This window comes from Neopsephotus bourkii, unplaced genomic scaffold, assembly GCF_033783945.1.
Source record: "Neopsephotus bourkii isolate Nb327-2 ecotype Australia unplaced genomic scaffold, CSIRO-AGI_Nbou_v1 NB_739, whole genome shotgun sequence".
Lineage (NCBI taxonomy): Eukaryota > Metazoa > Chordata > Aves > Psittaciformes > Psittacidae > Neopsephotus > Neopsephotus bourkii.
Window position 1 is genome coordinate 396,140 of NW_026901237.1, and position 118,456 is coordinate 514,595.

General features: G+C 43.4%; 4 protein-coding genes across 6 annotated transcripts; all 4 read left to right on the forward strand.

Moving 5' to 3' along the window:
- Nucleotides 1-507: 507 nt before the first annotated feature.
- On the forward strand, nucleotides 508-56,279 carry DDAH1 (dimethylarginine dimethylaminohydrolase 1). The gene is made up of 6 exons (XM_061354401.1): nucleotides 508-922; nucleotides 36,971-37,070; nucleotides 38,248-38,321; nucleotides 38,888-39,007; nucleotides 51,151-51,294; nucleotides 51,715-56,279. Exons 1-6 carry the CDS (start codon nucleotides 617-619, stop codon nucleotides 51,829-51,831), a joined length of 861 nt encoding a protein of 286 aa, XP_061210385.1. The 5' UTR covers nucleotides 508-616; the 3' UTR covers nucleotides 51,832-56,279.
- A 3,535-nt stretch (nucleotides 56,280-59,814) lies between these two features.
- Nucleotides 59,815-65,055, forward strand: BCL10 (BCL10 immune signaling adaptor). Of its 2 annotated transcripts, none has more exons than XM_061354403.1 (3): nucleotides 59,815-59,909; nucleotides 63,189-63,477; nucleotides 64,540-65,055. In XM_061354403.1, exons 1-3 carry the CDS (start codon nucleotides 59,829-59,831, stop codon nucleotides 64,905-64,907), a joined length of 738 nt encoding a protein of 245 aa, XP_061210387.1. In that variant the 5' UTR covers nucleotides 59,815-59,828; the 3' UTR covers nucleotides 64,908-65,055. The 2 variants fall into 2 exon arrangements, with proteins under 2 accessions (XP_061210387.1, XP_061210388.1); XM_061354404.1 differs by lacking the exon at nucleotides 59,815-59,909 and adding an exon at nucleotides 62,030-62,420.
- Nucleotides 65,056-67,996: 2,941 nt separating this feature from the next.
- Nucleotides 67,997-70,729, forward strand: CUNH1orf52 (chromosome unknown C1orf52 homolog). Its single transcript, XM_061354405.1, has 3 exons — nucleotides 67,997-68,333; nucleotides 68,420-68,627; nucleotides 70,162-70,729. Exons 1-3 carry the CDS (start codon nucleotides 68,073-68,075, stop codon nucleotides 70,245-70,247), a joined length of 555 nt encoding a protein of 184 aa, XP_061210389.1. The 5' UTR covers nucleotides 67,997-68,072; the 3' UTR covers nucleotides 70,248-70,729.
- Nucleotides 70,730-89,050: 18,321 nt separating this feature from the next.
- SYDE2 (synapse defective Rho GTPase homolog 2) lies at nucleotides 89,051-115,446 on the forward strand. 2 transcript variants are annotated; one of them, XM_061354407.1, is made up of 8 exons: nucleotides 89,051-89,330; nucleotides 92,940-93,662; nucleotides 103,522-104,615; nucleotides 107,249-107,375; nucleotides 110,755-110,936; nucleotides 111,650-111,881; nucleotides 113,772-113,830; nucleotides 114,416-114,547. In XM_061354407.1, exons 1-7 carry the CDS (start codon nucleotides 89,225-89,227, stop codon nucleotides 113,780-113,782), a joined length of 2,475 nt encoding a protein of 824 aa, XP_061210391.1. In that variant the 5' UTR covers nucleotides 89,051-89,224; the 3' UTR covers nucleotides 113,783-113,830; nucleotides 114,416-114,547. The 2 variants fall into 2 exon arrangements, with proteins under 2 accessions (XP_061210391.1, XP_061210390.1); XM_061354406.1 differs by lacking the exon at nucleotides 113,772-113,830 and having other exon boundaries at nucleotides 89,053-89,330; nucleotides 114,416-115,446.
- Nucleotides 115,447-118,456: the final 3,010 nt, after the last annotated feature.

The following is a 118,456-nucleotide window of genomic DNA, read 5'->3' on the forward strand; positions in this document are numbered from 1 at the left end:
CCGAATGGATAGACAGCCGAGCTGTCTGCTCTGCCACTGGGAAGCCACAGGCAGCCAAGGCATCAAGCCTAAGGCACAACCAAGCAGGAAGTATGGGCAACCTTACCACTGCTCGAACCGAGCTCCAATGAGCCTAGAAATGCTCATTCAAGGCAGGTGCTTGCACTGTGTCGGTGCAATTACGTGTTTATACACAGCTATGTGAAATCACTACGTGCAAACGCGCTGCCCCTCAAGCCGCGTTGTGCCCTGGGGCACGCACGGGCAGCCCCAACGCCCTGTCCTGGGACGAGCGCCTCAACCTTCAGGTCGAGGTTCCACCGCCGCTGCGGGGCTCGCCCGGGCTCCGGGGCTGAACCAGAGGTGCCACCGCTCCCGCCCGCCGCCCAGGTAAGCGGCTCCCTGCGGGAGGCGGCCAATGGCGCGGCCCGGCCGCCGCCGCCAGCCAATGGGAGCGCGATTGGCGGCGGCCCCATGGAAATGTGCCTGGTGGGGAGCCAATGGGGCGCGGCCGGGCCGCGGGCGGTGCTTTACCAGCTGCCAGGGCCGGCGGCGGTTGCGGCCGTCCGTCCCTTTCGCCATCCCGCCCTCCTTGCTCCGCGCCCCGCCGTGCAGCATGGCCGGGCTGGGCGGCGGCCCTGCCGCCTTCGGGCGCTGCACGCACGCCGTGGTGCGGGCGCTGCCCGAGTCGCTGTGCCGGCAGGCGCTGCGCAGGGCGGCGGGCCCCGAGGTGGACTTCGCCCGCGCGGAGCGGGAGCATCAGTTGTACGTGGGTGTGCTGCGGGGCAAGCTGGGGCTGCAGGTGCTGGAGCTGCCGGCCGATGAGAGCCTCCCCGACTGCGTCTTCGTGGAGGATGTGGCCGTGGTGTGCGAGGAGACGGCACTCATCACCCGCCCGGGCGCGCCCAGCCGCAGGAAGGAGGTACGGTGCGGTCCGGTATGGCCCGGTCCGGCGGGGGCTACGGGAGCGGTCCTCGCACGGCGCAGGTGGGGTCGGGGCGGCCGTGCTGTCAGGTGTGTCCCCGGGACCGCCCCAGAGCCCCGGCAGGAGCGGTGAAGGGGGGCAACAGCGGCAGCAGTCGGTGGCGGAGCGGCTGCTCTCCGCGGCGGGCCCCGGGCAGTGGCTCTTGCCGGCCTCCCACTGCCGTCCCAGCCGGCAGAGCCCGGAGGCGCTGGGGCTTGTGGGGGAGCGGTGCTGTGCTCCTAAGAGCAAGTGGACGGTGAGATGTGACTCATCCTTTCTGCGGGGCGGCTGGCTCGGTTCTGGGGGACGGATCGCAGGTGGACTGTACGAGTCTGTGTGTCCTGCCTGCAGCACTGCCCCATCCAAGCCTCGTTTGCATTACATGAGCCGGGTTCCAGGCAGCGCGTTAGTGGTACCTGAGCTAAATGTACCTTGCCTGTGTGCAAGAGCTGGTGTCTGTTTTGGTGGACTTGGCGTTAGCATCAGTGCCCTTGAATTTGTTGTGGCCTTCCTGGGCAGCCGCTGCAGGCCCCGTTGGGAGAGGTGTGGGTGTATGGGGGATACAGGCTTCCTTGTTGAAGAAGGGTGTGAAGGATGCACAGACGTAGGAGTCCTACTTTAGGTATTCTTGGTGCTTCCTTAACATGCTCAGCCCATTCATAAGCTAGCTCAGGGAGTGTATACGTTTAAGTGTCACCCAGTTATCTGCTCAGTGAGTTGTAAGTAGCAAATTAAACCTTACTCAGAAGCTGCAAAACTACTCCACTGGCAATCTGCCTTCCTTGTAAGCATGCTTTAACATAACCCTCTTCCAGTTCCCATTTTCTTTGTGGTTCCATAGCTCATCTTGTGATCCACAAGCACATACTGTGCCTATGGGACAGGGTTGGGCTACAAGCTGTAGTATAGCAGGAGTTGCTCTTGGCCATCAAGTGCAATGCACGAGCGTCTTTACTTGTTATTTTTTATATAGTGCTCCTCATGTAGCAGTTACGAAGCTCACCTGAATTTTGCCCAACAGTGCAGGAGTCTGCGATTGTGCGCACATCCTGTACATGTGCGGTTTTTTGTGTGTACCCATGTGTGTTTACCCTTGAAGCACATCTGAGTGCTCTTAAAGGTGATGGCATCAGAGGAAAGTATGTTTGCCACATGCTACCCTCAGAAGCAGCTGTTTCTCAGCCAGAGTCCAAGTGAGTTTTCACTGGTCCTTCCCATGACTCACTCGTATATAGCTCTGGGACTCCTGCTGCCATTTGCAGTTTGCCCTTTATGAGAGTAGATTTACTTCTTTCCATGGGTGACTTGTCCAAGCACAGTCATGAATCAAGAGGAGAGAAAAAGATCTGAAGCGTAATTTGAACCTCGTTAGTTTTCTTGGATAATGGAGCAAATCCCTCCCTTGAGTCTTCTGAAGTAGAAAAGGAAAAATAATTGAACAAGTGTCCTCTTAACGCCATAACAATGCACTGCAGTGTAGTGCTTGTCTGAACATGTAGTTCTTAATTATTTACAGTTGGTTCTTCTGGGAGCATCATTACAGCAGTGTCTTGCAGAGAGGGGGAGAAGGTGCGCATTTGTGTGGGATGATGCCTGTCTGCTCCTAGCCCTTCTCCCCCTCAAGGCATCCTGTGGCATAGCCTCCCCTCCCCAGCATGGTAACTGAGTCAGCTGTGTCTAGTTTGTGAGTCTGCTTTGTTTGAGTAGTGCCCAGGATGTCATTTTGAAGCCAGCAAGATAGTTAAGGCTTTAGAAAGCAGAAATACGTACATGACTACTTTGTCTAGAGCTCTGTATGCCGTGGTGAAGGGCTTGGTGCGCGTCTTAAGCTTCTTGGTGAACATCTGTGATGACTCTGCTGTCAGAAGGAGCTTCCCAAGAAGCAGCAGCATCTCTTGTAGCTTCATAAGAGGGTGTTTCCTATTGCAGCCAGAGCTTCCCTGCTCTTGCTGTCTCCAGCCCTGATTCTGGAGGTACCAGCTGCAAGTAGTCCAGCCGCAGGCAGTCCAGCCACTTAGGCCTGTGGCCACCTAAGCTGAGGGAGTCCAGCGCCTGCCCTGACCCTCCTGTTCATCCTGGTGGGTGTCTATCAGTAGCCTTTTCTGAGGCTTATGTTCAGTCTTTGAATTCCCTATTGGGATAATTCCTGTTGTCTAGTGGCAAGAGAAGTTGCTGTGGGGTCTGTTCTCGTATCTGCCCTGTTAGATGGCTTTACTGGAGACCTTTAGTGGAGGTGGAGGCATCTGTATAAAGCTGTGAACTGCCCCAGACAGGGGTGAGGGGGACAAGGGTGAGATGCTATACCCATGAGATCCAGGCTGAAGGATGGGTCTGAACCGTGGGACCTTGCGGACTTGAACAGAGACAATGCAAAGTCCTGCCCCACGGAAGGAATGTTCCCTGGGTGGGACTGGATGGGTGAGGGATAGAGCTGCAGAAAAAACCCTGGGTGAGGTCTGGTGGGCAGCACAGTGGCCATGAGCCAGCAGTGCGTCCCTGTGGTAAAGAAAGCCAATAGGACCCTGAGCTGTGTTAATGAGAGCAGGACCAGTAGACTGAGGGAGGTGATTACTCCCTTTACTTGGCACTCACAGGCTGCATCTTACCACAAGTGTGGAACCAGGCTCTTCACTTGTGTGGCAGGAGGGTAAGGGACAACAGACATGGATTGAAGTATGAGGTTTTAATGGAGTATAAGAAGAAGCCTTTTCAGTGGGAACAGCCAATCAGTGGAGCAAGGGTTTGGAGAAGCTGTGCATCCTTGGAGGTTTTCAAGACTCAGCTAGATAAAACCCTGAGCAGCCTGGTCTGTTCTTATAGCTGGCCTTGCCTTGAGTGGGAGGTTGGCCTAGAAATACCTTGAGGTCCCTTCCAATGTGAATTATTCTGTGAGCAACTTTTTAGGATATGTGGAGTCAGGCATATGTCAGTTAAACTGCCATGAAATCTTCACTGTCAAGAGAGCAGACAGTATTAAACCTGGATTGCTCCTGGTCTGATGGATCTGCTGCTAGAAAATCAGGATGAAACTCTGTGAAACCAGTTTCTTCATGCTGGCTCTGAAAAACTGCACTCCTGCCTCAACTGCCTTTGTCAGCCTGGTATGAAAGTAAACCAAGGCTGTTGCAGTGCGTTGTCACTTGCATGGTCAATTGGGTAACTGAAGGAAAGAGGGTGAATGCAGCCTACCTACAGCACCGGTTTCTCAAAGTGAAGTCTCGTTTTATGTAATGTGTAAGTGCAAAGCCATGAATATTTTAGCAGCACAGTTGGTGCATGCCTAGATTAACCCAGTTAACATAAAGCCCAGTTACTGAGCATGCACTCCTGACCTAAGCCTCCCTGTAAGGCAGGACTCAGTCAGGCTTGTCTTGCTGATCTCAACTGTGTAATGGATGTCTGTACAGAGCAGGGAGGAGCAGTGGAGGAAGCAGATGACGGAAGCAGGGATGTAGAGTACCATTTCTGCAGAGAATTAATAGAGGGAGGGATTGTGTCCAGGAAACCTGTCACAAGGCATGCAGTAGGTCAGGCTCTGAAGCCTGATCAGGCAGTGAAAGTTGAAGGGCACAGAGGGGCTGCCAAGACGCATCCCAAAGACAACAGCCTGGTTGAATGCACAGCTGGAGCCGTGCTCTTTCAGGTGTGTTACGCTGCCTTACAAACTGCCACATGCATGAACTGTCTCCATCTCCCCTGTTTCATGCTGCTGAAAACCCATAATGCAATATTGAAGAACTGATGCAGTGTGTTCTTTCACTGACTAGATTCCTTGTTAAGAAGGCTTGTTGTCAATTGCTATAACACTGTATGGAGCATGCAGATTTCTGCCGTAGTTTGCAATAGTATTGACTGAGGGTTTGGGTTTGTGTAGATACTGTTTTTTTACCCCTCCAGTACTATTGGATTTTTTTACTGATTGTCTGGAACAAACCAAAATAAAACCCGAAGTTTTGTCTGTTCTTCCTCCAAGTTATTGTAGGGAGGAAAAAAAGAGAGTTGGATTAAATTTGGTTATGGTCAGTCAGTACTGGGAAAAAGCCCAGTATTTTTTTAGTAAAATAGAACAATTAGTCATGCATTTAATGATTTGCTTGCAAGAGTGAGACTTAGTTCAAGGTATTATGTTTCTGTGTTATCAACTTCTGAACTTACTTTAAAATTCATAGTTTCTTGAGTGTTGGGTTTGGGACAGAAAGGTTAAAGGCTTTTGAAGTAAGCCAGAGGTAGATTGTTAATGTGGATAAGCTGGTGTTCTGTTGAGCTGTGTGCAGTCACCAGTATGCTTGATTCTCAAATTGAGTAACTCCAATGGAAATGTTGTGATGGCTGATAAGATTGCCAGTTCCAGCACCTTTTGTTCCAGCAGTATGTTCTCAATTGTTTATTCCTCTAGTATAAACTCTTCACGTCACCTTCTGAACACAACAGAGTTAGTTGCTGAGAAGAGCCCTCATCAGCACATTGCTCTTGTTGCCTAAGTTGTCTTTATGTGCTTGGGATAGCACAAAACAGCATTTCCACCACTTTTGTGCTTATGCAGATAGATGGAAACCCAAAAGCTCAGCAAAATGCATCCATAGTGATCTGGCCTCTTCTCTGCTGCTGCATAAGGAAGGGAGAATATGTGGTGCTGGAGAAGCTTCAGGAGCTGCTGCAGAAGAAATCAGTGCAGTTTCTTCCTCTGTTATCAAGAGGAAACTTCCACCCAAGAGTATTGTTGTTTCCCATTCCCCCAGGACACACTGGTGACAACTGGCAAAGATCTCTCATTTCCATGGAGGATTAACACTAGATGATCATTAGAGGGTGGGGGGTTACACTTTTTAATACCACTTTAAATAATTCATAGCTCTTAAAACTGTTACAACAAATTGTGTCAGTCTTGTACATTTGCACTGACCCCTCCGCATGTCCATATTGTGCTTTACCTTTTAACTTTGGTGTTCTGCCTAGAAAGCTTGTGATAAAGCACAGAGGTTACTACTGTATTGTTGCTTAGGGCTTAAATAGTGGCTGGGTAAACTTAAGCAAAAACTTTGTGAAGGCTGGCAAAAATTATCATTTGCACTAAGTACCTTTCCAACTTCTTGACTGATTATGTTTTCTTATGTTTCCTATTACACACTGTGCCATATACATGCTCCTTCAGCCTATCCTTTTCAGCATCTTCTCAGTCTAACCTCACAATTGGAGTGAAAGCATGCAAGATATTGTCAGTGTGTTGTTTGGCTGTATTGCAAACAAGTTGAGAAATACCAGCCAGACATCAGATAAGATGTATACCCGAGTTTTAATGTGGGTTTTGATTGTCTTTGTGCAGAACCAGGTGTAATGATCTTTCATGAAGTGTGTCACTTGGAAGCTTTCTGCGGGAGCAAATGGGATGCTCATCATGGGTAGCTAAGTAACTCTTGTCAGCATCTGCATCAGTGTTTTCTGTAATATATTTCATTGGCTTTCATTTTCAGTGTTTTTGTATTGGCGTATAAATTAACTAAAAAGCATGCAGTAGAGGAGCAAAGCTCTTCAAAAAGTACTTAAGTTTGCTCTTAAACAGTATTGAGAAGTCTAAGAAAAACACCCAAATCATTTGGACATTATCAGGTAGACATATCAGGAGCCTATGTAATGGTAGTATTGGTAGACATGAAGAAGAATGTTTTGGCCTCCTGAAGCAGTCTGATTTCTTTCTGTGGCTCTGCCTTCCACCTGTTTTGCAGTTCAAGTGCTGCCTCTTGCTTTGGGTAGGTGGTTCTTTGGTCTTGAGGTTCACTGCTAATATAGTCCTGACCCTACATTAATAGGACTGATGCTTTGGGTGAATTGGTTATGCCAAGAGCTGTATTTTTTCATTTGCTATTTTGCTTCTGTGATCACAGATTTAATGAAAATGTTAGGAAGTAGCTTCTAGTCAGATCGATGTAAGTGGACTGTATTCATTGTAATTGGTTTCTATCTATAGAACTGCAAAACAATCTTTAAGGACAGTCTAGGAGCAAACTTGGATTTCATGCTTTTCTAGCAGAGGCAATATTTAGACTTTGTTATTAAATTGTGGTGTGAAGTTTCTCAGGGATATCCAATTTGCCGACCAGAAGGTTTAAAAAAAGGCAGAAGCCAAATTAAATGCCTGTTTTTTAATCTCCTGTGGACACTGATTATTACTGTGTAAGCCTGATGTTGGCTTTTGTACCTTGTTAATCACTGTTCTGTTAGCTGTGATAAATAGCCCTTGGTGGGCTTATGGTTCAGTGCAAATGCTAAGTGGTTAAAGACTCCAAATAACCTTAAGCATTTCCTTAAAAAGTGCAAAGAGCCTTTTTGGCTGCTCTGGCACATATGGCTTGGAGTTACCCTGCTCCTTCCCCAGGAGATTTCTGCCCAGGCTTTCAAATTGAACCTAAATCTTTGGTAGCATTGTAGACACTAGTTTATCACAGTCACTGCTAAAATTTTGGATTTCAAATCCAAAGGTGGGTTTCTAACATCCCCAGTGTAGGTTTCCTGATGGTTTTTGCATTTGTGTTTTTTAAACCCTATGCTTTGCACAAGCCTGCAGCTCCCTACACTCTCTACAGAAGAGGGGGCTGGTATGTAGACTGCAGTGCCGTCTTGCTAATTGTGGGATCTGACAGCATCTCGAGAGGGTGGTGGAGCAGAGCATTGTGATGCAGAAGAGCTGTATGCTCTGTTTCTGCCTGTTGGCTTCTGAGACCCTCTGGTATGGAGAACGCAGCCCCCTGCAAGGTTTCCCATGCTGTACTGATGGCACAGGCAGCAGCTGCTCCCAGTGTTGTGCTAGGACACACACAGAAGCATATATCTTCATTTTCCCTCTTCTGCTTCCCACGTGCTTCCACTTGCAAACTCTCCTTCAGTCCTGTGTCTCTCCATCTGGGCTGCTCCCTTGCCCTCCATGTCTCCAGATTGGCCTCCCATAGCCCTTGTGTATTTGTCTCACAAGCCAGGGTCCTGACATGTCCTGCCTACCATGCTCCTATGCAGAGCCCAGGCTATAGTGCTGCTGGGCTGTATTGTACTTTCCATAGAAAGGACAGGAGCTGGGATTGCATCCCCAGTGGCAGGGCACACTTCTGCTCTTCATGTAGCTATATATATAAGCCAGTGGGGTAGATAGTCCTTAATCTTTGCAGGCCCTACTAGCAAGTGGCTTTATAAGGGTAGTACTTTCCACATTCTGATACCATGTTCATTGGGTTCACTTGTTGCCCTAATGCTGCATCTTGCCAAACATCCTCCAGTTTGAAGGTCCTAATTATTTTATGTAAAACCCCTAATACTTCATATAAAACCAGTGGGATTCCTTTGGTACTAATTTAAGAACATGAGTCTCTCCTCTAGCTGTAGTCGGGGTTTTTCCTTCAGGAAAAATTAAATGACTTGTTTTATGGCTGAGATGTACCCGAGATGGGTTTTGCAGTCATCTGAGGCCACTGATCACATACAAGTCAGTTGACCACACTGTAATGTACCAGTTCTACGTCATTTTGAGTGAAAAATAAACCCAAACAAGTACTTAAGAAATAGTGTGCTCAAGACTTGGAGTATTCATTTTCATTTCAGTAGAGACTCAGTATTTGGCACTATCTTTAAAAAATAATTGTGATAACTTGTTTCTGGAAGGTTTATGTATGTTAATAATATAGGAACTGGCTATCCATTTCTGCCTCTGGACGCCAACCAAAGTTCTCTGGCAAGATGAAATCATCTGTCTCATCTCAGTCCCAGCTGGCCACAGAAGCAAACTGAAAGAAGACTGCCACATAATTGGATGCTATTGGCAGTGTTGCAATTGATTTTGCATTTCTCTGTTCTTTTTCTAAGGCTTAATGTAAGAGCTGCGGGGAAGCTGAATCCCATACCTCATTGAAAGAGCAGTCCTACAGCATAAGAATAATGCTTGTGCATATGTCTCTGCACTGAAGTGTGGTTGATGTCCTTTGAATCAGAGAGTAGTGGCCATGGAAATAGTCATCTCCATGCAAACCCAAGCTAGAAAGACAAGTGGTTCAGAGAGAGATTTTTGGCCTGTTCTCCAGAAATAGCAAGCTATGTGTTTTAAAATTCCTTACACGGTCAGCAGTAAACTTCAGACCATGCTTCTCTGCAAAGTTGAGAGTAATTTACCAGCCCTGCAGAGTTAATTTTGCAGACAGCACAACTACTTTGCAGAGTTTCACCTACCCAGATAGCTGAGTGCGCCTGTCATCACTGTGCTTAAAACAGTAAAAGTAATGAATGTCAGTATTTAATGTTCTTCCAAGACCATACAGAGATGTGGTGTGGCTATTGCTAGTCATTAGGTATTCACTTAAGTTTAATGCAATACTTCATGGCTTCGTATCTGTTGTAAGCCTCCGATGGGAATACTAGTGCCTGTGCAGCAATCTCTTATGACCCCCAGACCCAATCTGGAAACGCAGTGTAAGCGGAAAAGGTGGAGGTGGATGAGAAGACCTTGCTGCAGTATAGGACTGCTGCAGTATGGAGTCGTGCTAATTAGGTAAATGCCTTCAGCTCAACATTATTTTGGGGAGTGGATAAATAGGAGAGCTCTACAATATTTCAAATGGTGCAGAGAAAATGATTTGGTAGCGATAGTGTGAAACTTGATGACGTCCAGAGAAATAACCAGGCAGCAAATTCAAACAGAAGGAAGTACTTTGTCACACAGTGCACAACTGAACTGTCAGATTCATTGCCAGGATGTTTCAGGGGCCAAAAGTACAGCTGGGCGTCAACTAATGAAAGAGAGATCCATCAGTAGGTGTTTAACAGTTTGATGCAGATGCACAATATCTGGCTTTGGAAATATGTACACTGCCTCTTACAATAAGCTGGGGAAAATACACTGGTGACAGCAGCACTCTATACTAGTCCACTTTGTTATTCTTAAGCTGCCAGTACTGACTGCTGTTGGAGTCAGGCTGCTTGGATATACAAATCTCTTAGATCCACTTAAGCTGTTCATGTGTTATAAATAAGCTGTAATACTGATAGCTGTTTAGTGTACTCACTATGAGTCACTTGCTGTGATCCTGAAGGTCACGAGTTGCCCAGAGAGCCTTGCAGAGATCTTGCTGGTGTTTCCATCCCACCTGGCAAGGGGGACCTGTGTTCAGACTTCATCAAGATGCCTGATAGCATAGGATGGGCCATCACTAGCATGAGATATAGGTGCTCTGAGGTCAGATATTGGTTTATTTTTTTTTTCTTCCCTGCCACAGTAAATCTGTCTTAGTTGGCAGAAAACAGAAGGATTCCACCATGGAGACAGTCAGAGATATTTCATGTCGATATTATAAAAGCATCCCCCCACCCTGCCCTTTAGCAAGTCAGATTGACCCTAAGAAACAGCGCACACTTTGTAAAGCAGAGATTTCTCACTGGGAAATGTTTTTTCTAGCTTTTCCCCATCAGCTGTGAAAACATATTGCCATCCAAGCTTTGCAGAATTATTCATAGAAAGGCCTAGCAATGAATACTTGGCATACAGTGGTTTGATATATTGAGAGCCAGGCTTAATGTTATGGAATGGAGTGTCCTAGAAGAGCCTTTGCAGAATGGTGCCAGGGGAAGGACAGACTCCCATGAGCGCTGCCGTCTATGTTGTGGGACAGTTGTTGGCAGCTGATAACGTGCCAGTTTGTGCTGTGGAGATGACGGACAGGCTTTTCCTAAATAGCCTGAGAGGGATTGATTGAGCCTGAATATACCAGCACTGGTGATAAGAAATAGTATCTCATTTTCAGAGTGCAAGGAGTCTTTTGGAAAATGCACCACTCCTTTCTCTTTTCTGTCCCTATGCCCCTGCTTAACAGCTAATTGCATCACTAAAAACTTGTGAAGTAGAACTGCTGGTTTTGTTTAAACTGCAAAAAGCAGAAATGGGAGTGATATGGGGGGCTTGAAATGGCAGGCTGCCAGGAGTGGCATCCATCTTATCTGAGGTAATGCTATGAACAGCCTGAAAGCTGTTTCTGACAGGAGAGCATCAAACCAGCCGTGCACCTCATAGGGCTGGCTGGAGAGCTTTTGGAGGAGCAGGACTAGAAATGGCTTGGCCAGGGTTGGATGGTAAGCACTCTTCGGTGGCCATGTTTCCAAAAGTGCTCCCAGCCATCAGCCCTCTGCATGAAAGCCTGGTGTGGACCCATGGCACCAACGATGCCCTGATCAAACGGGCTATGGGAGTCTGGATGTGTAGGTGTTACATCCTGCTGGGCAGGGAAGAAGGGCTCTTGTGCCACATCTGTTTGCATTGGTGCTGGTCACTTGGCTGCAGTAACATTCCCAGTGGGTTTGCCTGACCCAGTAGCTCCCCTGTTGCCTGGATTGCTGTGGCATCGTGTCCTTGCCATGCAGGATGACTGGGGATTAGAAAAGGTAAATGCCAAGAGAGGTAAAACTTAATACAAAGAAGGGTGACTGCAGTCTATGGCTCTGACAAAGGCAGCTGGGTTTGTGGTACTGGTGGGGAAATACTCCAGCAACTGTCCCCTCTGCTGGCTGCAAGCGTGTCCTGTCTCTGCCGGGACTTGCTGTTTCATGTCCTGGCTTTGATATTTCCCGAGCATGGCTTTATCTTTCTCATTTCTCCATCCTTAGGGTAACCTTGGCACAGATGTCAGCAGCCACCAGAAACCATCAAAAGCTTTTGTGCGGTTGAAATGTGCTCTGTCTGTGCTTCATCTTAAGGACTAAAGGCACTGCTTGTAATTCTGCACCAGGTTTCTCCAATTTTAACCTAGTTTCCACTCTGCTTAGTTCGCTTACCCTCTTTACAAGATTGCTGCACACAGCCAGAAGCCTAATGGGAGCTCCTAGAGGTCTAGCAGCCCTCCAAAACGCAGCATATTCCTAAAACCTTGTGAGAAACAGGTCTGTATTTCTCCAGGGTGGAATGTAAACAAGGGACTGCTAATAAAACAGTGTGTAAGGTCTGATTCAGACATATAAATCCAGGGATCAAGTCTAAAAATAGTGCCTTGTTTTGCATTCCTGAAAGCAGATTCACCGCATACCTACATCTGCCATGAAGCGCTATGCTGGTAACAAACTGGACTTCCTGGGAGCAATATGAAAAGTGCTGAAAACCCATTTTAGTTTTATTATCCTTACAGAATACATATTGACAGTCATGTTAAATATTTAAACACATGGAATGGGCTGCATCTCCCTGAGCTGATCTCATGATCATGTTTTTCAATAGTGGAAAGTCTGACATAATGTAACATTCATCAAGATGATATGATTTTAAAGTGTTTCTTACCCTTTAATATTGACTAGGAGATTTTAGACTGTCGTGTGGTACCTTTCAAAGTATGTGGCTAATAGCGCAATAGAACTTGCATGCATAGTATTAAATACAGCAATATATTATATTAATGTAATTAGCAATATTAAATATATCCCGCAATGAGTTTTAAGAACAAGCTAAATCCATGTGGAGCATGGATATTTAAAGAACACTTAATCTTTGTGCCTTGCTTTTTACATGCTCCTGCAGGGCTGGGAAAGCTCTCTCTTCATTGCTGATTCATAAAGCATCTGACAAGCCTCCCATATACATTGACTGCACTAGTAATGAGATTTTCTATAGGTTTGCCCCTTTATACCTAGTGGAAAATAGATGCATTCATTTAGCTTGTTGGGAAGGCACTCCAGAGGAGCAGAGGATGTGGAGGTGGCTTTATCAGTCCCAGCTTTCCTTGTCATGCATACCCTATCTGGTGCAAGGTATTAACCCCATCCCTGCACAGACACCAGCATAGGTGATAACTCCTGTAGATAAGATCAGCAGCAGAATCTTCTCAACGTGTTTTAACATGCCTGAATAACTGCTCACACTGTGGTATGTGTCCTCTGACCCCTGGCCAAAGCCCTGAATGAGAAGTGCAGGCTTTCCTTCTGAGCCCAGGTTTGGTGATTTAGGAGCCAAATGCAGCAACCGGCACTTGTACTGAGAAGTTTGGGCTTCTGTTTCTAAACTTATCCTTGAAAATTGAGCTGCCTGTATGCTGGGAGTGAGGCTTTTGTTTTTCACAAAAGGTGTTCTTGCCCCCACTTCCCCTGGTTTTGGTGCTGTAAGAAAGCTAAGCATGAGTCGTAAGGCCAGGAGTGTGCCATTGCATGCAGGAAGTATAGAAAAGGTGTGTTTGAAAGTATCTCAAGCTACAACTGCTGCTGTACCAGCTTAGGCTGTAGGAGCCTGCATTTCAGTGAACAACTAGAACAAGGTGTGAGAGTGACCCCTCTTGAAAGGAGCTAGGACTCTCCACAGTGTCTAGCATGGTCCTTCATGCCAGTGGCATGGGCATGCGTTCAGGTGAGACCTGGCATGAGAAGAGGGAATTTGTCTGAGTGCATCTGTATGTGGCCTAAATCCTGAATTTCCAGCAAGGCTTTTTCCCAAGCTGATCTGTCAGTGGAAATTGCATTGACCCAGCAGTGATGTCTAGAAAGATGCTCCCTATGATGGACAGGTGTGAGCTGTAGCATCCTACAAGTATCTGAAGTATTTACTGCAAGACATTAGTCATACTGAGAAATCGTCCGGATCAGCTGTAGTGTAGGCTTGCATGGTAGCTCAATCAATGAGACTAGAAAATATGGAAATACTTCATCCATCATGAATTGCACTCTTAGGAATATACCTGGAAGAACTTAGGTCTTGCCTGAGGTTCCTATGCAGAGTTTTCACCAGCTAGATTGCCTTGATAGAAATGCTTGCTCGAAGTACCTTGGGACTCATGGAAAACCTAATTCAGTGTACTTGGAGGGTCAGTTGTTTGTTGTTTTTGTAACACTTGCTTCTCCGGAGTAAACTGCTCCAGTGCCTTACTGTGATGGTGCCTTACCAAGTGGTTTTCTGGGAAGCAGATTTTTTGGTGGAACCTTCAGCAGTGTACTTTCCAAATCCAGTTAATCTTGGTGGAAGCAGTCTTTTAGCATAGCAGCCAAGCAGACACCCACGGCAGCAGAGGGAAGAGCTATTTTAAAATGCTAGAAATTAAAAAGTGGGCTTTTTTTTTCACTTGCATTCCTGGGTCTTGGCCTGAGCAAGGAATGGAGGTGCCAAACTACTGCGAGAGCATCTGTTGTTGCAGTATGTCTGGCTGAACCAGAAGCAGGAAATTCTTGTGAGAGCCTGTCTCATGAGATTGCCAGCCAGCTCTAAGCCTTACCGGTTGTAAGTGTGAGCTGGAGGGGTGGGAATGTGCTGGAGAGAGAAATATTTGATGTAAAATATTCATTAATAAGGTAAAATAGTTCAATGGATGTGATAGCAGAGTGTATGTGTGAGGTGTGGGGGTGGTTTTCTGCTCTGAACATAAAAGCAAGAAGTGAGTACGTGAAGCAAATGTGCATCACCCACCTTCTAGGGGAGGAGTAATTGGGAAGACTGGGTTGAGCACTCATCTGCTGCAGTGTGGTGCTCTGCCTTTGGGTCTCCCTCTGGTTTGAAGAGGTCCAAATCCAGCCCCCTGGTTCATAACATCCTTCTTAAAAGCTGTAGGTCAGGAGTTTTTTCTTGCCCTAGGCTAGGCTAGACTCTGCTCTAAAACTTTCCATGTTGTCGTGTGCAGAGCTGCCTTGGCAGGAGCAGGGATGCAGGCGCTGCAGTCAGAGCCCTGGTGCTTTAACCCCCCTGTCCGGTAGACTTATTCCACCTTGGCTCCATTTCAAGACTATTTAAAAGTCTGTAACCAGTCTATGCTGCCGTTTTCAGCATTATTGCTCCTGGTGGAGCTGTAACAGTGGGAGACTTTAAAGGAAAAGGACATAATGGAAACTGATTAGAAAAGTGGAGAAAGTCTTGGGGTACAATAAAGCATTGCCTAAGAAGGGGAGGGGGGGGAGTGAGGTGAGGCCTTAAAAGACATATATTCAGTCACAGCAGGGCAGGAAATAGCTTTAGGAGCATTTTTTCTTTGGTCCATTCATAACCTGGCTTTTACCTCATTAACTTTCTGTTAACGCTTTCTTCCGAAATCCAGGGTAGCATATTCCCACTGAAGTCAATGTGAAGAGCCATTCAGTGCAGAGCGCATGAATCCTCTTGTACAGATTAAACAAGAGAAGCTCCCAATGTTGCTCTTATCCTAAAGGGATGAGAAGCACGCCGAGGATGTGCTGATGATGCGTGCTTTATTTACTCCATTTCCATTGAGCTACAGTAAGCTTCCCAGAGGCGCCTTTTCCAGAGCCCTTGCACCGATCTTCTGTAATTTGGGTGTGCAAATGACAGTCCCTGTGAAACCATTTGTGCTCCTGTTAGTGGTTGCATTAACCCTGTTAGATTGTTAGAAGCTCCTGGTTTAGGAAGGAATTGCCATAAAAGGTGCATGGCTTAAACTGTGCCCGATTGTTTAAGATCTTAGAGATATTTTTTTTTTCCTTCACCCGTTCTGTGCTTACCTAACAAATGAAAATTGTTGTTCTGTAGTGCTAAAATTGGGTTCCAGGTATTTTAAACTGTGCTTCATTATATCCTTTGTAATATAAAGGATATATTTTAAATATACAACTTAAAATATAAATATTTTAAACTTATAAAGGATGAAATTATATCCTCTAGGAAAGACAGCTGGGGTTTTGTCTTGCTGATGAAGCCCAGTTTGAATGACTTTCCTCATCAAGCCCATTTAATTAAAGATTCATTACATTCTGTATAGTGTAACAGTGAAAAGGCAGAAGTGTCCCCTGGACAGCCAGCTGCCGAAAGGGAGGGATTAGCTATGAGAGGGGGTGAGGAGTTGTGCAATTAAAATGCAGCAAGCAGGGTACAGTTTTGATACTAGAGGAAAAGGGGAGTGATAGAGAGAAAAGTGGGGAAAAAAAGAGGGAAAAGTGTTAGAATAGATTACATGTGTGTCTGGGGGCTTTGCAGTCCTGGAGAAAGGGTAGGTGTGCATCTGTGGGGTTCATTTACCCTGCCTGTGGGTAGGAAGGTAGACCTCTCACTGTCCTCTGCTGCCGTCTGAGAAGGTTTATTGTAGACAGCACAAAAGATAGAGGGTGGCCTCATGCAGCCTTTTGCAAAGCTTCTGTGGTTTGCAGTTATACCATCCTCACTAGGGAATGAGGAAGCAGCAACACAGAAGAAGGAGAATGGAAATCCCTGAAGCCATGCCTTGAGCTTGAGATGGGAGCACTGGTTTTACCCCAGCTGCTTGGCTTAGTTTTTGTCCCTGTATCACAGCTGTGTTGTATAGGAAAGGAATAGCTTCTCAGCTAGCCGCTCCTTAACAATCGCTTCCACAGACACACTAAAAAACCTTTTCTGCCAAGGTCCTTAGTGGTGGTCAGGTCTGCACTGCAAAGATGCTTTATATCTCCCCTCAAATGGTGCAGCGGTGCCACTGGAATATCCACACATGCCATTAAGTTGTAGATCCAACTTCTGCTTTGAGCTAGGGATGAAGAGCTGTGTATTGGGTTTTATTTGGAGGGTAAGGTTGGTTCTGCTTGAAATAAGAGAAGATTTGGTGGCTCGTATTTGTATTTGAAAAGAGGGATAATTTGCATGGAGAGGGACATTTCAGTGTAAGTCTCATGAGCCTGGAAAACATCCAGGCTACATTTAAAAACCTTGTTTGGACTCCTGAAGAGCCTGTTGATATTGTTTGCTCTGATTGAGAGGAAAATCTTAAATGAAAAATTAAGCCATCCAAATGCCTGGCATGACAGACCAGACCTACTGTTCTGTGAGGAGCCTGCTGAAAACAGCACTAACTGCTTCTGGTCCCAGTTTTCCACATCTGTTCAGGTTTGCTTTTTGCTTAACTGGGTAGGGCTTTCTGTGTTCAAAGGAACAAAATAACCCATGCAAGTTCTTCTCTAGCAGGAGTTTAGTGGCTCTCACTTGATTCCTTAGTGTTTGGAGGCATTTTGGTTCTCTGCCTGCTGCAACCACTGCTTGGTGGCTGGGCTCGCTCTCACCAGCTTTGCTCAGGCACAGCTGTGCCACCAGGGAGCTGGGCCCTGGCACTGCCATGCCATGTACTGGGAACCCAGAGGCAAAGCTCCAAGGAGCACCCATAGCTTCCCTTGTCTGAGTGGCTGGGCAGGGATTTACCACTTCGTGTCTGTCCACAGCAGATCATGACCTATCTGAGCTGCAGAGGTGTGGGAAGGAGTCATTCTTCCTGTAAGAGCACTTGAAAGGTGTTGTTTTGTGTGTCACGTGTCTGTTGGTGTGAACCTAGGTTTCAGGGAATGGGGAGATGCAATAACACCTTGGTTCTATAATGTGGGCCTTCCATGGCTCTGTCAGAGTTCTTTCTCAGTATTACCACGTTTTTGGGAGGTGTACCTGCACGTGAAACTGGTTAGGTTGACTTGTCTGTTTTTGCAGTTAATCCAGAGGGGTCCCAAGGCACTGTAGTCTGGATAGCTTCCTGCACACCAGGGCTTGGCATGGCATCACCCCAATCCTGCTGAGCCAGAGTGCATCCGAGCACATTCACAAACCTGAATATGGCACAGTTTGTTTCTGCTGTCCTGTTACATTAGCAGAACTCCTTAGAAATAATCATGAGAAGGGATGATACAAGTGCTGAGCTCTTGCACTCTGAGTCCAAGTCCCCTTTGAAAGAGAGCTTGATGCACTGGGATTAAAGTGTACAAACCATCATGCAACACATGTAAATAGAAACGCATTCTGGGTTTGGGTTTGCTTCCTGCTGGATCCAAGTGAGAGTGTGCACAGGTTCTTCAGGGGCCTTAGCATGTTTTGGAGACTGGTGGGTGACAGTGTTGCAGGTAGCCCAATGTTACTTTTAATACTACAAAAGTTGGTATCTGGGGTCTGATTTGCTTTAACCACAAGCTCCAGTAACCCTGATAGAGGTCAGAGACCATGGGCTTGTCCAAGCATAACTTTTTTCCAAGGAAAGCCCATGTACAACATGGAAAACAGTGTGTTGGAAAGCTTAACCCTCCATACATTTTAACTGAGATTTTCTTCATCTTATTTCTAAACAGATGCATGGAATCTTCTGGTGTCCCAGGCACAAGTGTTGTTCCGGGTGCCACCCCCTGTCAGAGGGGGGAGGTGGAAAATTGGGCATCTGAGACTTTTCAGGGCATGACCTGAACTTAGAAGTTTCCGTAAGAGGCAAGGGAAACACAAAAATAGTGTGTTTCTGTTGAAGGCTCTGGTGTGGTACAGTGAGCCAGGTAAGTGTCATGCGGAGCATCTCTGCCAGCACAGGGTTATATCAGTTCTGCCCTGTCCTGGGCAGACCTTGCAGAGCAGTCTGTTCTGTGAGGTGGGAAATTGCTGTTCCAGGAAATACTGAAAATTATGGCAGATGTCCCTTCGCTTTCAGAAGTTTGCTAAGCATCACTATCCCCAGCTGGATCTCATACCTGTTTATGTATGTGTGTAGATGTGAGTGTATAGATACATAGTGTATGTAATTATATGGTTGCTTGTTGACTGAGAATGACGCTGCAGGGAACTGTAGTGTATGCTGAGACTTAAGTCCATTGTAGGTCTTCCTACTACTTCCTTCCAGAGGTAGGAAGAAGTGTCCTGAATGATGACCCTGGCTCAGTCTCTGAAATAGCATGGTGCTCTTGGTGATCACCTTTCTCTTTCATCCTTCTCCCTTACTCTATTCCAGGACACAAGATGTCCTATTCCAGGACATACTGTGGAAAAAAGAAAAGTAGTTTCCTTTAGAACTGGCTGGTTTTCTTCCCATGGATGTGGGGTTTTTTTCTTCCCCCTCCTCTACTCTCAAGTTAAATGGGAAAACAAAGTATGCAGTATTTCTGCTTCAGAGTTAAATATTGCTGAAGATTAAGATGCATTAAAAAACAAGGAAATCCATGGGACAGGAATAAAAATAAACAAACCCCAGAAAATTAAGAAAAGTTCAAGTGTATGAATAGCTCTTTATCTTCCCACCTTCCCACCCATGACTTCCAGTGTGCTTCAGCATCTTGATGTAAACATTCCAGTTTGACAAGCTGGGGACAAGGAGGTGCTGTACAGTAATAGTTGGGGGGGGGGTCATGTTCTGTGCTGTGTTGGTCTTGGACTTCTTTGGAGTATTTTGGTTCCAGATGTTAAACTATTGTTTTTTTTCAGAAGCTTTGTTAAGTTGCCAGAACATAGGATTTTTTTGAAGGATTTTCCGAACCCCAGCTGATTATCACAACACACAGGAATCCAAACTTGGTCTTGGCTTTGCCGTACTGCAACAGCTGTAGAAAATCTGTTTGGAGGCACAGGTTTGCAGCACTATCATGGAATGCCCTTATAGGGTAAAACAGGGAGCGAGGGAATTCTGCTCTGCTGCCTTGTACAATGCTGGGATTCACGTCAGCCACTGAGTAACATCGAGTTTCCCAAAGCAGAAATACCACCACACATGCTCTGTGGCTGAGCCAGTAGCTGAGCTCCCAAAAGAGCTGCAGCAGAGCAACTTGGGGGTGGAAAAATGACATCACATCTGCCCCCATCCAGGCACAGGATAGCTTGCTCGGAGCAGAGGCGAAATCAGTCCCCGGTGTGCTTTGTTTCTAGATATAACAGCCCTTTTTATTAGCTGGTGGAATGTGATGATGCCGGTAGTACATGGCACAGATCACACTTTGCTGCTGGATTGAAGTCAACCACCGGATCCCCCTCCTGCCCAGGGCTCCCTCCCTGGCTAAGGCGCCTGTAGCCCAGCTCCCTGCAGCCTTGCTGCTCACATTCTTTCAGCCCTTTGATCTAATCCTTATGGAAATAGATGGAAAAATCTCCTAAGCCCTGTTTTGTCTATTGAGTGTTGTCAATAGGATGCTTCTCTTTATGAAAGCAATAGACGTATGATCGCCTACTTTGAACCTGCTTCTCTCTTTACCTGCCTACCTTTTGTCTTTGTGCATTTACAGAAACTCAGCTGTGCTATTTTTGCACTTAATGCATCTTCCTAGCACTCACTGTGCCTCCCCTGCTGCTGCCCTTTTTGCTTTGAAGGGTTGTCGGCCCATACGAGCGGAAATCTGTGACTATCCTAGTATTAAAACAGCATGGAGCTCAATGTGTTCAAATTCCTTTCCCTGACCACAGCCCTCTTTTCAGAGGTGAAGTCTGCCAATCGACTCGGGTGCCCCGCTCTTCCATGCCAAAGCAAGCTAATTATTTAGCCAAGGAAAAGGGCTGCTTGAGGCTGCCGGAGCAAGGCTCCTGCCTGCAACAGGAGTGATTCCCCAGGCTGCTGGTGGCTGGGATGCATCACCAAAATGGTAAATGGATTTAGCATGCTGCAGCTTTTCATTGTCTTGGGTCTGCACCTGGTCTCTAGGGACTATGGTGTTCTTTCCTGGGAGCAATGCAGAGTCAGAGAGCTTGCATGGGGCCTAGATGGAGCACCAAGTGTCACTGAGTTGTCCCCAGATGGAGCTGGAGGACAAGACCTACTGAAAAGATGATGAGATGTCTATTTTTAAATGGGGTTTCATTTCATTGGGTACCAAGTGAGCAGCAGCTTGAGGCAGTTAAAGTAGAAAGGACAACAGTATCAGTTTTCTTCTGCTGTGAAAATGGATGTCTTGGAAGAGATGGTGAAAAATAGTCTAAAATGGGAGATACGAGCAGATGCAGTAGATAAATCACTATAATATAGAGTGAAGAGCTTTTCAGACCCTCAGAGCTGAAGTTAGTGCTGGAGTTCCAAAGGGATTCTTCACTGTGATCACATTAAGGTGAGGCTGGGATGCTAGGGGAAGGCTGTCCCTGTTTCCTTGGACCAGACCCTGTTACTCATGAAGGGTTTCACTCTGGTGTCCAGTGTACCACAGGAAAAGCTTTGGTCATGATTTGTGGTTGTAGCTGAAAGGGAATGGTTTGTGACTTGTCCTCTGTCACTCAGTGCTCTTGCTGTGTGGGACTGATCCAGTACTGCTTTTCCAGTTTTGTTTATTTTTTCAACAGTATTTCATAAAGGGTTTGCTAGAGTCTCGTTTTGTGCAGGAAGATATCCATATGGAGAGCACAGAGGAAACTCTTCCGAAGCAAAACCTGAAGCTTGGAATGAAATTGCTCAATGAAGGTGAAAATTTGGCTGCAGAAATACAAGCCATCTTGTGTCTGTTGTGGCAGCCTGACCCTCAACTGGACTTTGGAGGGTGATAAAGGGTATAGCAATGTGTTAGGGGGTATATTTGCACTCTCTCATGCTGCTTCCTGCTATTCCCCTCTGACTCACGGGTTGTACAGAGATATCTAAATATTTTAAATGTCACTGGGCCCCACAGCAGTAGGTTGGGATTAAGCCCATCTTTTAATTGATGTGACTCTGGATAGACTCCCCCCATTAGTGTCCTCCAGACTCTTCCTTCCCCATTTTGGAGCAACGGAAACGGAAGAAGTCATGTCTTATTTATACAAACTGATGGATTTCAGCAGCTTCCCTTGAAAGGTACCATTATCCTAATTAAGTGAAAATAACCACCGAAAAGTTTCGGTTATCATAAAATTGAGATGTTGCAGTTCAATTGTATTTCCAGACTCGGGCGAGCTGCTGGAATGCATGCAGTTTAACTTTCCTCTATGATATAATAGTTTAAAAGAGATCAGGGTACATTTTACCATAGTGTCTAGCAATGTGAGTTTATTCAGACTTTTGGCAGGCAGTTCTGCACACTCTTGCTAAAACTGTGAATCATCCATTGTTGGCTGATTGCACCCTAGTTGCTAAGAGATCTGTCAAGTGCATACTGAGGCTTAATTCTACATTTGCTCTAAGAAGGGCTAAATGTATTAAATTGGAACATGTCACATCCTTCCTAAACAAGTAATTAAGGCACTGCTATGAGCCTGTCTGATGGAGAGAAGAGAAGGAGCTGGGAACAGCTGGAAGATTTAATGTGGGTCGAGGTTGGTCCCTTCTGTCTGGGAGCACTAGTCTTACTGCATGTTGGGTTTTCACAACCTGATGCATAGTGGAAATAGAAAGAGGAGGGAGACGTTAAACAGATTTGCAAAAGGACTTGTTTTTCGGTGTCCTTATATAAACCTCTTAAAATGATCTAATGCTATTTCACAAAGTGTAATTTTTAGTAATGGAAAGACAATACGTCAGTGTTTCCCAAGCTGCCTTGCCCCCTGCCCCCTCCCAAGTGAATTCTGCTGCTCACACTGCTCCTCCCCAGTTATCCCATTGCTCCACATGCTGCAGTATGTATTGCAGATGCCGTGTGCTTTCAGTCAAGATCATGCCGTTTAATGTTCCTTATTGCTAAGTACACCAGCAGAAGTGGTGAGGAAGCAGTGCTGTGAGATATCTTTAACTGCCTTGTCTGTCCTAAATAGCCTCAAGCTTTTCCAGGGCGTCATTTTACTACCTGCAAACTGAAAATGGATCCATTTGTCAATAGTAAACAGAGTACGTAGTCTGTTTCTGTGAGTGTCCTCCTGCATAGGGAGGTGTGACAGCAATGAACAAGGTAAAAGAAAAAAGTGTAGTCAAGATTTTCAGACTCATCTGCTCCTCAAATTACATCATTTTGCACTGGCATTAGCTGCTGAGAAGTGCCTTAGTTTCTCAGCAGGCTCTGTATCTTCTTCCCCTTTACTGAACAAGGAGGAGAAGTTGTGAAGTTGCAGTTTGTCCATGTTCTCTGGTACCCCGACTAGCAATAGGCTCCCAGGTTCAGCCTTTTGCCCATCATCCCCCAGACCCATATTGTCTTCACTAGGGATGGGCTGCTTGCTGTGGAGCTGTGTGTGTCTTCCACTCAGGCTGCAAAAAAGGGAAAGTGTTTAACACAATCCTTACTAAGTTGTGTAAATGGTAAATTTCTTCCTTTCAAAAATGAAACCACTATCCCTGCATCAGCCGTGGCTTCTGGATGGATTCAGCTCCTAGGTGCTGTATTTTGTCAGTTTGTTACTGAATTTCTATTCCTTGAATAGGTCTTTGCAGACATGACTGTAGGCCTTTATAATTATGTCTTTTGATCAGCATAACAGATTGAGCTCTGTGAATGCTACTTTGATTGATGTTTTGGAAATGATGCCTTCCTCTTGGTGGCTCCTCTCCAAGCCCTTCATGACTGTTGGATGTTCTCCATGTGGTGGATGTGGTGTACTGGAGAGCAGCTGTAGCAGTGTGTGAGCCAGGATGGTGGATCTCTGTCTCTACAGAGTGTTTCCCTGCTTGTCTCTCTTTGGTCAACAGGGTCGTGGTTAGAGCCCACATGCAGACGATGATACTCTGTGGTGGCTCAGTTTACAAAACTGAACAGATGGCCCATCCTCTGGCTATGGCCTGAGGTCCTCATGACAGCTACTCAGCCTTCACGGTGCTCATATGGCAGTGTGGATTGGTCACTTGTCCCTCTAGTGCTGTCCTCCCTGCCTGTGACCTGGTTTGCTTGCAGTTTAATGCTCCGTTGGTTCCTGACCATTGACTGTGTACCTTGTGTGGAACTGGAGAGACTGCATTGATAGGTTTCTGTTTGAAACATACCTATTCAGCAATGATTTACATTCTCATTGCATGAAAACATTTTATTTCATGAAAACATTTTATTTGCATACCAGCAGCAGTGTCCACTTGTGCACATCTTAACCTGGTGCATCAGTGCTATTGCTGCTATTGACTGGAGTTATCCTTCATCCAAAGCTGTATCAACCTAGATGAGACTGACTTTCTGTAAACACATGCTGATTGCTATGCTTTTATCCTTTAATTTCTTACTACTCCTGTAGTCATTCTGCAGATTTTTTTGTGGCATGCCCATTAGGCTGTGAAAGACTAAGAACGCTACAGGACTTCTCCTTAGGTGGAAAGCATCCTGACCTGCTGTTCTATAAGTGCTGTTTAATAACTGCTGCTTAATGTCCTCCTGTGTTACAGCTGGGATGAAAATGACTGTCCGTAATACAAGCTGAATATTTAACTGGCTTTTTCCCCTATGCAGAGCAGAAATACTTACTCCGCACTTTTACCTTTTTGGTGTGAATATTGTAGTTTTCACCCTTTTCATGTACTAATCAATTGGCACCACTGTTGCTATTCCTGGTTTTCCCAAGGTAGGAAAATAAAGAAGAAAGCCCTCATGAATCTTGATTATATCCAGAGGTTTTCACTACGTCCTCTTGCTTTTATAAGTCCTCTTAATTTCTGATATATTGCACTCAAACTTACTTGTTATAATTGTTTTGGCTTTTATATCTGATTTAATTTCCCCTCTATACCAGTTGACTTAGCCATTATCTTTGATCCTTAATCTAGTACAGCGTTCTTTCCCACATGGAAGAGTGAGCTTTCTGGGCATTTAATGACATTTTCTTAAAGCTGCTCCTGGGCATCACTTATTTTTAGCAGGCAAATTAGCTGCTTAATGATTTGATTCAGCTATTCCAGCTTTGTGAAAATAAAGCTTTTGAAAATTATTAATCCTGTGTTTGTTATGTAACTGCTTTTACTTATTAGGGGCATCCATTTTGTCTATGAAATCTGTCAGTTGTTTGGTGCATTTTAGCGTCACCACTTTATCTGTAACTGAAGGAGCATGGAGTGTTATCTGTATTCCGAACAAGTTGTCATGCCTTCATAAATTAACATCTGCTAACCATGCGTTAGGTTTTTCAGGAGCATCGTCTTTCTGATCATTGTAACAAGTGGTTTCTGAAGAAGCAGCTGTATTTCTTCCTTTAGAAATGAGTCCTGAAAAGACTTGGTGTTTTCCAGCGCATTGGAGATTTGCTTCCTACCTTGCCCTCTTTTCAGTGGAAGATGAATGTGGCACAGGCCAAACAAAATATTATATTCCTTCTGCTCTGACCTTGCAGGCTGCATTTGTTTTTACAGAGTTGCTTCAATGTTGTGTAATTACAGTGATAACTTTCTTTTGGCAACCAGAACAGGTAGAAGAACAGGCTTTCTATCTTTCCCCTTGAGCACTTACCACTTGTAGGGCATCAAAAGCATTCAGCAGTATTTAGTGTTGTTCTTAAAACTTGTCTCTAACATCTACAAAGAACATAGCAGTCATTATTTTCCCAGATTTCCACTTTGTTGCTTGACCCACAGATCTGTAAGCCTGTGCAATGTGATGTTACACCAGATAGATGAACCTTCCTACTGAAGAAGCTAAAAACCTTGCTGTTTTTTAGCTAATATAACTAAAAAAATATATGCTTGTCTCCAGTGTTCCTAAGTGATTGTGAGGAATGAGTGAGGAACTCTTGAGCATCTTCCTTACATGAGATGCATAACTTTAAGGTTATCCTTTTTTCCAGGATGCTTGCAGGAGATGCACTAATAGCTCAATGCCAGTCAAAGGTGGTTGTTCCATAGACTAAGTGCTCACAGCAATTTCCCTCATGCTTGCCACATGATGCAGGTATCATTTTACTCCTCCCAGGCTGGATGACATGGCACATCCACAGCTGAGCCCTCTCCATAGGGCTGGAACTTGCTTGGCTGGGACTGTGGTACTTGAGGGGGCTCAGCCACCCTATGCAGCAGTGACACCTTCTCCAGCGGGGCAAGAGCCCGCAGCAGCCAAAACCAAAAACAGCAGCCAAGGAAATACACAGCCCAGCTCATCAGTAGTAGCAATGCATTAAGTGATTTTCAATTAACTTTCACGATCGACTGCTGCTGTAGCCTCAAGCTCACCTTTTGTTTGCAGTAGGTCCTGCAAGGGCTCACAGGCTCTGGCATCACCTTTGTCTGGTGTCAGGCTGTGTCAGGCTACTTCCATACCTCTGATATGTTGGTAGGACCTGGTGAGGTAATAGCTTCCATTTAGTTACAATGTAGTATATTTCCCTATTTCACTTTATTTCTGTAGGCAGTGAAGTTCTGTAGTATGGTGTCAAGAAAGGAAAAGTCATTAGGCTGACTATAAAGTAATACCGGAGTCTGCTGTATCATCAACTCTTGGCTGTTATTCCAACAGACGTGCTCTCTATTCCCACATGAGTCTGGAAGTGGGCTGTTGTTTGCAAAGCAAGTGTTGCCTTGCATCTGTCAGTCATGCCACTGCTGTTTGCTCTGTGCAGTGGTGTGGTTGGGCCAGGCAGGTATCACTCCAAACATGAGACCTGTTGGGAGGGTCATGGTATTACTGTGTCCCCCAAAGCGGTGCCTCATGTACACGAGGGCAGAGCTCAGGTGCTCTGATTCATAACCCCTTGGGAACTTCGCTGGTTCTCTGTGAAGAGTACTGTCTTGGATGCAGTGAAACATGGGCATGTGCTTGCTGCTTCAGGTTCAGAAGGCCTAATTGGAATTAGGAAATGTAGGGCATCAAATTAAATTAGCCCAGCGCAGTGTAGCTGGGAAGAGTTCTTACTGGCTTTGCTGCCCCTTCGGAGTAGCTCTTACTAAATAACACGTTAAGTGAAACCCTAATTTCTAAGTTATATTTAAAAGCCTGCAGAGAGATATTTCCTTCCCAAGGTAACAGCAAAGCAGGAAGATACTGAAGCAGAACACCTTGCTGAAGGTGCACGGTTGGGTTAGGAGTCTGACATCTACAGTGTCTTTCTACCAGAAGAGCTTTAGTTAAATAGAATCTTTGAACAGTTACTCTTTGCTTAGCTGTTATTTTGCGGTCCTTCATTTTCCCCCTATCCCTGTGGCTTACAAGCTTCCCTTTGTTTAAATCCACTGGTATCTCACACATGTACAAGTTAAAGATACTTATACAACAGCAAAATGCAGAGTAACTGAGTTGCAAATATGTCAAAGAAATGGATTTCTTTTGAAAACATAACAGCACACCCCCCCCCATTTGACTCAATTCCTAGCTGAGCACAGTATGTAGCTCTATTGAAAGAATAGGGTCTCGGGATATGTAAACATGTGTAGCAGCTTGTTAGGCAGGGAGAAGAACAAAACAACCAACCACCTTGCATCTGTCAGTGCTCTTAAAATGCTTTTCTTCCAGGAACACTGACATTTGTGTTTCTGCATTTGTTGTGTAAAATATAAAGGGACATTTGGATGGAGGGGATTCTCTTTTTGGTTGGGTCAGGATTTCATCCTCTGCCACCTGCCTAGAACAGGCTCAGGTCGTGTGTTCAGGTTTAGCCCTCCTAATTCCAACTTGCAACTAAATGCTGTCCTGGCAACTGTGGGTGAAGTTGCATTAATGATGCTTGTGGGTGATCAAAGCAACAGCATTCTCTGAGATACAAAATCACCATGACTTGAACGTAGAATAAGCACCTACGCAATTCCTGGTTTTAAAAAAAGTATTTTACTATAGGTTTTGGTTTTAAAGTAGATGAGTTCTCATCCATCAAGTATTAAAAGGGTGTGTGTTGCTGTGCTGCATCTTTGTAAAAAGTTTTGAATTCTGTATCCTTGCACCTATGTTGCAGAAACTGTTTGGAGGAGTTGTGTAAATGTCAATGCACTGAAGACTGTGTAGTCTTCAAGGTAATTAAATGCCTTGAAGCATTGAGGGAGGCCTTAAAGGAGTTCCTTACTTCATTAATATTTGTTGCACAGATTTGTTTGTATATAAGAGTTTGGATGCATGCTGGTTTTGTCTGGGTGAAACATCACCCTATGAAGGGCAGGTGGCTGTTGTCTTTCTCCAAGCATTTAGGTGTCTGTCATAAACAAGAAATTCACAATTTTTCAGGACTTTTGGTGGTGCATACAAGGTTGGTGCTTGATCACAAGGTGGATGGGTGCCTCTTACAGTGCTTCTGGTGACAGGGTTTTGGGGTGGCTTTGGGGGGAGGCGTTTGTGCTCCCACATCAGGGCTGAGGTCATGGTTCTGCATCTGCTGGGTCATTGTCCCCTTTTGGTCAGTAGTATTCATTGTTGTCACCTAAGAGGCTTTTGTCAGCTTAAATTCAAGGAACAGTAGCCAGAGATGGATAATGGCTTATGCTTACTGCATGATTTTCTTTAAAGTTGAAGAATTTATTAGAGCCTATCAATATAGTATTAGATGGTTAAAGGCTGTTTTTAGGTTCAAATACTCCACCTAGCAGTGTGATGGCCAGTTTAATTAAATAGGTGACTCACAGTTTGCTTACTTGTATCTAGGTGTATTTTTATCTACTTAAAACTGTTGGTGTGTTTTCAAGGATTTAATCCCATGTTGTGTGTATCAGCAAACTTCTGTAATCCTACCGGGATTTCCTACCTGGCAGTGGGAAGCTTACTGGAACTAGTTGGGAGATGGAAATTGGTCAGAATTTGCATTTTCTGCCATCGTTATTGTTGTATATGTCTAGATGCTCCAGGGCACTCTCACAGGATGTGTTAACATAGCTAGAATAAGACAGACAGTTCAAGTTCTCTGAGAGCATGAATGAAACCTATTATTAAACGGGGAAAGAATGCTGGGTTAGTATAACCTCTGCCCGTGGGGCCCTTATTATAAAATAACACAGGAGCAACCGGATGTTCCTCAGTGAAAGGCCAGTTATTGGGTGAATTCAATGTGAAGGAAAATATTCTTTGCTGCCTGTAATGATGGTCATTGCTCCCTGAATTGAGTTGGATCCAGGCAGCTCTGGGCAGGTGCCCACTGGACCAATTACTTCTCCTTCATCCTTGGTATGTGGCAATGGGGGCCTCATGATGACCACTGGATCATGTCTGTAGCTCCTCACCAGACAGACTAGATGGACCGGATCTTTCTGATGATGACTCTTGGCCATTTGTGCAGGTTGGCTCCCACACACCTTGGGGAGGTGATGGGAAGAGTTCAGAGCTGGGTGATGATGATGGTTCCCTGCTGGGATGGAGCTGGGTGGGAGATGGTTTTCAGCAGTATTGGGTTAGTTTAATATAAGATTAGAGCTTTCAAAAAGGAGACTTGACATGCTTTTCAGTATTAGAAATTTAAAAATGTGGAGTCCTTTTGGCACAATGACACGTGCACACAGCAAGATCAGAAGGCAGCAGCAGGCATACAAGCAGCTTGACGCTTAACTGCGAGGAACTGAACAAAATCCATTTTAATACAAAACAAATGCTCTTGAAGGTTTTTTCCCAGAGGTTTTTTTTTACATATATATTTATTTTGGTTGATAAGATTAAGATTTGGTGGAGGGAGAAGGAAACAAGTTGCTGAACTGCAAACTCAAGTGAAAATTTAGACCAGATCAAGCTTGATGGGGTGCTAGGGAAGCAGAGAGTGCTCATGTGATTTACCACCATATTCAAATTCTAAGCATTTTGTTCAAGAAGTCACAAACCCCCAAATATCCTGGTAGAGGTATAATTATTTTTCACTTCTTTAGCATAGATTTCCCTTTGAAAGGAGTCCCCTACCTTAAAATAAGCAGAGTATTATCCTTGCCAAAGGTCTTTCAGCCTGTTTAGAATAGGGCATTTAGATTACTGGGGACAAAGTGAGTATCTTGAATGCTCTGTGTCAAGGCACGAACAAACGGCACAGAAACAGTAGTACAGTACAGAGTGAAACCTGACAACTTGGTGTTAAAGGAAAGGAATGCTACTGTATGGTTTGATTGTGATCAACTTATCTTCAAGTGGGTTTATTAGCAATTTAATGGAATATTGGTTATTCAAGAGCCATAATAGCCCTGGTTGAAATGTCCCTTCTGCACGGTTTTCCCATACCCTGTGGAATGAGCAGAATGTGACAGTCGAGCTTTCATCAGGCTTCATGAATTTTAAATACCTTTCAGCTGTGAAATGGGGCACATGGCGTGTGGTCAAGGGTGGACAAGGAGCTGGCAGCCGCTGGGGGTATTATGGGATATTGAGTGTCTGGGAGATAATGAATGCTTGGCTTATCCAGGTGCATTCTTGGCTTGCTGTGCATGTCCAGGCAGAATGGAATATATTTCTCTGTCCAACACTTAACAATTGATCATTTTGTAATTGTAAGCAGAAAGTATTTAGAACATTACTTTCTCAGCATGCCTGCGTACGGCTTGAATTTCATGTCATCGTCTTTATCCGGCAAAATCTCCCCTGTTCTTCTGTAACAACGCATTCATGCCGCTTAAACTTTTCCACTAACCTGATTTTATGCTTAGGGGATCTTAGTGAGCCTTCTTTTGTACTTTCAATCTCCAACTTTTTAAGCATCCCTTTTTCTTCTGTGATGTTTTCTATACCCAATTGAAATGATTTCCACTTGCTGTGGGTCGAAATCTGAGCCCAACTTTTTGCAGCAAGTGAGCAGGTTGCTGGCTCCTGTTTTGTGGGAAACAGCATCCCTATATTTTAAAGGCTAAGTGGTGGAAGAGAAGAAGGGGAAACCCGGGCACGGTTTATTGCTGGTGAACCATGTAAATTGTTCTCATGTGCTTTGGTTCTGTTTAGCTATTAGAACACAATATGCTCCAAGGACATTCAGATTAATTGTGATTTTTTTTTTTTTTCTTTTAACTTCATGTACCTGGAAGAGGAGATGACCTCCTGAGACCTGCCAGGCACCTGCATGGCAGAAAAGCTTTCCTGGGATAAGCTCTGGACACCACATGCCACTTTCTGTTCCTTTTCTGTGTGCCAGTCCCTCTCTGTACTGCCTGTGGTCAGCTCTTCCCATGCTTCCCCTTTCCCAGTTAATCATAGCATCATAGAATAGTTAGGGTTGGAAAGGACCTTAAGATCATCAAGTTCCAATCCCCCTGCCATGGGCAGGGACACCTCACACTAAACCATATCACCCAAGGCCTTGTCCAACCTGGCCTTGAACACTGCCAGGGATGGAGCATTCACAACCTCCCTGGGCAACCCATTCCAGTGCCTCACCACCCTTATAGTAGAGAACTTCTTGCTTATATCCAATCTAAACTTCCCCTGTTTAAGTTTTAACCCATTACCCCTTGTCCTGTCACTACAGTCCCTAATGAAGAGTCCCTCCCCTGCATCCCTATAGGCCCCGTTCAGATACTGGAAGGCTGCTATGAGGTCTCCACGCAGCCTTCTCTTCAGCAGGCTCAACAGTCCCAACTTTCTCAGCCTATCTTCATATGGGAGGTGCTCCAGTCCCCTGATCATTCTTGTGGCCCTTCTCTGGGTTTGTTCCAACAGATCCATGTCCTTTTTATGTTGAGGACACCAGAACTGCACACAATACTCCAAGTGAGGTCTCAGGAGAGCAGAATAAAGGGGCAGGATCACCTCCCTCAAGCTGCTGGTCACGCTGCTTTTGATGCAGCCCAGGATACGGTTGGCTTTCTGGGCTGCAAGCGCACACTGCTGGCTCATGTTCATTTTCTCATTGACCAGCACCTCCAAGTCCTTCTCCTTAGGGCTGCTCTGAATCTCTTCTCTGCCCAGCCTGTAGCTGTGCCTGGGATTGCTCCGACCCAGGTGTGGGACCTTGCACTTGGCATGGTTAAACTTCATGAGGATGGCATCAGCTCACCTCACAACTGTGTCAAGGTCCATCCCTATGTTGCTGTCCAGGCCATGATCTTGGATCACTCTTGGGGCAGTAGACGTTTGTCATTAAGTACATCAGCTCTAGGCACACACATTGCAACTGTTTCAATAGTAGGGCAGTAAGTGGATTTGGATCCATAACTAGCAGTGTGTGGGCAATAACAAGTGGAGTAATTATCCATGGATCGGTTTCTGAACACCACAGTTCATAAACTACCCAAATTTTGCCAAAAGCAGTGCCTGCTTGGTGCAAGCTTTGCCTAAGGATGAAACTGTCTCAGAGCTGCAACCTGAAAGTGTAGGCGTAGGGTCTGTGTATCAGGAGCAACTAACAAGTTACCTTCAGCTTGAAAATATGGCTTGGGAGTACCGCAGTGTTGCTTCCCAGCCCTCCTGTGGCCTCCTTTGATGAAAAATGGCTGAGGATGAGCTATGCTGCATGCACAGTGGATGGCACATCTGTCTGAGCAGATTGGAAGGAGCACCACATCTGCCAGTGGTGTGTGGTGCTGGCTGTGTGCTGATACTCTGACACAGTCACCGGGGCACTGCAAGTCTGATGGATGCTACAGAGCAACTGCCCCACTGGTTGGCTGAGGACCTGGCCTTGGATGTCTCTGTTGGCAGAGAGTGGCAAGGTAGGATCGACTGAAAGTCCCAGAAAGGGTTCTCTATATGTTCTAAGTTTTCTACATGTTGTGATGCACAGCTTAGTTTGAAGTCATTGGATCACTGAACTGAGCAGTATGAATGAAATCTGGATGCCTTGGGAGCAGCGTTTCTACCCATATCCAGGAGCACAAAACTGAGCAGCTGGCCATTCTCTTCAGGCCCAGGCTGCTACCACTCTTCACCTTCTCTCTCTTTCCCAGAAGAGGTGGTGGGATGAACACAAAGGCCCTGTGTGCCTGGAAAGTGGGATCTATTGCCAAGGCAAACCATGGTCTGTCAGCTGCAGGGGTGGGAATGCAGGAACGGGGCGTCCTTACCAGGCTGTGCTGGTGGCTGTTTGTGGAACAGAGCTGACCTTACTTTCCTTGCACTTAACACACTCCTACAGTGTGATCTGCTTTGAACAGCAGTGCTGGAGCATCTTGTTCTTCCACCATTTTCCTGCTGACCTCTTTAAAACCAGGGCCCTTTCTGGTATCAACACTGGGTGCCATAACCCATATCCCACAAGTTTCTGAGATCAATATACACTAGGGTGTTTATCTGACCTACTTAAAGCAAGAAAATAACTAGTAGTGGGGTTTTCTTCTCAAAACTGTTACAGTGCTGCTTTATTTTCATTGGAGCCTCTGCAAGCCCAGAAGGGCAATGCTTATCATCAAGAGGAGACAGATTTTTCTCATCCCCAAATGGAGCACATTCAGACAAGAACCTGGATCATGACCAACACTAGTATCTGGTTTTGCAAAACTGAAGTCTACCCTTTCCTGGCTCCAGATTTGTCCATCTCTATTTATAGCCTTCACTCAGAGCCTTGCTGAAAAATGCATTATATATTGACAGTGGCACTTTGTGAACTTGGAGCTAATGGCTCCAGAAATAGTCACCTCAGAGATACCATAGTCTTAACTTCTGCATATGTTAAGTCTGCCCACTCCTGGCACCTCAGGGGAAACGCTGCCCTGCTTTTGGCAGGGGTGAGCCTGTGGTTCGTAAAAACCATTTTCTTGTTTCCTTGTTTCCACTGTCTTTCGAAAAGGTAATTTCATTGTTACTGTCAATAACATAAATCCCATAACACAGTTAGTACACAGAAGACCAGTAAATAATTTAGGAAGCAGCCTCAGTTTAGAGTGCATCAAATACTAATATGGAGAAGGAAAAACTCCCACACATCAGTTACAGTAATTGGTGGAAGGCACCAGTCCGGAGGGTAATGAGCTCCATTTTTAAAGCATGAGGAAATTAGATTCTTATAAATGTCAAATGTAGTTATTGTCCTCTTTCCTTGAAACAGAGCTGAGCTGGCTGGAGCCTATTGTCTCTCAATCAGCTTTGCTATGGATTAGACACATCCCGTCTCACACCAGGAATGTGCTTATTAGAAAAAAATATCAGTACACAAAGCATACAAGCTTTAACACTCAACTGCTGTACTAATGGGTACATGTACAATAAAACCCAATATCGTGTTACAACCCTTAAGCTGACCTGAGATAATACGATACAGAAATCTTGAAAGGATACTGATGAGTGTTTTCTTTGTGTGCTACAATGGTGACTACCTGGGATTTTCGTTTTCAAATAAAGGAGATAAAGCGAGGGAAGGTGACTTTTCCTCTTGGCTGCTTATGAAAAAAAGCAAGCAGTAAGTCTTCTTCGTAGTGAATATGCTTGTGATCAGGTCATGTCCAAATGCTTTGTCTGTTTTACTGGTGTCTCCTGGGTAACTGTGGCTTCGTAGAGGATTTTTCTCCATCTACCTTTTTTCACTTCTGTCCTGGGGAAGCAAAAAAGGAAAGATGTGGTTATTTGTTCATACATCAAAGCTTGTGCTGTGAATTGGTCTTTCTTTCATTACAGAATTTCATCAGACTATCCTTAAGAAAAAGAGATTGTTTGGGGTGGATAATGTGAGGAGGGGAAAGGGCTTTATAAAAATCAAATGCTGCATCCTTATTTTTAACTTCTTGCTTGAGGATAACAATCACTTCTCCCTCCTTGGCTAAAGAATCTATCTTGTTTTCCCTCTGGGGTAGGAGCTCCGGAAAATGGCGCAATCCTTCTGATGTGAGACAGCTTAAGGAGAGAGCCAAGCTCTCTATTTCCTTTTGCAATGATAAGATATAGACTCAAGCGATTTGTGTGGGCTTTACCGTATACTAACCCAAACTCTGAATGACACAGTACGCTGCTTCTGAGGTGGTCATCTGTCAGACAAGTACCGTAGATGTGCTGTGTTGGAGATCCTGCTCAGGACTGCTGCAGGATGGCTTTAAAGATGATGTGGTGGAGGCAATGCAAGACTGCTATCCCCATGCAGGAAACTCAGCTATATGCAAAAGCAGATGGGCTGCTCATTTCTGGTTTTGTTGAATCATGAATTTACAAGTTTGTTGTTTTTTATCTAGTTGCCTTTTAATAGCATCAAGTCTTCCCTCTGCTCATCTCCATTTCAGTTTGTGGTCCACTTTTCATTTCTGCATCTACTGAATAAAGTTGCTGATATTGCCTACAGAAAGCAAACTTGGGACTTCTGTTTTACACAAGCAGAGGATATTGAAAGATATCCCTAGCATATGTCACTAGATGTGTGAACAGCACTTTCCAATTAAAACTCTAGGAATTTCTACTGGCTGCTTAAAACCCCTGCAAATGTTGAACTGTAGACTCGAATCCATTAACACCCATCATGGAAAAAAGATGCAGCTATTTATATGGCAGTCATTTTATTTACTTAAATTTGGTTCCATAAGCTAAAATGAGCTCAACTGTTGGGGGGAAAACATCTTGAGCATCTTATAAATATCTTCAAAGCCTGGAACAATCACAAAGCAAATTAAAGTAGTTTTCTGTGGACAACTTTTAGTTCTGATAACTTTCCTTAATCTCTGTGCTACAGCTGCATCAAGCCCTGTAAATTAAATAAAGAAACAATTTGAGGCATCTCTGCCATAGCACGGTGGTTAAATGGTACTCAGCAGCTGGTGATTAAAACATCCATACGACTTGAATCACAAATCCAAAGTCAGCATTTACCTTCCACTATTCTCATTAGTTAGGCACTTTGCTTAATTGGTACTCTAGTGCAAGTGTTATTAATTGGCCATTCTGGCCTGGGGATGTGAAGCGCTGCTGCTTCCCTGCCTGTGTCTCCTGGGAAGCTCTGTGGCGCCTTTCCTGTCTGTGTCAGAGTTGCTTCTCCAACAGTGCAAGCATTTTGCGCGGTTGCAATGCTCAGGTAAAAAGTCAGTTTTCCACCTGCTAGAGGGATCCTACACCCAGCTTGGTGACTGGTGCTTGTTTGATCTGGTCATGGGTAGATCTGCCTTTGGGCTTTTGTACCCCCAACCTCTCACACACAGCCGAGATGCTGCTTTTCTCCTCACAGTAATGTGCTGCCTTTTGACTATTAAGTTTATTAGGCCATTAACAAACAGATTTTCCAGCCAGAGTGTCTGTCTTGCTTGCAGTGCTTGTTGTACAGCTCCTGGGCCCATTAGGTCTGTAAAGAACCTTGCAGCACGAGGCACTTCCATGTCTTCCCTGCAGGCTTCCTGGGTTTTTGCACCTCTGTACTCCCTCAGATGTTCTTCTGTGGTCCAGAGAAGTTTTTGCTTTTGGCTCTCCCACAGAAAGCAAGAGGGGTACTCCTGGCTGGTGTGAACATGGTACTGGGGAGGAAGACAGAAGCAGCATGGGGAGTGGGTGCTCAGCAAGGGCAGCCACTAGCTTGGCTTCCTCTTCAAGCCCAAACCAAGTCTGCTGGCAGCATCTGATTAGCAGCATGTCTCCTGAAAGGGCTTTCTCTTCTTGGTGTTTTGGTTTTGGAACCTGCTGGAGGGGGGTGAATTAACTGGAGATAGGTGACCACACAAGAGGCTGGGTGTTACTGTTTTCTCCTGTGGTTTGGCCTTCTGCCTTAAATATACTCATCAGATGAGTTATTTATTTATTCATTCCAACTGTTTGTGGCTGGTGTACTCCTGTATCAGGGTGTCCCAGTCATGAGTTTGCTTGCATGCTTCGTGTCAGTACAGAACAGCAAGCCTGTGTGTTCTTGGATTTGGAGCCTTATATAAAGCCTCAATGCTATTTCTCAATATTAAGCAATTGTTTTCTTCGTTGGCGTCTTATGGCTCTTAAGCACGTAGCACCTGGACAGTGAAAACCACTGGGCTTCACAGGGAAAAGAAAGCTTTGTGCTATCAGTACACAGATGTTATAAAATGTTTCTGTATCTGTACAACACTTCTCCAGTATTAATTCAGCTGTTTCCTATTTATTTTTAAAATCCTATGTGGGTCTAGTCTTCCCTATAAGCCTAATTTTAAAGAACACTGGAGAAGGAGCAACAAGATTAAGGAAGATGAAGTGTTACTATTGGAGACTCCCGAGTGCCAGGTTTCAGCCTGAAGTAATTTTAGCATCACGCAAAAGATGAGTGAAACGAAGTATTAATAATTGTAAAGGGCATGTTCAGGCTTGCTCCAGTCTGTGTGCCAAAGCCTTAGATGGGATTTTGCATGGGGAGGATGAGTCCCTTGCTCCTGGGAAGCTCCTGGATACAGTTCTGCATTGCAGCATTAACCCATCAGCATTCTCCAGGTTGCACAAAGACCTGCCTTTTTCCCATTCAACTTTAAACTGAGGCACCTACTTTAACAGTGTGTCCGAGTCCAAGGCGTTTTCTGTAAAGTAGCTGGAGAATAAGGATGTGATAGAGAGAAAGAGGAACCTCCAGAGAGCAGATCAGACGAGCTAACTGGTACCCCATCCCATCCAGACCATGAAGGTCTCTGGAGAGCTGGGAAACTGCAATGGGCAGGGACACAAAGGACCCTGCCATCCATCTTACTAACTTAAAGAACTTTAATTCTTATTAATGATATGTATTTCTGGTGTTGTTTTTAAGTTTTTCAATGATACAGTATGTCTAAACTTTCTCTTAAACAGGTTGAATCCATGAAGAGAGCACTAGAAAGTCTCAACCTCAATATAGTAGAGATGGTGGATGAAAATGCTACCTTGGATGGTGGAGATGTCTTATTTACAGGTATAGCGGTAGTGACTTTGCTGCTTACCTATTCCAGCTGCCTTGAAGATGTGTGTTCTCTGTTGCCTGCATCGTAAAATGTCGTTTGTGTGGTTTGTTAAATCAGTTGTTCACTACATGTCACGAAGGCAGCAGAGATGAATTTTCAATGCAACCCTATTTCAATCCTACCTAATGCCTGACTAAATGAAGTAGCAGTACACACGGTACAAAGAGCAGCACTGCGCATACAAATTTTACTTAAGCTTGTAAAGTACCGATAAGAAAAATGCTTTCGGTAGTCAACTGGCTGCAGTTGTTTCATATTCCTTATTACAAGCAGCCAAGTTCACCAGGCTCATTTTCAGGGCTTGTAGAAGCTTGGTGCAGACAGTTATCACTAGGTAAAGGAATCAAATGTGAAAAATGCATTTTCAGTTTCTGGAGAAAGTGGTGGAGTTGCCTGCCAGATGTCATTTGTTAGATAACTTATATGCATGGTTGCCTTCAAAGATGAAGATACTGCCTGTGTTTTTTGTGTCATTAAACCCATTAGGCATTTTCTCACATTGGATGCACACACGCTTGCTCCCCACCTGTGCTGAATGAGCCTGTTCATTTTGATCAGCATCACAGTAGACTAGCTCTTGTCTTGGTTAACCAAGGGGAAAGAAGGGTCTCAAAAGAGGCAGATCAGGAAGGGAGGCCTTTCTAAAACAGTGCAGATCCAGCACTGATTTTCTTTGGAGCTGGAGGATGCTGGTGGCTGCAGAGCTGCCTTTGAGACCAGAGGAAATCTCAGTGGGAGAGAGAAATGGTCAATCAGTGCTGTACTAATCCAGCCCAGCTGTTCTCTTTCCTGACTCAGTGACTGTTGCAGAGCTTTAGAAGAGGAAGCTATTTATGCTTCTGGTGAAATGTGTCTTCTGGAAAAAGATAATTGCTTTAAATTATCAGTTCAGAATTGCAGGTTGCATTCTTCTGTGCTGAATTTTCAGTTTTGCTACTCAACTTGAGAAGAGAAAGATGGAAAATGACAATCCATGAAAGATTGCTTCAGAATGTCTCTAAAGCTGGACTGTTGTTAAAGTGTGTGTGCTCTGATGCAGGGGCTGATGTGATATTTTCTTTTTTTTTGGGGGGGGGGGTGGTTTTAGAAAAATGTTGTAATTGTTTTACCCTTATTTTTTCATTCCAGGCAGAGAATTTTTTGTGGGTCTTTCCAGGCGAACAAATCAACGTGGTGCAGAAATTCTGGCTGACACATTTAAGGTCTGTAGATTCATTCATGCCAGGGGAAATATAAGCTATCATGCACTGAATAAATGTAAATTTATACTGGCCAAGATGCTTGTCAGACTCAAGTGCTTTATTTAGGAATTACAGAAAAGTACAAGTCACTGAGAAGGTCTGAGCCTCCCATTAAGTGAGAGATGCTAAAGTTGCGTATGAAGAGTAAGATTACAGCATAAAAGTAACTTGGATAGTGGTGGCTGTTATCAACATTCATGTTCTTAGTCTTCTTATGTATTGCCAACGTGTTCTTATTTCTGATCGCTGGACAGGTTTTGCGTACGTACTGTTTAACTATGCTTTTTAATATGTTTATTTGCAGTTGCAACAACAGTAATCTTTTAAACATGTTCTGGGTTTTAGTCCATTGAACCAGACAGGGCAAGCTGGTCCAGAGGGGTATCTTGAACAGTTGATACTGCCCTGCGATATGTGGCTGTTGTTAACTTGCAGAGAGTAAAATTAATCATGGAATGTCTCAATATAATGATGGGCCTAGGGCAATTTAAAAACATGTATAGCAACCATTCTTTGCTTCCATACAGGATTATGCTGTCTCCACAGTCCCTGTTCATGATTCTTTGCATCTGAAGAGCTTTTGCAGCATGGCTGGACCAAACTTGATTGCTATTGGATCAAGTGAAGCTGCACAGAAAGCCCTTAAGGTACGGCATATCAGAGCAACAAACTTGTTGGGTTCTTTTCTTTTTAATCTCAGCTCAAGAATACTGAATTTTAAAATAGATGTAGATCAGTGAAAGAGGAAATTAGTACATCCCAGGGTCTCTCATGTGCAAACCATAAAGAGTGTTTATATTGGGCAAGAGAACGGTGATGTTAATTTAGCTTTAGCTATCATCAGGAAATAAATGGATTTTACAGGTTATTACTTACAGCTCTGTTGACTAAAAAGGTGATAATTTTGTGATAGAGGGAGGAAGGAAATATCAGAGTGGTGTTGATATTTACTTCAAATGTTGCCATGTGGCTTTTAAAATTGCCAGAGGGGAAGTAAAAGTTTTGGCATGAAGAAGGAGGGAGAAGGGTCTGATCCTTGCTGTGAAGATGACCTCTGAATGCATTTTGCAGTGTAGACTTCCTGGAAAAAAATCAGGAAGTAACTCCGGCCACAGGGACCAGCATCCAAAACTCCCCATCCCTCCTTCCTCCATCACCTGGCTGCAAAGCTAAGTTCCTTCCTGGTTGTGCATTTTCTGCTCTGGTCCCAAGAGGGTCTTATAACAGCTTGGCTTCAACAGATAGAAGTGTAGTCTTACTGCAGCCTGACCAATAATTTGAGTCTCTAAATGTTTTCCTCTAGATTGGGAGGTGTGGGTTTGAACCGTGACACTAAGAGGCCTCATGAGTCTGGGTCTCTCTTTACTTAGCAGACTTGGAAACCAATAATCCATTGTGTAGCAGGTCAACACTGTACTAACACCACCATCCCATGGGAGATGTTTATTGCTGCTGTGGTTTGCACTGGGCTCAATGGCTTTCCTGCCTGCTGAGTGTGTTCTGAGCAAATCGACCAAAATAAGATTTTTTAGAGGTGTGGGTGCAGAGACACCTGAAGCTGTGAATCTCATTAGGCATATAGGCAATGAGACAGCTCACCTGTGAGATCAGCATCTCTGCTCCTGCATGGTAGTGCAGCCGCAGGCACTGATGCCTGGCAGCAGAAACTTTGGCTGGGGCACCAAACCAGCAAAGTGCAACTGAGATTTACCTGAAGTGAAACTGGAGGGAGTTTGTCCCTCTTGGTACATTAGGACCTACCGTGCTGCCCACTTCGGTTGGAGATACAGGTAAGCCAGAGCATGTCTGAAAGCATTACTGCTGCCTTACGCATTTTTCTCAGGACTTGCCTTGAAAGGTTAAACCAAAATTTAAGGTGATGGCAGCAAGTCCTAAATTTTCAGCTTATGATTATGCTGATTCTTTTGCCAAAAAAGAACCTAAGTGCAGGCTCTGCTCTTAGGCTGTGCAGAACCCTCCATGGCACAACATGATTGCTAACTCATGAAGGAAGCCAGCTTTGCGTCCCTTATAATAAATGAGGAGTGGTGGAGATAGCTCTGCTGTACTAGTGAGAAAGCATCTGAAATCCGCTCAGTTTAAATGCAGCTTATGCAACCCGACTTGCATCTCTTGCCCTGATTCTGAAGTGTGAATTTAGAGCAGCACTGCTATCAGTGCCCAGGGCTACTGAACTGAATCTGTGCCAGGCAGAGCATTTACAGCAGAAATAATATGTAACTCTGAAAGCAACATCGCTGGCCCCCAAAGAGCTTAGGAGCCCATCCGGCATGTCTTGTACATCTCCTCAGCTTCAGTAAGCTAGTGATATTTATTAATATGAAACATTCTTAAATATTTGCAAGATGGAGGCCCAGGAGACTTCTTGTCCTTACTGCCATGCTGTGATAATTCATTGCACATTTGCTTTTCAGAGCTTGCACATTTTCCTCATGGGTATAATCCTAGGACTTTTCATTTCCCAGAAGCATAATTTTTACTATTAGAGCTCAGTAGCAAAGTTGGGGGGGGGTTATTTCTTTTATGTATTTTTTTTAACCTGATGACAGTTTATTATTTAAAATCTATCAGTCCCCAGCTATGATAAACCCAACATTTCAAATCTCCATCTCCCCTGCTGGAGATGGGTTGAATTATGGAGGCCAGGAAAGTATATTCCTGGCTGCCTTAGACTTGCAGCCTGGCAGCAATAAATGGTAAATCAGGATAGCAGCCTGATTGTTCTGCCTGAGCTCTTAAACAAGAGGATGATCCTTTGACTTCCCAGTTTGGAGTGGCTTTAAGTTTGCTCATTCATTTGAAGAAGCTGTCAACGTTACTCTCCTATTAGAAGACACTACATGAAGCTCTGGGAGCGCATTCCCAGCTTTTGACCCATGTCATCTTCCCTAAGGAATGACAAATAGTTTTGGTTGTAGAAGTCTGATGTTCCTGATGCTGTTCGATTGATTTAGTCTGGGATGGAAGGTGCCCTGCATCTTTCCCTGTGAAATATGCACAATCCCAAATATTCAGTCTCAAACTCTACATGTGTTGTGAGCAGCAGCCTGATGAACTTTGCAGATATCCACACAGCCCTATACTTGTACAGAATGTTTATAAACATGAGCAAAATTCAAGTACTGGTTGCTCAGAGCTGCAATTTGAACTTGAGCCAGGACTAATCTGAGAACTCATCAGTTTGATTGAAGCCTTTTGCACAGCTCTGCTCGCTGTTGTAGTGCATCAATTCAGCTATCATAGCCAAAAATATATTTTGAATAAGCTGATTAAACGTTGGTGGTAACTAAGTATCAAGTAAACACCAGCATTAGTCAAGGTATAGTAAAAAGCAGATACATCTTGAAAAGAAGATGGTAATGAACAAGGTAACCTAGCAGCCTCGATTGTTGGTGGGTATCTTTTAAAAAGAGATTAACTATGTCAGTTTTCAGTGTTTCTCTTCATCAGACATTCAGCGGCGTTGTTTATGTGTGTGTGATGGTCATGTTTGCTCACACCATTTGAGGTTAGGGTCCACACCACTTGAGGTCACACCAGTTGACGTTAGGGACTCTGGCCTGGAACAGCAGTGTTGTGCCACAGCATATATCCTTCTCCTAGCAAGCTAGCAAGTTACATCAGGCAACCACGTCCCAGTCAGAGCCACATATGAAGTTACCCAGAGTGCGTTTCTTGTTCAGTGTATTGGATCCAACTCCACTGTCATTCGGGGGAGCCTCTAGCTGTTCCTCCAGTCTAAATCTCTTCAGAGAAATTATTGGAAAACAAATAAGTAGAGCATCCATCTTGGAAACGATGGAGTTGGCAGTGCTGCTGATCAGGAACATTCTCTTAACATCTGAATTCTTGCTTTATGACCTCAGTGATTTCTTTGTGTTTGTTCACTTGCCTCTGAAGAAAAAAATGTCAGTTGGTAATCAGCTTCTTGCAGTCCTGTGGGAATGCAATTGCAAGAGGATCTCTGGGAGACTCTGGTACTCGAAATTAAAAGCTGCTCCCTGCATTTTAGTGGGGCAGCTGAGCTATAGCAGTGTTGTCAGCTGTTCCCTTCATTACCCATTGCAGTCTGTGTGGCAGTATGGTCCCCTGACCTTCCACTGGGTCATTTGTCTGGCACGGCCCAGCATGTCACTCCTTTATTGTGATAGCTTGTTATTTTAAACCTCTCCTTTGTTATTGCCATTTTTCATGTCTGGAAATGCAGTCATACAAGCAAGATGATTAAGCTGTCTTTAACTATCTCTGGTTGAGTTGTTTTCATTCCATGGAGTGTCTTGTTAGGCAGCAAGTGAACTGCTACATCGTGCAATGCTAACATTTCTTATTTAAAATAGAATTTATCTTCCTACTAACAGTCTTGTTTGAAAGAGAAATTTTCCTTCGTTGTTCTTACTGGTGCAACTTATGTGTCCTTACTATACTTTAAAAATAGAGAAAGAAATTGTATCTGGTGCTCACATATGGCAGAGTGCAATTGATTATGAGTTTAGTGCAGTGTGTGTAATGTAAAGCACTGCAAGTGAGCTAGGAAATGAGTGCACAGAGTTTAGGATTATAGAGCACATGCTAGAAGCAGATAATAAATCAGAAGTGACATGTTAACTGCGAAATCCTCTTCAGGCTCTGGCAAGTATAGAATATTTATTTGGGCTGCAGCTGAAAAGTGGCACTTGAGGAAACTGAGTAAAAGAGAGAGACAAATGAACTGCAGAAAGTACCAGGGCCTGTAGTGGCTATTACAGCTGAAATTTTAACTTTCCTCTGCTGTTTTCAGCATACATATAATTCCTTTTTGTAGTTAAACCTGTTCATAATTCCATATGCGCAATTCCATAGTTGAACATTAGCCATGGCTGTTGAGCCGGTAAAGCCTGGGATTTTTCTGTTACTCCAATGAGGCCAGGATTTCCTCCAAGCTTGTCGGATTTGGGCTCTGATCCTGCACTGTTGGAGTCACTGACCTTTACCGTGAGTGTGAGTGAGGATGAATTTGGGTTGGGACAGTGTTGACCCCAGTGTAGGATGGTGGTGAGGCAGCACTGCAGGAGAATGCTCTGCACGGTGCTTACCACAACGAGGGACGCAGCCCTGGGGTCTTGCTGTGACAACAGAAGAGCAGAAACTGGCCCAGGATGTAATCCAGTGTTAGACAAGATGGCAATGGGAACTGTGACACAGAATCTATTGCTGTACTCCCTCTGTACTAAATCCTGAAAAGCTGTGTTTCTGTCCTTTGGTGTCTGTGTTGGTTGTACAGAGCACAAATCCCCTCTACTTTCTGTGACGAGTGAAGATTTGGACAGAAGCAGATGATGGTGGTCACAGTCCTTGGTTTGAGCAGCTTTGTCTATGTTCAAACCATTCTGTGTCACCCTTTGGATAACTTGGTAACAATCCTAAAGGATCTGAGGGCTACATATGTTCCCAGCTTCGGCAAACTCAACCACACAGTTGCAAGCAGTATATATTGTATTTGTAGCAAGTGGCTGCTAAGGAAGTTGTGTTCTTGCCTATTGGGAAATTATGTTGTCCTTTATGTTGGGCACTTTCCAAAGCACTAACAACAGGGTCTTTCCATGGAACTGGTAGAGAAAGACTTGGTGTGAGCCCATTGCTCTGGGGTAATGCCAGATGCCTGGTGTTTGCTGATGGATCTCAGAAAGGAGGAGAGGACCTGGAAGGAAGGTAGGAAATCCAGCATGGTGCCTAGGAGTGAGGGCTGCAATGAGGAGAGCACTCATCTCACCATATGGCCTGAGCTTAATTCCTGTGGCCAGCTGTGTCTGCAGTATTCCCTCTGGGATCTGGTATAATGGAGTCGCATTTGAAATGTCTGGGGTTTCAGAAGAACGCATGCTGACTGCAGAGGCAGCGTGGCTGTGGTGGATGTCAGGGCTGAGTTGCATTGCCATGCAAGTTCAAGGCAGAGCAGGTAATGCAGCTAAGCTTGTAACCCCTCGTGTGCTCCGGAGCAGTGGTGACATCTGCACTTCTGAGCTTGTCCTTGGTAACCCAGGCTCTGACCTCATTAGTCAATGGGATTTCATTGTGGACAGGAGTGTATTGGAACATGTGCAGTAGTGCAGTACCATGACTTCAGTGAATACACCCACCCCCTCCATCCGCTTTTGATAAAAGTTTGGACTGCCTTGTTCTTAACTCTCCCATTCAATATCTTCTATTGGGAGTGGAGCTGTTCATTCATCCCCCAAATTATTCCCTAAAGGATGCTATTGCAAATGCAGCTGTTCTGACAGAGGTCAGGGGAGGTTTATCAAAACCACATCACAAGGATAAAATAGAAAGGAGTCTCTTTTGCGCAACTAGACCCTTGGTCTGTATCCAACGCTCTGATGAGAGCAGTGCTTTTAAAGACTTGGGTGCTAGGAGTTGTTCTAGCATTGGCAGTTGCCCCCATTTCTGTGATTAAATGCCTTTTGTTCTTGTTCCATTTTGTATGACCGAAGTCTCTGCAGTGTGCCAGCTTTAAAAAGCCAAGTACTGTTCCTCTGCATGAGAGAAGGGTTATAGTGCCTGCATAAAGCTGAGGGGTTCCCAGGTCTGCCACAGAAGTGCATCCAGAAGTGGCACCAAAGGGAAAACTTCAACTATCTGGTGTTCTTAGAAAGCAGCCTGTACCTCCAGGCAGTACGAAAAGGCTCAGCTAAATCTGCTCTTCCGATTGTCTGTGTAGTGTCTGTCTTTTCTAGTAATGCACAAGTTTACATGAAAACATTATCTCTTCTTCCTTAAAAATTCAACATTTGTGCCTCTGCTTATTCCCCGCATGAAGTCATAATCCTCTGTTTACGATATCACAATGGGTTGCTGTGGAAATGATTACTAATATTAATAACCCAAAGAGGATGACATCAGGTAGGGAATTAACAGCAAGTGCAGATGAACGATAACTTTCCTGTAATGCAGCAGCAGAGAAGGGGTAGTGAAATCCAGAGAACAATTGACAACTTGCCCCCAAATTTAAAAAATGGGAATTTGCTGTTCTCAGCATTACAATATGAAAATGTAGAAATTCTGTGCATTTTCCTTTTAGCTCCTTCTGGTTTTCCATTACTTGATTAATCAGGAGTGTGCAGCATCTCAGAGGACACAGGTCTTCACTGAGTTCCAGATGACCTGCTACTTTAAAAAGGCAACGAGTTGTGGTTTTCTTTTAATTAGAAGTTCTTTTGATTAAAAGTTAATGTTATAATAAACACACTGTGAGTGTCAGCACTGTTCAGTTGTATATATGCAGAAGTTAGTCTTTTGGAAGTTACAGAATCAAAAGTATATATAGAAGAAAGGCTGTTGGATTAATCTATTTTGGTTTATTTTCCTTTTCAAAGGGCAAGGAAAGTGTCCCTTTCAATACATATTTGTCGTCACCAGTCAGGCTGTCAGCCACAGGAGCTGGGTCAGAGGCTGACTGAGAAGATGTCATTTGACTTGTGTAAATGGGGACTCATGTTTCTATTCCTTTGCTACTTTATTTTCCTGTGACTATTCTCTCCCTGGGTTCCTGTTCCAAAAGACAGGATGTTCGTCCTCTCGCCTTCTTGACTGAATGCAACAGCACATGTAAGCCACTTCCTTTTCCCCTCCTCAGGTTGTGGTTTCCATTTGGTTTCCATTTGTGGTTTCTTTGGGCAGAGCTGGCAGGCAGGTGACAGCATGGACATGATGTAATGTGGTTCAGAGGGGCAGGGCAGCACAGGTATGCACGTGAATAGCACTTGGGACCTGTCACATCAGCGGTGATGCAAAAGGTGTCCTGCGCCAGGAAAAGACGAGGAGCAGGGTGGGAGACGTTGCTTAAAGAGCTCTGTGTTCTGGAAAACATGACTGAGAGGGTGCAGCAGGGAGGAAAAGCCCAGAGTCCAGCTGCTGAGAGTGTGGGTGGTAGGTGAAAATTAGAGTAATGATCTAGCTGTACATGGGCTAAGAAATTTAGCACATTGACCATGGCAGACTGGGGCATTGCTGGTTTCAAATAGATCTCAAACGCAGTTGCGTCCATAGGCTCTATGCTGTCCTATCCTGTATCTCTAGTACACTTTTCGGTACCTGACAAGAAGATTTAGATAATTCCACTGTGATTTATGCTGCTCAAAGTGGCTGTCTTGTCCCCTTCCTACTGAGTTTGTCCACTGTTCTCTCCTGCCTGTCTGTGTTTTGGAGATGACACTCCTCATAGATCTTGACGTTCAAGCAAGATCACTGACTTTTCCAGCTCTGCTCTTCTGTCCCTTCTGGTCAGGCTGGCTAACTGTTTATGGTCACTGTTGGCACTCTTACACTTGAAGGAAACTCTTGAGAAGCTGTTGAGTAGCATGGTTGGTATGGCAGGCTGAGTCCCTCCACCAGCCGAGTAGCACTGTGGCATAGCTTGCCAGTCCCTCTCTGTCCTGCACTTTCTTGTGTTGAACCCTAAGGCTTCTGTTTTCTTTCTCCAGTACCAATTGTTTCTTCAAATATGAAGAAGTGAGGAAGGAACTTAATAGACAGAGACGGGGCAATAAAAGAGCGAATGGAATTCAGTGTAGATAAGCATAAAGTGATGTGCAGCAGGGGCAGAGAGAATGACAATGTGAACATCACATATGAAATAATGTGCTCTGACTTGTCGTTACTACAGAAGTAAGATGCTGGGCTTGTTGACATTGCCAGCTCAGCTGAAAACGAAATCATAGAATGGTTAGATATAACTTTAATGAATAACATCATTATGCCACTAATTAAAGCTGTGGTGCATCTGCATGTTGGCTGTTGTGTGTACTTGGCATGCGCTGTACCTTTGTTCCAAAAAAAGAGTAGAACTGGAAAGATGCAGAAAAGTGAAAGAAGGATAGACAGATACCTGGAATAGCTTGCCTAAGGACACTAAGGCAGCTATGACTAGAACCTGAAAAAGCAACAACTAGTGGGATAATAGGTGCCTATAAAATAAGGAATGATGTGGAAAAGGCAACCAACGATCAATTGCTCACTGTCTCTTCTAGTGCAAGAAGCAGAGGAGGTGTAAATCCAAGGAGCAAGTTCAGGAAAAAAAAAAGAGGAAAAGAAATGCTTGCTTGCACAGTGTGTGTCTGAACTCTGAAGCTACCTTGCACAGGTTCAAAAGCGAGCCGTAGCTAGGATCACTCTATATGACAGCTAATGAACTGAGGTTCCAGAGAGCCACATACCAAATCTCGGCCACTTCCAGTCCTTGTCTTAGGATTCAGAAGTGGGATATCATAACCTCTCAAATGGGTCTGAAGATCCCCATTTATGCAGCACTAAGGAAGCTCTGCCAGGTTCTGCCAAGCATTTAAAAGAAATGGTTTGGTAACCAGCACTATTTTCTGTACCCCAGGCACAAATGCTACATAAGCATCAGTGTAAAACAGGCCAGACTTTAATGTACTTGGAAAGAAAGAGAAAGGATGAGATGAAAAGAATATCTTAAAGTGAATAGTTTTCTTTGAAGAGTACTGTGACTTGAAGGATTCAGGAAAGGGTAGCTGAAAGCTGGTGAGGGAATGGTCTTGTAGGTGTAAAGGTACATGTGTTTGACTTGTGCTTAGGTTTGGTTTTTCTTTTAAATGTTGGGGGCCAGGGGATAATCAAAGTCAGGCCCTGAAAATCTGCACTTCAGCTCCCCTGTGTCCTGGTTTCAGCTCTGTCACTGTGACATGGGTGTTTTTAAGTGCAGTGTTCATTGCCATGCTGGCAGAGGAACATTCACTATATATTTGGGTTTGCTCGTGGGGTGTTGGAGATAAAGGCACATTGCAGGTGTGGTGGTTGGTTTGGTTGCTGTCTGTCCTGCAGCACTGTGGATGCTGGGTGGCAGCAGGGCTCAGGCTGGGCCCTTCCTCATGGAAAGGGAAAATCTGTAACTAGGCTTGGCCTGTTTTAAAAATGCATGTGGTCATCTTAACTCTGTCAGTGATAATAGGCCCTAGATGCACACACATTTTTCCTCCATGCATAATGCTGCTTCATATTTAGGATTATTGAGCTATCCATTACCTCAGTTGTCTGAGGACGCACTAAAAAAACTATAGAAAAGTCGTTTTAGGCTATATGAATGACTTCAATACAAGGAAAGTATGACTAAGGGCTGAGAGAATGCGCAGTGAGAATTAGTCTCTTCAGGCAGGAGAAAATTCCCAGAGAAACTAGGCATGCGGGAAATGCCTGGCTCTTCACGTAGCTGGCTGTGCAGTTTGTGGGCAGAAAGCCAGCGCTCCGCAGGCGCGTTGTGTGAGCACTAGTCTTTGTAAACTTGTTATTTCCCCAAATCCATGTATTTTGGGGGGTGTATTTGATAGAACATGCAATCAAAGGACCTTGCTTTTATCTTTCTTTCTGTCCTGGAGACCTATCTGGCCAGGTACATGTGCCCAGCGACTTTATATACTAGAAATACAGGAAACCCGATGGATCTTTAAAATGACACTGTATTGGTGTATTTCTGCTGCATCCAGAGCTTGCCTGTGGGGCAGGCTTGGGGTGTTACTGCCTGGATACTCTCAACACAGTGCTTTTTGGAATTTCACCGTAACATGTAGGCAGAGTTGTAACAGCAATTAAAGCTTGCAAATGCCATTTTCCTCTCATCTTAAGAGACAGGGAGGAGGGTAATTGTGTATTGTCAAACCCCCAGTTGCTAATAATGCTTTCTTGCGGTGTTGTTCAAGCTCTTGTGCTGCTTCATCTCAATTTACCACTCGTATTTTTCCTCATTTGTTTCTGAAATAATTCAGCCACCACTTCTGCACTTTTCACTCTTGAAAGCAACCCTCCGAACGTGCTTGCCGCTGGGTTCTCACTTCAGCGTTTTGTGGAAGTGAAACAATGGGAGATGTGTTCGTACCCTTCTGCTTAAGAATTCGTTCATAATTTCATATGGAAATGTTTCACAGTGATTCACAATGTATTTCTGAGGAATGAGCTGTTCCTACAGAAAACTTACAATATTGGGATTCTGTTTCCAATGGGGTCTGGAGAAAGCTCAAGTGTTTGGGAGCTGAGGGAAATCCAGGTGGGGTAGCTTTTCCTCTACTGATACATGTATTTTAGTGCAGATTTAGTAAATATGTTTCCGTAATCAGCACTTAAAAAGATTATGTAGGGAAGAAAAAAGAAGCTGCAGGTAGCGGATGAGTCTGCTGGCCCTGACTACCAGGGAGAAAAAGTCACAGGGGGTGCAGGCATGTCGCCTGCTTGATAGATGTCTGCAGCACCAAGGGAAGCGTAATAAAGTACATCTTGGCAACATAATAGAAACAAAATGCTAACTAGGAAAACAACCACGGTAAGCACAGTAATAAAAATGCATCCGGTGAAGTAAAGGTGCAAGGATTTTTTCCCCAGAAAAACACATTAACCTTGTATGGAGGTAGATGTGACCTTGGGAACTCGGGAGAGTTTCATAACTTCAGAAGGAACAAGAAATGACAATCTGATAAAGCTTCCCCAAGAATGCCTGGCATTCTTCACTGTGAGTTTCATGATCTCCGTGGGATGTCGATGACTCAGGCTACAGCATGAAAAATGCATCCAGATCTATGAAGGAATTACTTACTGTAGGTTTATTCAGGCTGGAGTTGATTTGTTGCCTCCCAGTATATTGTAGATCCTCAGTATAATTCAGTTCTATATAGTATTTTTTTATGAATGAGAAGTAGTACAAATGAATGACCTCCAAATGGGTTAATGCTAAACTTAGCTGTGCCTAAAATTAAAGTCTGCTCTCTGTTATGCATTGCACATCTGTGGGGTTTCCCTGAGAAGGGAATTGAAAAATGTTGGTAACAGAATAACAGTTTATTTTTAGGAAAACTTTAGTGTATTTTTAAGCCAAAAAGAGGGGAAAAAAAAAAAGCCTTTTCTCCTTTTCTTCCTATTTGCATCTTTGCAATATGTGTGGTGACATTGCGGGGCTAGGAGATAAACTGGAACACTAGCATTTGCTCAGCTTTTTAGTAGGACTGAAATTCTGACTTTGAGCTCTGTTCACTTCTGTCTTAGTCTCAGTCTCTGTCAGGGTAAAGCTGGAATGGTACAATAGGGAAAAGGCTTTCCCCATCTGTATTAAAAAGCTGAGCCTGATCCAAAACATGGTATCTTATACCTCTTGTCTGCTGAGAGTCTCTGTCTCTCCAGCCAGGATCCAAATTTGTGTATGAGCCCTATATTTATAAACTAAGCCTCTGAAACCCACCAGCTCAACTGTTCTGATGAGGTTATTGTGTTGTCCCCTTGGGACAGGTGCTTAGTGAAAGAGTAACTGCTTGGAAAGCAGAAAGGAGGTCCTTGAAAAGAATTAAGATTGGGCTGATATCCAAGCTGGGAACTGTTCCTGTCCTGTTTGTGTTAATTCACGCTAGTTTTGTAAGTACCAAATGATGGCTGTTTTATTTTTTGAAGGTGCTGAGTACCTACAGTGTCTATCAGTGTGTGCAGGAGTTTTGCATACTTAATGTGCATTCCTTGAGGAAAAAAACCCACAGAGGATGCTTACTGCATGCCCTGCTTAATCCTGCTGCTTGCAGGAGTCATTCACAAAGGTTTTCTACTGCTCATTTCAGTTAGGGTTAGTAGATTCTTCCTTGAAGGGCAGAGATGAAAAGAGGTCTTAGTTGCTGCATAGCAAAATGGCCCTTGGATGACTTAGCAATCACAGTGAGCTATTTTTTTAAGGCTGTGCTCTCCCAGTTGTTTAGGGCTGCTAATGTGCTTGGTCTAAATAGCTGTGTTTTGTGTCATCTGGCAGACCATGCAACAGATGAGTGACCATCGCTATGACAAGCTGACAGTGCCCGACGATGCTGCTGCTAACTGCATCTATTTAAACATTCCCAGCAAAGGTCATGTCCTGCTGCACAGAGCCCCTGAGGAGTACCCAGAGAGTGCAAAGGTGAGAGGTGCCTGGGAGACCCCCAGCATCCTGGCATTGCTGGGAAGTTATTGGGAGTTGAAGTCAGGTACTTTCCAGAATGGGCTGTTGTATCCAGTCATGGAAATACCAGATGGCAAAAGGTGGGAGGCCTGGGCTCTGTTCTCGTCTCCACTACTGATTTAATTACTTTGTCTCCTGTGCCCCTGGTGCTTCTTCTGCATAAGTGGATGTAGTAGCAGTTTCTCTCACTCCAGGATGGATGTGTGTGAATCCCATAGCCAGAACGCTACATACACTGTAAACGTTAGTGTTGATTACAGATGATGAGATGGCTTAGCCCCTGCTGATAAATCCTGTTCATTCTGTAAATCCTTAGAGAAAAGGGAAAGCAGAGGTGTAAAGTGTAATGATTGCTCTTCCATTTTCTTTCCTGAACAGGTATTTGAAAAACTGAAGGACCACATGCTGATCCCAATAGCCAACACGGAATTGGAGAAAATAGATGGGTCACTTACCTGTTGCTCTGTGCTTATTAACAAAACTCCAGAATTATGAGTTTACAGAGTCCCTCCCTTGTAACTGGCAATAATGTTACACGCAAGGTAGACGAATCTGTATCCACACTTTTATTGTTTTTATTGACAATCTACTGTACCACTGTGCTACTAACCCTTGTTTACAAATTTTTTGCTTTGTGTATTTCTATGATGTCCTTGCAGATGGTATTTAAGGTGGCTGTACGGTTTGTTGGGGGCACATAACTCTGAAGCATGTTAGTCCCATGGGCTAGCAGAAGGCAATTATAGTGGCTAACCCCCAGCTGTAGTGATATAACATATCTGTGGAAATTTTATGAAAACCAATTCTCAGCATTTCAAGCACCTCTGTTGTCTTTACACTGTCCTCTTCTCCTGTCTTTTTTCTCTTGCTTCCTTGCTGCTTTTTTGACTTCCTTGGTCCTCTTTACTTTCAGTGATGCAAGGTATCGGGGGGGAACTGAAGAGAACTCAGTGGGTTCATGAACCTGGTATCTTGTGTGGTAGAGAAGCTTTCCAAACACTAGCTAGAACAGTGAGCAGTGGCCTGTGCTCACTGTCTTGGCCATATCATGTCGATGCTGCTGGGCAGAGTTGTGGCTGGAATCAGTTTCAGATGCCAGGTAGCAACGTCGGAAAAAGTCCCCTCCGATGGGAGTGTTCAAGTGCAATGTCTGCCTGGGAAACATGAACGACAGAGTACTGCAGCCATACAAGATACATCCCGCAAGTTCAGGTCCCAGTTTGCTGCTAATGCCATGACTTTCAATTTGGTGAGAATGGAAGAGGAGTTTTTAAAAGGGCCAGAATCTAGGGAGAGCCCAGACCACAAAAATGAAAGACTGAGATGCTAATGGAAAAATTAAATCTGAAAAAGTAATCTAAAATATAAGGGGTTTAATTATCTTTCTTTGCTTTTTTATTTCTCTCTCTCTGTTTTCTCCTCTTGAAGGCTACTTAGTAGCAAAATTCAAAAGAAAAGGGTGATAAAAGGAGTTGAAGGACAGTGATTCCTGGATTATGCATATGAATAAGGGAAGCTATTTTTTCCTGAAAGATTGGCCTTTGTACTTTATCTGTCCTTGGGGCAGTTTTTCTTGGAACAATAACCATCTTATTTTTTTTTAATTGCATGAATATTTACTGTGGTATTCAGTTAAAACAAATATGTTTTTTGTAGCAAATTCCACAACATGTTTTACCCACTGAGTCATACTTTATTTTCACCACAGTAAAGTGAAGAGTACACCATTGTATTCACATGCTTCTTGCTAAATCATTTCTAAACTAAGGATGGAGAAATTTGCAAACAGAGGCAGTAATGGGAATTCTCCTGAGACTGAGGAATAATCTGAACATGTTATCAACTTCCTAGATATCTCCTCCACCTTTCCTGAACCACTTGTGTGTTGCTAAGGTACAGCAGGAAGCAAGCATGGGGGGCTCAGGCAACGTGGTCTGCAGGAAAGCAAACCGAGCGCACACTTGGATATCCTTTGGAAACCTGCGTGCTTTTTTGTGCAGTCATAAGGGAGGAAACACAAACACTCATATCGTAGGTACTTCTCAGTGTATCTCTCAATTACTCTTGGTGGCTAATGAGGAGGAAACCTCCTGGCAGTTGCCCAAATATATCTGATGCTTTGTGGGTATGCTGTATGTTGTGATGACACCAGATATCACAAGCGAGAGAGCAGTGATGAGCAAATATAATGTATGTGAAAAGACAGCATGTCCAAAAGGAAGTCTTTAGCCAGCCAAAGGGCAAGTGCTGTTTTTATGACTGCATGCTGTTCCAAAGAGTTCTTCTAATGTTTCTTCTTTTCCATTCCCAAGCACCATCATTTATGCCTGACCCAGGGGATCAGGCTCTACTGATGTAAACACTGTAGTGGGGAATCTGTTTATCTTCCCTTAGTGCATTTTAGAATTACTTGATGTTAAAGATTTTGTGCCAAAAAGTGACCCTACAGTGTTTAACTGTGACCTTCTAGGGACAATCTGTACTCTGTTAAAAACCTATGCAGCCGTGGGAGCTGTCATACAAAGCTGGAACAGAATCCTCCCTGACCTTTCCATGCACCTCCTGAGGCCTCATCGCCTTCTATGTCCTTCAGTCCTCTTCCCTCCTCTGACTAGAGAGCCAGAGCATCCAGCTACACTGGGACAGTGTTAAGCTGTGGGATTTCTATTCAATTCACCTGTCAGACTTTGTTGTGCTTTTGTTTTGTTTTTTTCTTCCACCCTTTTATCTGTCTCTCTCTTCCTCAGATTCCAATTTTTAGTTTATACCATGATGAGCACTTTTTCAACCCCAAGTGATTTTGCCTTCTGCTGTCTCAGTTACCCTACTTGAGTCTTCCTTTTCTGTACTCCTCCCTCTTTGCTGTTTACTTCAATGTATCTCACCCCCCGTGGACTATCCTAAACTCATTCCCTCCTTGAGTAGGTGCCTAGAGGAGGGAGAAGCTGAGGGGACCACTCTGGCTTCAGGTGACTTGTTTTGAGCTGGAAGAATGACTGTCAACAGGAGGTATAGATCCAGAGAGTGACAAGGGTAACTCCTCTTCTTGAAGATTACTCCAGAAAAGAGAAACATCTGTGGTGGATGTCTTCTGTCCCTGAAAGCGATAGAATAGGTAATAATGAATTCCCCTGGCTCCCCATGGGAGGGACAGGGGGAGTCAGGGTCTCAGAGCTGAGAAACATCTGTATTGACAGAGAGATTAGTCTTTCACCTATTTCTTTCACCTATTGCTATTTAGATTTCCTTGCCTTCAAGGCTGCATTTTGATATACAGAAAGAGCCAGGGAGCAGCTGGGGGATTTCTGAATTCCTTCAGGTGATGATTTCAAGTAGTATTCAAACTGTCTAACTTCAGGCACAGAATTTAGGTGCTCTAGATCACACCGATTTCTCTCTGTTGGTCTCATTAGGTATCATAGCTTCCTAACATAGACATTCTGGATTACATTGTAGCCTGATGCCCAAAGTTACCTAAGCTGCTTAGTAGGATTGCCCTCACCTCTCTGCTTTTAGTGTTACATTTTTCTGGCATTATAAAGTAAAAACATTAAGAGCACTGCAGTTTCTGTATTTGCAGTATGGTACTAAAAACTAAAATCATGCCAAGTGCTTCTTGTTTTTGCTGTTTACTATTTTTATTGTCGCCCAAAGAAAGAACTAAGTTGTGAGGACATTTCTGCTGCGATACATATGCATGTAATGGGCATCCTGTACAACTTGTCACCAGAACATTTCTTGGATGCCTGATATAAATCATCATCCTTGATTAACATAAATAATAAAATAAAATCCCAAACCAAAAAAGGAGATGAGATACTGAACACTAATAGCTGCCCACATAAAGCACTCAATGATGACTATCAGGCTGTATGACATAGCAGGCCAGTGCAGAAGTTACTGTGGTGGTTAATAGCTCAGAAATGGGACTTGAATTACTCATCAAAGGTATTTGGGTTTGGTTTTGGGTTTTTTTTTTTTGGTTTTTTTTTTTTTTCCTTTGATCAGTCAGTTTAGCTCAGTTCAAATGAAAGAGCTACGGTGTGCATTATAGATCTTTTATGGGCGTTATCTTTGCTAAGAGTTTAGGGAGAACTGTGATACATGGGTTTCTTCACCAGAATGTGAATTACAGTGTCTCTCTCTGCAATGAAAATGTGAATGCATACTGTATCTTTTAATGTAGACTTGAATTCTTCCATTTCAGCATTTTTGTCTTTTCCATGCTAATACAACTCCTATTTGGTATTCAATAGACGCCACTGTATGAAGCTAAGCTTTGCTTTTTTTTGGTGATTCCACGTAATAGGTACAGAGCTCATAGGCAACACTATGTCCAGTTTTAAAACCAAAAAGTCAGTGCACAGAATGCTCTTTGTTCACAGCAAACTGGGCATGAACTGACTTTTGACTTCATTCAGCTTCTTATACATTATATCAATGAGGTCAGAGCCAAATTGCTTTGATAAACAACATCAGTGTTCACATGGAACCATGTGAGGAAAATAATTTACTATTTAGATTCTCTATTTTTGCTTTTATCAATAAGGAAGCTGAAAAGATAAGACTGCTTAAAGAATGGTATTTGTTCAGTGATTGTGAATAAAGTATTGTTGGACCTCACGTGTATTTTCAGAGAAGTTTTAACTGGACGTGTGATGTAACTTGAATAGAGTTGCATGTGAATCGTGTTAGTCACTGTTCTATGTTGTATTGTTCTGCAGTGCACAAATATGACTACTGAACACAGAAGTGTTACATTTCATTAACCTTAAAACCTTGTTGCATCAGTATATATTCCCCTACTTTTTGTGCCAAAACCATCAATACATTCCATAATCTGTTCTAATAGAAGTTTCACTTTGATTTTTTTTTTTGTGACTCTTGCAGTTTCAGTATTATATATCCCCACCATGAAGGAATAAAGTGTCAGTTGTACTGTGCACTGTGTAGTTTTTGCCTCTTGTTTTGAAACTGAAAGCATATGCATTTAATTTAATACTGTTTCATGCCATCTTTTTGTGTAAGCTTGTTACATGCCTAGAAATAAAGCCAATTATAGACACTAGGGCTAAAATCTTTAAGCTTGTTAGAAGACCTCTTGACTCTTTAGAAACAAACAATGATTTTAGACTCTACATTTAAGAATAAGAGAGAGAGAGGGGATATTGCCTATGTGTTCTAGATACAATGGCTGTGAGTCGATTTTATTACTGTCCAAGATAACTAAAAAGATGTTACTGTAGTGTGGTATCTTCTCTGTGGTCCCTGTATTTACTGTCAGTTACAAACGGTGAAACTACAAAGGGTTAGTGGCATGCCTGCTGTGGTTGAATTATTCGCGTCCCTCTTGTCTTTTCTCCCCCAGGGTATCAATAGAGGTGGCTACATTTCAGACATTGTTTTGTGGTAACATAAGTGGTCGCATGTTTTATATCTAAGTACTGCTTGTTGTGTGCTACAATAGCGCACGTAGGGCTGATCTCTGTTTGTTCACTTGTGCTCTAATATCGTTAGGTTATGATACTATGATTAAGGATCTCGGGAGACAATGCAGTTACTCTCCAAGCTCCATGGACGCGTGTGGTAGTGCTAATGAGCCTCCAGTGCCACCTTGTGGCAATCCAAGATTGTTCAGGGCCTCAATATTGCTTCAACCTTTTAAGAAACCCAAATTAAGTTAACGGTATTGTAGCAAAAGAATGACATTTTCAGACTGTACAGCTTTGACAGTAATAGGACTTTAAGCAAACCATAATCTAATACTCTTCTTGCTGGAGAAGCAGGGCTGATGCAGCCTTTGTACTGATTTAGAATCATAGAATCAACTAGGGTGGAAAAGACCTTTAAGATCATGGAGCTCAACCGTTACCCCAGGACTGTCAAGCCCACCACTAACCCGTGTCACCAAGGGTGAACTGATCTCCCCTCATGGCTGCCCCTCATGATTTCCAGTCACAGCCACCCCTCATCTGCCCCTTCATAGTTGCCCACGCTATATAGCTGCCACCCCTCACAGACGATGGCCATCCCTCATGCCTGCCCCTGCTCTCCCCTCCTGATCTCCCCTCACAGCCACCCCTCCTGTCCCCTCATGATCTTCCCTCATGGCCACCCCTGCTCTCTCCTCACAATCTCCCTTCATCCCTCATGGCTACACTGGTTAAAAGTATGATTTTTATACTAACATATTTAAATCAGTGCTGCATCTAATGTGGATATATTTAGCTTGGTGCAACTAATACAGTAGATTAATCCATTTACATGCATCTTTGTGTACCCCTACCTACAGGAGAGAGCTGGTACCAATTTACTTGAATTTCTTTCTAAATGGCAATAATTAAAAGTAACAAAAGCTATAGAACTTGCCAAATTAAGAGAATATCAAAACATTCAAAAACAAAAGTATAATTATTGTTTAAAAAGGAGTACCCTTTGCAACATTTAGCTGTAGAATATTACTTCAGCAAACAGAGACTTCTGTTCTCCAATGTACAAATTCGCACTCCACTGTAAGCACGTCTTGCCAAAATAGCATCAGTCACAGTCTCCTGCATCATTCTTATGCTCTCAACAACCTCAACCCCAAAATCCACTAGCTGTAGGTTAATTGCTATAGGTTTGTATTCGAAAACTTGCCATTGGTAGCTGTAGATATCCAGTTAGTTTGGGCAAGGCCCTCGATCCTGATCTGGATCTGTAACTGACCCAAACTGTCCCTTCTCCCTGCCTGGCAGCTTTCTTCCTCCTCCCTAAGGAATTGCGGGTGCAGAGCCCTGCTGCCTGCACAGGGGTCAGGGGGGTCCTGGGGCAGGACCCAGACCCCTGGGTAAGGACTGAGAAGCAGAATGGGATGGAAACACAGGAGGAACCGAGGTGGAGGCCGCTGCTCTGAAGTAACGACAGGCTGCCTGGGGAAAGAAGGTGACCAATGAGGGCAGAGGGGGAAGAAATCCTGGAGCCAGTCACTGCTCTGAAAAGCCAACCAAGCTCTTCTCACAAAAACTGTTCTGGCAGCATTATACCATCTTCTAGGACCAATACCATGCAAGATTTGAACAGCTGAGGTGTAAGCAGTTTCCAAATCTCACTTGGAAATTTGCTTTAGAAATGTAGTCTAGATAGACATTTACATATGTACACACTTGTGAAACCAATGCAGTGTCCAAAATCTTCCCTGCTCCCTTGAAATAAATTATCTCCAACTTGCTCTTCATTGAGTTCTTAACTTTCTTAACATTCTTAATACTGGACTGATGTTAACTTCCTGAAATGAGTTTCATGCAGAGAGCAGTCTTCTACCAGCTGCCTGGACCATTAAAACCTGTTAGGGTTTATTGGCATTAAGTCTGCTAAAATATATTCTATTCCTGTATTCTCTATTTATGTGCTCTTTTCCCAATGGCTGAAGTGAATTCATTTTAGTTTGTCCCATGCGTGGCTCAGGCATCCAGAAGCCTAACCCTCCAGACATTATGTGTCTTTGAACTGCACCTCTCACTGAGCACAGTTATAAAATACACTAAATCCAGAATGCACGATCACTGTTTTCATCAGCAGTATTGAAGAGAGCCAGCAATGTCTACAACATATTATGCACCTTGAAGAGGAGGACTTGCAAAGCGTTTAGTTAAATGAGCAAGGATGGGAGTCAGGGGCTGGGAAGATGCCTGTGTCTCTCTCAGACGTGCTGCAAGCAACTCACTGGAATCATCAGGGAATTTGAAACCTTTCCATATATATGGGTGTCTAGCACAGGTTAGGGAAAATCAGCATAGGCACTTGGGCTTGCAAACACCAGCCTGCCCTGCAGCCCTGTGAGCAGCAAAACAGGAGACAAACACTCGTTTACTCTGTATTTCGGATGTTTAATCCAGAGATATGGAGCTTTGAGTAATTCAAATGCACTACAGCAGAGGCAGCAATTCCCGAGAAGGAGGGAATAACGCCACGGAACGACTTGGGTTGTGAGCAGAGGCGTGCTGCCACATGGCTAGCAACCAGGGCTGGTGTGGGTGAGTCAGAGGGAGCTCTTGGTGAGCAGCAGCAGCAGGGAATGGAGCCGCTCGGGTCCTTGCTGGCAGCCAGCCCGGCTGGCTATGGCTTACGGCACTCGGCTCTGCAGAAGCCAGCCCCGCCACCGGGCAACAGTGGTTACCGTCCTTTATAGATCTAGGCAGCCCCTTCGCTATCCAATGTGTTTATTGAAGAGCTGGCAACGCCGTGGGCCTGTCCCACAGGAAGGGAGCCCTTGACGGGTGAAACCCCGCCCGCCTCAGGCCACTCGGCTCTCCCCGGACCCCCTCGGCTCAATCGGCGGCGGAAAAGCGGAAGCACCGCCCTTTCGCGCACGCGCCGCTGGGCGGGACTACGTGCCTCCCCTGACGGCCCATTGGTAGGCGGGAGGAGCGGGGCGGGGCTCTGGCCGGAAGCGCGACTCTGACTGGTATCCCGCAGCGGCGGCGGAGGGTTCTGCTATGGAGGGGCTGGGGATGGGGTTGGCCCCGGCCCCGGGTTCGTGCGTTGCGGGGCGGCTGCTGACGGAGGACGAGATGGCCGAGGTGAAGAAGGATGTAAGTGGTGGCTGCGTCCGCAGGCCGGAGGGCGCGGAGCGGCGGAGCAGGGCGGGGGCAGCGGAAGCCGCGTCGGAACGCCAGCCCGAGCGGGGGAGGCCGGCGCGGAGGCGGGAGTGCAGCAGCCGGGGCGGGCAGAGCTGCGCCGCGCGGGGTTCCCCGCCGCTCCGTGGAGGTGGGACATGGGCGGAGGCGGCGACCCCGGCGCTGCTCGGTTGCAGGCGGACAGCGGCTCCCTGCGGCTGGGACGGCCGGGGCCTGGTCTTCAAGGCGGTCCCGTAAACCGCGGTGGGCACGGGGGCACTGTAGAAGCGGGCGGTAAGGGATGTGGTGTCCGGAGGGCAGCAGCTGCAAACAAACGCACACGCTTCTCTTAGTGAGAGTCTCTCTCATAGAGCGTGAATATTTGGATTCACTATTGATAATTTTGTGAGGCTGTTTGTTCTGTATCAGGCACACACCCCACACTCCCTATTTGTTCACTGATGTCTGGAATCTGGGAAAAAACTTCATCCCGATTCAGTCTGGAATTAAGTTATCTGTGCTGGGAAGCAAGCAACATGTTAACCAACCTCAAAAAGCAATTGTTTAATTATGAAATAAAAAGGTAATTTATCACTTATTACTAGCTGTGCTTCTATTTGTAAATTTAGGGTCCTATGTTTGACTTATTCGGGGGTTTAAGTGCTTTTTAAAGTATAATAAAGAATGTTTGGAGGTCGGGTTTAGGTTTTTTACTGGTTTTATCCATACATAATTTTCTTTAAATGCTTTGTCATGGGTTTGTGAGGCACGTTTTTCAACTTACTACTTGGTTCTGTGGAGCCGCAAGGTAGTACTGGAATACTCAGCATCTGATTGTTACACCAAAAAAAATCATATATAGGAACAAGATAAATCAGGCATATGTATAAACATGATATGTATGAATATATGAACATGATATGTATATAAGGGAAAAATTCTTTACTGTTAGGGTGGTGAGGCACTGGAATGGGTTGCCCAGGGAGGTTGTGAATGCTCCGTCCCTGGCGGTGTTCAAAGCCACGTTGGATGAAGTCTTGGGTGACATGGTTTAGTGTGAGGTGTCCCTGCCCATGGCAGGGGGTTTGGAACTTGATGATCTTAAGGTCCTTTCCAGCCCTAACTATTCTATGATTCTATGTCAGTGTGTCAGTGACTGAATTCAAAGCTGCATCTCATAGAAGGTCATGTATACTTAATCTTATGGGGTATCCCATAGTAATTGGAAATAACTGGAACTTGATGAAAGCCTCATTTGCAGAAATAAATAACATTGATTTTACCATCAAAATACAGTCCAGTGAATATGACTTCAGAGCTGCTTCTCTCATATTTTAGATGTTGCAGTTTCATGATACAAAGTGCTGGTTCAGTGTAAACATTCACTTTGCTGTTTCAGAGCCGTTCACGTGCCTCTGGTAACATCACTTCAAACACCAGTGCTGCGTTACCAGAAGTACTGTGTGCATTCTGTGACAGCATACCTCAGAAAGGTGACTTACACAGATAACTTGATCTGGCTAAGCTTGTGTAGAGGAGGAATTTTAAAGGCTGGAGTCTTACATGGGAAGGAGGCAGTGAGCCATGCAAAATCCTTGATACAGAGCAAAGTACATTTAAAGCTTCTGGTTTAATATATTTACTATTTCTGTCCCTCGTAAACTGTTAACTTGAGGAGTGTGTAGAGGGGAATTCAGAACATACACACTTCATACAGTGAAAGACTCATTACTGGAAGATGTTAGTGAGAACACAGTAGTCTTTCTGTTCAGTGACAACTCTGTTCTTTTAATGTTGAAGCGTTGACGGACTTACGTTTTGGAGTTTGTTGACTGACCCTTCTGGGGATAGGATGTCATTTCCATGGGAGCTGAAGAAATCTGTATTGTCTTTTACATTTGCAACCATTCAGTCATGGGCTTTTTGAAATTGGACACTTCCAGAGCTGCCTAAATTGATATAAGCTGTACTGTTGCACTCTTTTGCTCTTATTGTAGTTGTTACGCCACCAGTAATGCCAGTCTGACTGCACATTCAGCTGGATTGGGTAACAAATCTGGTTGTTGGATGGGGAAAAAAAGCAGATTCAGTTTCTTGACTGGATCCTTTCATCCACCAGTACATGGGAAAGTGTGGGAACACGCAGCTGCTATGCACGGGGGGGGAGTGCTTCTTGCACTTAAATGGTCCACCATGGAGCTGCACTTTTCATTTTTGGGCTTACAATTTAGTGGTGATAGTCTACGACCAGAGGTCTTCCTTTATCTTCCATGCAGGCTCACCTGATGTTTTCTTTAACAACTGTGGAACCGCAGGCTGTTAGCTTGGTATTTGTTGGATCCTAAAGAGCAACTAGAAGAACACATTTAACCTCTGCTATACTTAGTGGAGCAGTACAGGAAGTTTTTTCTTTAAAGAGTTATTGGTGCTTTCCCTAGCACCAGTATGCCAGACAGGATTTTGCTATTTGAAATAATTTGTCTTAAAGTAAGTCTTTATATCTAGCTTTTCTTCTGCTTCTATTTACTAAGCTAGTAAATGGCTGTAAGGCAGTGATTTAAAAACTGTTAATTTAAAAATGCTGCTGTTATGGAATCGAATCTCAAAAAGTAGGAGGTTATTTGAATACTTCCCTCAGGAAAGAAGATTTATTTCTTTCCATCTCTTCACATGGCTTTATGTAAAGGTGCTTTTTCTTCTGGTGCTCAAGTTTTTGTGGGTTTGGGGTTTTTTTTTTTGATTCTTCTAAATCAAATGATACTGTGGGTGTTCTTTTATATTTTCACACTGGTAATAATCAGCTCATGGGTATCTGACTTGTGTAATTCTGCACAGTGAAAAATGTTGGCAGGAGAAACTGACAATTTTTGTGGTATCCTATGAAACAAGAGCTTGTTTTTCAAGCACAGAGATGTCATTTGTGACTCTTATCTTTATAGAACAGTAGATACTGAAACCAGAGTGTTGTAAACGTGCATTAATTCTGTTCCAGTGTTGGTATCAAGCAGGTTTGTTAATGTACAGCTCAAAAGAAGATGAGTAGAATTTACATCCTGGTGACATTCTTGTATGCACCCTCTGAACAAGGTGGTGGAAGAATATTTTTGTTTCAATAACTACAAATAAGTTGGTCAGTATAGGAGGAGATGCTTTAACAATTGTTTCCTTAACCTGTACCAGAATCATACAGGTTTCAAATACAGGCTTCTGAATAAATGGAGAGACTGGCTAATACTGGTTTGTTTTGTTTTTCAGGCGTTGGAAAGGATGCGTCCTTACCTATGCGATAAAATCATAGCCGAGAGACACTTTGATTACCTACGTTCAAGGAAAATACTCACTAGAGAGGACACAGAAGAAATTTCTTCTCGATCTTCCAGTAGGAAGAAAACTGGGAAGTTACTGGACTACTTGGCAGAAAACCCAAAGGGACTAGATGCTTTGATTGAATCTATCAGACGGGAAAGAACACAAAACTTCCTGTTACAAAGGATAACTGATGTAGTGTTGAAGGTCAAAAATGAAAAACTTGAAGCTCTCAAAGGTAAGAAGTTTAAAATAATATTTTCTAAGACATAAGTTTTATTTGGAGGGTTTGCAAAATTAATCTCCAACAGTTACTGAGATCACATTTCTTAGTACAGATGGGATTGTTTGGTTGGTTTGGGGTTTTTTTTCCCCTTTCTATGTTTGGGGGGACAATCTTGGAAATATCACTGGTTTCTTTGGGTTTAAGATCGTAGGGCACATGTTCTGGCTCTGCCTTTTTACTATCCAAACACATCATAAATAACAAATTGCAAAAAAAACAATCCAAAACCTATCATGTGTTGTTATGATACCTTCCTTCACATTTCAGTTTTGTTTTCTATGAGGAACTCAAAATAGGTGGTTCTTGCATTTCTTTTGAAGCCATTTGCTACAGTGGCAGGATGCTCTGGTTTTGTTAAGCTCTGTGCCTCATCAGAAGATAAGCTGGCATATGCAACCTGAGGGGAATTCCCCCATGTGTGTTCAGTGCCAGAACTTAGAATTAGATTCTCTAAGTGTATGCAGGTGTTGTTTGAAACAGACAGGAAGATTTTGTTGACACACAAAGCTTGAAGTGACTATATGTACTCATATTTTAAGGCAGATAAAGTATAAGCCCTGTAAACCAAAACCCTTACTTCCCCTTCCACACCCATCAGAAGAGAAATAAAGGAAGAAGTACATTCTAATAGTACTTTCAGGTAAAACAGCCTTTAAATGCAGTCCACTTTGGAGCAGAACCACGTAGCTGAAGCTTTTAGGAGTTTGAAGAACACAGTGAGAAAAACCTATCAAAAGATGGGTTTGAGGTCTAAAGTGACTTCCTAAAACGAAGCTTAAATTATGGTGTGTTTTTTGTTATGGCTGATCCAGAGAAATCATTCACATCATCCTGGATAACCTGCATGTTTTAAATTTGTTAATAATATTGGGATGTCACAGGTGAGATGAAGAGATTTGTATGTTAAAATTACAGACAACTGATTTCTGACAATCTTACTGATACTAAATCAGAGCACAGTTTTAAAAGTGCACCACCACACTGTAATTAACTCCAGTCTGTTTTTTGTCATAGGTCTAAGCTGTAGCACCTGTATGACTTCACTGTATGGAGGAACAAATAATCTTTCTAGATCATATTCTGATGAATCTAATTTTTTTGATAAAACAAAAGACAAAGAATCTACCCAGATACATCACCCAGAAGAAGATCACAGCACCGCCGCGTTTGTGTCTGCTGTCTCTCTTCACTCAATGAATTTACCAATCACAGAGATGGGAAACGCAGAGAGTGCTGTTTTCTCAGCCACCCTTCCAGGGCCTGGAGACCCTGGTGCTCCCCCACTCCCCCCAGAGCTCCAGGCAGAGCAGCAAGAACCATGTAGTAGTTCAAGTGAAAACTGCTTTCTGCCTTTAAGATCACGTTCTGTTCAGCCACAATGAACGTAGTGACTTTTGTCTGTTCATCCAGATGGTACTGAAACTCTGTATGATGGCTCATAAAGGTTAAAGCAATGTTTTCAAAGTGTTAACTAGCAAAATCAGAGGTAACAATCCATTTACTGGTTTTAAGGAGTTAACTTTTTTGTTTTGTTTTGGGGGAGTTTTTTGGTGGGTTTTTTTTTTTTTATAATTTGGTGACTGGAGCTGCTAGATTTAATGTTCTCTGGGAGCTTTTTTTTCCATAAGATCATGGTATTAGTATTATATGAGCAAAGGGTTATTTTTTAAACCAGTGTATTTAATACTTCAGTTAGCTGCAGATACGGAACATAAGCAGGTTTTTTTTCTTCCTACAGAAACTTAACAAATCTACTTTTTTTTAATGTTTTCATGACAGGTGAATTGGGAAACATGGTTAGGAAAGACATTGAGTATTGAAAAATAACTTCCTGAACTAAAAGCTTAAACTTACTTACCACAAAGCTTGAACTCATTTACTAAATTAAACTTTATCTTACAGAGAAACATTTGCCTTCTATGTAGGTGTGTGCAGCTCCATTTACAAAACAAAACCCAAACTGAAAACCCGAATCTGTAGTTACACTTGCAAGAGGTCTTTTAATTGTCTCAGCTTTATCCTACTGGTAAATCAAAAGGCACTCGGTATCACAGTGATTTGAGTTAGCAAATATACTTCCACAAGTCTTAGCATATTATTCTTGTGTATTAGTGACAGATTTCTGATTTGACATGCACTTTAAATATAAATTCTCAGTACTGGAAGAGGAATGTAAACTGCTGTAACAGCATCATGTGGTCTGTAAGAAAATGTTATTGTATAATGCTGTTAAGGAGCAAAGCTTGTATGTTTTGTCCCAGTAGGTAAGTAGAGGAGTCCTGTAGCAAGAACATGTCCATACCTGAAGGACTCTTGGAAATGTTGCACTTCAGATACCTACTCTTCAAAGCAGATAGATGGGTTTACATTTCAAATTGTTTAGAGTCAAATGCATTTTAAACTATTTCAACATGGGAAGGTTCTCATTTCTTAACACAGTGTAACATGCTTTATTCCTCTCACACTCTAGTCATCATGTTTCAAAGTTGGCCTACAATAACTTTAAAATTATTTGGCAAACTCATAATGTGGAAATGGGTACGGTTACATTCTGCATTACACTTTAAAGTCATGGGGTGTTTTCAGCATATCAAAGGGTAGGTTTCTATTTAAGGCTTTAAATTATTTTGGCTCTCAGGCAGGGCTATAGCTGCGTAATTCTATTCAAATTCAAACCCAGGTGGTATTCCTAAACTGTGTTCTGTTGTGGAGACAGACCATCTGCAGGACCCCAGTGCAGCCTCTGTTTTGTTTCTTCATAATGTTTACTCTGGTTTTGGAAGTAGGTTAAAATAAACTGCAATGTTCAGCTACCCTCCATACTTAGTATATGAATAGCTTACATTCAGTAGAGATGTGGGCTTCTGCTCAGCGTTTATAAAAATCCTTGATTTTCTTCTGTACCAGTCATGAGACTGCCTGGATGATAAAAATGCTCTTTAACAAAAGTGCTTGGTTCAGAAGGTACTCTGGGAGTTAAGTGCCTAAATATATAAGCAAAATTTTGCTCTCTTAACATGAGATTAAGGGAAGGCTTAAATCACCCTTTCCCATTAACCTGAACTGTAGTTGCATGTACTTGAGATGTCTAGAATTTTGTCTAAATACCCACTGTAACCACTTGAAGAGCTGTGCTCAGGTTTGGGTCCCTCCTTGGGTTCTTGTCAGTGGATGACAGTGAGCAAGCTTGGCCTTAACTGAAACAGCATTAGCTCTGGGTGAAGACTGCCTTGCAGACTGACATCCAACCATCAGGGCCCCATACAGGGATCGCTCCTGCACACAGCCTGTAAACCTGTGGCTTTGATGAATGTATTATCTTACCAAATGGTTGTTAACATGCTTTTTCTTTTCTAAAAATGGAAATATTTTTATCACAACTTTTGGAATAAATTCTTTTGTATAACTGCCTGTTTTCCTGTCTGCCTTCCTCATTATCAACATGCACAGGGTGTAAGAGCAGTTCATGCTGGTGTCTGGAGGTGTGGGTTTAGGTTGGTGTGTGCAGGTGGCTTTTGTTCTTGTTGTCCCGTTAGGTTTGTCTTTGGTGCAAAGGCTGACTTAATGTGAAACACCTTTGCCTGTGGGGCTGCATTCAGGCGCAGTGTATAGGGAAAACATGCGTATAAAATGAAGGCCTTGCTGCTTAACTACACTTTATGTGGTTCATGACTAGTATTGCTAACCTGCGTCTTGCTTGTCTGTTTTCAAATGCCCTCAATTGTTCAAGCTGTGAGAAGTGCTGCTTCCAGCCATGCATATATTGACTGAATTCTTAACGTAAGATTTGGTTTATTAATAGGGAAGGAGAAAGAAAATACTCAAGTGATGAGGAGAACGATTCAGAAAAGGATCTGCAAATGTTGCAGGCTCTACTGTGTGGTTGCTTTCATCAAACTCTGTGTATAGGGTTTCTTTCAAAATAACCGTCATAGTATAGACTATGAGAGATAAGCTGGTTTATCCTTACAGTAAATGAATTAATCCTATAGAACCAAAGCCCATTCTTTGGACCTTATTCTGCTTTTGTGGTACCAGGGGACCTGACAGTCCTTGTAGGTGAATTTTAGCTGATGTAGATAATATGGGCCTTGTTTACAAGGGAAGGCCGGTACAGGCTTTTTCCACCAGGTTTGAGAAGCCTTGTTTGGGTAAGGACAGCCCGCGTGTCTGGTTCAGCACTGGGAGGTGATGGTTGTGGCTTCATCTGCTCTGTTCTGGTCAGTGCTCGAACACTAAGGAAACCGTGTTTTCCTCTCTACGTCTCCGTGCAGGTGTAAGAAAGGAGACACGGGGGTTGTCTCGATTTCACGTCTGGTTTTCTGTCTCTGTCCGTAGAGCGGAGAAACTCCGGGGCGCACGGAGCTGGCGTGGAGATCCCCGCTGTTCCCTCCTCCGGATCCCGTTCGCCATGTGCAGACCGGGGCCCTCCCACACGGACACGCGTGGGGTTGGCCCCTAGGGCCGGGCTGAGGTTGCGGCGGCAGGCGGAACCCTCGTCGCGGGCCCCGTTTCCGTGCGGTTGGTGTCGCGGCGGCAGCCCCGCCATGGCGGCGGACGGAGGGGACCCGCTGGGCTATTTCGCGGCCTACGGCAGCTCCAGCTCGGACTCGGAGGCCGAGGAGCCGCAACCCGACGAGCGGCAGGCGGGGTCCGGGGCGGCGGTGGGGGGCAGCCCGGGGCGACGGGCGCGGCTGCCATCGCCCGACGAGCTGTTCCGTAGGGTGTCGCAGCCGCCCGCCTTCCTCTACAACCCGCTCAACAAGCAGATCGACTGGGAGAGCCGCGTCCTGCGGGCGCCCGAGGAGGTGAGGGCACGGGTGGGGCCGGGCGCTGCCGCCGCCCCGGATCCGCGGCCTGGTGTGACGGGACGGGTCTCTGCTCTCTCCTGCAGCCCCCCAAGGAGTTCAAGGTGTGGAAGAACAACGCTGTGCCCCCCCCCGAGAGCTACACCCCGCCCGAGAAGAAGCCCCCGCCGCCCCCTGGCCTGGACATGGCCATAAAGTGGTCCAACATCTACGAGGACAACGGCGAGGACGCGCCGCGGCAGACGGGCAAGGCCAAGTTCCTGCCGGAGGAGGAGCAGGAGCACCTCGAGTCGGGTGAGGGCCCGGCGCAGGGCAGCGGCGCCGGCGCGGAACGCGTGTTTACCAGTTGTGTGCGCGGAGCCCACCCTGCACGGAGCTTGGGAGACATGGTCTAGTGTGAGGTGTCCCTGCTTGTGGCACGGGGTTGGCACTGGGTGAGCTTTAAGGTCCTTTCCAGCCCAAACCAGGCTGTGATTCTATGCAGTGCTGCCGGCCGCGCCAGTGGCTATAGGCATAGTGACTGCAGAGTATCTACTGGTGTGCCCAGAGCACAACTTCCTTGTGCCCCGGCCATTGTCGTTAGCAGAAGCAGGTCTTTGCCTATATCTTGACTTCGTGTCTCAACACCACTGGGACAGCAAGGACTCCTCAGCTATAGAGTCCTTGTATTGGAGAAAGTGTTTTCTGGGCATGTTAACTAGAGGAAAATGGAATTGTTCTTCTGGGATGGACATGCAGTGATCATCTAGTTTAAAGCGTGGGCTGGATGGTGGACACAGGCTTGGTAGAGTCAATGGAAATCCAGTGCTGTGCAGGGCGTTACTTAAGTATTGGTCTGTAAGAGCATCCTGCAGGGTGCATACTTTGGGAAGAAAGGGTGATACGGACTTGGCAGCATTATGTTTACAGTTGGACTCAATGATATTAAGGTCTTTTCCAACCTAAATGATTCTGTGATTCAAGAGTCTTTAGAGCTGTATTTATATGAAATAGGCTCAGTTATAGTACTGCTAAAACAAAGTGGTGTGAGGGCTTCCTTAAGCACTGCTGCCTTGGCTCTGGGTGTAGATGTAGGTCTCATTGTTTTTATAATGTTTGTAAAACCTGGGGGCCAAGAATGGAGTCAAATGTCCATGTGACAGATTACTGTCCTTGTCACTCTTCATGCTGGTACAAACTATAGTGGTAATCTCAGAAGTAAAGAAATAGTTGACAGGATGGAGGTATTTTTAATTCTGGTTTTTTAATTGCTGGAGAAAGAGACTAGGCAGCAACAATCAGGAGAGCAAAACCAGAAGCAGAAATTCTGGTCTTTCAGAACACATGACAGTGTTTTGGTTCACCAGTAAAGTTGTCAACAAAGGAAGGTTTTATTGCTCTCTTGCTCCTTTTGTTGTTGGGGGTGTTCATTCCCCAGGGCAGTTATTCTGTCTTTGTCTTGCTCCATTTCTGGATGCTTTTAGTGTTTTCTCCTAGACATTTCTCTTAGCCTTCATCCAGAGGTGAAGAAGATAATCTGCTTATTTACCTGGACATTACTTCTAAAATGTGATTTTCTAACATCTGTTCAAATAATAAGGGTTGTTTTTTAGAACGGGTACTGCACAGTAGCATAACAAAGCCTCTTGTTAGTTATCCTCAATGGCCTGTGGTAGGAATAGCAAGTAATCATTGTATTCTGTCCACGTGCTGGCTACATTCCATGAGTGAGGATGTTGTCAGTTAATACTACCGTGTCTTTTTTCCAGTCATCTCAGATGTGGCTAAGCCAGTTGTTTTGACACAAGGATCATTTGCTGACTTGATTAACTCTGTCTTTTATTTAAAGATGGTGAAAATGATGATGAACCAGCTTCTGCCAAGAAACGTAAACTGAACTCTGGGGAGCAGACAAAGAAGAAGAAGAAGTTATGAGCAGGGTGTGTTGGATCTTGCCATAATGAGAATTTCAGTGAACTAGGATTCTTCTGCTGGAATGGGAAACAAATCCATGTTTACCGAACTTCCCTCTCCTATTGGGTAGGGAATTTTATTTCTGTAGTATGCTTGCCTTTTGGAAAGCACAAAGTTAAATGTACAGTGTTGTGATAGAAACTTGTCTACTGAACAACATTGTAAACTTGTCTATTTAAAAGAGAGATTTAGAAGAGGGATCCATTTTGATGGATACTTGTGCTCATGCAGGTTACAAGGCTTCACGGAATTTTGTTTATCAAGGAACCTGGTAATGTGAGCTTTTTCTGGACTGACTTTTCCATTGTGTCAAAACCTTTTATAAAGGAGTATTATACTAAAGAGTCTTTAAGTATTGTCCTGTGATATGTTTGCATACTGTTGTTTTGAAATGTGTGTAAAGACTGCAAATAGATCACTGTAATAAAACTACATTTGAAGACCTCTGTGGTGTGTAAATACTGCATTGCATGCTTGGTGAATAGGAGGGATGGATCCTGTAGGTGTTCCAGCCATGTATTTCTTATGACTCAACAGATTCCTCAGGGTTTTGTTTGTAGTAAATATACAACTGCAAACTGAAAAAAAGAAACTACTTAATAATAATAATGGAGTTTAATATTTGATAATGGGATCTGCATCCATGAAACATGAGACTGAGTTATGCAGGAAGGAGTTAATGTATTCTTCCTAAAATTGAAAATAGAACCTGTTTATTCATGTGGAAAAGAAAATTATGACAAAGCTGTGATAGAGTCTTTTTACTGATTAATTGTATTTATTTCAGTACAAACAGCTGGTCAGGCGCTAGTCAGGATGTGTTGTGTTTTTGATACGCTGCTTTATGGATTTTGGGGTCTGTATATGAAAAAGTATCAGCAAAACTGTGTGTGCAGATGGTTCTCTAAGTTTATTTTCAAGTAAAACTTCTGTGTCTTAAGAAGTCTGGAGCGAGATTGAGCATACTAACAGAAGTTTATGTAGTTAAACTATTAATGTAAATATAAATTAGCAGGGAGCAGAGCAGAGCTGGGCTCTGAGATGCAAGGAGAAACCTTAATGATGACCCTGCTGAATTCCAGTTGGGATAAAGACTCCTTCGCAGGTCAAATACGACTGCTTGCTGAAATGGAGCTTTTACTAGATGGACCGCCATTGCAGAATATCAATTCAGGAACTGTGGACATTGCATTTTGTCAAGTTGAGTGAGTATAATGACCCTTGCTGCACTTCATCTAGAATGTTCATGTAAATTCTCCCTCATTCTAGTAACAGTGTGTGAAACTTTCACTAAAAATTGTCTAATGCAGTGGGATCTCTTTCAGGAATAGCTATCTCCATGCAGGTGATGCAGCCTTACATCATCCCCTTCAGGATATGGATTGTCACAGGCAACTCAGGTAACTGGTCCCTAGGTCCTTGTCGTCTGAGTTCAAATGGTTTCTGTGAGTTTTGCATACAAAGAAAAGAGGGATATTTTGCTTGAGATGCTGAACATGAAGTCTCTAAATGGAAAGGCTCACTAATCCGTTGGATTTTTTTATTTCCCTCAGTGTCTATGGTCCTAATGTAGCTAGGATGAAGGTGTTACTCTTTAGAGAATGTGGTGGGAAAAAGACTGCTTGTGATCCCTTTTTTTTTTAACAGAAATGTGTTTGTACTGTAGCTGGCTTAGAGAGCTGAAGGTAGGGAATAGCAGTGAGCTCCTGCTCAGATAGGAAAATGGGATGTTCGCTCAGTTTCCCAAAGGTTTGGTTTGCATCCAGGCAGCAAGTTGCAGATCTTAGTATGTCTAGGAAGACACTTTTTAGCTAACTCCTATACAAGATTTATCCTAGGGTTATGTGGGATGAGTGAAATTTAATTGAATTTGAAGGATCTGACATGAGCTACATGGTTCAGCGGACTGCCTGGTAAGTCTTATAATAGTTCTCTTTGCTACTGAAACGCACCTTGAAGAGTGTTATAACTGAAGGTTAACGTCACCAGCTCTGGAAATAGATGCGTTCACACAAGTGCTGTGACGAAGGAGGCTTTTGTCCTTGTATTGTTTACTCTGCTATTCTACAAGGCAGCCCAGGAAGTTACCATGCCAACTGCTCCCTTTATTTTCAGATTGTATGATGCCTGTAGTATGCAGTTGTCTTGAGGTTAAAACATCTGATGCTCAGTTTCCAACAAGAAAACCAGTGTAGCTAATCTGAGAGAAAAATGCTTAATAGTATTATTTACAGGTTGAAGAAATCTTCGTTGTACGCAGTGACAATGGCTGCTTCCCTGTTCAGAAGAAATAGCAAAACCAGCTGTGCTTTTTCTTAAGTAAGACATCTCAAACAAGACTGTGAGAGCTTCTCTGAAGCCAGGCTACCTGGGTGGTTTGGTTCTGCTGCTAGATGGTTGGTTTTTGGTAGAGGTGGTCTACCATTTCGTAGGGATACTGGATCAGAAGCTGTGAAATGTGTGAGTGAACACTTACTAAACTTAAATTGATAGCTCAGCTGTTTAAAAAATCTCATAACTAAAGAACAGTTTATCCTGGGTTGTCTTTCAAGAGAAGATAGTGACAATGAACATACACCCCCACTGACAAGTGAGGAAAACTGCTCCTCAAAATTAGCCTTCTATTAACTCATAATTGCACTGTTTTTACAATGAATCAAATCTGATGATCATCATTATGTGTAACAGGGATTAAAAAAGTAGTAAAAATACATAGAGATTTGATTTGAGAAAATTCTCTTTAAAAATTAAAGATTAAAAAAATAGTGGCTGGAAGGCAGTTGATTTGCAGTTAACCCATTGTGTTGCCTCCAGATGCTAGCACAGCAGCAGCTGTAAAGCTAGGATGATCAGGAAAAGAAGTATTCACATCAGAATAGTAGTGTACCTGTGGAGGATAATGGCTTTCATGGCAGGCAGCGGTTCCTACCAGAAATGCTAGTGGAGGTTCTTTTAAAGCATCCCTCCTTGTGGGACAGCTTGATATATACTAACACCATTGAGGAACTGGTTCATTTATAGATGGCTGCCAATCTAGAAGTGAATCCAGGAAAATGCAGTGTGTTCCACACAGAGTGATTTTATTGTGAACCTCTGATCTGCCCGGGAGGAGGATTTTTTATCAGCAGAGAGAAGCAGAAGCTGTGTTCTGCTGGCTGACTTTCTCTGGGGACAGGAAGCTCACCTGCCAGTTTGCTAATGTTGCAAAATCATGGCAGAATGTAGGTGAAAAGGTGTAACTCTCAGTCACCAGTAGGATGGTACAATTTGGGTTTTCTTTTCAGTCTGGAAAGAGTCTTGTGCCTGTTTCCGTCTCAGTTTCCAAACCCCTTTGACTTCTGGTCACAGATGCTTTTGCTGTGGGTGTGGGGTTAATGTGAGAACAACAAAGGACTGTTTAAAACTGTGGAAGCTGGTTACATCTGAAGTGTAAGTTTTTAAAGGATAAATGGCTGCACCAGTTGAAAGGGACCCCTGGCAATGGCTACAGCTGTGCTGCATTTCCATTCTGAAAGAAAATGTTTAAGAACACCCACAATTACTCATTAGCCTGGAAAAATCTGAAAGCTTGGTTTCCAAATACCTGGAAAAATCCCAGCACCATCAGGCCCAGGCAAAACGTGGTTGTACTGGTGCCCTATGGAGATGAGCTTGTTGACAGGCTGGTAGCTGTAGCAACAGCAGAGTGGGAATGGCTGCCCAGGCATGCTCAGGAGGGGACACCAACTCCTCTAATTCATAGGAGGGCAAATGTGACAGGGGAAAAAGCTGCTCAAAAAGGCTAGCATGGGATGTGTTTAGAAAACCCTTGGGCAAATGGGGCACCTTGCTAAGAAATCTGATTCCATTGGTGCCAAAGGCGTTTTCTGGATGCATTGACTAAGGTGAAGAGCAATGAGAGGCAGCTATTATCTGAGCACTCTGCAGTTGTCTCAGAATGTCCAGACTGAAACAAAAGCAAGATTTCTGCAGAGTAAAATGCTGGCAAAATACAGAAAATTACTGAAAGAAATACAGTGTTTTCATTGCACAGGATGTTTCCTGTGGGACACGAGAATCTCAGGGGATGGTTCTGTTCCGGAGACAAATACGTTGGTGATAGTGGACTGCTTTCTAAAAGCTTCTAAGTCATATAATTAGGAACTAGGAAATACTGTGAGTAACAGAGGGACAGAGATTCCTGTGAGCTAATTCTTTATGCATAGATTATCACAGACAAAAGGGAGCAACGTCAGAATTTGTGGTCGATAGAAATGCGCAAACATCAGTTGGACCTGGAAGGCATAGTCACACCAGAGACTGGAATGGGTTTGTGCTGCTGGTTCCTTTGAACTATTTTCTTCAGGGCACTTCTTAAAAAGCAGGAATTTTCAGGAAAGCCAGGACCTGTGGAGCTGGATTGACAGAAGAATGCAATGAATTCAGTGAATGGAGATAAGCATTTTTGGTCTTTATCAAATCATTTTATCAGTGCTCTTCATTTAGAAGTTGAAGTCCTCTTCATCTTTAGAATGCTTTTAGTCTTGGTAGCTTCAAAAGATAAATCACATCTTAGCTTTGCTGTAGGGGTGAGCAGCAACATAACTTACTTTTTGGAGCAAACATCGATTTCCCATTCCTCCACTTCTCCTGTCATCTGTTTCTAGCTGTAGATGGACTGATATGAAAACAAACACAGGATTAGTACAGGGTAACCCCAGGAAAGTGTAATGGGAAATTAAACCTAAACCACAGGTCCTACCAGGAAACGATTAACACACTTTCCTCAAACGAGCCCAATCGAACAACATCTCCCCTCAGGCAGTGGGTTCCCAATAAAAATAATTGGACAGCCTTTTTGTTGGGAAGCAGCTGGGTCCCGCAGAGGGCTGTGAAGGTTATGAAGGGATTGGAGCACCCTTTTTATGAGGAAAGGCTGAGAGAATTTGGCCTGTTTAACCTGTAGAAGACGACTAAAAGGGTATCTTATCAATGCATACAAATATCTCAAGGGCAGGTACCAAGAGGATGGGGCCAGACTCCAGTTGAGCCCAACAACAAGATAAGGGACAACAGGCACAAACTGAAATACAGGGAGTTCTGTCTGAATATGAGAAAATGCCTACTGGGAGAGCTGTTGAGACAGTACAGTATCACATACCTGGCAGAAAGATGCACTGCTCATTCAGCAAAATCATCTGACAGACCACTGGCCATATGAAGCCCTGCAATAGTTTAGCTCTTATATTCTATATCTGCTACCTTTTTAGCTCAGCTACTCCAGTGGAGGGTGGTTTTATTTTGAATTTTCAAACAGGAAAATGCCTGTTTGAATTTCCAGCACTACTTTAAACTATAGACCCTAATTTTCTTCTAATTTCCTTGATTAAGTGTCTCTTGAAACAGTACACATCTGTTTTGGTTGCTTTCTTGATATCTTGCTCTAGATTTTCTTAGTACTGAAAAAGCATGGTAAATGTCACATCATTTTTGAACACTGTCTGGAGAGTTACCGTAATCTTTTCTCTTTCAAAAATAATTCTTACATCCATGGATCACAATGAAAGAATTATTGGCAAACACAGTTTTAGTCAAGTACCTTTGTCTGCAGTAAAGCAGTGAAAACCAGTATAACAATAATGAATGATTAAATGTCATGCTAAGATTCCATTTCAGACAAACTAAGTTTTTAGTTACGGTTTCTAACTTAGTAGAGCAAAGCCTGAGAACAAGGGGTTTGTCATCTTGCAATTGACAGAATAATGTATTCTGTCATATTCAATAATATTCAGAACACTCTCACACACATCCGTTATTTCTGCAAAATAAGAAACTAAGGAAGAATTCATTTTCAGAAGTTGCATTTATCTGATTTCCTGTGGATTCATAAGCTTCTTTCATAGAACACTACCAAAATAAGGCTGGAATGTGCCTTCCCCAAGGTGACCCAGCCCATTGTCTGCCCCAGGCCAGCCAGCCAGACCCACGCCATTCCTGGCAGAGCCCTCAGCTTCAAAACAATGCTCAAAGTGAGGACAGCGATGCAATGAGCACCGCCAGCCCTTCTTCCAGTGTGGGCAAGCTGGTGCATTAATGAATCAGTAACAATCAGCAAAAAGATGCAGCTGAACAAGAGAGTTTGTAACTTTCTTCTCTGTTTTGGGGAAGCGTATAGCCCTCTCGAGCAGCCCTGCGTTTCATAGGTTTGTGTTCATACAGAGCAGATGTCTTGTAAGCACAGGTGTAAATGGCTCACGGTAATGTATTTGGAGTTATAAAATGCGATTTATCTCAGGTTTTGCTTTGGGTCTTTGGTTGTGGCACAACCATGGGGAAAAAAAGCATTTTATGTAAAAAAAAAAGGCAAAAAAAACCCCAAACTAATTCTAAGCTAAATGACAGAATTATAGCAAAAAACACCATTTCTGAGGGCAGTTTGTCTGCTCATAAAATTTGCTCCAGTGCACCGTGTCCAGATTTCCTTGGAGCAGACTTCTGCCTGAGGATTGTGTGGCTGCTGTACTGGGGTAGCTCCAGACAGGATTTAACAGTCAGGCCCTGCAGTTAACTCAGAAGTTAAATCAGCCCTTAAAAACAACTTTTCCCTCAACATTCTCTAGAAGGAATGAAAAGAAACTAGCATTATACTTGAGAGAAGAATTGGGGATCCTAGCGTTGAACTGACCCACTGTATGTGTTTAGGCTTTTAATTTGAAGACCTCATTTAATGTGTCACAAGATTTTGGCAACATACAAAGCTGACAGTTAATGGTTTTTGTTGTTTTGTTGGTTTTTTTTTGCTGTGGGAATACCTAATATGATTTACTTAAAGGGTAAATGTTGCCAGGGGCTGAATATGCCCCATGGTAGGTAGAAATTTCACTTGCTGCTTGCTTTGGCTACAGTGAAACAGTAACACTGGGGGCTACACAGCTGTCTTCGTGGATTGCTCCGAAATTCAGAGTTTAGTAAGCAACGTGAAGGGGCTTAAATGAAGTGGTCATTTTATGTCGGGACTATTTTGAAAACCTTTATTTTTGTTTTTCCTTCTCATTTTGCTAAAGTCCCATAGATTTTAATAGCATTCTGCAGAAATTAACCTGAAAAACTATTACATGTTATAACAGCACTAATTCCTGGGAAACTCCACAGGATTTTCCATCAGAGCTGTGTTTGTGTTTATATTCCAGATTGTGCATACACATTTGAGCATTAAGAACCAGAAATATAAGCAGTTGGGAAATTAGTTCTCCCAGTGCTTGGGAAATAATCCACTTCAGAAGGTCAGTTCCATCTTGAAAACCTTTGTTTTTCTCCATTGAATATGGCCTTTGTTTGATAAATAGGGAGCTCTTCTATAAGGAAAGTGATTTCTAGTTCTTTACTCCTAGAAAGAATGGATCCCTCTCCCTTCTCTATGCTTTCTTCTCAGGAAAACTTAACTAGTGTCTCAATTCAGTTAGCTTACAAAAGCATTTTGTTAATTTCAATATAGATGTCTTAAAAAGATTAATTTCTCCCTGGGGACATTTGGGCAAGGTGGAGAGAGAGACTGATAATTTCCAGATGCTCTTTGCTGACAGGCAAAGAAAAATTCTGTTTTGGATTAACATTTGTGAGTGTATTTATCAAAAATGTATTGTGTATGCAAATATGACAGGGAGAGCACAAACCAGTCCAACAGACATCTTTAAAGTGCCTCAGTTGCATAGATTTGCATCGTCATAGCTGCATTAGTAAGATGGGACTCACATCTGCTGACTGGGCTAAAAGCCTTTGGCTCTTCCCTCTCTGTATCTCCTATGGACAAGCAGAGGAGGTGGATGAATTTTTTAGACAGAAACACAGAAGCCACATCCAGGATGCTTTGCAGTAGACAATTGACTCAACAGTGCTTGCTGAATCAGGCATATAAAGAGACGTCATTCACCTTCTCTCTGATAGCTGCATGCATTTCCTAATGGGATTCCTAAGCACTGCACACTAAATGCTGGCAAGGCTTGGGCACAGTGAATGATGAGTAGGTTTGACTCTGGGCTTTTGGGGGCTACCCTGAATTAGAGAAGCAGGGAGAGCTGATGTCTTATATGTTGTCTGAGAAGGGAGCCAGTTGAACAAAGCAACTGTGCATTGGCATCCTGCTCACCATGCACTCTGCTTGCTTCCCCACAGAGCACGAGCAGCATTCCAGCCTCAGAGCTGGGGTTACTACCACTTTTGCCCCTGCAGAAGAAATAAGTGCTTACTTTGATATAGGCTGTCTTGCCTGGCCATAATGACTGCAACATAAGGACTTCTTAATGGTGAAAGCCAAGCATCAACCTATTCTGTCAGAGACTGCTTCCTGGGAAGCGCATATTCTTCTTTAGTTAGTGCTTATCTCTAACGTAACAGCAGCTGCAGCACTGAGGGCTCACACCTGTCAGCAGCAAAGGAAATTCCTTGTTGGGAAGCAGTCCTTCCAATGTCCATCCATAACAACTGTTGTCCTTCTCAAATGATGTGTGGAACCAGCAGCACCACTGGAGACCAGAATGCTTTTGTGAGTCACAAGTTGTTCTTTTCACTGAGTGGGTAGAGGAGGCTGGAGCAGTCAGTGAGGCAGCAATGTGTGCAGCCTGCTGGTGCACATGGAATCCTGGAAACACGAGGTTCTGTTGAAATGATAGTAAACCTGTCACCATTCAGAGGCTACTGACTGTTAAAACTGTCTTAAGTAGCTGACTGTCAAAAAGACTGATTGAACACATTTCAGCTATCTAGAGAGAGCCCTGCTCCTGCACGTGGCAAAGCTCAGGGCCCCTGGGAGTGATACAGGCAAAGCTCTTTCAAGGCTGAAGGAAGAGGTGTGTGAGAGCTGCAGCAGATGTGAGGTCTAGAGATGGCAAAGTCCCACTTCGGTAAGTGAATCTCCTATGGAGCTGTGTCATGGCACTTGACCCAAAACTCTTCAGTAAGCTCAGCTGTGACAGAGTAAGCGAGGGTCAGGAAGTGATGAGGGGAAGAGGGGAGATAGAACTGGAGGTATTGTTCTTTGGAGTTGTTCAGGTAAAGCAGGTAAATACCTAATGGTCTTAAGTTCATTTGCTGTTTAGAGAGGAAATGAAAATGCTGGCTTAGAGCATTAATTAATTTCTTGTGTTCAGAAGCAGGAAAAGTAGAGGGGGAAGATGACCCTAAGTGAACTTTTTGGAGTGTTTTCTATGAGAGCAGGACACTGGTAGGAGGAAGGGCAGGCTGCGGAAGGAAAAGGAACCTGCAGTTCTTGTCCATAAAGAAGGAAAACATACTGTGTAGAAGATGGTGTTGAATCCTAAGGCAAGGTGTTAATGATGTGTAGATATTAAAGCTCTGAGACATGATGCTGCAGGTAACAAAGCATCAGCTTTTCTGCATCAGTAGTGTTGCTGAAACAAACTGCCAATTTTGGGGTTGTTTGTAGAGCAATGCAGGAGGCAGTCTTTGCTGTTTGTTCTGGTTTCCTTTTTTCCCCTGAATACCTAGTAGTGAGCATGTATGAAGATCTGCAAAAACACATTCTCTGTGTGTGTCTCTGTGTTCCCAGGGTTTTCCTTTTACAGCCTGCAGGCTTTGACCTGCCAATAAATACTTGCTCAGACAGGGTCCCGTCTGTCACACAAGTGCACAGCAACAGTTCAGAGAGGCTGCAAACTTGTAATGAGGTCTTTGTGCAAAATTTAGCCCATAATACGTGATAATTGTATGCTTGATTATAATGGGCTGATTGGGGGTACATCTTCTGATTAAGGAACATTAACATTGGCAGCTTTTTGACTAGGTATTTCTTTGTGTCTGGTTGTAAAGAAAGGAGCTAAAATACACAGTTAAAATCTGTTTTGTTGTGTTTGGTTGGTGGAGTTTTATTTTGAGAAGGAGGTGGGTAATTTTAGTTCTTCAGAACTACAAATTAGATCAAAATCCTGGCAGCTGCTCAAGATAAATGAAGAACCTTGCAATGACAGGGTTGCTGTTGCCTTGGAATCACAGTCTGAAAAAGCCAGTTGGAGTAATTTTAGTTTCAGCCTTCCCTCTGCCCTTGTCCTTCCCATGCAAATTCTGTTTTTACACTCAGTATATATGGTTTAGCTGTGTCTCTTTTCTATATAGACAGGAGGGGAATTTGCCAGACAAAAGTGGAAGAACACCGAAAATTACCTCATTTCAGAGCAGAAACCAATGTTTGGAAACACACAAAGTTAAACCCATCCAAAAGTATATTTAAAAAAACAGTCATTTTAGATCTTAAAGCTCAATGTAAAAACCAAAGCAAACCCAAACCAAAAGTAGTTTAAGTTTAAAGACTTCGTTTTTACATACTGATGACTCTTTTTATTCTGGAGAAGAATATAGCATTTAGGTAACAAGTTTTAGCAATGAGAAGGAAGGTTTGAATTTTTAAACAGGGAATAATCTACTTAGAAAAATTGATGTAATCTAATAAATATACGTGGTCTTTCAGAATCACCCTGTTGTGATATCCCTCTGAAATTTGCTGTATTAAAATGCTGTGGGTCTTTGTTGTGGGCGTCACACAGATTATGCTGTCGCATGGCTGGAAACTCAAGTAATTAGAGAAGAGATTAGGATAAAGTAGTGCTTCTATCCACTAAAGAATGTAAATATTTTGAATATTTTCAATAGCTCACACTTCTCAATAACAGGTCTCACCTGAAAAGTGCCCTTATTGTGAGGGCCCACTAGAGAAAGCACAGAAGCCATTGTAGGATTTCCTGCCTGCTTGGAATCAGCTGAGGTACATGGACTTGCCACCATTCCCACTTGGAAAATATTTCACTATCAGAAGTAAATTGATTTTCAATTATTACAAAGATTCAATTGCATTTAAAGATATATTTTATTGTCCTGGAAACTCAAGAGGAACCAGGTTGGTGGACGGTCCCTGTGCAAGGTTTTGGTGTCACTTCTGCTTGTTGGGCTGCTACGGGCTGTGTGATCTGTTAGGCTGGGTAGGAAGAGATGCCACCTAGGACCATGTGCCACAGACTGGGAACCTCAGAAGGTTAGCATGATGTTACACTAAAACATCATGTGGGATGTGACTAGATAGAATACCTATTGGGTACTGGGTTTAACCTATTGGGTTAAATATTTGGAGGTGCTTCCTAACCACATGACTGGTGAGACTGTTGGGATAACAGTTAAGACCATATAACTTGAGATCTTTAAGATGAGACTGGTCTGGATATGAGCAACCGAGATGTGTGGGTAAAGGAGTGCAAATGAGATTAGAAATCTGTGGTTTTACTTCTATTTTATTGGATTCTGTTGTGTCTCTGAGGGGTGAGTTGATGTTATGCTGGACACTAAACTAAAAGAAGCTTGGCCATGCTTGACCTTCCTGTCAGCTGCTGTGCTTTTGTCTCTCCTTGTTATCACAGGAGTCACTTGTTGGGAGCAAGCTGTCAGCAGATGGTAGGCAGCAACCCTGGCAGGTTTGCAAATGAGGGATTTTCCCTGCTGCAGCAGGTTCAAGTACTAGTCTTCTCATCGCTGCATTGATCTTTACAAGTCAGGAAAGCTCATCAGGTCAAAACATGCACTTGATAGCGCCTGGTCTAAGCACCTGTTTTTCTCTAGTGAAACCCAGTTTCATTCTCTTCTGCTTAATAGGTGCACTCCAGGAGATGCAAAAACCCCTCCAGGGCTCACCCATGTAGCTCTACAAGAATACTTTCCTAGTTTTCAGCCACTGCACTGAAGCAGTGTTCAGATTCTGCAAACCAGCTGGGGATGAGCACGCTAATGCATGCACAGAATTCACTGTCATGGTTTCTACCATTAACTTCTCTGATTGCTCTGTTTGACACACACACACACACACCAGAAAGAAAGAAGAGAATATTTCACATATGAAATTCCACAGGTCTCTCAGCAGCTTGAGGGGATATGGTGGGTTTCTCTGTCTTTCCCTTCCCCCCCTTTTCTTTGTCTTCGCAACATACATCATTACTATCATGAAATGACCATGTATGCACACATATAAAGTTGTTTGAGTAACAAAATTATTTAGCTTACATAAAAGAGAAAAACAGACTAGATTCTTTCAACATGTGAAAGTCATTGGTAGATTTTGGCTACAGAAACAACATCTGTTGCTTAAAATTTAACATTTTAAGAACACATCTTCAAGTCATCCTTGTGATTATCTTAATTACTTTGAGCATAGCACACTGTATCCAGTTCTTTAAAAGGATCAGTCTTCTAATTTAAGTACCTTCCCACTGCTCTTTTTGAATGCTGCCTTTCCTTTTACACCATTTAGAAGTCCTCTATGCTTTCCTCTAACTCAAAAGTTTCAAGGGCGATGATTAAAAAAAAAAAAAGAATTAAAATAAAATAGCTATTTCTAATGGGAGGAGTGGAAGAAAGGAACGTGAACAAAGTGGATTCCCCCAAGAATGGTTCATTAAATGTGTTCCCCATTCTGGCATTTTCTTGGCTGTTAGTATGTAACTGGAAGCCATTCAAGATATTCTTCTTATATTGTTTAAGTTTTGCAGGGTTTTTAATAAATAAGTTTTGCATAGGCAGCAGGTTTTAGGACCCTGTTGCATGATGGGATTTATGGTAGATGTACCTTGCAACAGCTCCTGGACTATGCTGTGTGGTCTGGCAGACCCCTGGCTGTGCTGAGGAGAGGAAAGATGGACCATGGGCAGACATGGCTGAGAGCTCTGCTTCTTCTCTGCCCACAAATGTGGTTCTGGCCTAAAGAGATAGGACAAAGTAGATGGAGAAATGCTTATTTAGTGTTTTCAGTTCCTTCAGAGGATCTCCTAATGTTTTGAGCATGAATCTGAATCTGTTTTTCTTTTGCCCGAACAGGCTACACCCTTTATTTTTCATTCAAAAAAGGTGACGTGTCACCCATGTGCTGGTTTTGCCTCCATGTTAGGAGAAGGTAATAGTGATGATGGTTATGGTACCAACTATTTTTACTACATGGGTAATGCTTTGCCTTCTTTGTATCCAAAATACTTCGGTATTTTTAGCGTATCTTCAGTGAGACTGGCATCCTACCATGGCACTGGCATGCTGTAAGGTTGCAGTCAGAGGTGGTAATGACAGCCCTGAAGTTCAATGTCATGTTTTGAAAAGCTTATAGAGATGTTAGCTTGCATTCTCTCAAAAGGCAAATGCCAATTCAAAAAATATAAGTGAAAACACTAAAAGGAGCATGAATTACTTTCTTATTTCTGTTCAAAAAAAGCACAGAAGGCAGAGCTGTGAACGCTTCTGCTGCTTAACTTAGCTGATAGCTATGAACAGAAGTATTTCCATCATGATGCTCATTTCTAGGTTAACCTCACATGGCTCTTAAAATGCTTTCCTGTTTAATTTTAGTTACACCTTAACACAACAAGTAGACCATGCCACTGGGAGCAATGGGCTCAGCAGTTTGCATACAGGCAGGGTAGCCACCATCCTGATGCTACAAGTCACATCACCAGAGTCAGGTGTCCTATTATGCCACAGGAGTCAGAGAGGAACTGATGGTGGCAGTGGCTTTTCAGGGGTCTAGTACCTCCTTCGGAGAAAGCACCAGGTTTGGTTGGACACAGCCAAACAAGAGTAATGCAGGTGTGGTGCAGTAGGTATCACATCTCAAATAGCAGTGGAACGGTTTTGTATTATGGAGGTTCCTGGCAAGGATGCACTCTAGAAGGGAGTCAGTGGTCTGAGACCTGACTGCTCTTGGAATTTCTCAGTTTTGCTTTTTAAAAGTGCAACACCATTTGCAAATGGTTCCAGTCACCGGGAAGCAGATGGTGGAGCCATTTTTGTAACGAACACCTTCAGCTTTGGTCAGCCTGTTGTCTAGCAACCTCCTCAGGTTTATTAGAATATAAATGTTTCATTCTCCCATAGGTTTGTTCTCCTAAGAAGATAAGCAGCTGTATTCTGGACCCACTGGGCCCCTTAGGTGCCTTGGCTGGCCAGCTCAAAATAGGGTCTGGGGGTAACAAAGGTATGGATGACTGTAGTGGTGTCTGCATCTGAGAGAGATCAGTCTTTTGGCAGGCTGGAGATAATGCACACAGCAATTAGCTGCTGATAGAGTTTCACAGGAGTCTTATTTCAGTCCATTTTGATGTCAGGAAGGCAGACACTTTCAATAAAAAGAGTGCTCATAGATTTTATTGCGGCATTCAAGTGCTTCCAGTTCCCATCTGTCAGCAGCTCCACTTTGGTAATGTAATTGTCACTTTATCCTCCTGTCTGCGAGAGGTCTTGAGAGAAGAAAGATACCAATTTGCTAAGCTTTAATGAAAAGGAGACTCATTCACCTTTCCAGACACTTTTTGTTTTACTCGCACAAATTAATCCCATTGAAGTAAAATAAAGTATGTCTTTGCACAGTTGCATCATAAATTAATATGTAACTTATATTTCAGGTACATCTGAGGACATGCATCTGATGCTGTGACAGATGGAATTTTCCTAGGTTAGACTGGAGCAGTTCAGAACCACTCCTTGAAAGTGTGCAGAAATGAAAGCCTGTGTACTTAGGAAAGCACAGCTTCTATGACACTATCTGCTGAAGTGGAGCTGATCTCTGACACTGTCAGCAAGGCTGTGAAGCGCATTTGTGAGTCTTTTATTAGGATCTATTTATCTCTGTACTTATCTGTGTAATTTTGTAACTCAGCTCAGTCAGTGCCCAAGCACTGCCACCTGTGCCTTCAGCTTCTTCACCAGAGATAGCCTTCTTATCAAGGCTTTTAGTTTTCTTCCAACTGAAGTTTGCCTTCTTTGCTTGTGCAGTCATTTACAATCCTCATGTCATCAACTCAGAAAAGATTAAGTAATTGGCCAAATCTCAGTCTGTTAATAAAAAAAACCTTTCATAACATTTCTCTTTGTACCTTCAGAAGAATACTACTGCTTTCTATTTGCTTAAAGTCACACTGTTTAACCAGTCCTGAATATTTGCCAGTCTCTTGAAGAAGCCTCTTCAAGCTGATGCAAGCTCTAGTCCCAACCTCTTAAAGTTGCTTCTGCTTTTTTGTAGAAGGTCAAGTAAAAAGACTTGTGTTCAGCACAGTGTGATTTGCAGCTCCTGAATGAAACAGGCTGAGCTGAAAACAAAAGCTCAGCTTTGACTCTTACTCCACTGGCTCAAGTTAGTTCCAGCCAGATCCTTAATGTTATTTTATCTGAAGGTTGTTGTTTTTTTGTGTGTCTGTGATCAATGCCAACTCTGTTGGACAAATACAGGATGCATAGGGATTTAAAAAAAAAAATCCATCTGCCAACAAGAAAAAGTGCTTTGTAACCACAGGTTGGAATGGAAACAAATTTCCAAGATACAGATCAAACTGTGTTTATAGGCTCAACTATTGGCAGCTTTTCACTGAGTTATTTCCTGTGTGCCTATTGCATAGAGGAATAATCTAAATGCTTAAACTAACATTTAAAACCATACAGAACATGAAGAAAACACTGTGTGAAGCAGCATGGAAAATACAATGATGTTGATTTTTCTTTTCTTTCCATAGCTAATAGTCATGGGAGAAGACAGTACTGCATACCAAACAGCAGTGCCCCAGTTCTTTGCAGGATTTGTTCCTTACTCTGGCTAGTACCTACTTTCTACTAATATTGGTCTAATTGCTAAAAGGAAATATCCAAGTAACAAAAATTTCCAAAAATGTCACCTAAATAAAGAGGAATTTGCTAAAAGTTACATACAGTTCTTCGAAGTTCAGTAAGTTGTTACTCATTAGGGAACTAATTCAGACAAGCTATGGCACAGGTAGACAGGAGGAATCTCATTTCTCATTAGAACAGGATGGAAATCTGCAGGTGTGAAGATGACAGCCAAGGTAGGTGTATATTTCTGCTTGCTCAATTTGAAATGGTTGCCACAACTATTTCTAGCTGAGAAAGCTTGGAGTTCATCTGCTGCCTATTTTGAATCAGTGTTTTTTGGTAGGGTAGATCTCCTCTTCCAGACTTCAAACACATGCCCTTTGTCTCAGGCATACATATGGTGGTTGCACAGCTAACCTCCTGATAGCATCAGTAAGGTCAGTGCAGTTGAGCTGTGGTGCCCATGCAGAATTTTACCAGGGATTTTGTCACTGGTGTTCTGCTCGATTGGACTTCATTCATGTTATCCAAGCCATCTCTCAGCTAGGAAGGTTGGTAGCTCCAGTATGAGGAAAAGTTTTGACCTGGGAGAGTAATTTAGGTTGGATGGAACTGCTGGAGGTCAGAAGCCATGTAGGATTGCTTGGCCAGGGACAGCCAAATTTTCAGTGTCCCCAGAATGTAGTTTTGATAGCTTTTCTGGGCAACCTGTTTCAGTATCCAACTATGAAATGAATAATAACAACAAAAAAAGTGCCATCAAGTATTTTTATACCTTTCTTCTTTGACTATATCTTTACAGACAAGGATCACAGTTCTGGAAGGTATCATTAAAATCTTAGTTTTGCTTACCGATTCCAGACTAGAAATCAAAGTGTTTGCTGGGAATGAAAGCTTAACCACTCAAACAGATGAGAGTAGGTTAGAGGAGGTGGCATTACTTAAGCCCATAGGTTATGAAGAAACTGTAATTGTGAATTAATCTGTGGAGATAGATTCATTAATTGTGCACAGGAATGCACTGACAGAAAAGCACGGATAGGTTTTGTTTTATGTATATCTTGCATGCTACTTTGCCCGAGATGCTATTTCTAACCCAGGCCATGGGTGCTGTGATACAGCTGTCAGAGGGGGCAGGATGTGACCCCTGCAGGGACAGAGGCTTGAGGATCCACAGCTCCTTGCCTGCACAGCAGTGAGCATTGAGACCATCCCAGCCACCACCATATCATCTATTTGTCCCAACCAAGGGCATTCTGTTACGGTTTTACATCTTGCTCTGAAACTCATGCAGAGGTATTTCCCAATATGTGTATTTAAAGAAATGCAAATGGTTTCAAAGGATGTGATGTCAAAATGGCATTTCAAGTTGTTGCAATATGACACATGATAAATATCCTGAGATCTGATTTAGATTAAATCACAACTATTCTGTAATGTTTTGGTTTGGGTTTTGGTTTTCATTGTAGAGATACGGGTATTACTGTTACTGCTGTTGGGTGAATCTAATGATTCAACATTTAAAATTTGTTCTTCATGAAGATTTGGTTTCAAAGGATCGAATTATTACTCCTCCCTTCAGAATCTGGTAAAAGAGGAAATTGTGGATGTATGCGATGTTCTTGGGCTGTGGTTGGTTCCTCCAGAACTTAATGAGCCCTTCCTTTGGCCCTGTGTCTGGGCTTTCATCATGTTTCAAGGCAGTGCTGTGCTTGGCATGTGGAACATGTGGAATGCCCGCCTGCTCCCGGCTACCTTCTGCAGACAGATGACATCCAACACATCGCTAAAGGGTAGGAGATGGCGACAGCTCCTCTGCTCTCACCCACAAGACAGGTGTGTCATACATTGGTCATAAGGTATGTAATGTAAAAAGCTGCAAAATATATTCCTGAAGCTGTTTACAGCGAAATGAAATGTGGGAGACACAAACCCACATAGATGTTAACCAATTAAAGCTGTCCCAGTAGTTTATATTGGTAAAAAAATCAGTGCCACACCATTTCCCAAGATAGGTTTTGAAGGGCTGTGTGCTTGTGTTAACATTGCACGATGTAGCTGAGCAACACATACACCAAGCCCAGATTTTTGCCCACTTCAATAGCCTCAGTACATTGTTTGCTCTGTCCTAATGCCACTTGTCTTATACCTGTGTGGCATTTTGGCTGGAATACTAAAGGCCCCTGACATTGTGGCTTCATCCCTGCGTTGCTGGTGTTAACTGCATTGCGGAGGGCACAAAGGCTTTTGAGGAGAGTGAGAGGGCAGGTACAGTCTGAAAGCCTGTCAGGGAGTGAGAACTGCCACATGCACAGAAAAGTAAGTTTGCCGCTTACTGTGAATCCTGTGTTCAGTTCTGCACCCCTCATTACATGAGAGACACTGAGGTGCTGCAGTGGGTCTGGAAGAGGGCAACAGAGCTGGTGAAGGGTCTGGAGCACAAATGTGATGAGGAACGGCTAAGGGACCTGGGGTTGTTTAGTCTGGAGAAGGCTCAGGGGGGACTTTATTGCTCTCTACAGCTACCCGAAAGGAGGTTGTAGTGAGGTGGGGTCAGTCTCTTCTCCCAAGTAACAAGCGATAGGGCAAGAAGTAACGGCTTCAAGCTGTGCAAGGGGAGGCTTAGATTGGATGTTTGGAAAAATTTCTTCACCAAAGGGTTGTCAGGCATTGGAACGGGCTGCCCAGGGCAGTGGTGGAATTACTGTCCCTGGAAGTGTTCAAAAACTCTGCAGATAAGGCTCATAGGGACATGGCTAAGTGGTGTACTTGGCCGTCCTGGGGTAACGGCTGATCTTGATAATGTCAAAGGTTTTTATGATGCTATGAAGTATTTGAAACATGCTGTGGACCGTCTGGCAAGGAATGCCATGCACACGGCTAACGCAGGTGACGATACCCCTCTCTGTAGTCTGACAGACTCTACGTACAACTCGGGGTATTGCTGAGAAGTCCGTGCCCGGGCGGGGCAGACGCCGGGCCGCCTGCCATAGCCCCGGGAGCCCCAGACCCCTCCGGCAAGCACCGGCGGGACCGGCTCCCCTCAGGCGGCCCAGAGCAGGGAATAGGGGGTCAGCCGTGGCCCCTCACGCGCGGGGCGGGCCGGGCCGGGGCGGGCCGGGCATGCGCAGTGCGGCCGCCCTCTCACCCCGCTCAGCTATGCGAGGTATGTGCGCGGCGGAGCCGGGGCCGCACTCGCGGAGGCACACCGCCATGGGGCAGCGCGGCCCAGCGCTCCCGCTCCTGCCGCGCAGCGGGGCTGCCGGGTTCCGCGGGCCGAGGCGTAGCGCCCGGTGAAGGCGGCAGGGACGCAGCAGCAAGGCATGGCTGACCCGCTCCGTAGGACGCTCTCCAAGCTGCGGGGCAGGAGGTCCCAGAGAGGGACGGCGAGCGCCGGGCACCGCCACGGCGGGGTGTGCGCCCCGCAGGGTGAGTGTCTGAGGGACGGGGCTCCTCCACCTGAGACGGCAGGGGGGAGCGGGACGAGAGGGGCGGGGAGCGGTCTGGGGTTGAGGTCTGGAGTCAGTCCGCCGCGGTAGCATCGTCCCGTCAGTGATTGCTGCTCCTATCGGGAATAAAGATTCCTCGTTAATGTGAGGGGCTCTCGGGTTTAGACCAGCGCTTCTTCGCCGTGCGGCGCTCTGTCACTCCTTGGCTTGGGTTTGCTGCTTGGCTTTGTGGTGGTTTGGGTTTGAGGTCGCGTTGAAAGCTTACAAATCAGTTTTGCTGTTGTTTCGTTTAAATTCGTGGCTATTATACTTTGTAGCTGCGTTACGAAATGTAGTGAAAGAAAGCGTGTTTAAGGAGCAGCCAGGAGAACTATAGATTGTTTGATCCGTATATGGAGAGGCTGGAAAAGCTGTTCCCCTCTTCCTTACGCTTGGAAAAGCAGTGCACAGCATCATGTTGAAATATTTATATGTCTGCGTAGTAGGCTGAATATCAGTTTTGACCTCAGTTGAGCTGAAAAGTTGAAGTTCTTTGGCTTTGCTCATATATGAGCATGTACGTGTTGTTACCATAATGGCATAACTTTAAATACTGATCTGTTTATTTTCTTGTATATAAAGTGGAATGTGAAGGAAAATCCTGTCTTTTTTCACTTTACTTTTCTCCCTTAAGCATCTTTTGAGAGCAACCACTGACATGTTCTGTATCTGTTTGGAGGCCTGGTCTGGTTTTACATTAAAAGTATTAAAGTACTGCACGCACCTTAAATATATGAAAGTGCTAGCAGAGAGCAGGCAGCATTCTTCTGAATGGAACTTTGCTCTGGAACAAAAAGTATGTGCCTGGCCTGTCTATGTCTGAGTGCTTTGTATTTATTTAAAACCAGCTCGTTACTATAACAGTTAATAACATTGAAAACTTGCTCTGTGATATTGAACCACTGGTTGTGCAGATACTTGCATGGGAGACAGTTTGTTTCTAAAATAAACACAGGCATAAGGGCTTTCAGGAGCATGGCCAAATTCGAATGAAGGGGAAGCGGTGGTTGCAGGTACTGCTGTCAGTTGCAAAAACTACAGTTGGAAGATATGCATGTAAGTGTATGTTTTGGATGAGATTCAGTGAACATTTGCGATCGATGACCCCTGGCAGTGTGCTGGCCCGTTCGGAGATGGGGTGGCTGTGAATAGGTGTGATAGGTACAGTGTCTCTGCCAGCAGCAGGGTTGTTGGAGGTGCCTGGTTAGTAATAAGGTTTTTCAGTAAGCTTTTGCACAGGGTTTGTTACTGAAGTGTATGCGTGGATGTTGGAAACAAAGCTGAGTTTGCCCTGTGAGTGCGGTGCTGCTGGGACCGAAGGGCAGCTTGAGGCTGGTGCCAGATGTGTTTCTGGGTGTGTATTTAGACACATTGTACTTCATAGGAGCCTACTAGTTTGGGAATTGTGGGCTGCCTTAAGTGGTGCAGATGGGCCTGTGTTGCTACAATGGAGCAGGAAGTAGCAGATCCTTTTTTTGTGTGGAAGTACAGCTCTGGGATGCTCCATCTATTTATGTCACTGGAGCAGGGATGGCTCCTTGGGCTGTCCGTTACAGAAGTAGAGGGCTTTGAGTTAGGAGGGTGCCTGCCTGAGAAGTACCTGATCCAACCTGGCTTCTTGGAAATGCAGGCCTAGCCCTGTGCCCCCTGCAGATCAGTTCCCTGTCCTTTTGGTTAGTTCTTGAAATAGCAGTGAAATTTGTGTAAAGGGGAACGTGTGCCATGACACATTTAAATCTTGAGGCTGTGGGTGGGGGAAGGAATACAGTTGCTGCCAAATCACTGAAACTTTGCCCAGAGATCTGCTCCCTCAACCCTGCTTTCTTATTTTCCTCAGATTCTGTTAATGGACTGACTTAGACCCCAGTGTAGCAAAGCACTTCAGTGGAGGTGTGCACGGGCTTCAAAATGAGCATGGTTAATTCTGTTACTTCTTTGAACCAAGTTAATTCTTCAAATCACAAGCTGTTCATATTGCAGTTTAGCTAAACAAGTAAACCTCACCTATAAAAAAAGAATCACCAACTGATGAATCCTTCATCAAACGGTGTATCAGATCTTATCAAGGATCTCTTCTGTCATTAAAGTACAAACCTAAAAAAAGGGTGGAAGGGAAGGTGTTAAAGTGACAGTCTTTTTCCTGTCTCCTTGTCTGCAGTGAACTTAGCTGGATTTGCAGAGTTGCTCCTTGAATTCTCCAGAGACATGTCCCTATTTCAACATCTGTGATTGGTGTTCAAATAGTTTTTTGCTGAGAATAACATTCAAGCAGTATCAAATAGCTGCTCCCATATGGAATTTCAAACTGCTGAGGGCTGCCCATGAAAACAAGTTGTCTGTTTTAGGAGAACCCAGTTATTCCCATTCATTCTCAGTAGCTGAGCAAACCCTGTCTGGGTTGTTCTTCTGTGCAGAGAAGTGTGAGGGTTATCTGTCTTCCATTCCCTGTTTATCGTTTGAATGTATTTGCAGCTTTCCTTCCAGTCCTAGTGACAGGACCGGTGCTTGCCTGGATGTGCTGCTGCATTTGGTGCCCTGCAGCCTGCCACTGCTGCTGAGTGGCCTGCTTGGATGTGCTCTGACAAGGGGCTTGAGTGTAGGTGACTTTTTGGATGCATAATTAAATGTTTGGCGATTGCTTTAAGGAAATAGTGTCAAGTCTCGGGAGCAGTCAGTGGAATCTGATCAGGTGTTGCATTAAATTTTTGGTGTGTCATTAGATATTTAAAAACTTTTACATTTAGGTTAGACATGAGGAAGAAGTTCTTCCCTGTGAGGGTGGTGGGGCAGCGGCACAGGTTGCTTAGAGAAGCTGTTCATGGAAGGTTAGATGGAGCTTAGAGCAACCTGGTCTAGTGGAAGGTGTTCCTGTCCATGGCAGGGGGTTGGAATTGGGTGATCCTTAAGATCCCTTCCAACCCAAACCATTCTGTGATTCTGTGAGCTCTTCATTCTCCTTCCTTCCTTTCATGATGGTTTTATTCCCTACAAATCAGGATTGCTTCTGTCTTAATTATAGGATAAAGCTGATAAAGACAGTCCTTTCTGGAGGTTTTTGTGCACGAGATATCATCATTTCTATTTATATAAAAATCTAGAAGTGAATCTATGTGGGTTTCTTGTAGCAATTTTAGTAGTACATTATACCAAAAGTAAGGTCTGTTTCTTCACTGGCTAAGTAAACTGGAGAACAACCACATAGCAACTTTTGAAACCAATTGTACCTGAACTTGGCAGAAAACCCCATCCGTTTCTGTGTAAGTATGCATGACCTTTCAGCGGAGCTATCTCGCTGCCATTTGTCTAAATTACATGGTGTTAAAAACACAGCCAAACAAGCCTGAGTCTTTATTAATTATGTGCACATTCTGCTTTGACAGGCTGAAATCTAATTTTATAATCACATCAACTTGTCTTTTGTCCTTTTGCATGAGGTTTAATGTAGATGTCATACAGCAGCATGTGTGTTCATCTGTTGAAAGCAAAACGATATGCTAAACATTTATGTTTCCCTCTTTTTTTTTTTCCCCCCCTTTCTTTCTGGGAACAGATCTAATCGAAAATGTTTACATAGCTTCAAGCAGGAAAGAGCCTGGGTCCCCCCAGGCCGGTGCAGTCCCTGAGCACAGGCTGCCGATGAACAGCATCACTGTTTCTAAGAAACGCAGCTGGCTGCAGCAGAGCACACACCGACCTCCTCCTCCTTCTCTGGAAGAAGAAAATGCCTGTAAGGAAATGCACAGGGCTGTTACCCCGGTACTCAAATCTCCTATCCCGCTGCCTGAACCCGCAGTACCACGGGCTGCCTCTGTGTCACCAGTGGGGCGGGAGCGCCCCATACAAGGCTGTGCTCCTGTCGGTGGCACCGCAAGCCCTGACGTGCCAAGGAGCCCTGCTTTGGACTTGGGTGAGGATAATGATGCAGATGATGAAGGAGAAATATGGTACAACCCAATCCCTGAAGATGATGAGCCTGACTTGCCGAGGGTGCACCTTTCTGCTGTGAATAGTCCTGTTGCTGTGGGCTCCCTGGCTATTCGGTACAAATCCCTCCCTGGAGGTGACTCTGGGATGTCTGTGGGTCCCCATGAGGGTCCCCCATGCTCCATGGAGAGCACAGGAAACAGTCATACATCTCAGCCCAGCGAAGTGAGTCAGGCTGATGCTGCACATGCTGGGGAGCAAATGCAGCAGCATCGGCAGAGGTTTGCCTGCAAGGCTCCCAGTGCACCAGCAGTGGAGGACAATCCTACCTTTAAGTGCCCTTCAACAGGTAAGAGGGTTCAGGAACATCAGAGTGTTTATGTCCTCTGTTTTCTTTTAGAGGAATAATAAACCCTTCTGATACCTCTCTTTTCTCTTTCTCTTCCCTTTATCTTAATCAAGCAAATTTCTGCTGGAAATGCTTGTCAAGTTCATAAAATGTGACTCAGTTTGGGAGACTGATGTCTACTAGGTGTAGAGCTGCAGTCTTTTCTCAGTCAGTTTGTCCATGGTATGTCCAAGTGTGGTTGTCCTCTGTGCTTTTGGGCCCTCACCTTGCTGAAGGCAAAGGTTTTAAAAAACAAACTTGCTAAAAGCCTGGTAATGCGAGGACATAGTGGTGGAGTTTCCTCTGTTAGGTAGTCTCTAACCCTGGCCTTAGATTCCAGCCTCAAAGCTACTTAATGTCTGCAGAACTTTCTTTAACTTGCTGTCTGGGTCTTTTTAGTAAAGACTTTTTGGAAGACCATATAAATGGTATTCATCACATCGTTTTCTATAATTGCTGTCTTGTTGACTGTCTCAGGCTAATCTAATAGACTGGAGAGGAATGGTTTTCACTTTCAGAACCTAGTCTCTTTGGTCCTTGTTATCTTTGGCTGAGTGTTTGATGGCCTCATTTCCATAATACCATTACTGCATGAATTCAGCATCTTATTAAATATTTTTCCCAGTCTGTTAAAAAAGCCCAAACAAAAATAAAACCACAGCAAAAAAAAAGTAAGCAGAAAAAAACCCAAGCCTTTCCAAAAGGTATTATTTTAATTAGTGATGTGTCTTACATTATCTTGAGTTTAACTCTAGTATCCTGTTGAGAGTTAGAAACAATATAAAGCTCAGGAGACAGGGAATTCCAGGTTCCCCTCTTTAGAGAAGGTTCACGTTTCCTTTGCACACTTTTGCTCTTTGTAAGAGCTTGTATTTCTGCCTGGCTCAGCAGAGAGGACCTGAAACACCGGCATTGGAGCATATGTGTTGTCCTCCAGAGGAGGACCCCGTCTGTCTTGCCCTGCTCGCCATCCTGGCAGGCTTCTGCCTTCACAATGTCACGTGTCCAACGTTGCTGTGCCTGGGTTCCCAGTGTGGAGACTGCTTTCTGGGAACAGGGCTTGTTTTCAAAGGCACCAGAGCAACTGCTATAAACACCAGAAATAAAAACTACTTGGTCTTCTGGGAGCTCATGTTTTGTTCTTTTTGTGGGAAAGCTGCAGACGCAAGTATTTTTAGTGGCAAAGTTACTGGACATTCATTTAGAAATAACTCGCTTTATAGGTGCATTAAATACTTGGACCAGTTATACTTGCTTGCAAGATAAATGAAATACCATGTTCTTAAGTAGATTTTTGTCATTGTTGGAGCTCTAGGTGCTTTGGAGAGGTCGGTAAGCATGGTTACTTAGGAAAGCCATGTGTGTCCTGCAAACTGTTTGACCCTCACTTAGGGGGTTAATCTCCCAATATACAAGTGACTATTTAATTTTAAGAAAAATAAATCCCTTAATGTGGGAGAAGGAAAAAATCCAAATCGTTTTCATACTGAAGAAACATTTATTTCTCAGAGCAAAATTGCCTATTTAAAAACATGTCTTATGAAACTGGGAGGAAAGTTTTTACCTGATTGGTTTGTTATGCATTGAGTTAATTGAGGTACTTTAGATGCAGCTCTCATTTTGCATTTATTGAACAGTGATCACGCTGAATAGATTAATTGATGATGAAGTGGATCCCTGCTGCTCAGTAATTGGCTTGATTATGGAGAAGTGACTTAGTAGTTGTTTTTAATCCAGTTAAGGTATCTACAGTTATTTTCAGTGAAATTTAAAATGACAGCTCATCCATACAGAATTACTGAATGAAGGGCAACATGGCCAATTTAGCTTTATTTGTGTTAGGACCTTACTTGAATTATACAACTGCTGTGAAACAGATGTCTATATACTTAGCAAGCTGGGTACATTCAGCAGTAACTCCTGACAAATAAGTGATTACAGCTTTGGGGAAAAGTCTGCTTACCTTCCTTACTGATATTATGTAATATATGTCAATATTGGTTAGAGTCTAAAGTATAAGATTTTGAGAAGCATAGACAGAATAAAGGGGGTTCTATAAAAGCCAACAAAATACACAGTTCATTTTGTCATTTGCTGCTTTCTTCTGTGGATAATGGAATCAATTTTACCTTTAAAACCTTAAATGTTGTTGCCTTATTTGGGTTTCCAACTTTGTAGGCAGAAAAGGGTTGTGGATTTGTTTCTTTTTGCTCTTTTTTTTTTAAAAAAAACACCTTGTTAGATAGAATTTTAAGAAAAAATAAATTATAGAATTCAGTTATTTGGAGTCTTTCCAAACACAACAGCAGATAGATATTCCCTGTAAATGTTATCAATAAAATGGATCCTAGTTGTAGAGGTACTAATTTGCCCCATAGTCTTAATTTGCACCATTAGTTCCTGGTGTTAATCTGGTTACTTTCTACACTAAGTGCCGTTTGTTAATAGGATTTGTCAGGTAATTCCTTGGTAATTCTGGCCACGCTGACTTTTAAAAGATACTGTCTAGACATAAGGTGCCCCTTGGTGTTCTCAGTGACAAGTGATTTCCCTCAGGGGCTGGCACTGGGACCAGTCCTGTTCAACATCTTCGTTGCTGACATGGACAGTGGGATTGAGTGCACCCTAAGCAAGTTTGCCGATGACACCAAGCTGTGTGGTTCAGTTGATACGCTGGAGGGAAGGGATGCCATCCAGAGGGACTTTGACATGTTTGAGAGGTGGGACAATGCCAGCCACATGAAGTTCAGCCAAGCCAGGTGCAAGGTCCTACACCTGATTAGGAGCAATCCCAGGGACAGCTAAAGCCTGGGTGGAAAAGAGATTCAGACCAGCCCTGAGGAGAAGGACTTGGGGGTGTTGGTTAATGAGAAACTGAACATGAGCTGGCTTCAGTGTGCACTCGCAGTCCAGAAAGCCAGCCGTATCCTGGGCTGCATCAAAAGGAGCATGACCAGCAGGTCGAAGGAGGTGATCCTGCTCCTCTACTCTGCTCTCATGAGACCCCACTTGGAGTACTGTGTGCAGATCTGGTGCCCTTGACATAAGAAGGACATGGAGCTGTTTGACCAAGTCCAGAGGAGGGCCACAAGGAGAAGTGTGCTGGAGCCTTCCAGTATCTGAAGTGGACCTACAAGAATGCTGGAGAGGGACTCCTCCGTAGGGACTGTAGTGATAGGACAAGGGGTAATGGGTTCAAACTTAAGCAAGGGAAGTTCAGGTTAGATATAAGGAAGAAGTTCTTTGCTGTGGAGGTGGTGAGGCACTGGAACAGGTTGCCCAAAGAAGTGATAAATGCTCCATCCCTGGCAGTGTTCAAGGCTAAGCTTGATGGAGCCTTGGGCTACATGGTATAGTGTGAGGTGTACCTGCCCATGGCAGGGAGGTTGGAACTGGATGATCTTAAGGTCCTTTCCAACCCAAACCATTCTATGATTTTATAGCAGAACTTGGGAAAATAATATGGTTTGATTGTAACAAGTACACAAGAGATTGGAGTAAGAAGATAACTTGGTTCTACGTTCATAATGTAGAAACAGTGCCCACTTGTGCTCTTAGGTCTGTGGGAAAATAGTTTTAAGAGGAAAGCACCCTGGAGGCTGTTTTTAATTTAATGCCTCCTTGTGCAGATAAAATGATTGGATTTTTTTTTTTTTGTTATAAATGCAGTATGAAGAATTCTACATATAGTTTTTTTTTGCCTATATAAAATGTTGAAGTAAATTTTGTTTACAGCTGTTTAGGATTGAATGCTAACTGTAAATTTTTATAGATGTGTCTATCACCTGCAAAATGTTGAAATAAAATACCTCTTTACAATACCACCTCCTGTGATAGATTTACACTGTGGCACCTTCTGAAGAATTTGTATTATTTTTGCTTTTGGGTAGGATTACTGTTGGGATTAGTGTCTACCTAATCAGTAGAATCATCTCACACATGTGTGTATCTCAGAGACATCCTGGTAGGAGTTGGTGCATTGTAGGTTGCCAGGATCTGGACGGTGCTTTTGCTATGGAAAATGTATATATATTAGCTGCCTGGGTGGAAGATCCTGGGAGGAATCACCATAAGCAGATTTCATTTCAGCATTGCAGGAAGTGAAGGTTGAGGTTGAGGTCCCTTCCAACCTGGTGTTCTATGGTACCATGTTCACGCTTGACCTCAACGCATGCTCAATAGAGGTTGCCTTAAATTACATTAAAGCTACAGGTTCTTTCACCACTTAGACTGTGACCACTATCCTACTTTCCAAATACATCTTTTGGGGCCAATGCAAACAAATATTTTTTGTGCTTAGATGTTGCAGATAAGCTTCCAGCAACATACAGAGTATACTGCACAGCAAATTCTATCTCCCAGTTTCATTCCACATATTGCAGATACTATTTGCTTAATTTTTGTTTTTTTCCAGATGGAAGGTGCTTTGTGATTTAACTGTTCTCCAAGTGCAAGGAGCTTTGGTTTCATGAGGCAGAAAAGCATTCATGTGAAATATTTGCATAATGTTTGAGATAACAGAATGGTTTGGTGTATGGCAGAAAGGTTCCCCTGCTCCCTTTTACTCCTGCAGAGCTGAAGCCAGTTTTTTGGTGGGCTTATGGGGAGGTTGTGCCCAGGCTTTTGAAGATCAAGGGCTTATTCATGCATGTGTCTTTGATCTACGGGATGACAATGCCATAAAGACCTGCTGGTGGAAGAGGCAAAAGGATGTAGCAGCTGTGGAGTGGGAGCAGTTCATTTAAAATAGCCATTACCTGTTGCAGTTTGATTTGTACTGAGTAACTGTTCATATTCTCTGATTGGGGAAATAGGGGCAAAGCTGCTTTTCATGCCATGAAAGACACAGTGAGGGGAGGAAATCTTTGTGAGAGCAGCCCAAACAGGCAGTGATTGGCATCAGGCGCAGTCTTGATGCTTGTATCTTGGTGTGATGCCAGCACATGAACAGAGCCCACTGCAGTTTATGTGCATCGCAGAATCATTGTTACTTAAAATATCTGCAACTAACTCATGCTTATTTGTAGATACTGAACTCTTTAAGTGTGGTGAGAGACCTAAAGTGCTGTTACACGTGCTTGTTCCTCTCTCTAATAAGATACCACTGTCAAGGATGCTCTGAGGGTCGCCACCGTGATGGAGAACACGCAGTGAGTGGTTAGCCCCTTCACCTCTCAGTGTGCATGAGCCTCGGGGGGGTTCTGCTGTAATCACTTCCTGTTTTAATTAATGGGCTATTGAAAGTAATTTATATCTTTTGCTCTAGGGATCAAGTGATCCCTGGTTGATGGGTTTATCACAGCCTAAATAATGCCATGTGCATAGAATTTGAAAAAAGCAGACTATCTTTACTGGATACGTAGAGGGTTTTTTGTCTGTTGGGATTTTTGTTTGATTGGGGTTTTTTACCATTTTAATAATTTTTCCATTCGTTCACACTGGAACATTATGTGAGATAGAACTCAGACTGCATTGGTCAAAGTAGTAGTTTTTCTAGGGGTAAAAAAAGGCTTTTTTTACAGGTTAAAACAGAGATTCTTCCATTTATTTAGATAATTAATATGTTACATAGAAATAATTCCATTCTGTTTCATTTTTTAAAAGTTCTTTTTTGTGTGTGTATATGACCTACCCAGAGTTGCTGATATGAATAGAAATTAAGCTTTCTTTGTATCCTAAATGAAATTGCTTGATTTTGATACAGCATGAATTCTTTTGAAGTTTTGTATCAGAGCAGATCTGGAACCGAGGATGAAAAAAACCTAAGTTGCCTGCAGCTGTGTAAGCTAACAGCCCTTGACATCAGTAGAGTTGTGCCATTTGTGTCAGTTGAGCATCCAGATCAGTATTTCTTGTAATCTAGCACAGAAGAACAGTAGTCCATTTTTACTCACCCATTGTTTGCTACAAGAACAATTTTAAGATATTTGAGCCTCTCTGTTTTGATTTGCTGTTTTTTCATTTTTAACACTTATCTTCCCAAAAAGTCCTTGGGTTGTCTTTGTAAGTAATACTACAAAAAAGGCATGAAAAACATAGGCAGAAGGGAGGCTTTGGTTTTGAAAGTTACAACCACTTCGTGTAAACTGTGTTGCTAGGTTTTTTTCCTCTTTTCAAAATGAAATGGCTTAGATCTTCAATACTAATGCCATTATTCTAGAGAAAAGCTTTCAGTGTTAGACTGTGGTTTACTTATTAAGTATGTCTAGAGAATGGTAGGAAAAATTAAATTACCTTTCAGGTTTAATTTGGTGAGAACTCAGCATTTCCATTAGTTGAGAGAATGGCCATTTGAAACTTCAATAGCTTGCTGTAATAAGGAACTAATAGTTTTCTGACTTACTCATGCACCTTAGCTTCTTGTCCCAAAAATAAATTACACGTTTTCTGACAAACTTTAAAATAACTCAGAAACCCTATCGTAAGTGATGAGGAATGTGACATGTATAATAGGATAACCAAATGGGCCTGTAAAATAACATGCCTTGCTGGTAGCAGGTATGACAGTGATATATGTGCCCAAGCACATGTAAACAGTGTTAAACAGGGTCAGACAAGCATCTTTACTGTGCTGAATCACTGCATGTGTCTGGCAGGGGCTGTGTTGTAAGTGGTGGTTTGAGTTCTGTCTTCCGTTGGGGCAGTGTTGTGTAGGCATATGATCCATGCGTGCCAGCCTGCTCGACCAAGGGGACAGTGGCAATTGCCTTGTGGACATCTGGCCAGATGTGGAGAAAAAGGGAGGATCAGGGTTCATAAGGCACTGTGGGCTGGTTGTGTCTCTCCCGTTGTGTCTCTTTGGTTGTATAAAAGGTTTCATCCTTTCACATAGCCATATCACTGAGCAAAGTAAAAGGCAGCTTTACTAGTCAAGATGATGGAAGCAGGCACTTATGATGTCAAGTCACTTTTATTTGGCTTGTGTTGGCCTTCAAAAGCTGGTTTGTTTTGGTTTTTTTTCTTGTGTTGCTCATAATGCTAAATCTTCAGGAAAGCATAAGGTATATGTAGGAAAGACAGTATATCATAGAACAGCCCAGGTTGGAAAGGACCGCAGATGTCCGGTCCACCCTGTGGTGGGAAGGAGAGCCTCGATGAGGTCACCTAGCACCCTGTCCAGTTGTGTCTTGAAAACCTGCAGTGGTGGAGACTACTGTGTCCTAGGGAAGCTTGTTCCAGTGACTGAGTGTTCTCACTGTGTCCTGGGTTCAGCAGTAGCAGTCATTTTTTTCTCCTTCTTGGTAGCTGGTGCAGCGCTGTGCTTTTGACTTTTGGCCTGGAATGGTGCTGATAGCACCGATGTTTTTAGTTACTGCTCAAATGTTTGGTCTGGCCAAGGACTTTCTGAGCCTCGCGCTCTGCCAGGGAGGAGGGGAAGCTGGGAGGAAGCAGAGACAGAACACCTGACCCAAACTGACCAAAGAGGTATTCCATACCACAGCACATCATGCCCAGGATGTAACTTGGAGTTACCCAGAAGGGCTGGGGGACTGCAGGGTTGAACTAGGTATCAGTTGGTGCTTGGTCAGGTGGGGTGGGGGTGAGTTATTGGTCAGTGGGTGGTGAGGTGTTGTATTCTCTTCCCTTGTTATTTCCTTTATCATTATTATTATTGGTGGTAGCAGCAGTGATTTGTGTTATACCTTAGTTACTAAACTGTTCTTATCTCAACCCATGGGAGTTGCATTCTTTTCAGTTCTCTTCTCCATCCCTCCGGGAGTAGGAGGAAGGCAAGAAGGGGGGGGGGGTGTGTGTGAGTGAACAAGCTGCCTGACTGGTTTTAAACCATGACATACTGTAAAAAAGAAATCAATTTTTATATATATATACATAAATATATTGTCAGCTGCATACACAAAACTGACCATCCCCTTGCTCCCCTGGTAGTCATTTACTCAACAGGTGCCTCTTATGTTTCATCTTCTTTCTTCCTTCCTCCACCATCCTTCTGTAAGGGTATTCTTAAAGCTTAGCTGCTGAGATGGGATGTGCAGTGGCTGAGTAGGGGCAGGACAGTGAGGCACCTGTTTCCTGCAAGCCTTGTACTTTGGTAAAGGAGTGAGGAGCAGCTCAGTTGCTCTGGCACCCCTGTGGGAAAGCTGAATCAGATGGGGAAGGCTGGGAAGCGGAGTGTTACCAAACTAAGCTAGAGCTCCTTTTGCAGCTTGTTCAGAGTTGTATCGTGTACACTCTTTAAAATGGCGTGCATACCTCAGCACATTGCTGGCTTTAGTGGAACAACATGTGGCTCAATGCTGATGGGAATACCATCCTGCATAATACTCGACTGTTAAGTTTCTTCCAGCCACATATTTCATTTTAACTGTTTGCTGCTGAATGCAGCAGAAGTTCAACACATAAAAGTCAGGGTGTTAGATTGACTCTCAGTTTCAAAGAGCTGGAAAGGGGGGGGGGAGTTTAATTTGCTGGCCTGCTTTTCTAGGCCCGTGCCAGAGACTTGACAGAAAGGGAAGATTAATGTTAGCAGTCTGCAGTATGGCACTGAGTGCTGTGGAGCACTCCAGGCCAGCCCACCAGTGGGACTGTGCTGTGATTTGCAGTACAAGGGAAGGCTTTGTCTACTTTTATCAAACACTACGTTTCTAGCTAGCTGCTTGCCAGAAAAGCACAGCAGGCATGCTAGAAATAGCCCTTCCCCTGCAAGGGGGCTAATTCCATGAGATGCAGGGCCAAATGAATTTTCCTCTGTTGCTCTGGAAAACATATTCTAGGCGTTATTTTTCATAACTGAAACTTTCATACAGATACTCTTTTAAGCCACTGTCTGCAAAAGTTATTAAAGCCAAATTTCTGTTGGGACTACAACTGGTCTTTGTAGGGGAATTTTTGGGAGAAAACCAAAACTACAACAAATCACATTGACCAAAGACCAGATCACCTGATTAACTGTTTAAACTAAGTGAAGTATTTAAAGTTACAATTAAAGGGTGAAAATTAATCTGATTGGACAAGGGACTTGTAAAAGTCACTAGCTCTATGGTGATTTGGATTTAAGGTGATTAGTTCAGAATTGAAAGTGGTAAGCCTTTAAGAAATCTGCAAGAGAAACCTCTGTAAAGTATGATTTGCTGAGTATCTCATGAAAACAACACTTCAGGAATGAGGCAGTGCAGGAAGGAATAAATCCTTGTTGTACTCCTTCGTCCTGCAATGAGAAGGAGGAGCTGAGAGAAATGATGGAAGAAAAGGTGTGAGATGTTCACTGTGTCTACACAGGAGTGTTTTAGGTCTCTTTGGTGTAATAGAAGGACATGCAGAAGAGTACGGTCATAATCTTTTCTAGAGATGAGTGTCTTTCCTCTAGACCTAAGAGGAGTCGGCAGTGCTGATGTGTTGGCTATGTAGCTAAAGGCTGGCTTTGTAGATAGGGGCACATTTGCAATATTCCAGTGTTTTCCCATTTAAGACTGGTTTCATTTCACCTGTGCCCCAGGAATTCAGCCACGTCTGCTTCTACAGGGGATGCAGCACAAATAGCTTGAGCTGAATGTCATGGGTGAGATAGCTCGTTTGTTTGTACATAGTTTCTGGCCCTTTCATCTCCATAAAGCAGAACAAATCTAGCTTTTGACTATGAACTGCCAAACTTGGCTGAACGAGCCAGCAGAGCACAGCTTTCCAAATGCTCATGAACATCTGCCTGATGAATGAATGATGGTTGTCTGGATGAATTGTGTGTATCAAGTTATGACAAATCAACGTGTTTTCCTCTAGCTCAATATTTGTTTTTTCATTTCTGAGAACAGCAGTTACTGAGTGGTTTGAATATGATTATTCCTTCTCTTTTCTTCTTCTAAAGGGTCTGGAGGTGTACTTGCACACAAGGCTGATATTCCCTTAACAGAGGTTTCTCCTCCAAGTCCCAGTCCTCTGAAAAAAAGCGGATCAATCAACTGGCCATTCCCTGATAGAATTAAATCTCCCAGAACTGTGAGGAAGCTTTCAATGAAAATGAAAAAGCTGCCAGAGCTGAGCAGGAAGCTGAGTGTCAAGGGAACTTCAAGCCATACTAGTTCAGATAATCCTCCTTCCCTGCTGAAAGCCAGGGATACAAGCCATACAGTGTCTTTGCCATCTTCTGGAAACTCAACCACAGCTGCCAGCAGGAATGTGATAAGTCGTTACCACCTGGACAGTAGCGTGTTGTCACAACACACCCCCAAAAAGAAAAGGTCAAGGAGCTCCAAATCCTTCAGCAAAGGTGGTTACCTCAGTGATGGCGACTCTCCTGAACTTATAACAAAATCAGGTAAACATGGGCATGAAACCAAGTGTGGGAAAGGAAAGGAGAGCCTTCCAAGTAATGGTGGTAAAACTGAAATAGATATTGATGCCTTCAAACACTACAACTTTTCTGATCAACCCAAGTGCTCTCAGTACCTCTCTGGACTCATGAGCATTCACTTTTATGGTGCTGAAGACTTAAAACCACCAAGAATAGACTCAAAAGATGTCTTTTGTGCAATACAGGTTGACTCAGTAAACAAAGCAAGAACAGCCTTGCTTACATGTAGGACAACATTCCTAGATATGGACCACACGTTCAACATAGAAATTGAAAACGCTCAGCACTTGAAGCTGGTGGTGTTCAGCTGGGAGCCCACCCCGCGGAAGAACCGTGTGTGCTGCCATGGAACCGTGGCTCTTCCCACTCTCTTCCGAGTGGCAAAGACGCATCAGCTGGCTGTCAAGCTGGAACCCAGGGGGCTTATTTACGTCAAGCTGACACTCATGGAACAGTGGGAGAACTCTCTTGATGGCCTCGATGCAGATCGGGAGCCTGTGATGTTTGGGGTAGATGCTCGGAAAGTTGTAGAGAAGGAAAACGCAGGCTTGATGGTGCCACTTTTAATGCAGAAATGCATCCTGGAGATTGAAAGGAGAGGCTGTCAGGTACTGTGCATATTTTAATTTGTTCTGTTAATACTTCTGTGTTAGGGTAACTGTTGCCACAGAGTTTATGCAGTGAGTTGGAAAGGGGAAATTAAAAACACCTTTACATGTCAGTTTTTGTTTTCTTTTGCTTTGCTGCTCCTGTTTGTTTGGTAAGCACTAGTCATTGTAATGTGGGAAGAATAACAGAACTGTGTGAAATCAGTGCTTCCAACTTGGCCTTTGCAGGGTAGATGTACTCAAAATAGTACTTTAGGACTGAAATAGTGAAATGAATGTGGAGCCCCCAGCATGTAGTCACCCTCAGAAAGCAGAGTTGGAAACTTGAAAATGCTTGATTCCTGAGATGTGGATCATTCCATAAGGACATGTATCTAAATGCAAAAATGAGTATAATGTTCCCTCCTCCCCAAAACTGAGGCATCCTGTGCAGTGACACAAAGTGATGAGGACAGGTCTTTTGACAAGGTTTTCCTTACATGCGTTCAGTCTTGAGCCAACATGCCAAAGACTTGACTCTGGCACACGGGTGGTGATGGAGACCCCAAGGGACTGAATTAGTTGTTTCCCCATGCTGCTGCCCCTGGCCTTTCTTTAGGTTGTTCTCAAAATCAGGACAGGAGATGAATGCTGTAAAGCAGCAGTGCCCAGTTTCTTCTCTTCATCTTAATACAGTTCTTTGGTTGATGTAAGGTAATGGACAAAAATATATTTGAGGAATGACATATGAAAACAAATAACCAGTTATGGATGTTAGACAGGAAGGAATATGAAGGACTATTCACAGTCCTACAGTCGGATGGTGGGAGGACTCTTGTATGCTATTCCACAGCATGCGTGAGCCCTTGGTTTCTTGTACACCTGTTCTAGCTCAGGTGGAATTGAGAAGTAATCACACCTACCACTGTTTCTATTTTAAATTGCTGAGAGGTTGGATATAGTTCCAGGTGTTAAGCAATTAACTCTGCCATTTATAACCTAGGTCATAAAATACAGAGAAATCTTACTTCTATGTAATTACTTTGCTGAAAGTCACTGCTGATAACAACTGTATTATTCTTATTGTGAATGCATCCATTGTTATGAAAAGCAGTGGAAAAGAGAAGTTTTATTCTTACCAATGTATGTGTCCCATGGTTTCAGCATTTTTATTTTGGGCTTATTAGCACCTAGTCATGCAAATGACATTGGGTAATCAAGGCAACACTGGTAATGAAGCGATTGGGATCCGAATTGTCTGAATTTACCTGGTGCTTTTGAGCATGAAATCTGTTTTGTGTGTTTGCACAAGCAGAACCAAAAATGAGAAATCTACTGTTAACTTTTTCTTAACCATGTGCTTGCCTGACATTTATATTTACTATATACTGCAGACTGCTGTCATGGTGCATTACCTGCACCTGAATCCAGGTCTGGCATTAGAAAAGTTTAAAAGAAATTATCTTAGGCAAACACTAGATTGTGATCAGTCTTGGGAAGACAGGGTACAAATTCGATTGGGTAACTTTCTATTTATTTAAATATGAATTAATATATGGCCAGACAAATAGTCTTGCTTGCAAACCAAGATTTGTATGGTCTTAGTCAGTACAGTCTAAGTGAGGGTTTGGTTTTTGTTTGGGTTTTCCTATGTGTGTGTTTTATTTGGCTTTTTTTTTTTGTATGTGTGTTTGCTTGTTTGTCTTTGGGTATTTTTTTGTCTTTTGAGTCCCTGGGAGTTTTGGACTAACCATTTACTGCTCAGTACAGCTGCCTATGAAGTTCGTTAAAATAAAATTAATATGTTTAAGATTTAGTTCCTTAAGATAAGAGTGCTTTGTGTGAATGGTGTTGATGAAAAGTAAATAATGATAAAATACAAGATTTGAGTACATGAAAGTACATGATTTAACCAGTAATTCAGTCCAAGAGTGTTGTGGGTTTCATCCTATCACTTTGAGCAAGTTAAATAACCTCTGTTTTGCATAAAACTTTTAATATGATTTGAAACACATGTAGGTCAGCATCTTGTAATCTTTAAAATAGCATATTGTAGGTGTAATAATGGAGTGTGGTTTATTTTGTTGCTTGTTTCTTTTTTATTTCTTGTAACATTTCTTATTTTAATAGGTGGTTGTATGACTGCTTTTTTCTGCTTAATGATTAATAACCTTATTTTGGTATATATGTAAAATTTATGTGATTTTAAATACATAAGGCTCAAACCGCTTTTTCTAATTTCTTTCTGCTAAAGTTACATTTCTGCCTTCTATAGCTAAACTAGGAAAAATAATGGTGATCTAAATAAATAGGATAAGAATAGATGCTTCATCAGTATTTCATTTCCTGATTCTGCATAGAAGCAAAGCACTAAATTATTCCAATTTAAAACTCCTGACAACAAAATACTGCTCAGGATGTTCACCATTATGGAAAACATTAGTGTTATTCAGCACTTCACAGACCCAACTGTGTGTCTTGTGAAATGTTTGATACCATACATGGCCATTTGATTTGCACTGATTGAATTTCTTTAATATAAATTTCCAAACAGTTCGTTTAGTTGCACTTCCTGGATGAGACAACACATGATGCCAGTTATTAGTCCCCTCTGCAGGGAAATGGCTGATACAGGCTGTTGTTTTTGCTTCTAGGTGGTAGGCCTGTATCGGTTATGTGGCTCAGCAGCAGTTAAGAAAGAACTTCGAGAAGCATTTGAAAAGGACAGCAAGGCTGTTACCCTCTGTGAAAGCCAGTACCCGGATATTAATGTCATAACAGGTAATAGATTTACTTGCTTTCTTATAGTATGGACTTGTGCCATGTTCCTAAAGTACCTTTAGAAGGTGAAGTTTTGCTCTGAACTAATTTTCTGTTGTCATTTAACAAGCTGTTAACTGTTGCTTTGTTTTGATAAAAGTTAGGTGAGAATGAGTGCAGTGGGGATGTATAAGTATGAATCAGCAGTGATTTGGAGGGAGGGTATGGAAGGAGCAGCTTTCAGTAACTGCTCTACCAGTTACAGAGGGGAGTCTGAAAGGAGCTGAGGTTCCCTGAGCCAGTTTAAACTGCTGTTGGTTTGTATTGGAGTGGATCACTTGGCTGTGATCAGGCACATCAGCTGTGCTAGCAACTCTACAATGTGATTCCAAGGGCCTTCTCGGATAAACCCCTTGTCCTCCCTTTATGTTGTAGATTGCAGGACTTTTGGAAGCCCATCATCTTGCTTAAGCTGGTTAGAACTGCAGCAAAGAGCCTTAATTTGGTCATTGCTTCTTCTAAAGCATAATTAAATAGCAACTTTCCTTTGCTCACTGGAGCGGCCATTGGCTTGCTGTCATGCAGCAAGGTCCTGGCAAAGGTGGGAAGGAGTGGGAGTACAGGAACAGGAGGTTTGCATCTGCATCAGCTCTTTACATGTGTGCCTTCACAGGAGTTGCATAACTGAAGTAAGCTGTTGAGGTTGTTTTTGTTTGCCTAAAAGCAGAACAGTTTTATGAGTATTGACACTTGTTATGTGAGCCAAAGTTACTGTAATTTCAGGTACCACTGAATAAACCAGTTGCTCTGGGAAATTAGTCAGAACCATTAATTTCCTACCTATCCAGGGATGGAAAATGTAACAACAGTTGCCAGGGTATAAATTTCCTGTGCCAAAGCCCTTTCTGTAGCATCCAGCATCCAGCTGTATGGGACAGTTCTACTCTGTTCAGTGGTTTATTTCATTTCAGTGTATTGGGAATGAATTTTGTTCATTACACTTTAGTCTTCTGGCACTACTTTATATAATTATACTACTCCTTGGTGGCATTTACTGGGTTAAATAAACCCTTTGATTCAGAATGTACAGTCTAGTCTGTTTGCCTTACTTGCCTTGGCAGATTTTTGCAGTTGGGTTCAATGTTGCTCTGAAGTACAAGCATTCTTGCAGCAGAAATGTGTGTTTCTGTTCATGTACACAGATGGTATATACCCTTTAAAAAGGATCTTTTAAACTGGATAAATTTATTCTCTTTACAAATAAATTAATGAGAAAAAATGGTGATAACTTCTAAGATCAGATTGTTCCATGAATTACTGAAGCCCTGTTTTTTCCCTGATTTTCGTAAATCAGTTCAGAAAGGGAGGAATAAAAACCCTCCGGTGCTTTCTGCCAAACAGCAGAAACTACTTGATATTAACTTGTAAGCACACAAATGGTCTAGATTGAAAGGGGAACCTGCAATTTCTGCTGACAGACCTAGGTACCCACTGTGCTTAGTGCTAGCAATAAAAGAGCCCACAAAAACCTCTCTTGAATTTCCTTAGGGGGTTGGGTTGTGGGGGAATGTTTTCCCTGGTGTTTTACTGCTGTACTTGCAATGCTGAGGCTGATGCACACAATTCATACTTTTATCAGCTAAAATATGTGTTCCATAAAATATGAATCCTCAGCACAAATCTTGGCTGATTTGGAGAGAAGTGCTGCCTCGTGTCCCTCTGAAATGTGAGTAGCGCTCCTTTGTGAAGAGATTAAAAGGATTTTTTGGTTTTGACAGGTCTCCAAAGGCTAAAGAATGAATATTTAATGACTAAATCTTGACTGAGAAATGCTCTTGGGGTTGGCAGAGGCTTACACACAAATTAAGTTCGGTTGTGGGTCAAGTTGGAGTGTGCAGCCCAATTTTGGAACTGACCAGGAGTCATGTTGTTGTACTGTGTCTGTTCGCATCCACGTGAATTTGTATCTCTGCATAAAGCATGCAATGCTATTAACAGCTCAGTGGGCCAGAAAAATGAGGAATTAATGAAGTGGATGGCAGTTTGTGCTTGCTGTCTAAATTTGTTGTGTGTGGTTGTGTCAAGGCAAATGTGCTAGTGGGCTGGCAACAGTAGGAAGTGTAGATTCGCGACAAGAAATAGCAGCAGCCTCTTACAGGGCTAATTTAGCTGAGTGAATAGCAATAGGATTTAGAAAGGTCAGAGGGCATTAAACTATCCTGTTATTCAGGGCTGAACAGGAGAAAGTCCTTTGACAGGTGGTAGTCCTATGACTGTGGGTGCTATTACAGGATTTCTTACTAAATGATTTTTAAAGGATGGTTGTGAATTTTTCAGTGGTATAGAAGGATTTGGTTATGGCAGACCAGTTCCTACTGTAAGCTGATTCTTATGTCAGCCTCCACCTCCAAAAAAAAAGCACAGCTGAAGCAAAGATCCTGATAAAAGTCAGCATCTTTTGCTATTGTTTTGCTTATGAAAAAAGGAAAGTATTCCAAGCCATGCTGTACAGCACCAGCCTCTGCCACATTTGTCTCTCAAATATTTTAACCAGCCATGCATGAAACATGGGCCTCTAAAACCCAGGGAAGATATAAAATTTGGTGAGCAGAGAGGAATATAATTAAGTTGTTAAACAAAAAACTAGCCCCTTAAGTGGAGCTGTAACAGAAGTGGCATATTCTTTATAAAACAAACAAAATACACCAAAACATATTCCAGAGCAATATGGCAGGCAGGCCGGAGCTGGTGTTTCAAGGACATTTATGTGATTTTTGCTTTGGTAGGTGAGGAAATGCGTGTCCTTCACCAAACATGCTGCTGGCACCGGGATGTTTGCTTATCATTTTATAGCTGCAAATAAACCAAACAGACAAATTGGATGCCGTTGCACATAAAGGAGGAGGTGTCATGGAGCTGAAGACTTTGGTGTTCGTAAAAGCTCCTTTCCTTGGATAGGGCGGGGGATTGCTAAGAGCCCTTTCCTTGCCTCTCTGTCACCCCAATGAGGAGAGGTGCCCACTCTGTGCCTGGTGTACCCGCTCCTGCGCACACCTCTGGAGGCAGTGCACCTTCGTATCCTAGCTTCACTGCTTTCTTTGTGATGAGCTGCCTTGCATGAGTTGGAGAAGCTGCTGAGATTGCAGGGATGGGATGCTGGTGGCCCTAGCCTTATGGGGAGGTTGCAGAGATACTTCCTGCCTCTTAGCTGAGTCCATGGTTCACTGTGCCATGTTGCTGTCATCCTCTCACCTCTGGCTCACAAATGTAAGGAGCGTCACTGACACAAAGAATTTTGTCATGGTTCAGATGAAGCTGATGTCCCTCAGTGGTCCCAAAAAGCGCTGGAAAGTGAATCTGCACCTTGTTAAATGCAACTGTTCTTGTGTCTCTTGTGAAGGTGTCCTAAAGGATTACCTGCGAGAGCTACCTTCTCCCCTGATAACCAAGCAGCTCTACGAAGCAGTGTTGGATGCCATGGTGAAAAATCCCTTGAGAATGACAGCAAGCGGATGTGAAAATGACCCAAGTGACTCTGAGCACACAGCAGCCCTTCTGGATTGCCTGCCAGACGTTGAGAAGGTGAGTGGTGTTAGCAGGGGCAAGTAAATTGTATGCTTCAGAAAATTAAGGAACATTTTCACTCTGGAAATAAAACATGTCAAAATGCGTACACCCATTTCCTGACTTAACAGTCCACTTGGATTTCTGATGCCCCACGTCTTTGAAAATACTTCCATGCTGTGATTAATTGGAGGTTCTGCATTACTGGGTTTATTCTGGGTTGCGTTTTATATTGTCCCTGTAAAACTGAATGAAAAGCTGTGACCACTACTTTTACACTGTTAGATTGAAGATCATTCTCCTGTGGTATCCTGCTCCATTTCTGTGGAGCTCTCTGATCTGTATGTCGTAATCACAAGGGCAGATGCATTCGCCTTCTTAAGTATGTGCAATGAAGTCTTTGTTTACTACTGTGCAGTGTAATAGTGGTGTGTGCTGACACCTCCCAAATGTAGAAAACCACAGTTAGCTTGTTTCTAGGGGGTACATAGAGAGTGAGTGGCCTGCACAGTACCTGGAAGGTTACCTGGAAGCTTGTTCTGATGCTGGGGTCATACTGAATATTTCTTTATTTTCTAATGTACCTGGATCATCACTACTGCTTCTGCAGCTTCTCTCCCCTCTCGTCCTGTCCCCTTTCCACTGTGAGAAAACTCATAAATGTAAAACTGAGATCAGGTAAGAAACAAGCTGTATTTTACCAGAAAATGTGTCTTAATTTGTTCTTTTAGGCTACCCTGAAGATGCTGTTGGATCACCTGAAACTAGTGGCTTCTTACCACGAAGTAAATAAGATGACATGCCAGAATTTAGCTGTATGTTTTGGGCCTGTGTTACTGAGCCAGAGGCAGGAGACCACCAACCATAACAACAGAGTCTTCATTGACTCAGAGGAGCTTGCTAGTGCCCTAGACTTCAAAAAGCACATAGAGGTTCTTCACTATTTACTCCAGCTGTGGCCAGGTACTGTTTCATGAACCACTGTTGTGCGGTTGTACTGTGTAACAGTGTATGTTAATCCACAGGATGATTGAGCAGCATCATAGTTCCTAAAACACAAGGTACTATGTTATCACCTGGTAATCTAAAGAAATCTTGACAATTCTGTGATCTACTCTTTATATTTGATCATTTTGTTTAATAGGAAATGTGTTGTTTTGATTGCTTTCTTGTCAGACGGTTTGAGTATAATGTCAGAAATGGTGGAGGGTGATTTATGTGATTAAAGACATGAGAAAAAACAAACCTAGTAACAGTGAGGCTTCAGCATCTGAATTAGGGGGCTTTGGGGATTTTTTTTGTTTGTTGTTTGTTTTTTGGGGGGTGTTTTTTTTGGGGTTTTATGGGGGCTTTGTTTGTTCTTTTTCCCCACCTGCTCTCCTGCTTTGACCATTCAGGATTAACTGTGTATGGAATTCATTAGTTGTTTGGTCTCATAAATGACCCAAAGGGCTGTTTTATTTCCTCCCTTGTAACTTAGCAGAGTCGGAAACATCCTGACAACCTGATAGATAACAGTTTGCTTGCATTAGGCAGTGCTAGCCACTCTGCCCCATTTCCAGCTGAGTGGGTGAGTGGCTTTCCAGCAGCTCAGGTGCAGGTGCTGGAAGGATATTGCTGCAAGAGCTGCTTGTGGATGATGCTCTTCACATTATTTCCATACTCTGGTGACCTGGTGGTGACTGTGTCCTGGAGTCGACTCCTGTGACAGCCAACCCTGTGGCTGTAACAAGTGCACACTGACTGTGCTCTGGGTCAGCGCGGCAGGGAAGCTGCCAGCTGTTGGCTCTGCCTGAAGATAAGAGCAAGAGGAGAGTTACTTTGACAAATGGTGCATCTTCATGATGGGCTTGAGATGGTTGAGGACACTTCTGCTCCATTGTGAGCTGCAGCTGGCCAGTCCAAAAGCTGCTGACCACCAAAAATTAGAACAGGTTATCAGTTGGTGAGCCCGCACAGGACAGAAACATGGATGGAGGAAGAGGGAGACTGAGAGCTTTTGGGGCAGCAGATGCTGTGCACAAGATAGTTATGAAACCCTGGGGATGGCTTATGGCATAGCTGCTGTGGAAAACAAGTAGGTAGATGTAGCTCTGCCCATAGGAGTATCCATGCTGTAAAGGGGACCAGGAGTAGGGTCAGTAGTGGAGTTTTCCTTCACCTTGAAGAGGAGAGCCAAACGTTGTCCCTTGGACTGCAAGAACTGAACATTGTGCTAAAAGAGTGATAAAACACAAACACAGGGACGTGAGCAGGTGTACACCAGGCAGTGTAAACAGAGTAGTTGGACCTGACGGAAGGATCCCAGTCTTGTCCCTCAATTCTGTAGATTGAGACAGCTTGATAATCAACATGTTGTGCAATACTTCAATTTCCGTATTTTTCCAACTGAAAACAAATAGTCCTTGTTCAGTTAGACCGTACAATACTGGCAAGTTATTGTTAAGCCACGGCCCTTCCTCTTAATGAAGCATAGTCTAAACAGAAGGGCTTTTGTTACAGTAAGGGAGGGCGGGGGGCGGGGGGGAAGCAGTGATAGTTATTGCATGTTACTGTGCAGGATGCAAAGTAAGACTAAAATCCCCTGGAAAGACCTGTAATGCAGACCTAGACAGAAAACCATTGGGCACATCTTGGGACTGAGCCTTTGTGCTTGTGTGTGAGGAGTCCAATGAGGATTGGGTGAGATTGTGAACTGCAAGGGTTTATGTGCACCACGTTTTCTATTCTGTGGGAACAGAAAGTCTCTGCTGTTAATTCCAAGAGGTGGTCTGTGTAAAAGCAGAAGTTTTGCAGCTCAGATGCTTAATGGGCATAATAGGTCAGTAAAAATATTTGTGCTGTTTACCGTAGGAAGCCGGTAACAGTGGAGGAGACTGTTAGTAACTTATGCTGTAGAATCGTGAGCTCAGGTAATGCTGCTATCAAACCTGTTTGAGTGTACATCTGACATGGGGTTGTGGCTGCTTAGGCAAATTAATGCAAATGAGCTGCTTTAATAGCACAGAACGTTAGGGCAGAAGAGAAGTGCAAGAGTTCGGCTCTTCAGCTTCTCTAGGTATTTCTCAGCAGTGGGGTTTTTTTGTTGCGTTTTAACCTCTTTTGCTGTGCCTGCTTTCTGTTACTCCTGTAGCCTGGGCCAGGTGTGTGAGCTGAGCTGATTGCTTTCCCTTGACCTGGAGCCCGATGGTGATTAACTCACACTATGAATTTAATCGGTGCTCTGGGAGTTTCTACTTTTTAGATAGGCTTTTTTCTCTGTTGCAATTTGAATCTGGCATGAATCTTCAAAACTGAGCTTTGACAGTAGTTTTTCTAATTATTTTGTATCATTCAGTGGTGGAAAATATAATAGTGGAATGTGTTGGCTGTAAGCTTGCATGTATTCATGCATGCTCTTAGCGTGTGACATCAAGGGAGGAGAGTCGGCATCTGTTGTCGACTTTCCTTGTTTCAGCAGGGATTCACTCCTGACTGGTGTAACTTCTCTCTTCTAGTACACCACTCACCTGCCAAAGAGCCAGCACATCTGAATGCCTTTCCCGATCACCCATCCTCCCTGAATTACCTGAGATCCAAGAGGCAGAGGCCTCAGATGCTGAATCTGAGTGGTACCGAGATATCTGGGGTACTCAGACCAAGGCCAGCAGGTCTAAACAGCCCATCGAGCAACCGCTATGCTGGAGACTGGAGTAGCTGTGGGGAGAACTACTTCTTAAACTCAAAAGACTGCCTGACTGAAGCAGACTACGATGATGTCCCTTCAGAGGACTCAGAGAGCGGGGATGACAGCAGCAAAGCTGAGGAGCTGGATGCCCCGGCAGGGCACCCCCAGTCCGTCCCCAGGGAGCACACGTTTCAGAGCTATTTGACAATGCAAGCGATAGACTCCACGGTGGATCACAAAGCAAACCTCAAAGACCTGCAGGAAAGCATCGATACTCTGATAGGAAACCTGGAAAGGGAACTCAACAAAAACAAACTAAATCTGAGTTACTAAACCCTGTCCTGCACGACGCCTCCTCCTTGCCCCTGACTTGCCCCCTCGCACCTCATGATAAGGCCATGGCTACCTGATGTTAACACACTTTAAGCCATTCCGTTATGTTTCTGCTTTTTTGTTACAAGGTGTTGGCCTGATTCAGCTGTTGGAGACAAGCTTAAAGACACTGAGGTGATTCCACATAGTGGCATTTCTCCCTAAAACCACTGTGCACTTAGGTGGTGTGGGCAATACCTGGTACAAGATAAAGCAGTGGCTTTACTGGAGGAGCAGAACTCCTCAATCCTGAAATCCTGGCTCCGGTACAGATGTTCCTCTCAGAAGAGGATGGATGCTGCTTGGCCTCAGTTTGCAGCATAGACTTCACAGACTTGTTCTACTATATATGCAATGGCTGCTATGAAAAATGCTTTATATATATATAATATTTATATATAAAGTTTTAATTGTACAAATATTAACGTATTCCTGTATTAACACTTTCCAGTAATTATTTAAACAAGCAAAAATTAAATATTTTTCTAACCTTGTATATATCTATGTATAAATGTGCATGTGTCTGTAGCCGCCTTTGGAGAGGAGAGGTCTCAAAATGATGCAGCATACCTGTGTTGAGGAGGACGTGCTCAGTGATGCTGGGAGGAGGTTATCCCTTGGGTAACACAGCATTTGTTTTATGCACAGAGATATGGCCAGGGGGAAGGCAAGGGAATTATTAACATTAATGACCTTGTGTTCTCTCTCACACACCACCTGCTTTCCCTGGTTTTTTTTATTCCTTATTGTTTGTTCAGTTTTTTTCCCTGTCTTTTTTTTCTTCATTTCCCCTCCATATATAAGGAAGGTCTGGAAGATATTTACCTTTCAAAAAACACTTCTGGTTTGTCCTTGTAACCTGTTACATTATTGTGGAGTTTCACATGTTTCTGTTGTGGTACCTTTGGCTGGCTGCTGTAGTTAGATCTGTGTTTGAGCCCTCTCTGAAGGCTCTGGAGATGCAAGACTCAAGTTCAAAGGCAGTTACTTCTTTTCTGAGTCTTTATTTTAATGAATCTCCCCAAAATGGAAACCTGAGTTGTTACATGAGGTAGAATGGGTTGAGTGATGTTACTCCTGGGGAGTTTGGGTGGGATTGCAGTTCACTGTGACCTGATTAGATTGAGCTGTTGCCATCTTCTCCTCAGATCATTTTTTATCTTTAGTTATTTATGGTGAGCAATTACACATTTCACGTTAAGGAAATGCATTCTTGGTTTAATTAAAAATAGTTACCAGATCACATACGGATGTTTTGATAGTCCCTGTAACCAGAAGGAGATGCAGAGTCATTCCTTGTCCTTTACACATCATCCCCCATGAGGAAGGGAGGAATTGGGTGGGTGAGGGTAAGAGGGTTTTGTGTTTTGAGAGGTCAAAGTTGCTGTCAGGGTAGAAGTTAATTCCCTTCACATTCTTGGTACAATGTTGGCATCCCACCATGGCTTCCTATTCACCCTGTGGGTAAGTGCTGTTCTGCTAACCTTGTATTGCTTAATGGAAGAGTTATTTATTTACAGTAGCAAGGAATTCAGAATTACAATGGCAAACTTCACCCCTCTTTTGTAAGGAATTATTTTAGCACGATTTCAAATGATTTATCCAATCCCATTAATTTATTTTTTATAAGTGTTAAAAGATGCAAGACAATTATTGCAATATAATGATAATGTATGAAAATGTAAATTTAACCTGAAGCATTTATCAATAAATCGATGTATTTTTTTAAACTTTTATACCTACAGAATGTGCATACTTTTTGAACTATAAATTTAAATTCTAAATAAAATCTGAATTAAGAACAAAATCTGACTAAGCCTAGTTGGTGATTATTTAAACCTGTTGAAACTGATGCTGTCCATTTGCACTGGCTGCACATGTGAATTAGTTCCACGAAGACATTTAGCTTTTCAAAAGATGTTTTGTTCTGTTGTCATTTCTAGATTGAGTCAGTATTTCAGTTACATAAGTGAAGAGAAAACCAAACCACTACTCAATTTAAATCCAAAAGGAATAATACTCTTAAGGAACCTGCCAAACCAGTGTTGCAGCAGCATTTCTTGTTCTGTTCAGGATGCTGACGCTTTTGAGCATAGCGTTGCTTCTGCAGTAGGTGTGTACATGTATGAGCACAGGTTGAAAGATGTTTGCATTAAAAGTTATTTGGTAAAGGATATATCAAGTTGTCATTGTCTGTGATAATCCAGATGTTGTAAGCGAGCACCTTTTGAATAAGTGTAAGCTTTTTCTCCAGGAGGGTTCTGTAACTCAGTGCAGCAGTGCCCTGCTCTATCAACTTTAATGTTTTAACCTTGTAACGGGGAAATGAATGACTTGATAAACTGTATTAATGTTAATCTAGTTAATTAAAATACAGTATTCAAATGAAACATTTGTTGTTAATCTAGTTACAACAACTTGTAGATCATGTTTTGCATCTTAGAAATCCTTTTTTAATGAGACCACCAAAGTGGTATTTTTCTTTTATGTTGTCCCTTACATATATTCTTACAGATATTATGATGATTGTTGCAGATGCCTAAGGAACAGGATTAGTGTGGAAATTGCCGTAATCCAGAAACACTAAACTGGGAGAGGGAAACAACCTGCTTCTAGCAAAGCAGTAATGAACATCTTTTGTATACAGAAGAGCTGTGTGTGGTTTGCAGGGTAGGGCTCCTGTTGAACCCGAGGGGCACAGACAGGAACTTCTCTTCCACATGAGCTATCTGCACGTTCTAAAAATAGACGGGAAGCATCCAACAGAAGTAGGTATTCAGGGGTTTTACATAATAAATCTATAAATCTGATAAGCCAGAGACACATCTGGTATCTCTGCTGCCAGATCTTAACCCCTTCACCCTCCTTCCCATCCCAAGGTATAGGTTTTCTTAGAGAAAAAAAAGTATTTTGATATAAGAAGTCTTTATCTCAAATTCTGGAGCTAGCAACAGTTGGGAGATGGTTATTTAGGGTGTGGGAAGGACTGCAGTTACACTTTGGTGTAACAATGATGGATTTGTTTCAAAATGTCATCTCGCATGCTGCATTAACTGTTTTCATTCTGTTTGACTTTTTAGAGCCATGCAGGAAACCCTGGAGTTTGTCTTAACAGCACCATTTGTTAGGCAAAATTAACCTGTGGAACAGTCTGCCATGAGGTAAAGTCTTCCCCACAGGTATTTGAAAGTCTAGGATTGCATTAGAGAGGATAAAAGATTGTGATGGGATGTGTAATGTCCATCTCTGGTTTTATTTGGAATAGAGATGAGAAGTTAAATGGCTCTCAAGAATTCTACTCCCTTTCCATTGGGGGATTCCTCCAGCTTCCCAGACTGCTTTGCCCTGGGGAGGGAAGGGGGCTGATGAGCAGAGCCGTGATGCACTGCCCCCCTTGTTTCACTGTTAGAAATTCGGCTGTTTTTTGGAATATTTTTCAATCAAATACCAACATCTCCAGAGTGCCTCTATGGTGGAGAACAAGGCTCTGGGTACACTG

Bases quoted from the DNA above. Each gene is read 5' to 3' on its own strand.
- DDAH1 (XM_061354401.1), top strand. From the start codon at position 617: ATGGCCGGGCTGGGCGGCGGCCCTGCCGCCTTCGGGCGCTGCACGCAC. The intron at 38,322-38,887 runs GTCTGTAGATTC...GCTTCCATACAG, and splicing joins TTCTGGCTGACACATTTAAG to GATTATGCTGTCTCCACAGT. The intron at 51,295-51,714 runs GTGAGAGGTGCC...TTTCCTGAACAG, and splicing joins AGTACCCAGAGAGTGCAAAG to GTATTTGAAAAACTGAAGGA.
- SYDE2 (XM_061354406.1), top strand. From the start codon at position 89,225: ATGGCTGACCCGCTCCGTAGGACGCTCTCCAAGCTGCGGGGCAGGAGG. The intron at 89,331-92,939 runs GTGAGTGTCTGA...TTCTGGGAACAG, and splicing joins CGGGGTGTGCGCCCCGCAGG to ATCTAATCGAAAATGTTTAC. The intron at 111,882-114,415 runs GTACTGTTTCAT...TCTCTCTTCTAG, and splicing joins TTTACTCCAGCTGTGGCCAG to TACACCACTCACCTGCCAAA.
- CUNH1orf52 (XM_061354405.1), top strand. From the start codon at position 68,073: ATGGCGGCGGACGGAGGGGACCCGCTGGGCTATTTCGCGGCCTACGGC. The intron at 68,334-68,419 runs GTGAGGGCACGG...TCTCTCCTGCAG, and splicing joins TCCTGCGGGCGCCCGAGGAG to CCCCCCAAGGAGTTCAAGGT. The intron at 68,628-70,161 runs GTGAGGGCCCGG...TTTTATTTAAAG, and splicing joins GCAGGAGCACCTCGAGTCGG to ATGGTGAAAATGATGATGAA.
- BCL10 (XM_061354403.1), top strand. From the start codon at position 59,829: ATGGGGTTGGCCCCGGCCCCGGGTTCGTGCGTTGCGGGGCGGCTGCTG. The intron at 59,910-63,188 runs GTAAGTGGTGGC...TTTGTTTTTCAG, and splicing joins TGGCCGAGGTGAAGAAGGAT to GCGTTGGAAAGGATGCGTCC. The intron at 63,478-64,539 runs GTAAGAAGTTTA...TTTTTGTCATAG, and splicing joins AAAACTTGAAGCTCTCAAAG to GTCTAAGCTGTAGCACCTGT.